At 40.4% G+C, this 121,896-nt stretch overlaps 2 protein-coding genes across 7 annotated transcripts; both read left to right on the forward strand.

Annotated features, from left to right (window-relative positions):
* The first annotated feature begins 897 nt into the window (after positions 1–897).
* On the forward strand, positions 898–34,664 carry nat15 (N-acetyltransferase 15 (GCN5-related, putative)). 3 transcript variants are annotated; one of them, XM_059979430.1, is made up of 7 exons: positions 898–1,053; positions 3,893–4,008; positions 6,143–6,272; positions 9,674–9,770; positions 23,688–23,922; positions 30,693–30,878; positions 32,561–34,664. In XM_059979430.1, the coding sequence occupies exons 2-6, from the start codon at positions 3,899–3,901 to the stop codon at positions 30,847–30,849; spliced, it is 729 nt and encodes a 242-aa protein (XP_059835413.1). In that variant the 5' UTR covers positions 898–1,053; positions 3,893–3,898; the 3' UTR covers positions 30,850–30,878; positions 32,561–34,664. The 3 variants fall into 3 exon arrangements, with proteins under 3 accessions (XP_059835413.1, XP_059835411.1, XP_059835414.1); XM_059979428.1 differs by having other exon boundaries at positions 899–1,053; positions 32,815–34,664; XM_059979431.1 differs by lacking the exon at positions 898–1,053 and adding an exon at positions 5,836–5,943 and having other exon boundaries at positions 32,815–34,664.
* Positions 34,665–49,612: 14,948 nt separating this feature from the next.
* carhsp1 (calcium regulated heat stable protein 1) lies at positions 49,613–121,131 on the forward strand. Of its 4 annotated transcripts, XM_059979433.1 has the most exons (6): positions 49,613–49,795; positions 72,369–72,550; positions 74,930–74,967; positions 102,984–103,201; positions 104,715–104,837; positions 119,443–121,131. In XM_059979433.1, the coding sequence occupies exons 4-6, from the start codon at positions 103,020–103,022 to the stop codon at positions 119,603–119,605; spliced, it is 468 nt and encodes a 155-aa protein (XP_059835416.1). In that variant the 5' UTR covers positions 49,613–49,795; positions 72,369–72,550; positions 74,930–74,967; positions 102,984–103,019; the 3' UTR covers positions 119,606–121,131. The 4 variants fall into 4 exon arrangements, with proteins under 4 accessions (XP_059835416.1, XP_059835418.1, XP_059835415.1 ...); XM_059979435.1 differs by lacking the exon at positions 74,930–74,967; XM_059979432.1 differs by lacking the exons at positions 72,369–72,550; positions 74,930–74,967 and having other exon boundaries at positions 49,618–49,795.
* The last annotated feature ends 765 nt before the right edge of the window (positions 121,132–121,896 follow it).

Here is a 121,896-nt window from a genome sequence, read left to right on the forward strand (position 1 = left end):
TGTATGTAAGCAGTAGTGAGCACAAAAAGTCAACTGGTCATATCCCTCCCCAGATGCTGCCTGACCAGCAGTTTTTTTGAACATGAAAATCAAGTTAAGGTAATCGGGCCCATCAAAAACACACAATGCCCATATTGCTTGTTTATAATAGTAGAAATTAAAGGTTTCAAACCTTCTTGTCATCCCTCATGCATGTTTAACCTACACATAAACATTATGTAGAAGTTCTTCCAATCTTGATAAGGTGTATGATTCAAATGCAATCTAAGTCTAAAAAACACAATAAAAGTCCAAGCTCCTTTAACCACTAGATAGCAAACTGCTTTGTTAGCTCCAGTAGTTTAAGGTAAGATCCATTGTTTAAAGTTTGATAGTTTCTTATCTTAACATATTTCCCAGCAACACTAAATTCTGTATTAATTTTCTTTTTACCATTCCTATGGAAAGGTCTAACTAACTGATCGCAAAACAAAGACTTTTCACTGTATGTGACAATAATAAACCAATTTTCATTGTGTCATTGAGGATCGTTGCAAGAATGCAGGAAAAAAAGGTACGAGGCGACAACTAATAAATGATTAAATTAATAATAAAGTTTACATGTTTTATTTCCTTTCGAGGTCATATATGTATATTGCAGGCCGTTGGGAATAAGTTCTTTGTAAAGTTTTTTTTAAACAAAATAAATTTTATTCATAATAAAAAGTACAAAATAAACCGCTCAATTCCCTTTGGCTGAAAAGTTAGTGTGCATGCAGATATTGAAAATAACCTTCCATCGAAAATAAAAACTGCAGTGAACCCACAGACCTACTGTATGTTATCAACGGGATCGTCAGAGAATGATGTCAATGTGTTAGTCCCAATGAAATCTCGCGAGAAACCTACGAGAACGGAAGTTCCGTCTCTGGGCCGGGAGTCAGTTGAGTAGATTTGTGATCCACTTGTTTACGGTAACGAGAATGACTGTACTTGCTCACTGATCATACCGACTTGTCCTGTAATTATCGTGTCATTTGGCTTTCTTTCCCGCACGTCCGTTGCGGAAGCGAGGTAAGGCCCCCGTAGACGTCGCCAGGAGTACCTCTCTGAGCCGGTGTTCGATTAACGTCAGTTTTAGGCTTTGCAGTAAACGACAGCCGGCAGGCCAGTGACGGCATCCGTGCGCATGCGCGGAGGTTAGGTGGGTGGGGCGCTGTGCAGAGATTGACGTTCGGAGTGACCAGGGGAAACTGGCGGATCTGCGATCTGTTTTATAACTGGGTAATGACTACCAATGGGAACGAGCTGGGCGGGAGGCTTGGGCTGACTGAAGTCACAAAAAGTAACAGTTTCTGATGCTGTGTCTTCTGTTGTAGAGTGGGATTCGGTGTCTTAATGAATTCGTTGTTTAGGTTTTGAGTACTTAAAGTGATTTTGCATTTTTTTAAAAATGTGTGACTGAGTCGCTTGGCGTATGAAACAAGAGATCAGATTTGGAACAGTATTCTTTAATGATACAAACCTATTTAGTTAACCGGAATTGGAAACACCGCGGGTGGGGTGGTTATGTTATTTGTTAAGTTCGAATGATCCGTACACATAACTGTCTCTAAATAGTATCGAAATTGATATATCTCAATGGGATACATTATTTCATAATATAAAAATAGTGTTGGTAGGACATTTTCATTGGTTAAGAATGGGATTTTGTTGCTTGTTTTGCGCATGCATGAGTGAAATTGAGATAAAACTAATACAGACAACAGCGTATTCTCCAACGTAGTTTGTTTCTGTCCCCAGTTTCAAGAAAAACAGAGTTGTCTTCTTTGAAATTTTAGAAATTGAGATTTCTGTATTCTCCATCGAGAGTACTGTTGTTGATCAAGTGAGGACTCCATTTCAGTAAAATACTTTCCCAGTCACTGACTAACTTCATAGCAATATCTTTTTTACTTGTCAAGTGTAGTGGTAGCGTTTTTCTGTCATCAACCAACCGGTAATTTCTTCTGCTGCTTCATTGTGCTGTGACCTCGTTTAATGTTGGGGGGACTGTGTCTGCAATAGGAACTTTTTCACGCAGAGTTATCATTGTAGAGGTAGTACAAGTTTAGTGTTGATTGGGCACCAGTATAGTATGCCAGAACGAGTCAAGTAAACAGTATTAGTGTAATGGTTATGAGTATTATTTGAAGCACGATTTAACTGAGGCCCTCCATTGGCCAGTGTTGACCATGGACGATCTGCATGATGGGCAAACCAGGGCAGTGCAATATGGAGTGCAGCTGTTGCCCATACAGCAGCCACCCCATCTGCCCCCATCTCCACCCAGCTCATGAATCCAAAGGAACTGCAGGGACCAGTTTAGCACTAGTGACGCCGCAGGAGTTGCCAGTCAGCATTGAACTCGAACAGAGGATTGCCTCCAGCTCCAAATGTTACCTCGGGGTTTACTCCTGAAGCATTCCCCTTCAGTGGGAATAGCTGCAAGGCAGCAGAGTTTGAGATTTCCTTCTCCTCTATGAGCTGCTGAGCCCCGTCTGCCCAAAGTGATTGGTTCTAAAGTAACCCACCTTTGCCCCTTCTTCTGTCGGTAGAAGTGGTTCTGCCAGGCTCAGTAGCTGAACTACACATGAAGACCAGGAGCTGGATTTGGTTGTCAGAGGCTGTTTGAGTTGCATGCCATTGGGAGCACTTAATAGGTAGTGGGAGTTATCTCCACTACCATCCCCTGCTGAAACAAAGAACCACTCCACTGTTTATTGTATTGTTCTGCTTGCACCCAAGTTAACTAGGATACCAGGGTCAGTTCCTAAAGTGCACTGGTGAATTCTAAAGGGGGAGAAAATTCAAAAATTCCAGTGCAAGATTCCCTAAAAGTTAACTTGCAGGTTGCAGGAAAGGAGTTATGGGCTGAGTGCGGGTAGGTGGGACTAGGTGAGATTAAGAGTTCGGCACGGACTAGGAGGGCCGAGATGGCCTGTTTCCGTGCTGTGATTGTTATATGGTTATATGACTCTGGCAAGGAAGGGAATACGATGTGAGCATTCATTTTCAGAGGGCTAGAATATAAAAATAAGGATGTAATTATGAGGCTTTATAAGGCACTGGTGAGGCCTCACTTGGAGAACTATGAACAGTTTGAGCCCCTTATTTAAGAAAGGATGTACTGACATTGGAGAGGGTTTAGAGGAGGTTCATGAAAATGTTTCCAGGAATTAAAGGCTTATTGTAAGCGGAGTGTTTGGTAGCTCTGGGCTTTTATCACTGGAGTTTAAAAGAATGAGCAGGGATCTCATGGAAACCTATGGAATGTTGAGAGGCCTAGATAGAGCAGAGTGGAGAGCATGTTTCCTATGGTGGGGGGCACAGCCTCAGTTTGGTGGGATGTTGCTTTAGAACAAAGATGAGGAGGGATTTCTTTAGCCAGAGGGTGGTGAATCTGTGGAATTCATTGCAGAGGCAGTCATTAGGTGTTTTAAGGCGGAGGTTGACAGGGTCTTGATTAGTCAGGATGTGAAAGGTTACGAGACGAAGGCAGGAGAATGGGGTTGTGAGTGAAGTGGATCAACCATGATGAAATGGTGGAGAATAATGGTCTTATGGTTTTACTGTGGATTGCTGGAAAGTTATTGCAAATATTTATTAGAATATTTAACATGGGTTTTCAATAGAAAACTGCTTTATTCTCCAGGTATTTTGTGTTATTTAGTATATCTCTTTAACTGCTAAGAAGTGTATTTTAATTTTACAATATATTTTAACTTTATAGATATTGCATTTTTTTGTTCAACTCTTTCCATAATGTGGTGATATGGAGTACAACTAAAGTGATAACTTCGACCTCACTGAATTTTGATTTGATGTGATTTGATTGCATTTATTTGATTATGAAGTTTGCTTTTTATTTCAGCTGTGAATGACAGACATCGTGTCCTCCACTGTACTTAGTGAAATACAACTTCGCTTACTCTGTCATGATGACATAGATACAGTGAAGCAACTCTGTGGCGATTGGTTCCCAATAGAGTAAGTACTATAAGCATCTATCTATCTATTTATTTATCTATCTATCTATCTATCTATCTATCTATCTATTTTCCAGCTATATTTTTCAGAGTGTAGTTTGTGGTCTCTCAGATAATGTTTGGTGGAGTATTATTGTTGTATTTACAAATATTTTATGCCCTGGCAATCCCAATCAGAAGTACTGGTCTTTGCTGATTGCCATCTAACAAAAAATATTTGGTGAATAAACACTTCCTGGGCTTCCAGCTGGGTAAATGTATTGATTTTAACCATCGATTTTATGTTAAAATTGATACCTGTACCCGGTTGGAAGCCCGAGAAGAGTTTATTTGTCAAATACCCCAGGAAACTTCCACGGGGAGGAAATTCACCACTATATTCAACGCTTTGAATCATCGTGTGAAGAGAAGGCGACACTTCTTTGTTCTTTAGCCTTCCTTCTGAGATGCCAGGACAAGGATATCATCCCTAAGTTCATGAGGTTGAGTTCTACAGTGGTTTCTCCGGCGGCTAAACAGGTTAAAATCGATACAGGTGTTCCCCGTTACTTGAACGTTCGCTTTACGTCAGCTCGCTGTTACGAAAGACCTACATTAGTACCTGTTTTCTCTAACAGAAGGTGTTTTCACTGTTTAAAAAAAAAGGTACTGCGCACACCGAGCAGCCAAGTTCCTCCCCCGGAACTGCATTCTAGCCAGCATTGCTTAAACACGTGCCTGTGAGCATCTGTGCTTTATGTCGATTTATTTTGTGTATCCGTTAGCAAGATGAGTTCCGAGGTATCGGAAAAGCCTAAAAGAGCACATAAGGGTGTTACACTTAGTGTAAAACTAGACATAATTAAGCGTTTTGATCGTGGTGAACAAAGTAAGGATATAGTGAGTTTAGCTAAAGGTTTGTGGAAGTTGATGAAGATGACGTTGAAGAGATTTTGGCATCTCATGACCAAGAACTGAGAGATGAAGAGGAAAGGATAACAATTGAAGCCGAACACAGTAGCGAACGGCCCAAAAGTGAAGACGTCCAGGAACTGAACGGGAAGCAATTGCGTGAGATTTTCGCTGCGATTGACAATGCTACAATGATTGCAGAAAAATATGACTTTAATTTTGAAAGGGTACGTAGGTTTAGGGCATATTTGCAGGATGGTTTGAGTGCTTACAAAGAACTGTATGATAGAAAAATGCGCGAGGCTAAGCAGTCAAGCATACTGTCGTTTTTCAAGCCTTCCACATCAGCCACAGCAGATGACGAAACTCGACTTTCAACATTGAGGCAGGCAGACATAGAAGAAGGTGACCTGCCTGCCCTGATGGAAACAGACGACGATGAGACGACACCCCAGTCTCCTCTACATCCCACCACCCTGACCTCTGACGACTTAGCCTAACACACCATCATCAGTGTGCTCACTGTCTTCCCGATTCCGGTAAGTGGAACTACACTGGGTGTACATCATTTCTACTTTATATAGGCTTTGTAATTTTATGCGTTATTTGGTTGCTTCATATCTTAAAGATTACTGGAAAGAGTGCTCTTGCCGGGAGCGCTTGCGCCGAGTGTTTTTGCTGCCAGTGCTGCCGAGAGCATTTGCGTGACGTTTTCGCTGCGGTGGACAGTGCTGCAATGATTATAGAAAAGTATTCCTACATTATATAGTGTGTGTATTTACCAGATCATTCCTGCTTTTACTATATGTTACTGTTATTTTAGGTTTTATGTGTTATTTGGCATGATTTGGTAGGTTATTTTTTGGGTCCGCAAATGCTCACAAATTTTTCCCATATAAATAAATGGTAATTGCTTCTTCATTTTATGACATTCCAGCTTACGAACCGTTTCATAGGAAAGCTCTACCTTCGAGTAGCGGGGGAAACCTGTAGCTGCACCTGATTGGAAGCTTGAAAAAAGTTTATTCATCTATACATTGAGAAAGTACGAGATCCTTTTTCAGAAAACACTAGTTTTAAGCCTTGCTTCAGAATAAGTTCTTTTTATAAAACCTTCATTACATTGGATTGAGTATAATAATCATGAATAATTTATGAGACTTCACAAAAGGTATTTAACCGTGCATTCTATGTTAACACAGAACTTTTAGAAAGGGGATTGATCTTTTTGTCTCCTTTTACAGGTATCCAGATTCATGGTACCGGGACATCACGTCCAACAAGAAATTTTTTTCCCTAGCAGCCACGTATAAAGGTGGCATAGTAGGAATGATTGTGGCCGAAATAAAAAATCGAACAAAGGTGCACAAAGAGGTATGTCTTTGCAATGCATCCTGTAGGCTGCAGTGCCACGTTCCACTTCAAATGATGGATTTCTCAAGAAATCTCATCATTAAAATTAACTGAAAAATGTAATGCAGCAAGTATTTATAACAAGAATGTTTCACTGTAGTCACAGTAATACATACAGTAGCATGCAAAAGTTTAGGCACCCCGGTCCAAATTTCTGTTCCTGTGAATAGCTAAGCGAGTAAAAGGTGACCTGATTTCCAAAAGGTATAAAGTTAAAGATGACACATTTTTTAATATCTTATGCAAAATTACTTTATATTTCCATCTTTTACAGTTTCAAAATAACAAAAAAGAAAAAGGGTCCGAAGCAAAAGTTTGGGCACCCTGCATGGTCAGTACTTAGTAACACCCTCTTTGGCAAGTTATCACAGCTTGTAAATGCTTTCTGTAGCCAACTAAGAGTCTTTCAATTCTTGTTTGGGGGATTTTCGCCCATTCTTCCTTGCAAAAGGCATCTAGTTCTGTGAGATTCTTGGGCCGTCTTGCACGCACTGCTCTTTGAGGTCTATCCACAGATTTTTTTTAATGATGTTTAGGTCAGGGGACTGTGAGGGCCACGGCAAAACCTTCAGCTTGCGCCTCTTGAGGTAGTCCGTTGTGGATTTTGAGGTGTGTTTAGGATCGTTATCTTGTTGTAGAAGCCATCCTCTTTTCATCTTCAGCTTTTTTTTAAATAGACAGTGTGATGTTTGCTTCCAGAATTTGCTGGTATTTAATTGAATTCATTCTTCTCTCTAACAGTGATATGTTCCCTATGCCACTGGCTGCAACACAAGCCCAAAACATGATCGATCCACCCCCGTGCTTAACAGTTGGAGAGGTGTTCTTTTCATGAAATTCTGCACCCTTTTTTCTCCAAACATACCTTTGCTCATTGCAGCCAAAAAGCTCTTATTTTAACTTCATCAGTCTACAGGACTTGTTTCCAAAATGCATCAGGCTTGTTTAGATGTTCTGTTGCAAACTTCTAACGCTGAATTTTGTGGTGAAGGATGCAGAAAAGGTTTTCTTCTGATGACTCTTCCATGAAGGTCATATTTGCGTAGGTGTCACTGCACAGTTGAACAGTGCACCACCACTCCAGAGTCTGCTAAATCATCCTGAAGGTCTTTTGCAGCCAAATGGATGTTTTGATTTGCCTTTCTAGCAATCCTACGAGCAGTTCTCGGGAAGTTTTCTTGGTCTTCCAGACCTCAACTTGACCTCCACCATTCCTGTTAACTGCCATTTCTTAATTTCATCAGGAACTGAGGAAATGGCTACTTAAAAAATGCTTTGCTATCTTCTTATAGCCTTCTCCTGCTTTGTGGGCATCATTTATTTTAATTTTCAGAGTGCTATGCAGCTGCTTAGAGGAGCCCATGGCTGCTGATTGTTGGGACAAGGTTTGAGGAGTCAGGGTATTTGTAAAGCTTTGAAATTTGCATCACCTGGCCTTTCCTAATGATGACTGTGAATAAGCCACAGCCCTAACAAGCTAATTAAGGTCTGAGACCTTGGTAAACGTTACCGGAGAGCTCACATCTCTTGGGGTGCCCAAGCCTTTGCATGGTGCTCCTTTTTTTCACTCTAAAATTGTACGAAACAAAAATAATACCCTAATCTTGCTTAAAATGTTGAAAAGTTTGTTTTATCTTTAACTTTATGACTTTTGGAGATCAGTTCATCTTATACTCACATAACTATTCATAGTAGTAGAAATGTTGACTGGGGTGCCCAAACTTTTGCATGCCACTGTATTCTAGACTCATTTGTCAGAAATTCTTGCTAAAACGTTTTTCTTCTATTAGTTCATGTTTGCTTATTGTCACTATATTTATAAATATAAGAAATACTTCTTGTTTAAATGGCAAATAAAGAACAAAGACACTTCAATCCAGTAAAAATTGAAGACAGCATCAGGCAGATTTAAGCAGTTATACACAGCTAATATTGTTACTATAGGTTGAAATTAGAACTGTACACAGTGATGCAAGTTGCAGAATGTTATTTTACTGTAATTTGTTCACTTTTCTGTGTTTTCCTTGTTGCCACCAAATTGCAATTTACAAAGATTACTGAAAATTCCTAGAGTATTCTAACAATTACGTGAATTTGAACTATGTGGAGTAGACCATTCCAGGTTTAGCCAGCTAATTTCCATGGGAGATGATTCAGTGAGAAGCACCTTTCATAACATTTGTTGGAATTCCACATAGATTATTTGATAAAAGCAGGACTGGTTCAATTGCTGTGGCAAAAGGGCTTGTTGACACTTTCTGTCCAGATCACAAAATAAGGAACAATTATTTAGTCAAGGTTCCACAGTTAGTTGCTGGATAAGTTTACTTAGACAGCAGAAAAGAAAGATATTAATGCAGGAAAACAGTAATTTTTGCTTGTTCAGCTCGATTTGAACATTTCAAGAATCAATAAATAGGATTCCAGTTAATTGGGGCACATTGGGACCAGTACATTTTGGCCCATTTAAGCAACTACCCCAATTAGCTGAAGTTTCATGGAAATAGTAAAAACGATATATAAAAAAAGATGAACTACTATTTAGTAAGTAACAAATTATGTATTTAAATGAAATACCGAACAAATCAAAACACTACTACAGTACTATAAAACTGTTTTAGTTTCTATAATTAACAATGGAGAAATTCATCCAATGTATGTTACCATGTTCTTTTGATTGACGGTTAATGAATAAAATCAGTGCAGACTCCTAGTGCAGTTTATGGACTGCCTTATTTGCCTTGCTGCATGAAGTAGTTTCACAATCCAACAATAAATAACTGGTATAAGACGGATGGGTTGTAATTTGGTCCTGTAGGGTAATTTTTTTTCTGCTGGTGTCAAATCTTTTCATGGCATCTTGGCAAGGGTCTGAAATTTTTTAAAATAAAAAATAAAATATTCAAAAATCATTCATTTTTGAATTGGCAGCTTTTGGCCCAAATGGATAACATAACACAAGTACACACAACAGATGCTATTTAAAAAAGTGTTCACTCTAAACATAGTGTATTGTCTTAATGGCCACACAAGTGCATACAACTGAAGCTAGTTAGAAATTGTTCAGCAACAGTCTCCTGCAGCTTCCCTGATTAACCGATGGCCTAATTAACTGGAATCCACTGTATTCCAAAATAGTAAGCTAATTAAAAATTCTCTCCTATAATCAAAACTGGGACTATTACTTGGTTTTTAAAATATCTGGAATATTTCAGATATTTTAAAAACACACATTTCTAAAAAATATGTGGAGTGTTCTATGTATTTCCAATTTTTTCTGCTTGGTTGCTGAGGAAAACACTCTTATTAAAGATATTGAGCAGGACATCTGATGAACAAAATCCTCCTATTATTACACTCAGGACGGAGATATTCTGGCCTCTGGTTTTCCTGTAGAGACACAAGTTGCTTACATTTTAAGTCTAGGAGTTGTAAAGGACTTCCGAAAACATGGAATAGGTAAGTGTATTCACTGGTTGTCATTTTATTTCTGGTGTAAGATTCTGTTGAAGATAAGGCATCTGAAAGCCACTATTTTTATGTTGGGTTTTAAGTAACTTCAGATTGTCATCAAGATCTATGTAGGTTAAAAATGGAATGGGTTTTGAAAAATAGCATTATTTTTAATTTTGGTTTAATCTAACCTGTTTACAAAAATAATAGCTGACATAATATTCCCTTCACTGGAATTTTACTTAGTTTTTAGTAAGATTCTAACAAGAGTTCAATTTCATGCTAGGTTTATTCATGGAACTGAAGTAAGTGAAAATATGATGAGAGTTATACAACCAGCATTTCTTATTTTGTTACACTGTATTTTCATGTACCCAGATTGCAGTAGAACATTCTGGCAGAGATAAGGGAGCTGAATTGTATGTGTGTTATCTTCCCTTTGGATTTTCTGTGAGTTCCTCCAGAGCTTCATTGTGACCTGTTCTCATATCCTCTGGAGTTCTCTCAGGAAGTCAAGGGTTTCATTTCAACCAAAATAATACCTGCTGGTGTCGTGGTTTCTCGTGCCCCACAAACGACCAGGAGACGCAGAAGATTCTTCAAGAAGTATTAAACTTTAATTTGCAAATCAAAGCTGAGACAGTCATTGAGCTAGTCGCCAATTGCCCACCGATCCTTGTACATAGCCTTTTTTAAAGCAATCTCCTGGTTTAGTTGCATTAGCATATCTAATCGGTCTACAGTTGCGTATCACGAGTACATCCGCCACTATTGTTTCTACCCATTGACTTAATCATGTTCTAATCTACCTCTCATTAACACACCATTATCTTCTACATTCTTAAGATTTTATTCTCCTACTAAATTGGATACATGCATAGCAAATAGCAAACTCAAAGCTGACTACATAGTTTTGGTTACACAGCAAACAATGCAACTTTTATACTCCAATAAGGGTCTCACACAGAGGAAGAAGACTGAGTCCGCACACAAAAGCCCCAATAAACTCAAGCACTTATTCCCAAATCTCGGGTTAAACTATAATTTTCTGCGCCAAGACCTCAAAGTATTCTCTCCCTGTTACCCTGGGCCGCTGAGCCAAAAACCTGTCCCTTTATACCTGAGACAGGGAAAAAAACTCAGAAGCCCTTACAATCTCCTCCCACACCGTCGTTTTGCTCTTGTGCATCCTGCAGGTGTTGTAGGCTGTAACAATACATTCTCGGTGTTTCTTTCCCCTCTAAGGTTGCTTCAGTAATTGCCACGAGCATCGGAAATTGGTTGGTTGCAGCATGCACTACAAGAGACTTGAGACAAGGAAGAAAACAGCACAGCACAAGCGCTCAGCTCAACAATACAATACTGACAGTTATTGCCATTTTAATCAGCCATGCTCCCTATCCTCCGAGTCTACTTTCTAACCAGTCAAATAACTGATGTCCAAACCCTGCATTCTGTGCACATACCTCGCACTGTGACAAGACAAAGTCCACTGAAGCCTGTAAATAAGGTGACCAAAAACCATCCTTCTTTTTTTCTTTATCACTTCCCCCCTTGCACAATGGTCAATCCCATGTGCTTCTGAAATCAGAATCGTCAGTAGAGGGGTGGGCGCTACCAACAAACTGTCTTCCATGCTCCTCAAGCCTTCAGGGTTTTGTTGGCCCCCCCCCCCTTCGTCTCCACATTGTCTGTTCTGCCAAAGTTGCCTTACCTTGTATTTCAATTAGGTCCTCTACCACAGGTTCTGGAGCTAGGCTTACCTGGGGGAAAATGACAGCTGATGTACATCTGGACGCTTTTCTGGCTGCCTCGTCCGCAGCTTGATTTCCCTTTGTTATTACATCATTTCCCTTTTTATGTGCCTGGCATTTTACTATAGCCAATGCTTTAGGTTTCATCATGGTTTTTATTAAGTCTAGAATTCGCTGACAATGTTGTAAGGGATCTCCACTACTCTTTAAAAAACCTCTCTGTTTCCATACTGCCCCGAACAAATGGCATACTCCATGAGCATATGCCGAATCAGTATCGATGTCTACTTCTCCCCTTCCATCATTTCACACGCAGCTGTCAGGGCTTTGATTTCCGCTAGTTGGGCGGAACACGGTTGGGGACAGGACTCCATCCTAATAATCTTATAGCTCGACTGATCCTGCTGCACTACTGAGAACCCTGCATGATTTCCATCATAATCCCTATAACAAGAGCCATCTACGAACAGAACTTTTTTATCTGCATCCTCTAGTGGTTCTGACTGTAAATCTGCTCTCAATTTAGCAAATGCCATCGTCTTCCCTACGCAATCATGGGGTTCTCCTTCATAGCCCAAAGGGACAAAATTGGCTATATTACTGGTAGTGCATCTCTGTATAGTTATGTCTGGAAATGTCAATAGCATCTGATACGCTGCTATCCTGGCTGGCGTCAGCACAAATTTCCCTCTTTCCAGCAATTCTGCTATTTTGTGGTGTGTGTACAGAGTCACAGGATAGCCCAGGGTTACAGATGATGCCTTTTCATATGCATAGTACAGCGCCGCCAATCCCTGATAACAGGGTGGATACCCCTGAGCCACCTCATCTAGTCTCGCACTGTAGTATGCTATCGGCTGCTTTGCTTTCCCTATGCCTGTCTCTTGTGTTAGAACCGCTGTGACATAACCCTCCTGTCTGTTGGATACATACAAATGAAAAACATTCTCGTAGTCAGGCAAAGCTAATGCTGGTGCTGACTGCAATTCCTGCTTAATAGTATTGACAGCAATCTCTGCCACTTCATTCCACTGAAAGCCGTTCTTCAAATTTGTATGTCCTGCTTCTTTCATTATCTTTCTCAAAGGTGCCACAATCTCAGCATATTCTCCTATCCAATCTGAGCTGTACCCTACCATTCCCAAAAACGTCATCATCTGCCCTACAGTCTGGGATTTTGGGGCCTTAGTTATTGCCTCAATCTGATCTGGTGCTATCGCCTTCACTCCCTTGGATATTACCCTGCCTAAGTATTCCACTTGCTGTGTGCAAAATTGCACTTTCTTTTTGGATACTTTATGTCCTCCGTGCGCCAGCTTCCCTAACAGAGTTATAGTGTCCTGCTCACACTGTTCCTTACTGTGGGAGCAAATCAACAGGTCATCCACATACTGTAACAATGTACTTTCCAATGGCATGCCCTCTAGGTCTGCCTTCAACACCTGATTAAAAACATGTGGTGAATGTTTAAACCCTTGTGGCATTCTGGTATAGGTATACTGAGCACCTCTGTAAGTAAATGCAAACAGATACTGACACTGGTCGGCCAGAGGAATGCTGAAGAAAGCTGAACACTAATCAATCACTGAAAAGTAACTTGCTTCTGGTGGAACATTAGTCAAAAGCGTGTGTGGGTTGGGGACAGTCCTGGCCAGTCCTCTACTACATCATTTACCGCTTGCAAATCATGCACCAATCTCCACTTGGATTTATCTGCTTTTAAGACTGACAGCAACGGGGTATTGCATGGACTGTTTGTTCTTTTAAGCACTCCTATTTCAAGCAACCCCTACACTGTCGATGCCATTCCCTCTTCTGCTTCTGGTCTTAGAGGGTATTGTGGTCTGCTGGGTGGAATTGCTCCTTTTTTCAGCCTTATTTCCACCGGACTAGCTGTTCTTATTTTCCCTAAGTCCATGTCATGCTGTGACCACAGAATAGATGGCAACTCATCTAACCTTCTATCTTTCTGCTGGCCTCTTTCTTTTCCCAGCAAGGGCAGGTGTGGTTGGGGAGTTATTTCGACCTCTCTCACTGTTCCTACCATATCTACACTTACCATTATTTTAATGCAATTGTTGTCTTCTGATATTCACACCTCTGGCGTGATTTTCCTCCAGACTGTTACGGTTTCAGCACTCTTAACTAAGGGTCCTAAGTCTTTAGACTGATATCCCTTGTTTACCAACAATGTTATGTGGGGCACAGCCTCCAGTATCGTGTACCATTTTTCTAAAAAGGTGTTCCACTTAACTTGTAAAGCTGCCCCTTGCTTTCCAATTATCACAGCCTCCCCTTCCAGGTGCTGTTGGGTACATGCCTCCAGGTGCCATCTCTCCTCTAATTCCCTGTTCTGAGTCTCATCAAAAATCACTGTACAATGTAGCTCAGATTTGGGCATTACACCCCTGGGTAATATAGCCTGCACGCCCTTTTTCCATTTTTCCCAGGTTTCCTTAATCTGATCTGTGATATCTGCTATCCAAAAGACATTAGCCTTCTTGTCTTCTCACACTATCAATTGAGCCCCTGCTCTTTCCACACTCAGCCCATTTCTGGTGCATTCTAATTTTAATTCCAGTTTCAATAAGGCATCTCTGCCTAACAAATTAATCGGAGTTCCTTTAAATACTAGCACCGGCAAAACAATTCCTTTATTTCCCATTCTCAACTGCACTGGAGTCGTGCACTGTGTCAACTGTGTTTTCCCCGAGAGCTCTACCGTCTTATTAAACTTTCCTGTCATGGGAAGGTGAAGGGCATACTGTGGCTGTACACAAATTTACGTGGCTCCAGTATCTATCATCATTGGTGTCAGTTGCCCTTGTAACATAACCTGAACAATGGGTTCCTCGTCTGTCTTCCTTGTTATCATTGGGTAATGTCCCTTCCCACTTGAGTTTTTGGGGCACCCCTAATACCGCGCATAGGGGTTCACAGGTCCGCTTGGGCCTGTGGGGGCTGGTCCTTGGCTAAACTTTAGTTCCCTTCTTATCGGTTCCTGCTGGTGTGTGACAGGCCAAGGTGTAAACGGACAATCTCTTATGTGACCTGGCTGATTACATCCCCAGCACAGTCTCTCTACCTCTCTTTCCCTCTTTTTCCTCACTGGTCCCCTCTGCCCATTGCTCCTCTGTCCCCCTCCTTGGGACTTCCAGTCCTGTCTGGGCTGTTTGAATTTAGTCTGTTCCTGATAGGGCATTTGTGGGAATGCTTCTCCAAAGACGTTGATTATTGGCATGGGGTTTTCCAGCCCTTGTCTTACAGTATGATCGGTTCCTCCATATAGTGGTGCTTCATCCAGTTCGATGGCTGTACTTGGACCGGTGGTTGCTGGCAGCAGCTTTTTGCTTTTCTCTTTTTCCTTCTTTTTGAGTTCTTCGAGCTGCATTTGTATTAACTTTCTTTGCACCTCTTCCTGCTGCTCAGCCAACCTTTGTTTGTCTTTCCGGTATTTCTCAACCGCATGGACTACGTGGTCTCTAAATTCTTGTGGGGTCATTGATGTCAGCCCAACCACTTCCTCCAGTTTGGATTTTACTTGCGGAGGCATTTCATCCAAAATGCTATGTCGGTTGTGGTGATAAATAAGCTATTTTCCACCTCTTGCTCAGTCTCCAGTCTCCCACCTTTTCAACTGGTTTTCTACGTAGGCTGCTGGGTTTTCAGTATCTCCCAGTGGATCTGCCTTTAAGGCTTTGGGGTCCACTTTGGGTGGATAAAGCTTCCTAAGGGCCTGCCATACCCTCTGCCTCACTCTGTCAAACCCGTCTCCATCAGTTCTCGGGTCGTTTGGGTTTACTATGCCAGCCATTTCCATTCATTCGTCAAATTTGGAGGTTCCCATCAACCTTATCAATAGTGCCTTCAAATCTCCCATAGCCAATAATCGTCCCACCGTTTCTTCTTCAAAGGCTCTAATCCAATTCCCTGCTCCTTTATGTAGATTGGGCAGAGTGTTTTTCAGCCCTTCTAGGTCCTGGGATCCCCAAACGATGTACTGCACTTGTCCTGATCCTTTAACAATGGCATCATTCTTCCTCCTTCTTCCCACCTGCCCTGGCTCTCCTCCTCGCCTTACTCCCCATCTGTCTCAGGGTATGTCTTTACTGCCTCCCACACAAATTTCTCCAGGGTCCTCTTCTTCCCTTGGTCTCCCTGTGGAGTCCTTCCTTTCTGATTCAATACTTGGTTGGCCCCTGGAGTATTTTTCGCATCTCCTCTGGCAATCCCCTCTCAGTAACTTTTCTAGCTCTCTCTACTTCCACAAGTCGCTCCCCTACCGCCTCCTTCTGCTCTTCTAGGCTTCTGCCTCCTACCTCTTCCCCAAAAATTCTCGCATCCTCTCTCTCTCCACTTAACTCTTGCTCCTCCAATGAGTCACCTTCTCTTTCTTCCTGTCCGTGTCTGTACACATGTGGCAGGGACTCCTCATGATCCTTACTCGTGCTTGATTCCCTTCTCTCTCAAGACTCTCATCTCCTATCTTTTTTCCACTTCCTCTTGAATGCTAGTCTGTTTATTTCTATGGTATAACCAATACTCCTCATACTCCTTTTCCTCTCTCAAGTATTTCATCCGTTCAATCTCTTCTTTCATTTCTCTCTTTGCGTGTTCCACCTTTATCCTTTCAGTCTGTATCTCCTTCCATATTGCAGCTTTTTCCTTCTCCGTATTGTCTTTTTTCCTCCTCATTATCCCAAACTTGTACTTCTCCCTCCCTGTTCCCGTCAGCAAGGGGCACTGCTTAGGGGTTCCTTCCTCATTATAGGGAGGGAGCTTTTCTGTTTCTTTCACATCTGGGTACGGAGCTGAAGCCAGCTTCTCACTGTACCTTCCTCTCTCTCTAACAGGCTGTTTCTCCAGCACCTTAGTGTCTTCCTCGCTTGTAATCAATATTCTACCTGTCCTCCTCAGCCTTTCTCCCTCCATTCTGAAGAGTTTTAGCACTTCCATTTCTTGTTCTCTTTTTTGCCCTCTTTTCTTAGATTTATCTTTTGGTTTGTAATTTTTAATTAGTGCCTCCATTTCTTTGCACAAGCTTACATCAAACGTTCCTTCTCTTAGCCATTTTGTGACCAGGTTTTTGGTTCTTTTTTCCCATTTCTCTAAAGTTTTTGTGATCTCATATTTATTTACTGGGATTTTTTTGCTCAGAATCTCTACTGCCATTCCTTTACCTGGCATGTTGTTTTCTCTTTTTAAGGTATTTCAGAGATTCACAGTTCATTTACTGGATATTATTATTTACTCTAATTCTATGCCTGCTGTGTCTATCTAACAGTGCTTTAAACTATATATTGGACTGCCCTTGTTTCCTATTCTGTTCTGCCCGTACAGACCTCTATTCAGAGCGGTATCCACAGAACTTTCTCTTTGCACCTCGTCTATTCAGACCCTTATCTCTTAAGGCGGTATCCAGGAGGATTTTCTCTATTTTCCTTTCCCTGCCCATTCAGACCTTCGTTTCATATGAAGTGGTATCCACAGGGATTTTCTCTATTTTTCCTTTTCCTGCCCGTTCAGACCTTCGTTTCATACGAAGCGGTATCCACAGGGATTTTCTCTATGCACCTCGTCTATTCAGACCCTTATCTCTTAAGGCGGTATCCACAAGGATTTTCTCCATTTTCCCTTTCCCTGCCCATTCAGACCTTTGTTTTATACGAAGCGGTATCCACAGGGACGTAACACACCACATGGAATTTTTCTTCACTTCTTATTAGTTTATTTGTACTTACCCTCACTGCAGTGTTCTTGATCAATCCTCTGAGCCTCCTGTTAACCCCCAATTCTGCCAGATTCTTTGGACCGGAGAGACCCTTCGGCAATGGTTCCACACTTCAGAGACTCCAAGACCTCCGCAAAACCAACAGAATTCTTAGTCCAAATTGTCGCAAAAAGCGCTTACCTTTCTGTTAGCCTTGTGGGGGTCCCTAGAGGACTGGGAAGCGTCCCCAATCTGCCGTTTCCTTTCCGCGGGTCTCTTTCCGGTCCTGTCACAGTCGCCAATTTTGTCGTGGTTTCTCGTGCCCCACAAACGACCAGGAGACGCAGAAGATTCTTCAAGAAGTATTAAACTTTAATTTGCAAATCAAAGCTGAGACAGTTAGTGAGCTAGTCGCCGATTGCCCACCGATCCTTGTACAAAGCATTTTTTATAGCAATCTCCTGGTTTAGTTGCATTAGCATATCTAATCAGTCTACAGTTGCATATCACAAGTACATCCGCCACTATTGTTTCTACCCATTGACTTAATCATGTTCTAATCTACCTCTCATTAACACACCATTATCTTCTACATTCTTAAGATTTTATTCTCCTACTAAATTGGATACATGCATAGCAAATAGCAAGCTCAAAGCTGACTACATAGTTTTGGTTACGCAGCAAACAATGCAACTTTTATACTCCAATACTGGCTACATATTTTACAGAGGCAACCTAAATGGTTAAATAAGCAGGAACAGTACTGATTGACCATTCATTGTGAATGATAACTTTCATTAAGAAGGTTGGTCATAGAGGGGAGAAAAAGGGTAAAATAAAGTGGCTTTGCAATTTGGTACTATTGCCAGACATCACCTGATTTCTTGCAAATAATTTTCTAATCATAATCATTTGTGGGCAGTGATTTACGGCCGTTGATCTGGTATCTACTTGTCCTTCAGTCAGAGGAATGAAAGGAAAACAATTTAACTTTAGTGAATTGCTTAGATTTTCTTCTCCTAACAAGCAGCCACGAAACAAAGAAACCCAAAATGAAACCCCGTATATATGAGAAAAGACTGTCTTAACAGCTAGTGTGCTGAAAATAAAACACATCATGTCCATGAGAAAATATAAGAATAAAATAACCTGTAAAAAAAACCACCAAACACCCAGTGTGCAATGAAAAATACATCATGCAAACAGTAACCAGAAGCAAATAGTCTTTCTGAACTGAAGTCTGCAAAGAGACTTCGGGACCCATAGTTCAGCGCTGAGCCAGGAAACCGTTGTGGAGCAGCAATCTTAAGTGGTCTGTCCCTCACCTTGGGCCCCAACATCTTGACCTTTTCAATCTCGCCCAGCCTTAACTGTCCATCCGAACATTGGGTTCTGCCACTTCGAGCAGCAAGCTGAATTGGCTCGCTTCTCGCCACCCTGATCTTTTCAGTCTTTATAAAACTCTGGTTAGGCCACATCTGAAGTACTGTATACAGTTCTGCTTACCCCACTATAGGAAGGATGTTGAGAGGGTGCAGAAAAGGTGTACCAGGATGGTGCCTGTTTTAGAGGGCATTTGCTATCATGAGAGGCTGGATAAACTAGGTTGTTTTCTCTGGAGTGGTGGAACCTGAGGGGAGATCTGATAGAGGTTTATAAGATCTTGAGAGACATAGATAGAGTGGACAGAAATTATCTGTGTCCTAGTGTTGAAATATCCAATACCAGAGGGCATGCATGAAGGTGAGAGGGGTTAGATTCCGGGGGATGTAAAGGATGTTTTTTCACTTACAGAGTTGTGGATGCTTGGAATGCGCTGTCCGGTATGGTAGTTGAGGCAAATACATTAGGGGTTTTTACGAGACGTTTGGATAGGTATATGGATGTAATGAAGATGGAAGGGTATCAATATGGTGTAGGTAGGAGGGATTAGTGTTTGGGTTTTTTTGATTTGACACAACCATGTGGGCTGAATGGCCTGTTCTTGTGCTGTACTCTTTCTTCTATGTTCTATACTGCTGCTTGATCTTCTTTGCTCTGAAGTTTAACAGGGAAACGTGATGGCATTGAAATGTACAGTCATTGGTGTACCCTGTTTGAATGACAAATTGTAAAGACACCATTGACTTTGAATGAAGCTAAACAAAATTGCTTAACAAGACATTCAAAATTCAAATCAAGTTTTTTTTCCTGAAGCACCCGGAAAGCACAAGTTAGGAGATGGATACCAGAAAATTCCAGGTCAATCAATATTCTTTGGAGTACAGTTAAATCAATCATCAAGAAATAGAAAGAATATGGCACAGCTGTAAATCTGCCTGGAGCAGGCCATCCTCAAAAACTGAGTGACTGCAAGAAGGGGACAAGTGAGGGAGGCCACAAAAAGACCAGTAACAACTCTGGAGGAGTTACAGGCTTCAGTGGCTGAGATGGGAGAGGCTGCGCATACAACAACTTGCCCGGGTGCTTCACTTGTTCCAATTTCATGGAGAGAGTGGAAAAGAGAATGCCTCTGTTGGGGGGGAAGAAACTTGCATAAAATCTCAGGTGGAGTTTGCCAGAAGGCATGAGGGGAGACCCTGAAATCAGCTGGAAGAAGGTTCTCTGGTCTGATGAAACCAAAATTGAGCTTCTTGGCCATCAGACTAAATGCTGTGTTTGGCGTAAACCTAACACTGCACATCATCAAAAACACACCATCCCTACTGAGAAAGATGGCGGTAGATGCATCCTGCATTGGGGATGCTTCACTGAAGCAGGCCCTGGGAAGCTTGTGAAGGTAGAAGGTAAACTGAATGCAGCAAAATATAAAGAAATGCTAGAGGAAAACCTGATGCACTCTGCAAGAGAACTGCGACTTCAGAGAAGATTTGTTTTCCAGTAAGACAGTGACCCCAGGCATTAAACCAAAGCAACAAAGTTAATGTCCTGGAGTGGCCAAGTCAAAGTCCAGACAGCAATTCAATTGAGAATTTGTGGCTGGACTTTCAAAGGGCTGTTCTCTTATGATCCCCATGCAATCTGACAACTTGAGCAGTTTTGTAAAGAAGAATGGGGGAAAAATAGCAGTGCCCAGATAATCAAAGCTGATAAAGAACTACCAACATAGATTCAAGGCTGTAATTGCTGCCAAAGGTGCATATCGACTAAATACTGACTTGAAGGGAGTGAATACTAATGCAATCAATTAGTTTGTGTTTTATATTTGTAATTAATTTGGATCGCTTTGTAGAGAGTAGTTTTCACTTTGACACAAAAGTATTTTTTCTGTTGAAGTGTCAAAAAAAAAGCCAGATTAAATCCACTGTGATTCAGTGTTGTAAAACAATAAAACATGAAAACTTGTAATGCGGTGATTACTTTTTATAGGCACTGTAAATTCAGAGTCAGAAATGATGGCAATCTTAAGCTACCTCATTATATATTCCAAGATCTTAAACACTTCTAACCCCAAGTGTTTCAGGAAAGGGGTATTCAACCTGTGTACTTCTTACAAATGTGGCAAAGGGGTAAATTAACATAAAGTGGACCTTTTTTTTTCTTGACATCTGCGGCTTTTCCCCTCTGTTAAGGTAGACAAATTCACTTCTGCAATGCTATCTATAATGTCTTTTCACAACCAGAGAAAGGCATCAAAGGTAAATTTGGTTTGTAATAGAGAACTCAGAAAAGAGTTTTGATCAGTGAAAATTGTTTTCATTTTTATTTGCAGATGCCTTAAAGGAAGGACATAATTGGTGTGGGCAATCTAATGAAAATGTATTTTGAGAGAAAGCAAGTGTCAGTTGAATTCAATAAATTCCTATTTACATAGTTGTCTCTTTACGATTAACATTAGTGCTTACAGTAGTGCCGTATATTTAAGTTCTGTCTGGGCTTTCAAAAGTAATTTAGTGAAGGATATTTTCAAAATTAATTTAGTTGTAAGTCAAAACCCAAGTGACAGTAAGGTCTGACAATATTGGATTTTCCTTATGTATTTCCTTTTGTGGTTGGGGAAAGGAAATCATATATACTGCCTGTGTTGACAGACAACTCTATTTCTATATTCCTGTGGGGTATCAAATGTGTTTTATTGTGCTCCAATTTTATACTTGTTGAGATTTGAGCAATTGAAAATGCCTATCTTTAAATCAGGGGAAATTATTATTACTGAGTCAGTTTACCAGGAAGAAATACTTGGCAGTACCTGAGTGCAGTGGCTGTGGCTTGACAAAACAATTGTTGACTGGTATGTAAACACGAGGAAATCTGCAGATGCTGGAAGTTCAAGCAACACACACAAAATGCTGGTGGAACACAGCAGGCCAGGCAGCATCTATAGGAAGAAGTACAGTTGACGTTTCGGGCCAAGACCCTTTGTAAGGACTAGGGCAGGGGTGGGCAAACTTTTTGACTTGTGGGCCACAAAGGGTTCTAAAATTAGACAGGGGGGCCGGACCAGGAGCAGATGGACGGAGTGTTTTGGTAATACACCTCATAAGAGAAAATAAAATATCATGGGATATGTAGAAAACATGTGCTTTAATTTCAATTGAAAATGAACAAATGCATTACAACAAAATATCTGTCTTTGAAGTCCCATGGTATTTAGCTATTTATTGAAATGACTTTTAAAACACTGAAAATTAAATGAATAAAATACAGCTTTTTTTAATAGTAACAGTTATTATTTTAAAGCACTGAAAATTCTGTTATCCTTCAACATATTATCATCATCACTCTCCTCCTGCCTGTCTTTATTTCAAAAACGGTAGGAGATGCAGGTCTACTTGTCCTGCTCCTTCTTATTCAATTATCCCCTGTGCCAAAACTCAACAACGACCAGCACAAGGACAGAACCCTGACAGCGCGCCAGTATGCGGAGCGCGTTATTTGATCTGGAGTGCATTTTTTATTTTGAGAACGTAAGTGCACCTGCGCATGACATGTAACATGTAAGGCTTATTGAAAAAAATATTTTCAAATGCATTTTTTACATAACACAACGAAGAAACTTATTTTTAATTTCAGTGGGAACAGTGTTGTTGGTCTCCATTTTTAGCCAGCGCATCAAGGTCTGGATTTAGTTTTGTTGTGGCGATTCTCAGGATGGATCTGAGGTGTTGGTCAGTTAACTTGGATCTGTGGCTGGCTTTGTTGATGTTCATGACGCTGAACGCCTGTTCACACAAATAGGTCAAGCCGAACAAAGAGTAAAGCGCAAATGTGGAGTAATACGCTGCACCTCAACAAAGGTCAATGTGTAGCGGTGTGCTACATGCAGCGCTAAAATTACGACATGGAGTCGGTAACTGCAGTCGAAGAAAAAAACTTTATTCGAAATCCCCAGCCTCACTTTTAAGCCTCCCTCAACCTGCCCCCCGTGGCGCAGAGGCTCCAAAGCTCTGTGCTCGCAAATCCCCGCAGGCTATCTCCCTTAGCCAGAACGCTGGCTAATTGTGAACCGGTTCGGATGTGCCAGGAAATGGGTCGCCACAAATGTATATAGAGTGCGTCATCTATTGGGAAAAAGCCAGAATTGCGGGGAAAAAACGTTAACGAGGTTTATTAATATAATTTCATCAAGTTCTGCGGGCCGGATTAAAAAGCTTAACGGGCCGCATTTGGCCCCCGGACCGTAGTTTGCCCATGCCTGGACTAGGGTCTCGGCCCGAAACGTCGACTGTACTTCTTTCTATAAATGCTGCCTGGCCTGCTGTGTTCCACCAGCATTTTGTGTGTGTTGACTGGTATGTGGTACCTCAAACAGGAATAAGGAAAACCAGAAGAAACAGGCAGTAGATTTCAAAGAGCATGTAGTTTAGTTTCACTAGTTAAAATGCAGAGTTGGTTATATGCTATTCTATTGTAATCTGGTGCTTTTCATAAGTGTAGCAGTGCATCTTAGTATGGTGATATTATACGATTTTAGCACCATCACTTGTTAAAGGTTTATCTGGATACTTTATATCAATCTGATGTGTGTTTATTTCAGGTCTGAGAATTATTTTATGACTCCTTTATATTCTTTTATTTTGAGAAGGTCATTTCCCATGAAAATGCACAATTTTCTCATCTGAATATTTTCTGCATGTTTGTATTTGCAACTGTTTAACATAATCCATTTTTGCATAACATGCCTATATTTAGTATGTTATTCTAATCTTTCCAATATTAACTCAATAATTCCACAGGAATTGGCTAGTAATAAATAATATGAGCTTGCGTAACAATTTGTCCATTGTCACACATTCAGCCTACTACAATAGGGGCTGTCATCAGATCAATTTTAGGGGCTTTGATAAAGGAAATGTAAGAGTTAAATATCTGGCTTTTGGTTTTGTTTTTATCTGTTGAGGATATTTTTGCTCGTGTAAGAATTCACCCTAGATTTTCATTCCTTTAGGTAGGCTTTAATTTATAAATGTTAAAACTAATGAAATGTTTTAATATCTTTTGTACTTTTTTATTTTAAAGGTTCATTATTACTGGAAAGTCTGAAGGATCACATATCAACCACTGCTCAAGATCATTGCAAAGCAATCTATTTGCATGTCCTTACTACTAATAGTACTGCCATCCACTTCTATGAAAATAGGGACTTTAAACAACATCATTATCTGCCCTATTATTACTCTATACGTGGTGTTTTAAAGGATGGGTTCACTTATGTTCTTTATATCAACGGGGGACATCCTCCTTGGACAATCTTATATCCTTTTTTAAAAAAAAATTATGCTCCTTAACTCCCTTAACTTTTTGAAACTATGTAATTTTGTATTTAAGAATATTTTTATTGCAATTGTTTGATCATTTATATATCTTAACTTTTTGAATACTAAAATTCCACAGAAAATCAATACATTTTTGAAATTGAGTTTAATTTTGGTTTTTTGTATTTTCTTTAGTGTTAAAAAATTAATGCTAACAACTTCAATCTAAAATCTGACTTTATTTTATTTGAAAACTTCCCACATATATAGTTGGATTTATCTCCATTGTTAATTTAGAATTTTTTTAAGGCTCCAGAGTGATTCTCGCAGGCTTGGTTGTCTAATAATAGACAATAGGTGCAGAAGTAGACCATTCGGCCCTTCGAGCCTGCACTGCCATTTTGAGATCATGGCTGATCATCTACTATCAATACCCAGTTCTTGCCTTGTCCCCTTATCCCTTGATTCTCCTATCCATAAGATACCTATCTAGCTCCTTCTTGAAAGCATCCAGAGAATTGGCCTCCACTGTCTTCCAAGGCGGTGCATTCCAGACCCCCACAACTCTCTTGGAGAAGAAGTTTTTCCTTAACTCTGTCCTAAATGACCTACCCCTTATTCTCAAATCATGCCCTCTGGTACTGGACTCTCCCAGCATCTGGAACATATTTCCTGCCTCTATCTTGTCCAATCCCTTAATAATCTTGTATGTTGCAATCAGATTCCCTCTCAATCTCCTTAATTCCAGCGTGTACAAGCCCAGTCTCTCTAACCTTTCTGCGTAAGACAGTCCTGACATCCCAGGAATTAACCTTGTGAATCTACGCTGCACTTCCTCTACAGCCAGGATGTCCTTCCTTAACCCTGGAGACCAAAACTGTACACTATACTCCAGGTGTGGTCTCACCTGGGCCCTGTACAAACGCAAGAGGATTTCCTTGCTCTTGTACTCAATTCCCTTTGTAATAAAGGCCAACATTCCATTAGCCTTCTTCACTGCCTGCTGCACTTGCTCGTTCACCTTCAGTGACTGATGAACAAGGACTCCTAGATCTCTTTGTATTTCTCCCTTACTTAACTTTACACCGTTCAGATAATAATCTACCTTCCTGTTCTTACTCCCAAAGTGGATAACCTCACACTTATTCACATTACATGTCATCTGCCAAGTATGCCAAGTATCTGCCAAGTATCTCACCCAGCCTATCCAAGTCACCCTGAATTCTCCTAACATCCTCATCACATGTCACACTGCCACCCAGCTTAGTATCATCAGCAAACTTGCTGATGTTATTCTCAATGTCTTCATCTAAATCGTTGACGTAAATCGTAAACAGCTGTGGTCCCAATACCGAGCCCTGTGGCACCCCACTAGTCACCACCTGCCATTCCGAGAAACACCCATTCACCGCTACCCTTTGCTTTCTATCTGCCAACCAGTTTTCTGTCCATGTCAATGTCTTTCCCCCCCCCCCCCCCAATGCCATGAGCTTTGATTTTACCCAGCAGTCTCCTATGTGGGACCTTATCAAATGCCTTCTGAAAATCGAGGTACACTACATCCACTGGATCTCCCTTGTCTAACTTCCTGGTTACATCCTCGAAAAACTCCAATATTAGTCAAGCATGATTTACCCTTAGTAAATCCATGCTGGCTCAGCCCAATCCTATCACTGCTATCTAGATATGCCACTATTTCATCTTTAATAATGGACTCTAGCATCTTCCCCACTACTGATTTTAGGTTGACGGGTCGATTATTCTCTGTTTTCTCCCTCCCTCCTTTCTTAAAAAGTGGGATAACATTAGCCATTCTCCAATCCTCAGGAACTGATCCTGAATCTAAGGAACATTGGAAAATGGTTACCAATGCATCTGCAATTTCCAGGGCCACCTCCTTTGGTACCCTAGGATGCAGACCATCTGGACCTGAGGATTTGTCTGCCTTCAGTCCCATCAGTCTACTCATCTCTGTTTCCTTCCTAATGTCAGTCTGTTTCATTTCCTCTGTTACCCTATGTCCTTGGCCCATCCATACATCTGGGAGATTGCTTGTATCTTCCTTAGTGAAGACAGATCTAAAGTACTTAATAAATTCTTCTGCCGTTTCTCTGTTTTCCATAACAATTTCACCCAATTCATTCTTCAAGGGCCCAAGATTGTTCTTAACTATCTTCTTTCTCTTCACATACCTAAAAAAGCTTTTGCTATCCTCCTTTATATTCCTGGCTAGCTTGCGTTCGTACCTCATTTTTTTTCTCCCGGTATTGCCTTTTTAGTTGAGTTCTGTTGTTCCTTAAAAATTTCCCAATCATCTGACCTTCCACTCACCTTAGCTCTGTCATACTTCCTTTTTTTTTAATGCTATGCAATCTCTGACTTCCTTTGTCAACCACTGTGGCCCCTTTCCCCCCTTTGAATCCTTCCTTCTCCGGGGGATGAACTGATTTTGCACCTTGTGCATTATTCCCAAGAATACCTGCCATTGCTGTTCCACTGTCTTTTCTGCTAGGATATCCGTCCATTTAACTTTGGCCAGCTCCTTCCTCATGGCTCCTTAGTCTCCTTTGTTCAACTGCGACACTGACACCTCCAATCTGCCCTTATCCTTCTCAAATTGCAGATAAAAACTTATCATATTTTGGTCACTACCTCCTAATGGCTCCTTTACTTCAAGATCGCTTATCAAATCCTGTTCATTACATAATAGCCTTGTCCCTGGTCAGCTCTCGTACAAGCTGTTCCAAGAATGCATCCCGTAGGCACTCTACAAACTCCCTATCCTGGGGTCCAGCACCTGCATGTTGAAATCCCCCATAACTACTGCGACATTACATTTGCCACATGCCAATGTTAACTCCCTATTCAACTTGCACCCAATATCCATGCTACTGTTTGGTGGCCTGTGGACAACACCTATTAGGGTCCTTTTGCCCTTACTGTTCCTCAGTTCTATCCACACAGACTCCACTTCTTCTGATCCAGTCCCCCCCCCCTTGCAAAGGACTGAATCTCATTCCTCACCAACAGGGCCACCCCACCCCCTCTGCCCACATTTCTGTCCCTACGATAGCACGTATACCCTTGTACATTCATTTCCCAGGTCTGATCTCCCTGCAGCCATGTCTCCATTATCTCAACAACATCATAGTTACCCATTCGCACCTGAGCTTCATCCGCCTTATTTCTGACACTTCGTGCATTCAGATATAGAATTTTTAGCCCATTTCTCCTCTCTCTGTTTGAATCGCTGCCTGTTGCGCTTAACTCAGCTCCCCAAACTCCCATCGGGCTATATGCCCCTAGAATTTTGTTGTCCTTCCTAAATTTACTTATTCTTTCTGCACATTTAACTCCATGTTCCGTCAAACCATCCCTCTGTACATGTGTCCTCCTTATCACTTGTTCCGCCTCACCTTTCTCTACTATTCACTTAATATTCTGGAACCCGTGTAGTCCCCACCTGTCCTTTATTCTTCATCTCGCTATCCTCTCTCACATTCTGGATCCCTGCCCCCAAGAAGCACTAGCAAACTTCCCTGCAAGAATGTTAGTACCGCTCCAGTTCAGGTGTAAACTGTCCCTTCGGAACAGATCCCACCTTCCCTGGAACAAAGCCCAATTATCTAAAAACCTGAAGCCCTCCCTCCTGCACCATCCTCTCAGCCAATAATGAATCTTCTTAATTATTTTTTGTTGCCTACCAACAATTGTGCAGTTCTTTTTCTGAATTATCAGGTTCTGAATTGAAGAAATTGGAATTATTGTTTCTGTATTGATGTTTGAGAACCTCCTTTTGGGTAATGACTATAATGGTAAGTATTATTCTTCAGCTTGGGCTCACTATTTGTACAGGTTTCTACAGGTATGCGTTAACGTTGGCATAGTAGTCTTATCAATTACATAATATAATATTTAGATCAGAAATAAGATTAAGAAGACACAGGAATAATGTAAAACCCTGAATTAGCTTTCAGGATACCTGGGGCAGGAGATTTAAAAAAACCTGGAAATGTTTATGTGGATAACAAAGTAGCCTTTCTGTAAAGATGTTCACCAATACATTGTATCTTTGAATAATCTCATTGTGACCTTGAACTTGGATGGGGATGAGTGTTAGAAATCATTCATTGTTGATCATTATTCAGATTTCAAAGCTTTTCCTTTGAAATGAAAAAAAATCCTTATTGGTCTTCATCATGAAAAATAGTCATATGTTTCAAAATTGTTTATTTGATAAATATAATACAGGCACTATGTGTCCACACGATTGATCAGTGGTGATTAAAATAACTGATTAGGAAGACACTTATGGGAGAAGAATAGTTTTTTTTTAGGACAGTTCTAATTACTTTGCTGAAAAATGCATTTGAGAATAATTGATCATCTGAACCCAAAATAAATGCAAGTGAATGTCATCAAGAAATCGGCATTCATTGATTTCTTGAGCAATACCAGGCAAATCAAAGGCAGGTGCAAGTGTATTAACAGGTAGCAATCTTTTCTTGTATTGTTATAAATTCTTTGTAGGCTGAGAGGAATAGTTTGGAGTTTACCTTTCAAGAACTTGGTTAGATGCCGGTGAACCTGCCAAGGTCCATTTTAAATTTGGAAAGCAGAAAAAAAATCTGGAAAGACCTGAGCTTTAATATTTGTGACATTTTGGAAGAAGCCGTTAGAGGTGTTTTATTTATATATTATTTAGTGGGATATAGATGCTGTTGGCAATTAATGACTGTCCCTTTTACCCTTGAGGATGAAGTGGTGAGTCATCACCTTGATTTGCGAATTAAGCTATCTCTACATTGTTGTTACATCGATTCCTGTGGGATTTTGATTCCGGTGATAACAAAGGATGATTATATTTGTAACTAAGTGACTTGTGAAGCTTGCAAGTAGTGATATCCTGATCCCTGCTTTCCATGTCCTTCTGGCTGGTACAGACTGAAGGCCTGGGAGATGCTCTCAGTTCAATTTTGATGGGTTGTTGTAGTGTACCATGTAAACCAAACAGCTTCTGTGCTAATGCTGGAGAGAGTGATTGCTTACAGTGTTGAGTGCTAACAAGCAACTGTTTTGTCTTGAATGGTTTGAAGTTTCCTGATGGTTGATGGGACTGTACTTTCACATTAAGTTAAGTGTATTTCATCAGATTCTTGCTTTGCATCTTCCTGATGGTGGGAAGGCTTAGGAGGTGAGTTACTTACTGCAGGATATCCAAGCTCTGATCAGGTCTTATAGTAGCCTCAAGCAGAGCTGGGAAATTTTGTTTTCCATTAATGTTTTCTGAAGATAGCATGGGCATTTAAAATGGGAACTCCTATTCAAATTTCGCTGAATTTTCACCCCTCCTTTACTTTGGAACTATATCAAAATGATGGAATAGTGAAAGTTTCGTTCTAGGTGACTCAGGAGTTCAGCTTTATATGTATGTAAGAAAAAGTGGGAGTCCAGTTTTTTTCCAGGAGCTGCAAATATTTCTTATTTGATGAAGAGTTCTAAAAGAAAGGAGGGCAGATATCTTAAATCTAAATATGACCATTGATACAAGAAAATATGACATTATTGTATGCTTTGTATTATTCAAAAACACAAGTTGTATTGGATGAACCATGAAGTAAATGATTTTTACTTGTTCCACGTATTTACCAGCTGTGAATTAAGGAGTTCATTTTAACTAGTTCTTTAGCTTTACTTGTCAATGGAGAGATTAGAGAAGTTGGAGAAGGAGGCATAGTAAATATAAAAATTACAATTTTTGGCAAAAGTATGCATCCTTAATTTTTTCAAACTTATTTCATAAGTAGAAGTCAACTTGCATTTAAGAGAAATTTGGACCAAGTTATGGAACACAGAAAATTTTGGTTTTACAAAAAAATTAAGGTTTCTGAATTAGTACTGTCTGAGTTACGAGTAAAATTATTGATGCTGTTATCATCAAGGTGTGAAGTTACTAGCAAGCAAAGAAGAATAGAATTAGCAACTGTTCAGATTGTACCACATCTTTTTGGATACGCCTCATCTATTTAGGCAGAAAAGTATGACTTATTTTGGTGTATAGTAGTGCTTGTTTTATGTAAGGAACTTCTTTGCAACTGACGCATCCTTGAGAATCCTCTGTTTAAAGTCCTTTGGACTGCACTAGATACAGAAAGGATCATTATAAAATTACCCTTTGTTGGCATTAAGACTGGGGAATGGGGGGAGGAGTACTGGTACAAATAAAAAAATAGAGAAATTGATTGGAAGTTAAAACAAAATGCTCTTTTAACCCTTAGAACAAAATTTCAGCAGGGGAATTAATTAGGAATCTGGCAAAGAAGGCATGAACTTCCCATAATAGACTGCTGTTGATTCTCCACCCTCTAATGCAGGGATTTCCAACCTTTTAATGGAATGAACTCCTACCATTGACCGAGGGGACTGTAGACACCAGGTTGGGAACCCCTGCTCTAGGTTATTGATTACGATAGATCCTTCGGGAATAGAATATCTGCATACCTTTTATCGTGATGTAATTGTAGAGCTAATTTTTGCTTATCATAACATCATTCCCTGGGGAATGAAGGAATACATATTCTTAAACATTTATCCTTTTGTCCCAAATGCTTTTACTCTTATGTTTGTAGATTTCTTTGCAGTTCCATGGAGAGATGCTGATCAAGTTGCCCTGTCAATTTCAAAGCTGCTTGTACAATTTTGCATTATTGTGTTTAGCCTAATTATGAAAACATTATTATTGTTATAGTCCTTGACATTATCCTCTCACTGACTATATTCATCATATTGGCTCATCTCTGGTGAATCTGAGGCCTTGCTCCATTCCTCAGCGAATATACCGTCAAGCGCAGAACATTATTCGCAGTTTTTTACCCTGGCCTGGTATCTCAGCAAAAAGTGGTATTGAATATAGCAGAGCAATGTGATTTTTTTTTTGAAGAAAAATTCTGAAAAGGTGAGCAATTTAAAAACTTCTCTACAAGTTTGTAATTTAACCCTATTGAGTACCTTTGTTAAGTTTAAAAGCTAAAGTAATATATTTAGAGCAGTGTCTTTTAAATATGACATTTTTAAATGGTAGTATTATTTCTCAGGGGCTTTGTGCTCATTTTGCTCATGAAAAATGGTAACATTGCACATTGTAGCTTTATGCCACTTTCCATTTTTCCCAACCAATTTATTTTGCTTAGATTAACATTTAATTTTCTTTGTTTTACTTGAGCTCACATCTTTTGTTCTTCTTGGCCTTTGTATATTAGCTCCAGGTGTGACACCCAGTGTGGTCTTCTGCTGCTGTAGCTGTTCCACTTCAAGGTTCAATGTGTTGTGTGTTCAGAGATGTTCTTCTGCACACTGCTGTTGTGACACATGGTTCTTTGAGTTACTGTCGCTTTCCTATCAACTTGAAACATTCTGCTCTGACCTCTCTCATTAACAAGAAATTTTCACAAACAGAACTGCCTCTCACTGGATTTTTTTGATTTTTGCACCATTGTCAATAAACTCTAGAGACAGTTGTGCATAAAAATCCCAGGAGATCAGCAGTTTTTGAGATACTCATATCACCCTGACTGGTGCCAACAATCTTCCATGTGCACACTTCTTCCCCATTCTGATGTTTGGTCTGAACAACAACTAAATCTCTTGACCATGTGTACATGTTTTTATGCATTGAGTTGCTGCCACATGATTGGCTGATTAGATATTTGCTTTAATGAGCAGGTGTACCTCATAAAGTGGCTACGGAGTGTATTTGTACTGTAAAAAAGCATATTGCTATGACTTATCAGTAGAGAGACCCAAGTTTGATTCTTAATATTTTCTGGGTTAATTCAATCTATCAGATTTGCAGATGTTGACCAAATAATATAAGGAAGAGAGAGAAGGAAAAATTATTAATCCTATCCATCAAACATGTCCCCCAGTGGTTTTTGAGTTTGGGTATAATTGTTTATTTTATTATACTGTACTGTCAATTCTATACCTTTGTGAGATCAGCCAAAGTGGCAGATCAGGCTTTAGTAGCCGCATAGACTAATCCTACTCTAATTTCGCTGTGCTTAGAATTTAAAAAAAAATATTAAGTTTCTTACACCTTGCTGTTATTGAAAACATCGTAATACATTTGTAATTTTGTCAAAACCTTCAGCACAATTTTGTATGAAGTGATAGGTGATTTTCCTTCATAGAATTGAAAATTAGTTGTTAGATACATAATGGTAACAACTTGGAAGTATCTATAGTTCCTTGCAATTATACAACTTTAAAGTTTTATAGTTGTATCACAGCTTAAGTGAAGTTTTTGTGATGTCTGGCTACAAAGAAGAATTTTGCAAAATTATCGAAGGAAGGGCATATATTGGATATTGTAGTTTAGTGGATGTGTTCTCTTTTAAAGGAGTTTAACATCAGTGGTTTATTGATAAAACTAAGATCTATTATTTTAAGATGGTTGTGTTTTATCTAATCATATCTACAAAGATTTATTAGTTTAATTGTATGTGCATACAAATATATGGCACGTTTATTCTGATTAAATCCATTGCACAATTGTAAAACAAAAGAACTTTTTTCCTAAACTAATTTTGTCCCGTGTTGTACATGATTCATATTATTGCTTCTTGTCTAATAATTCAGGACAAAAGCACTTTAGATTATTTGATGCTAATGAGCAAAGTGACCAAGGAAGACTCTTTCCATAACTGATGTCTGCAGCAAGCTTTCTAGTCAGCGTTGTTGAAGTGCGGTCCAGAGAAGACATCCTAAAGCATCATTATAGTTCTGTTGCCCAACTTGTAAATTCAAATATAATGTCTAAACAATTATTTCAAAGTTTAGCATTCATATTCTTAAGTATTATTTTTAATATTGTTGAAATATATACTCTTCAGCCTCAAAACAGACCACGTGCACTGAATATATTTGTATTTCTTCCGGACATCCATATGCCAAGCAGGGAAGATGGGACGCCATATTTCAAGATGCTCAGAGATACTCCCATCATTGATGCAATTCTAATTCTACATAGAATGTATTATATTACAGTGTTACCCATCTATTAGATATGGAGCAAGGGCAGTGCGCCAAGATTTATTTGTTCCATTCATGCCTTTTCATCACTTTTTACATACTGTAATTTGCTGCTATGTAGAAAACCACTTCATCTTTGTAATTATGTATGAATTCCAAATGTAGGTGCATTATTTTGCTTGAGTATTTCAGCTTTATTGTGACGAAGATTCTTTATTTTGATTTTACCACATGTAGGTTTTAAAGATGCTGAACTAGTTTATGTGTTCTCTTCCTTTTACAGCCGTTACCTGCAATTCATTGTTGGGCTTGTAACAGTTACAAAAATCTAGTTTTTTTTAAATTGATGGACATTTTGGCTATCAAAGTGCCTACTTTTAGTTGCAATATAAAGGAGTCTTTCTATATCTCTGTCCTTTACAGAACTGCATTGAATGTACTTGGTTTACTTTACGTATTTTGATTGGGAAAGGGGAGGGTGGGGAGGAAGGGTGGAAACATGCAGACACTTCAGCTGTTTTTGTCAATCATTTGAATGACCACTTAATGGAATAAAGGTTATCATTAATTCAAGAAAGTGGTGGAAAAGCCCAATGTAAGCAATCACTGTTTTGAACAGCTATTTATGCTGCTATTCACTACTTTCTTATGCCATTCTATATCTTGATTTCTTGACTTTCAAATCTTGTCTTTCATATTTGGGAAATTACACTTTTTGGCAGTTTAGAGCATCTATATAAATTTGTTTTGAACTGCTCCATATAAACACAACATTAAATGTGGTTTCCCTTCCTAAAAGCAAAAATTCATTTTCCTTTCTCTCGCTTTTGCAGTGCATGAATTACTTAATCAATGTGTGGCTCTGTCCATATGTTAGACTGTAATCAAATGTGTAAATAATTGCAAGGTTTTTCATCAATTTTGGTATATGCCTGTTAATTATTGTAATGGTGTAATGTATGTGTCACAGATGGGAATACAGATCATTATGAACTGCTAGAACTACTGTGAAAAGTGTTCCTATGTAATGTGTCAATCTACATGAATTTCAACATTTTTTAGCAGTGATCTAGCTGTTTAAAATTTTAAAATTCATTCCATGATTCTATTTAGGAAAAAATGCCTACACTGTTTCACAGAATTTTAAAATTTTGGCACCAATGACAATCAGTGTATGACTTTTAAACAGTAATTGCACTTTAGATGTATAGTAAATGTTAATATATTTATGTAGTGACACCCCTTCTATCTGGGCAGACTTTATTTCAATACACAGACTTCTGATCTATTAATGAAAACCAGTATTCATTGTTCATGGACACCAGGCTCTATGGAAAAATAGAACCATAGTGTAAAGTAAAGATCAAATATTCAGAATTTCAATTGACTACAATAGTAGTTAAACATACAAACAGAATAATAAAGATTCCACTCTAATGTAGTATCTTGCTTTGTTGTATTTTTTTAATGTGGGCATTGAAGTTAACAATTTTTCTTATTTTTGAACTAATTGACTTATGGACTGCTGCATTAATTTGAGAAATGTATTTGTTTATTGCATAAGTGTTTTTAAATAGAATTACATTTTGTTTCTTGTTTTACAAAACTTACAGATTCTTGTGCAGAATTTTTTTTAAAGCAATTAGATCACATAAATTTACTGGTCACAGCACTGAAAAATGTTGCTCAAATGATTAAAAAAATGTCAAAATCCTTATTTCTTTCTTGTGTTTTGATTAGATAGTAATGGCTTTGATGTTGTTTACAGTAAGCTATTACCGGAACTTGCATAGCTTGTATCATGCAACAAACATGCTTAGCTTAAAATACATTGGTAAGCACAAACTGTGTAAGCTTTCACAAGATTTGTAATGTTTCCACTTGAATATGATTTGGATATCTTGATTCTGTGACAAGATACCAGTGAACATGATTTAGCATTTAGGGGTTAAATGACTGTAGACGAAGGGCAAGTGTTGCTGTGCAAGTAGCGAGAGAAAACAGATTTTGGAGTATAATATGTGTTGTTCAAAAGACATTAAAGTTAGTAGTAAATAACAGAATGGTGGAACATGAAGATTTAAGAGTAGGAGAAGAACTATAAGTCAAAACAATAGGAACTGTGTTCTTCACAAACCAGCACATAGAGTCACGGAAAACTACAGCACAGAAGCAGGCCCTTTGGCCCATTGGGGCCATGCTGAACCACTTACACTGCCTACTCCCATCAACCTGCACCAAACCGTAGCCCTCCAGATGCCTTCCATCCATGTACCTATCCAATGTTGTCTTGAGCGTTGAAATTTAAATTGCATCCACCGCTTGTGCCAGCAGTTCGTTCGTCACTCTGCACCCTCTGAGTGAAGAAACTTCCCCTCATGTTCCCCTTAAGCTTTTTACCTTTTACCTTTAACCCATGACCTCTAGTTGTAGTCTCACCCAACCTCAGTGGAAAAAGCTTGCTTGCATTTACCCTATCTATACCTTTCATAATTTTGTATACCTCTATCAAATCTCACCTCAATCTTCTATGTTCTAGGGAATAAAGTTCTAACCTATTCAATCTTTCCTTATAACTTGTCCTCCAGTCCTGGCAATGTTCTTGTAAATTTTCTCTGTATTCCTTCAATCATTTACATCTTTTCTGTAGGTAGGTGACTAAAATTGCATACAATACTCCAAATTAGGCCTCACCAATGTTTTCTACAACTTCAACATAACATCCCAACTGCTGTATTCAGTACTTTGATTTATGAAGGCCAGTGTGCCAAAAGCTTTCTTTATGACCCTATCTACCTGTGTTACCACTTACAATGAATTTTGGACCTGTATTCCCAGATCCATTTGTTCTACCTCATTCTGCAGTGCCCTGTCGCTCACTGTGTAAGACTTACCCTGGTTTGTCCTCCTAAAATGAAACACCTCACAATTGTCTTAATTAAATTGCATCTGTCAATTTTCACCCCATTTTTCAGCTGGTCCTGATCCTGCTACAAGGCTTGATTGTCTTTCTCACTGTCCACTACATCCCCAAACTTGTCATCCACAAATTTGCTGATCCAGTTAATCACATCATTATCCAGATAGTTGATATAGATGATAAACAACAATGGCCCAGCACTAATCCCTGTGGTACTCCACAATTCACAGGCCTCCAATCAGAGAGGCAACCATCTACTACCACTCTGGCTTCTCCCACAAAGCCCATGTCTAATCCAATTTACTACCTCATCTTGCAACTGAATCTTCTTGACCAACCTCCCGTGCAGGACCTTGTCAAACGTCTTCCTGAAGTTTATGTAGACAACATACACTGCCTTGCCTTCATCAACTTTCCTGGTAACTTCCTCAAAAAAACTCTTAAGATTGGTTAGATAGAACTAACCACACACAAAGCCATGCTGACTAGTCCTAATCAGTATCTATCGAAATACTCATCTATCTAATCCCTTAGAATACCTTCCAATAACTTCCCCTCTACTAATGTCAGGCTCACTGACCTTTAATTTTCTGGCTTATTCTTGGATCCTTTCTTAAGCAGTGGACCAACATTAACTATCCTCCAATCCTTTGGTACCTCACCTGTCTCTAAAGATGAATTAAATACGTCCGCTAGAGCTCCTGAAATTTTGCAACTTGTTTCACCCTCAATAGGGTCTGAAGGGAACACATCTTCAGGCCCTCGGGATTTATCCACCCTAATTTGCCCCAGGACCTCAAACACCACCTCCTCTAATCTGTCTAGGGTCCATGACCTCGTACTATAGACTCTGTCTGTGTCTATCTCCCAAGTAAACACAGATGCAAAACAATCTAAGATCTCCCCGAGCTCTTTTGGCTCCACACATTGATTACTATTCTGATCTTCCAGAGGACCAATTTTGTCCCTTGCAATCCTTTTGCTCTTAACGTATCTAGAATCCCTTAGGATTCTCCTTCACCTTGTCTGCTAGAGCAACCTCATGCCTTCTTTTACCCCTCACGATTTCTTTAAGTGTTCTTTTGCATTTCCTATTCTCAAGTACCTCATCCTATCTGTGATGCATTTCCTTTTATTTTCTTAATCAGGGCCTCAATATCTCGAAAACCAAGATTCCAAAAACCTGTTATCCTTGCATTTTATTCTGACAGGTACATGCAGGCTTTGTACTCTCAAAATTTTCACTTTTAAGTCTTCCCACTTAGCAATTATACCTCTGCCAGAAAACAGCCTGTCCCAAGCCACATTGTCAGATCTTCTTTGATACCATCAAAATTGGCCTTTCTTCAACTTAAATTCTCAACCTGTGGACCAGACCTTTTCCATAATTCCCTTGAAACTAATGGCATTATGATCACTAAATGCCATGATCTCTAAACAAAATTCTACCACCTGCCCTGTTCCAATCACTAGTAGGAGATCAAATGTTGCACACTCTCTCATCGGGGCTTCAACATACTGATTAAGGGAACTTTCCTAAACATATCTGATAAAACTCTATCCTGTCCAGTCCTTTTACAGTATGGGAATCTTAGTCAATATGTGGGAATTCAAAACCAGCTACTATCACAACCTTATGTCTCTTGCAACAGCCTGTGATCTCTGTCTCTAAATCCTGCAGACTTGGCTGGTCTATATTATAACCCCATTAACGTGGTCATACCTTTCTTATTCCCCATTTCCACTCACAAAGCCTCATTAAATGAGTTTTCCAGTCTGCCCTGACTGAGCACCGCAGTGACATTTTCCCTAACTAGTAACAACATTCCTCCCACTCTTTTGCATATAAAACAATGGAACTCCAGAATATTGGGCTGCCAGTCCTGCCCCTCCTGCAACCAAGTCTCACTAATGGCCACAATATCGTAATTCAATACGTTGATCCATGACCTGAGCTCATCTGCCTTACCTACAATACTTTGTGCATTGAAATACATGCAACTGTAAAATATTAGTCACACCATGCTCAACCTTTTGATTCCTGACTTTGAGTTCTTAACAACATCTGTTCACACAACCACGCCATTATCTGTTCTGGTACTCTGGTTCCCATCCCCCCTGCAACTCTAGTTTAACCCCTCCATTTCCCCCCTCCCCCCCCCCCCAATGTCGTACTAGCAAACCTAGCTTTCCTACTAGGATATTAGGCCCCTCCAGTTTAGGTGTAAACCAAATCTTTCCTGGAAGTCCCACCTTCACTAGAAGAGAGCCCAGTGATAAAAAAAATTCAAACGTCTCCCTCCTACCCCAACTCGTTAAACTGTATGTTCTTCCTGTATGATCAGCCAATTGCGATGGGTCAGCCACACTATCTGTATGCCTGACTCCCGGCTCCCTAAACAACTTCTGTTCAACCAACTTAAGGATGCAAAGTACACTCCTGGAGCGCAGGAAACAGCAGTTTAAGGACAATATCAAGACCCACCTGAGGAAGGGCCACATCAACCTGAATGGATGGGAGAAATTAGCCAGGATGGAGAAAGCTGCAGAAGGACTGCCTATGGGGGGACTGCACAGCATGAAGAATACCCCCACCATGTCACTGAGACAAAGTGGCTTCAACATAAGGAGGGACTGGGAAAGGCCCAATCAGCAACATCCACCACCTCTTCAATGACATACGCCTACCAACACTGCAATAGGACTTGCGGATCATAGATCAGCCTCTTCAGTCCTCTCAAGATCCTCAAGTGAGCAGATCAACCACTAGGAGAACAATCATACTCAGCTATGAGTAATTGCTGCTGATGATGGTGGATCTTCATTTTTCTGGCCTCAGTAACATGTGGCACGTGTGGCAATCCTGAGATCACAACTCTGGAGGTCCTGCCCTTAACATGCAACCCCCCTTAATTCACTTTGCAGAACCTCGTTACTCTTTCTACCTATATCATTGGTACCCACATTGACCATGACATCTGTCTGCTCACCCTCCCATTTAAGAATGCCAAGGACTTGATCAGAGATGTTCACCTCCTTACGGTTCCGTTAACTATTGAATCCCCTATCACCATGACTTGCCTCTTCTCCACCCTTCCCTTCTGAGCCACAGAGCCAAACACAGTGCCACACACACCTGACTGCTGTGACTTTCCTCTGCTAGATCATCCCCCCACTTCCCCCCTCCCCAACAGTATCCAAAACAGTATCTGTTGTTGGGGGGTGGGGTGAGCTGGCCACAGGGAAACTCTACACTGGCTGTTATCCTCCTGACTGTCACCCATTTTCCTGTGCGCTGTACCTTGGGTGTAACTACCTCTCTGTATGTCCTATCATGCACCTCTTCAGCTTCCCAAATGATCTGGAGTTCATCCAGTTCCTTAATGTGGAATGTTAGAAGATGCAGTTGGATGCATTTCTTGCAACTGAATTCATCAGGGACCCTGGAGACCTCCCTGCCTTCAAACATCTCGCAAGAGGAGATTCAACTATCCTGCCTGGCAGCCCGACTGCTTTAAGTGTGCAATTATAAAAAAGGAAACAGTAAATAAACTGGAAAAAAATCCACCTACAGCTTTTTGCCTTTTCTCAGTCAAGCCCCTTCTCACTGAAGCCTTGAAGAGCTAAACCCTCAAATCCCTAGTCTAACCTAATCTGCTCCTTTGTTTAATGGTCTTAATCCCACCCCTAATTCTCGTTGAATTGAGAGGTCAGCCCTCTTCAGAGGACGATTAAGAGTCGGTCATGTAGGCTCTATAAGGATTGTGGATTTTCTTTAAGGAACATTAATGAATCAATTAACACAAAGAAGTTGAAGGAAGTCAGTATATCAAGAAGCATCTATGGATGGAAATGGACAGTCAACGTTTTGGGTCAGGATGAAGGGTCTCGGCCCAAAACGTCGACTGTACTTCTTCCTATTGATGCTGCTTGGCCTGCTGCGTTATACCAGCATTTTGTGTGTGTTGCTTGAATTCCCAGCATCTGCAGATTTCCTTGTGCTGGCAAGCAATAGGTGGATTTAGATGGGTGGTGGTGGGGGCGGGGGGTGATAGGTAGGTGAGGAGGAAGTGGAAATAGCAGGGCTGAAGAAGATGAAATCTGATAGGAGAGGACAATGGAATAAAGGAGATGAAGGGAATCAGGAATTTGTGGGTGATATGTATATCAAGAGTTTGGGTAGAGGAAGGTGATGGGGTTCATTTGGTGGGGGAATGAAGGAGGGACAAAGGACAGTGGTCACTGTGAAGGTTAGATAAAGTATTGACTGAAATAATGAATCAATTGTGTGTTTACAGTAGTCTAAAGTTTAATGTCACCATTTTTCCTTGGGCTTTTAAGTTCCAAACTTAGTTATCTGATTAACTAAAACTCTATCAGTTATAGTAGACTGTGTCCTGATCATTAGTCTGGGTATCTTGACCAATAGCACAATTACAGCCAATAAGCTGCACTAACCCTATATTGTAACAGGTTTGGTAAGCTCAAAATTTCTATCTGTAGCTCTAGGGTAAGCTGGGATCTGATTTAAAGGGTTGAATAAAACCAATACTCTATATGCATTAAAAATGACAACTGAGACAGAAAGGTTGGACACTTTGAAAAAAAAATCCTTGAACATCATCACTAGGGGACAGTGTCAGACAATTCTTCTATTCTGCACTTTTCCTGGAAACTTTTATTGTAATTGAAGTGTAAGCAAGGAGTTGCATTGTAAATACAATAATATTAGTATGCAATCGTTTAACATAGGCTTTACATCAGAGCATTGAGTCTTGCACAAATGTTGATTATTTTTGAAGCTGCATTGATGGTTGTGCTGAATAAGTGATGAACTTAAGCGCCCATAATTTCAAACACTGAAGATGAGACCTTCCAAAGTTTAAGAATGGTTCTTAATATATTCTTCTTACTATGGTCTATATTGTATTAATATATTTTGAAATGCTGTTTCATGTCAGAATAATAGTGATCATTATGGGCCTGAGGGCCTGTTCTTGATCTACAGGTACATGCTAATCTAAAAACTTCCACAATTGATTTTATCAAGTGTGTTCTGATTAAATATTTTATAAAATTACTAAAATGAAGAGACTCTTGAAGGTTGTGGTGCATGCACTGTTCTTCTTGTTTACTGCCAATTTTTGTATGAGGAGACTAAACTGGCAATGGCGTAGGATTAGCGTAAATGGGTGCTTTGTGGTCAGAGTGAATTGGCAAGCTGTATAGCTATAATTCTTTGAGAAACATACAGATATTGTGGAGGTTGGATTGAAAAGCTTGATTCTATCTTAAATGACATAACCAGGAGAGACATAATGCAATGTTTTTTAAAATACATCAAAAATAAATGTTTCAAGGTAACTTACTGAGACTGGCAAAAGCCTTTCTCTCAGTTTCTAAGAATTCAATTTGTTAAATTTTATTCATAATGGACATTTACTTATTTTCAGTGAACTATGATTCATCTCCAACCCATTGCAGGCCTCTATATTTGATTCTCTTGTCAGGGCCTATAAACCTTGGCATTCATGAGGCCCCACCAGTAAATTACTTGCCTGTTCTAAATGGTTGGGTTGGGGGTGAATTTTATTAGGTTATAAATCCTGCAATTTTGCATTTCACTTTAACTCCAATTAGAAACTTCATGGTGTAAGCTTTATTTAGTGAAACATTAATAATTGCCCAACAACTTGTGGAGATTTGAAATTGACTCATATATCTTTTATCATACAAATGATTGGAATTTACATATCAATAAATGTTATTAATTATATTTTTAATTATGTCTGGACAAGGAGGACCCATCTCACTTAAGGACCAGGTCCATAACAGAAGCAATGAACCCCTCCTTGGAGTTTATCTGTTTACCTTGTTCCCGTGGACTTTAGCAAAGAAAGCATCCAAAATAAAATTATCCCAAGCCCAGGGAAAACTAAGTGCGATTTATTCACCAGTTTGAGTAAGAGGATGATCATGGGGGAGGAACCCGGTTATAGATTGGATAGATAGACCAGAACTGCCTAAAAGATTTGTAAGCCAGCCTGCCCTCCTTTCATTGCTCCTTCCAGATCTTGTCGGGCCTGTTCCTAAGTTCTACCTTGTATGAATCTCTGGCTTTGGCAACAGATAATTACATCTTCTACAGATGGAAGGATGGCAGTGATAAAAGTAGGGACTGATTTGTTATTAGGAATCTAGAAGAGCCAAGTGAAGCATATATCTTGATACAGTATTAAAAACTCCAAGCTGGAGTTTGCCATTTAGCTACAGAGAGTACCTTACAAATGAATTAATAATAACATAAAATAAAGCAGGCTGTTATCAGAATATCTACCAAAGGGTGCTTGTTTTGTCTTGTGATAGATCACTTAAGGTGAAAAGAATTAGCAGGGGAAAGGTTATGAAAGAGCTTTGGTTCCGCAAGATCTTTCCCACCTGAATTTTTCCTCATACAATTGATCACCATCAAGAACTCCATTATACTTGTAATAGGCAATTACTGCAAGGGTTGAAAATAAGCCAGTTATCCTTCATTATATGTCACTATCTATTTATTTTTTTCCCACTGAAAGTACAGCATGTGCTTATGGGCTTCGTGCTTCTCTGTTCCTGATCATGACAACCCTTCTATACTAGTCAAATTTTATTTGATTATGGTTCTGTGAAACACTTTGGGACGTTTTATGACAGTGAGGATGTAGTCCTTGATGTTATGCGTGGATGAAAAAGGTATGTATATTTCATACACCCAGCTGGTACTCACTTCTCAATTTCTAACAAAATAAAACGATAATTCCTAAATGTAATTGGATCACAATGTCTTTGATCCTTTCCTCAGATCGCTTTGTTTTCTCTCCACCCTTCCATTTACTGCCTCTATCTTCTCCTACTTTATTCACTGACACGGCACGGACTAGAAGGGTGGAGATGGCCTGTTTCCATGCTGTAATTGTTATATGGTTATATGGACATTTGATCTGTGCTTTCTTTTCATTCTCTAAAAGTACAGTATTCATAAAGTCTCAAATGCTACACCATTGGCGTTACTGCTTCATTTTTCATTCTGATGTCGTTGAGGAGCTTAAAAGCCCAATTAATATCATTTTTCAAACACAACCAAGCAGTAATCTCTAGCTCTTTATATGATCTTATTGGAGAAAAGAATCAAAGTTCACTTCCATCTCTGTGCAGCACAGCATAAGAAGAAATAAATTAAATATTTCACCATTTCACATCACCCATTAGTCTTGGACGAACCTTACCATTCAATATTTATTTGTTTAGAGATACAGCATGGCAACAGGCCCAATGAGCCCAGGCTGCCCAGTTACTCCCATGTGATCAATTAACCTAGTAATCCATATGTTCTTGTCAATGTGGATGGAAAATGGACCACCCAGAGGAACCCACATGGTCACAGGAAGAATGAACAAATTCCTTACAGACAGGGAGAGAAGCGGGATCGAACCCGGGTCACCGGCATTGTAACATTGATTTCTGCACCTAATCAATACATAATGTTTTATTTTACTTATTCCTCTAGGACTACTTTTATTAAAGTAACTCGCTATGCTATGCACTTGAGTTATTTATCTTTTATAACACATTTTTATTATCAGAGAACTGTTAAATGTAAATAGTGTTCATTATCATTAACCTAACAGTCTTCCTCAGGAACAAACTGCTGATGGATTCTATTGGACTGGCAAGACTTCTGAAAATGTTATTTTATCCCTAGGAATACAAGCAGCACTGAATGACAAACATCAAATGCAATATATCTTTCCCGACAACTTGAACAGCAGTCCATATCAATATAGCTTACCCATTTCAACATATATAAATACTATTTCCTAGGCTCAGTATTTTTTCCTTTATAAACATGGACAGTTGTAATTATTTTTGTAGCTTGCTCTCCTACACACACTCCCAGCTACACATCCTCAGGCCTCTTGGCTCAAAAGCCATAAAGAAAATTGAAAAGATTACAGTGCACCAAATACTTTGAAAGGCTGCACCTCTCTGAAGGTTTTCACAATGCTATTAGACAGCAATCTTGTGCAGATGATGTTAAATTGACATTCTAAGTACCTTCTTGAATCAAAGCCTTTTACCAGCTCACTTTCTTTGTTGAATTACTTTCATGTAGCAGGAATACTCCCAGCACGATAATCCTGCTCCATTACCAATAAAGGAGCCATTTAAGATATTAAAATGGATTGTGCCTCTTCTTCAAAATCCAGTGAGTTAATAGCTAAACCTGTAATATCAGTTTTTGATTTCCTTCTGTGTCCTTAAGGAGATTCCTCCTTAAATTAAGATACTTAGAATTTAAAAATGTCTAATTGAGCAACATAGAATTGCAGGTGAAGGCTTCAGTATTATTAATCAGATGTAAGAGTAGTTAAAAAAAAGTTCTCTGTAAAACAATTTTATTTTATTTTCTTAAAATGAAATGGCAGATTCAACTTCTTGACTGGACTTCCAGACTCAATCAAATTTCATGTACACCTTAAGGAAATTTGCCAATGAAAATGAAATTACTCATGCAGTTGAACTGAGGTAAAAGACTTCAATTTGATTAGATTAGATTACCTTGAAACTTGTAATTAAATGTGCAACTTGCATCAGCGACCAACAGTCACAATGTGCTGGGGGCAGTCAGTAGGTGTCGCTATATTTAAGCATGCTCACAATTTACTAACTCTAACCCGTATGTTTTTAGAATGTGGGAGGAAACCAGAGCACCTAGAGGAAACTGATGCAGCCAAACAGACAAACTCCTCACAGACAATGGCAGGAATTGAATGCCTATCGATGATCACTAGCACTGTAATACCATTACGCTAACCACTTTGCTACTGTGCCACCCCCCCCCCCCATTGTGAACAAGTTCATTGTCACCTAGTCAGGAACATAATTAATTAAATGTTGAATTGCCCTTTTCTCCTGAGACAGCAATGCCAATTATAAACTTGTTCAGGTCTGAAAAGAATATCCAAAGGGTGTGACTTGCGGTTACAACTCCTAGCAAATAGATCAAGTCTCCACAAATTGTGCAGGAGCAGCAAGCATTTTCTAATGGGTGAGTAGCTAAGAACTCACCTGTTAATAAGTGAGTACATACAAATCATTGAACGGTTAAAAAAACATAAAAAGAATGCATAAAGTTGTCCTTTCTCACAAGAAGATTGAAATGCAAAAAGGAGGAAGTTACATTACAGAGCCTTGTTCACACTCATTCGGCATTCTGCATTCCTATTTATTTGCTGCATTTCAAGAAGAATGTATTAGTTTTGGCAAGGCAGCAAAGGGAACTCAACTATTATGTATTCATATTATATAAACCTGGCTTGTGTTTCAACAAAGTAAAGGATTAAAGCATAATTAGAACCACCAGATAATGAGGCCAAAATTCAGCACTAATTTGTGTGACTTAATGAACAATTCCAATGCAAGTGTGATGGAAGGGGCATAAGTTATACAATGAGTGGAACTGCCTAAACTTTTATTGTCTGTTTTTGAGAGTTAAATCCAACATAATCACAATAAAAATCGAACTTAAGCAGCTGGGACGATGGACATTTTGTACCTGAAGTCCTTGGTGGGATTAACCAAACTGCAGAAAAATGAACCTATTTGATGGTCTGGCCAACAGTCTAATTCTGGACTCTGTTCCATCAGGCTTTAGAAAGTTGGCTCATGTTCCTTTTTGTGGTGTTGTTAAAGGATGGGCAGTGGTTTAGCATAGCATCCCTAGTCCCTGGCTGAAATACTTGGATTTCCAGTTACTAGGGAAGGAGAAGCCATAGTGTGTTCAGTTGCTTTCTTTTCAAAGGATAAAATCTCTCTTGTACCTGAAAGTTGTGTTCGCAGCCGCAGATTACCAATGGGCATATGCTGCAGATAGTCATGTGCATTTGCAGCCGGTTGAGTTTAAATTCGTACTCTGCTTCATAATGATCAGAAATGAGGTGGTGTAATGTATGTGGCAGAGGACAAGACGACCTACATTGCCAGGGAATAACATTCATTCAAATCTGAGGTATTTTTGCTTTGACTCAAACTCATGAATTTGTTTTGGTGTTTTAGAAACATAGAAGACCTAAAGCTCAATACAGGCCACAAAGTTGTGCCGAACACATCCCTACCTTAGAAATTTCTAGGCTTACACATAGTCCTCTATTTTTCTAAGCTCTATGTACCTATCCGAAAGTCTCTTAAAAGACCCTATCGCAGGGGTCAGCAACGTTTACCACTGAAAGAGCCACTTGGACCCGTTTCCCACAGAAAAGAAAACACTGGGAGCCGCAAAACCCATTTGACATTTAAAATGAAATAACACTGCATACAACGTTTTGTTTTGCCTTTATGCTATGTATAAACAAACTATAATGTGTTGCATTTATGAAATTGATGAACTCCTGCAGAGAAAACGAAATTACATTTCTGCATGCAACAAAAACATTTTGAACTCCAAAAAAAAGACGTTGGGTTGAAGGTTACTTTTAAGTAAAATACTCAACGTCTATTTGAGTCCGTCTTGTATTTATGAAAAACGCCAAACTTAAATTTGCCGTCAGCAGCAAACCAAAAATAACGTCAGCCAGCTGTCAACCTGAAAAATAAAAGGACTATTTCACTGAACAATGAAAACATATGAATATACGTAAAATAATAGGCAATTAAAATATTTATCATACTTGTTCAGGTTGACTCACACCTGACAATGCAGTCGTATTCAGTAGGGATGGATCGATGCTTAGGGGAGTGACCGGGAAGGATAATGTGTTTTTTTCCTCTCTGAACTCACAGAAGCGTTTCCCAAACGATGTTTGCATTGCGATGATCGCAGAATGTAAATACTCCGAATTTATCATGTCGTGACCTTGTTTGAACTCTCTCAAATTGGGGAAGTGAGACAATGGGCCTTTCTGTAAATCTCTGGCAAGCACTGTCAGCTTGCGCTCGAATGCCAAAACATCCTCGAACATGTGCAGGGCTGTGCGTCCTTTCCCCGAAGAGCTGTGTTCGGCGTGTTCAGGTGTGCTGTCATGTCTACCATGAAGTTTAGCTTTTCCAGCCACTCTGGCTGTTCCAGCTCAGGAAAGGTGAGCCCTTTGCTGCCCAGGAAAGTTTTCACTTCTTCCAGACAAGCGACAAAGCGTTTCAGCACCTCCCCTCTGGACAGCCAGCGATAAAAACACGTTGTAGCGGTGTGCTACACGCAGTCAGTAAACTGCAGTCAAAGATAGCTTTATTCGAACTAAACAGCCTTGCTTTTAAGCCTCCCTCAACCCGCCCCCCATGGGCGCGGATGCTGCAAAAGACACGTACTCACAAACCCCCGTAGGCTATCTCCCTTAGCCTGAACGCTGGCTAATTGTGAGCCGGTTCGGATGTGTCAGGAAATGGGTCGCCACAACGTCTTATTTAGATTGTACAAGATCACCATAATCTTCAAATTTAGATTTACATTTCAAAAACTAACAAACTAACATAAAATACATTTTAATTAAATACTGACCATGTAGCGGTGTGCTACACGCAGCGCTAAAATTACGACACGGAGTCGGTAACTGCAGTCGAAGGAAAAAACTTTATTCGAAATCTTCAGCCTCACTTTTAAGCCTCCCTCAACCTGCCCCCCCATGGCGCAGAGGCTCCAAATCTCTGTGCTCGCAAACCCCCGTAGGCTATCTAATTGTGAGTCGGTTCGGATGTGCCAGGAAAAGGGTCGCCACAACCAATTATTTCCCAAAGCAACAGGGAGCCGCAGCACAGACGTAAAAGAGCCACATGTGGCTCCGGAGCCGCGGGTTGCCGACCCCCGCCCTATCGTATCTGCCTCAACCACTGTTGCCGGCAGCCCATTCCACATTTTATATTGCATTCTTTATGCTTAGTGTGTTCTTTTATGCTGCAGCAGATCTGGAGCATTTTGTTCTCCTTTACACTTAAGTGCTGAAGGGTGAGGGTAAATGATCTTGACTATTGCTTCCTTCCATCCTCCACCTTCTGTTCGAACCTTCAGGCTCAGGACAAAGAGTTTCTATGGGTCAACAGCCTTTCATTTTGGATTCACATTTAATTTGTGGTTTTTCAGCTCATGCTCTGCTTGTGTTAATCATACACCAGTTGAACATGTACTCATCTACTTGTTTGGATTCAGCTTGTTTGCAATTTCTAGTTCAACTATATTGGAGTTTTGCACGTAAACCAATCATTTTGATGCTGATGCAAAGTCCATTTATATTTGCACTATTGTGATAAAATTAACACGCATGCATCTTTTTCCAAAGCATTAAACTGGCCACTGAAGGAGACAGTTCATAATAATTATTGTGATGACTCACCCAGTGCCACTAAGGATATTCTCAAAATCTCCTTGAAAAAAAATAGCAGCTCCAACTTAAAGGAATCCCTGGGCCAGTGACCATTGAAAATGGAAGAACATTTAAAGAACCCTGATGAACCTCCAGTCCAAGGGTTCCCAACCCTTTTTACACAATGAACCCCTACCACTAACTTGGACCCCATGTCCTGCTCTAGATTTCATGCCAAGAGTATGCTGAGACCAAGAAAAGCAATGCTAAACAATGTACAGGTTCAATCACCACCTACTTCACTTGCAGCTGAAATTGCCCATCTCTCAAAGGATTCATCAGCCACCAAAGAACCCAAAGAGATTGAGTGGAACCAAGTTACCTGGTGGGTAAGTTGTGTTAATTCATCTACTGACTGATTGGTACTATGGAGTTTCTCTCAGGAATGTACATTGTGGTCCTTATTGAAATTTTCATTCATGTGTTCAGTCATTGATAGTATTCATGATCCACCCACACACTTTACTCTGCATCCTCCCATTGTGATCCTGATCCACCTCATCCCACCAGGATGCAGGCTCAACCTTCAGGGTCTCAATCCTTCCATGAGTGAGGCTTTAACCATCTCCTCAGCAACCTAAGTGAACACCCTGTAACTGCCGAAGTTCCTCTACAATGCTTGAGGATATGGAATCAAAGCTTTTATGCGTACAAAGCAGATTCTGTTACATATGACATTAATGGACTTCGCAGCAGGACTCATGTTTTAAACATAAACTGGCCTGTTGCACACCCCCAATTTCACACGTCTTTAAAGGCCTGAAACAATTTCTAGGCCACTGAAATCATTTTGCATTCAATCATACTATAAGACCATAAGACATAGGGACAGACTTGGGCCATTCGGCTCATCGAATCTGGTCTGCCCTTCAATCGTCCTAATGATGGGTCTGGTCCGAAACGTCGACTGTTTACTTTTTTTTCTCATAAATGCTGCCTGGCCTACTAAGTTCCTCCAGCAATTTTTGTGCACTGCTCCGCTTAAAATAAACCCAATGACTTGGCCTCCAAAGCCATACTAGGAGGTCACAGATTCCCAAAGTCTTATTTCCCCAGAAAACTCACTTATCTTCTCAATGTGTAATTTTAAGCCCCTCTTGTTCTGGATGCTTTTGGAAGACCCTAAATAAAACAGGAAATGCTGGAAATATTCAGCAGGGCAGGAGACAACAGTGTCGAGGGAAACATGGGCAGTGCTTCTCTATCCAAGCACTTCCAGAAATTTAGCTGCTTCCGACACTGGAGTATTTCGTTTCTGCCCTTCTCCAACTTCCTCCTGAGCCGAGCAGCCACACCTCTGTTTACAGGGGACGTATTTACCCAGTGCGACCGAGGTGTGAGGAGCGTTCTCCTTTCGGTGCCAGTGACAGAAAACTCTGGGAAAGACGGTCTTGTTTCCTTTGACGTGAGGTCATCGGCGGTTCCGTTTGCCTGCGCGACGTGCTCTCTCTCCCTCTCACTCTCCGAGCGCTGGCAGCACCGCAGAGCACAGCTGAAGCGGCGCCCGATTCTCTTCACTCATCCACCGTGCAGGTAGGAACCGGACCACCCCGAAGAACAGCACGAGCTCCCACTTGGCACGGCCACGCACAAAGTTACACTTCTGTGCATTCATTTCGTAGCTCGCAATTCTGCCTCATTTTTATTTGTTGATATGAAACTTCCGACCTTCGTCGGATTATTTTCTGTGGGGTGACTCTTCGCTGAATGAAGTCGCGTCCAGTCGAGGTGGAGTTTAATTTTTTTTTCGTACCGAAGTTACAATTTAAGATTGAGGTTGATGAGTAGCAAGTTCCCTTCCCCCATTCATGACCTGTTACTCATACTCAAAATTTCCCAGAAATTGTTTTCGCGCCAAATAGCAACCCTCTGAGAGTCTGTAAAATTTATACATAAGTTCAATTTTCACTCACTCAGTCGCGTTCAATTTTGTGGAAATCTGGGAATCGTACCATAACTCCAGTGTTTGTGACCTGCCACCTTTTACTCCCAGCAGTGAATAAACAGGCTGGTCATAGTAAAATGGATTTCACCCGCATCCAATAAATTCCCTGGCAGAGAGAGGGAGAGCGAAAATACATTGTGGATCTAGGAAGGTATTCAGCACGCAACATGAGACTTCGCTTTTTGCCGAGGTTTCTTTATCTCGGAACTCTGTGCTAATGAAACACCTCGCCTTGTAAAACTCTGTCCTTGAGCTGACTTCGGGTGGAAATTAACGCCCATCAGTAAAATGTCTGCTCTGCAATTAAACGAAACACATCGCCGGTGTCCGCTGGGCATTTCTCTCTTTCTTTGACATCCTTAGTGTTAGAAGCTAAATGATCCTCTGGTGGAAACACAAACCAAAAGCCTAGGATGAATAATAGCCTGAGCGCGAGTCGAATGTAAAATTCAAGCGGATACCTAAACGGAACATAATTATCTGCAGATCTTGCTATCGAAAGAAACCATTATATAAGTGCCCAGTTACTCAGTATTGCGTTCTGTGCTGGCCTGATAACAATTTCAGTTTACAAAGTCCCTCCTCCCCACCTCGGGAGTGTTTTCGGAATTTACTTCAATTGCTCGGTCGCGGTAGCGCGATCCTGGTTAGACATCACTCAGGATATAAAATTACACAGAGTTATGGCAGACTCGCCAGTTTTCTGTGGGTGTTAATTGTGGAGTGTAGGAGGATGGCAGGAGCAACAGCAAGCACGTCTAGGAATTGAGGTGCCAGCGTCTTTAAACTACAATATGGGACTGTACTTGTGCACAATGGAAGAAGCAGGAGAGAAACAGAATTTAGTAATTCCACAGGAAAAGAAAAGGTTATCCTTCAACTAATAGTTGATAATTAACTAAGGTAAGGTTCCATGAATGCCAGCTTATCACTTTTGGAATCTAGCAGTGGTGCAGATGTTTCTGGTAATGTCTACAGTTGCCATTAACATGAAGTGGGCATTTATCAGGTTCCTAATATGTCTATAGCACCCCACCCCCACAATTAGCAATACTGGTCTTCAGACTGTTTGCTGTTATCCATTTGATAACTTGGAACTTTTCTGTGGATGAACACAGTAAAGTTAGGGATCCTGACTGTGGTACTGAAGAATTGTATTGGATCTGCAGCACAAATCTGAGACAATTGTGCAAATTTGCACAAAATTTTCTATATACGAGTACACTTGCAACCAATTGATTGGTAGCCCCCTTCTAATTAAAGATAAAATTAAGAAAATCTCTCGAGAATGAAAGTTAACTAATTATTTGCACAACAATACCTTGAGTTTTGACAACAACTGGTTTCCTTAAGAGTCTCTGAAATATAAATGAGAATTCTTTAGAAGCTAGTGACTGCTGTGGATGTCAGGACCATGTTTATCAAGTTTGCTTTAAGTGCAATAGAAGTTGATGGACATTTGGAGGGAGAGTTGCTGCTCATTTAAAATCTCCCCACTGTCTCAAACCACTCATTAAATAGACAGTTGCCCTCCACCAATCACAACACGAGAATTTGAGGCTAATCGTAGAGTCATTCATTTGATTATAATGTGCCATGTTGTATGACATAGGCGATTATGGTCTTCTCGTGACCATGATTGTTCATGGCAAATTTTCCTGCAGAAGTGTTTTAACGTTGTTGCCTTCTGGTCAGTGTTTTTACAGAAAAGGTGACCTAAGCCATTATCAATACTCTTCAGACATTGCTTGCCTGGTTTCAGTTGTATAACCTGGACGTGATATGTACCAGCTGCTCATGTGATCACCACCTGATCTGGGAGGGGTGGGGGGAGATGCTAAGCAGCTGCTCCACCTTACCTAAGGTGACCTGCAGGCTAGCAGAAGGAAGGAGTGCCTTATACTTCCTTTGGTAGAAACATATCTCCACCCCACCAGCCAACATAAGAGTCATACAGCATGGAACATCCCAGTCAGTCCACTATGTCCACTCTTTCTCTGGGGAAACTGAAAAAGTTCGCAGATCATGGGATTTGGATGTTTCTTGTCTAGCCTCAACATTTATTGTATAGTCTTAATTTTGGTGATTTGTTAAATGAATTCAGAAAACATATGAGTCAACTGCATTAGTGTAGGTCTAGTTATTATAAAGACCAAAGGGGTAATGATAGTAGATTTCCTTCTCTAAAGGATGTCATTGAACAATTTAATGATTTTACAATTCATTAGTTCCATTGCAGCTAGCTTCTTATTCCAGATTTATTTCATTAGTTGAATTAAATTCTCCAGCTGTTGTACAGTGACAATAATGTCCCCAGATTTGTAGTCTGACCCTCTGGATTCTTTTCAATAATTTGATCATCATGTCTTTCAAAGGGTTCCCAAAGTGCTTTGACCTCTGGTTATAAACAATCTCAAACACAGTCTGATTCGAAGTGCAAAAGCTAATTTATAGCATTTGATGACTTTCAGTCTTTACTCTTCTGTATTCTTTCCTTCATTAACTTTATGAAGTCTTTCATTCTCTAAGATGTTTAAACTTTTGTTTTTATACTTCCAGTTCTCAGAATTGGCTAATTTTGCTAATCTTACTACAAAGTTGAATAATTTCAACGTTTGAATTGGCTGTAGGCCATGAAGTAGTCGGCCAAATTGGAAAGGAAGTCTTGCTACATTTTTCAAGTTGATTTTACCAAATTTTCTTGAAAACTTGCACTGTGCTGTGGTAACTGGACCAGCTAGAAAAATGGGCTGAAATGACAGATAGAATTTAATGTGAAGTGTTGCACTTTGGGAAGACAAACCAGGGTAAGACTTAAACACACAAAATGCTGGAGGAACTCAGCAGGCCGGACAACATCTATGGAAAAGAGTACTGTGGACATTTTGGGGCAAGACCCTTCATCAGGACTGGGGAAAAAGATAGTAAGAAAGTGGGGAGAGGGGAAGAAGAACCACAAGGATATAGGTGAAACTGGGAGGGGTGAAGTAACAAGCTGAGAAGTTGGTTGGTGAAAGAGATACAGAGCTGGAGAAGGGCGAATCTGATAGGAGAGGACAGAAGACTGTGGAAGGTAGAAAAGGGGGAGGGTTGCCAGAGGGAGATAATGGGCAGGTGAGGAGATGAAGTGAGAGAGAGAGTTGAGAATGGGGAATAGTGAAGGGAGTGGGCATTACCAGAAGTTCGAGAAATCGATGTTCATGCCATCAGGTTAGAGGCTACCCAGATGGAATATAAGGGTTGCGCCTCCAGCATGAGAGTGGCTTCATTGTGATAGTAGAGGAGGCCATGGACTGACATGTTGGGAATGGGAATCGGAAGTGGAATTAAAATGGGTTGCCACTAGGAGATCCTGCCTTTCGTGGCGGACAGAGCATAGTTGCTCGGTGAAACGGTGTCCCAGTCTTTTAGGTCTCGATATATAGGAGGCCACATCGGGAGCCCCAGCTACACTAGATGACCCCCAACAGACTCACAGGTGAAGTGTTGCCTCAGCTGGAAGGACTGTTTGGGGTCCTGAATGGTAATGAAGAAAGAGGTGTTGGGGCAGGTGATGCATTTGTTCTGCTTACACAGTAAGAAGCAGGGCACTGAGAGTTGTGATAGAACAGAGGGATAAGGGAGTACAGATCCATAATTCATTGAATGTGGCTTCACAGGTAGATACAGTCATAAAGAAAGCTTTTGGCACATTGACCTTTCTAAACTGCAGTATTGAGAACAGGAGTTGGAATGTTATATTGAAGTTGCATAAAACAATCTGGAGAATTGTGTGCAGTTTGGGTCACCCTACCTACAGGAAAAATGTCATAGGATTGAACGAGTGCCGAAAAGATTTACCAGGATGTTGCTGGGACTTGAACTGAGGTAGAGGGAAAGATTGAATAGATTAGTTTATTCTTTAGAGCATAGAAAGATGAGGGGAGATCTGATAGAGGTATACAAGATTGAGTGGTATAGATAGGGTAAATGTAAATGGGCTTTTTCCACTGGGGTTAGCTGACACTAGAACTAGAGGTCATGGGTTAAGGGGGAAAGGTGAAATGTTTAAGAGGAACATGAGGGGGGGAATTTCTTCATTCAGAGTGGTGAGAGTGGAATGAGCTGTCAGTGGAAGTGGAAGATGATTGCTTTCAACATTAAGAGACATGAGAATAGGTATATAGATGGTCTGGGTATGGAGGGCTATGGTCTGCATGTATGTTAATAGGACTGGGCAGATTAATGCTTTGGTATGGACTAAGATGGGCTGAAGACCCTGTTTCTGTGCTGTAGTGCTCTATGACTCTATACACCAGTTCTGGCAAGAGAGGAACATGACACTGTAACAGGCAGACCTGTATGGATTGATGATTAACTAGTTATCCACCATAAAGTCTTGAGCAGAGTGAGTTAAACCATGCAACCAGGTAGGATGAGGGAAAGTAGTGATTATGTTGATGAAGGAATGACATGAACAATGGAATCAATATGGGATGACCAGATTACTTACTATCTGCAGGAGTATTTTAATTAGCTAGCAGTTCTTAATAAAGCAGAAAGTAAAGATCTTCAAAATCAGGCAAAATTGTTAAATTTAATAAATGTGAGCTTTAACAAAGCTCAGAATCAGGTTTATTATCACTGACGTGAAATTTGTTGCTTTGCAACAGCAGTACAGTGTATTACATAACAAATGACTGTTACAACAAATATTAAAAAATAGGTAGTGGTCATGGGTTAGATCTGATAGAAGGCTACTCAACACTTGCTATCGCTGTGTATGTTTAAATAATATTATAATAGCAAAGTATTTTAAAGAGCATAACCAGCTAGCTTGTGTGGTATGTAGAAATGTTATCAAATTATCCTGTATTTAAGACCCTGAAATAATTTTACAAAGTAGAGTGGCACCATGAGGAAAATGGAGTTGAGATTTACTTTGAGTATTTTTTTTAAAGAAGTGAACGATTAGAAACCACTTCAGTGTTGGTTCCTTTTCTCAATCTAGTTAAGGGGCATACTTCCTCTTTTACCAGCAGAGCAGTATTTTGCATCAAATGGCAGTTCCAATACAGACACTGCCACCCAATTGCCTAAGAAATCCTTTCCTATATTCAAATACTGTACAACTAGGGAACACCATAAATGACCAGTACAATTTTTGTCACTCCCTATTTGACATTCCTCCCATTGCAGAAATACTTGGAATGTCCATAAACAAAAGATAAGGAAAGAATGGTGTGGAAATTACTTTTCATATCAGTGCCTTCACTGGACAGAGTTTTTGTTTATACAAAACCAATTTAGGCAGGTAGTTTTCTCAGAGAAAAGCAGAAAACTGGAAATGCCAGATTCTGGATAATTTGAGCACAAGTTCAAACACGATTTTTGAACTAATTGAAAAACAAGGTATTTTGATGCATATTTTCAATTAGTGTAAAGATAATGTCAGCCTTTACCTGTAAATCTTTACTATTCTGCCTCTCCAACTTGAATTAAATGTTTAAAGCTTTTTTTAGGAGCATGCATTTTTTTTACAAAATTATTAAAGTGGTAATGTTTACAGATTTGTTTGAACTAAGATTAAATTTGTTAACATAACTTTCAGATAACCTTTCTGTTTCTATACTTTTTAACATAGTTTCTATGGTGATTTCCTCAATTAATTCTCTCGCAATTTCCCATTCCTCTCAATGTAGGAATACTTGATACTTAAATTGCTGCTTCAGTACAAATAGTTTTACTATATTTGGTACGGTACCAATATATCAGAAAGAAATAATCTTGAAAATAATGAAACAGAAGGAAACGTATTGATAGGCAGCAAGTCCACAGGGCTTTTAGTACTTCATCCCTCACCCCCACCCTGACCAATGTGTGGAGGTAAGGATCTTGGATTATTACGCAATAATTTTGCAGCAGTGGTTTGCACTATCTGTTTTATCTTTTCATTTTCAAGCATCTTGTTAAAATTGTTCTGTTAAAGTTTTTATTCTATGACAACTGCAGTTTTCCTTATTTGATTAGTGTTTCCATTTGTGGGCCCGTCCTGATGTTGCTGATGCTCATTCATAGAGTATTTGCCCTCGCAGTTTTATTATCTTCAGTCTGCTATCCTGATCCTTGGTTTGAAGTGAGAGGCCAACATCTAATCAAGCCATACTCTTGTTTCATGTTTCAATTGAATTAAAGAACTTTGTAAATGAAAATCAATATACAGTAGGTGCTTTGAATCTGAAATAAAAACATACTATTGGAAACACTCAGTAAGACAGGCAGGATTTGTGGAAAGAGCCACAAAGTTGATGTTTCATTGTAACTAGGGAAGAGTAAACATGTTACTTTTGAAGAGGATCTGGAAGTGATGATTAAAATATAAGGTTAGGATTACCACAGTGATAAACCATAGAAACCATTTCCCTGGTAAATTAATAAGAGGACAGAGCTGTAGCCAATGTCCAGGAATCAGGTAATGTTGTTGTAAAGAAAAACTCTGTAAATGTGTATAATCAATCCATAGCTGGCGTGATACAGTGAAGGTAAAAATGCTACACTGGAATGATACTTTGCGTCCTTAATGTCATACTGAACAATATTGGGGAATACTTGATTTGCATTGTCTATCTATGATGTTACTTGAGAAATAATTCAAGCTGTGAAAACTTTGCTTTAAGAAGGATTTTGGCAAGTTTTCCTCATACAAAAGTGTTGTAGCGGTGTGCTACACGCAGCGCTAAAATTAACGACACGGAGTCGGTAACTGCAGTCGAAGGAAAAAACTTTATTCGAAATCTTCAGCCTCACTTTTAAGCCTCCCTCAACCGGCCCCCCATGGCGCAAAGGCTCCAAAGCTCTGTGCTCGCAAACCCCCGTAGGCTATCTAATTGTGAGTCGGTTTGGATGTGCCAGGAAATGGGTCGCCACATAACCCCCCCCAGAACCGGCGATACACACCCCAATGTCCACAGTCTGGGCCAGAACCTGCTTGGGAGGTCGGCCTCTGCGCCGAGGTGCCGGAAACTCGGCCGGTTGCGCCAGGTCCACATGGGCCGGTTTGAGGCGGTCCACCGTGAAAACCTCCTCTTTCCCCCCAACGTCCAGCACGAACGTGGACCCGTTGTTCCGGAGCACCATAAACGGCCCCTCGTATGGCCGCTGCAGCGGTGGCCGATGCCCGCCCCTTTGTACAAACACAAACTTACAGTTCTGTAGGTCTTTGGGTACGCAGGTCGGGTGCCGCCCGTGCTGTGAAGTGGGTATGGGGGCCAGGTTACCGAGCTTCTCGCGTAGTCTGCCCAGGACTGCTGCGGGATCTTCCTCTTGCCCCCTTGGGGCTGGTAGGAACTCCCCGGGGACGACCAGAGGCGCACCGTATACCAACTCGGCCGACGAGGCGTGCAGGTCGTCCTTGGGCGCTGTGCGGATGCCGAGTAGGACCCAGGGAAGCTCATCTGCCCAGTTGGCTCCTCGCAGGCGGGCCATGAGGGCCGACTTCAGGTGATGGTGGAAACGCTCCACTAGCCCGTTCAACTGTGGGTGGTAGGCAGTGGTGTGGTGCAGCTGAGTCCCCAAAAGGCTGGCCATAGCTGACCACAGGCTGGAGGTGAACTGGGCGCCTCTGTCGGAGGTAATGTGGGCTGGTACACCAAAGCGAGATATCCAGGTGGCGATCAGGGCTCGGGCGCAAGATTCGGAGGTGGTGTCGGTGAGCGGGACTGCCTCTGGCCATCTTGTGAACCGGTCCACAATAGTCAGGAGGTGCCGCGCTCCGCGCGACACTGGCAGGGGGCCCACGATATCCACATGAATGTGGTCGAAACGCCGGTGGGCAGGATGGAACTGCTGCAGTGGGGCTTTGGTGTGCCGCTGCACCTTGGCCGTCTGGCAGTGCATGCACGTTTTGGCCCATTCACTGACCTGTTTGCGGAGTCTGTGCCAAACAAACCTGCTGGAAACCATCCGGACAGTTGTCCGGATGGAGGGATGCACCAAGTTATGAATGGAGTCAAAAACGCGGCGCCGCCAGGCTGTCGGGACGATGGGACGGGGCTGGCCAGTGGCGACGTCACAGAGTAGGGTCCTCTCACCCGGGGCCACGGGGAGGTCCTGGAGCTGCAAACCGGAGACTGCGGTTCTGTAACTCGGAATCTCCTCATCCGCCTGCTGCGCCTCTGCCAGTGCCTCAAAGTCTACCCCTTGGGAAAGGGCATGAACGGTAGGGCGAGAGAGCGCATCCGCCACGACATTGTCCTTACCTGAGACGTGCCGGACATCCGTTGTGTATTCAGAGATGTAGGACAGGTGGCGTTGCTGGCGGGACGACCAGGGGTCGGACGCTTTTGTAAACGCAAAGGTAAGCGGTTTGTGGTCCGTGAACGCGGAGAAGGGCCGACCTTCTAGGAAGTACCTGAAATGCCAGATTGCCAGGTAGAGCGCCAACAGTTCCCGGTCGAAAGCACTGTATTTGAGCTCGGGTGGTCGCAGGTGTTTGCTGAAAAACGCCAGAGGTTGCCAGCGATGAGTTGCTCCAGCACCCCACCGACTGCCGTGTTTGATGCGTCCACTGTGAGGGCGGTAGGGGCGTCCATTCTGGGATGTGCTAGCATTGCGGCATTCGCCAAAGCTTCCTTCGTTTGAACGAAAGCGGCGGCGGACTCCTCGTCCCTTGCTCGGACCCGACATCAGGGCGAACAGGGGGCGCATGATCCGAGCAGCTGAAGGGAGGAAGCGGCGGTAGAAATTGACCATACCTACGAATTCCTGAAGGCCTTTGATCGTGGTGGGTCGGGGAAAGAGGCGGACCGCATCTACCTTAGCGGGCAGAGGGGTTGCCCCGTCTTTAGTAATCCTGTGGCCCAGGAAGTCAATGGTATCGAGTCCGAACTGGCATTTGGCGGGGTTGATTGTAAGACCGTACTCACTCAGTCGGGCGCAGAGTTGACAGAGGTGGGACAGATGCTCCTGATGACTGCTGCTGGCTATGAGGATGTCATCCAAATAGATGAACACGAAGTCCAGGCCCCGTCCCACCGCGTCCATTAGCCGCTGGACCGTCTGTGTGCATTCTTCAGGCCGAACGGCATGCGGAGGAACTCGAAAAGGCCAAATGGGGTGATGAGAGCCGTTTTGGGGATGTCGTCAGGATGCATCGGGATTTGATGGTACCCTCGGACGAGGTCTACCTTGGAGAAGATCCGTGCGCCATGCAGGTTTGCTGCAAAGTCCTGAATGTGCGGCACAGGGTAGCGGTCCGGTGTGGTAGCCTCGTTCAGCCTGCGGTAGTCGCCGCACGGTCTCCAGCCCCCCCGTCGCTTTGGGCACCATGTGCAGGGGGGAGGCCCATGGGCTGTCGGACCGCCGGATGATCCCCAATTCCTCCATCCTCTGGAACTCCTCCTTCGCCAGTCGGAGCTTGTCCGGGGGAAGCCGCCGAGCGCGGGCGTGGAGGGGTGGTCCCTGGGTCGGGATGTGGTGCTGTATGCTGTGCCTGGGCATGGCAGCTGTGAACTGCGGTGCCAGAACCGATGGGAAATCAGCCAGGACCCTGGTGAAGTCGTTGTCGGACAGCTTGATGGAGCCGAGGTGAGGGGCTGGCAACTGGGCTGCACCCAGGGAGAACGTCTGAAAGGTCTCGGCGTGGACCAGTCTCTTCCTGGGCAGGTCGACCAGTAGGCTGTGAGCCCGCAAAAAATCCGCACCCAGAAGCGGTTGGGCTACGGTGGCCAGTGTGAAGTCCCACGTGAACTGGCTGGAGCCGAACTGTAGCTGCACCTGACGGGTGCCATAGGTCCTTACTGTGCTGCCATTCACGGCCCTCAGGGGGGGACCCGGTGCCCTGCTGCGGGTGTCGTAACTCGTCGGGGGTAAAACGCTGATCTCAGCCCCAGTATCGACCAAAAACCGGCGTCCCGACCTTCTATCCCACACATACAGGAGGCTATCCCGATGGCCAGCCGCCGTAGCCATCAGCGGCGGCTGGCCGTGGCGTTTCCCGGGAACTTGCAGGGCGGGCGACAACGGCGGGCTTCTGCACCCCACCGCTGGTGGTAGAAGCTCCAGTGTTCATTGGGCCGGGGGTTGGCGGGCTCTGCGGCCGGGCCTGGACTGGTTTGCTGCCGGGAACGTGGCTGGGAGATCTGTGCGAACCTTTTTGGCGTTCCACAGCAAGTCCGCCCGGGCTGCCACCTTCCGGGGGTCACTGAAATCCGCGTCGGACAGCAGCAGGCGTATGTCCTCGGGCAGCTGCTCCAGGAATGCCTGCTCAAACATGAGGCAGGGTGTGTGTCCGTTGGCGAGAGACAACATCTCATTCATCAAAGCCGATGGAGGTCTGTCGCCCAAGCCATCCAGGTGCAGTAAACGGGCAGCCCGCTCGCGCCGTGAGAGTCCGAAAGTCCTGAGGAGCAGGGCTTTGAATTCTGTGTACTTGCCGTCTGCCGGGGGCGACTGTACGGACTCTGTGACCTGGGCCGCTGTGTCCTGGTCGAGGGAGCTCACCACGTAGTAGTAGCGGGTGTCTTCTGAGGTGATCTGGCGAACGTGGAATTGGGCTTCGGCTTGCTGGAACCATAGGTTCGGGCGCTGTGTCCAGAAACCCGGCAGTTTCAACGAAACTGCATGAACAGAGGCGGCGTCGGTCATTTCTGGTCCAAAAATCGTTTGGACTGTCGGGGTCACCAATTGTAGCGGTGTGCTACATGCAGCGCTAAAATTACGACATGGAGTCGGTAACTGCAGTCGAAGGAAAAAACTTTATTCGAAATCTTCAGCCTCACTTTTAAGCCTCCCTCAACCTGCCCCCCATGGCGCAGAGGCTCCAAAGCTCTGTGCTCGCAAACCCCCGTAGGCTATCTAATTGTGAGTCGGTTCGGATGTGCCAGGAAATGGGTCGCCACAGCGTAATATTTTGTCATGAATATTTCCGCTGTTTGTACAAGTATCGTCATTAATGTTTCTAACTAGAATGTGATGTAGAATTTGTTTTCTCCACATGAGTTACAAGTTTGGAATGTGCATGTTTTGCTTAGATGGATCCTCGTTAACACTTTTGTTATAACTTGTCTCATCTGGATGGCTGGAAGACCTATTCTCTGAAGTGTAATGCAGATTTTGTCCATTAAAAGGCACTTTGCACATCCACTGCAAGTACAGTGAAGGATGCAGATTCAACTACTGCTCCTTTTTTTGACCTGCAAATGTTTTGGACTTGGTGGTGCATCCTTTTCCTCAGAAGATTGTCTCCATTCTACATCTCTTATATGAACATATCCAAGAAATGGTTCAGACCAACGGATCCACAGCAGATGCAGCCTCTGTCATTGAACTGCAATATGTGTGTGCAGAGGCCAAGCTCCTTTTCACTTTTCACTTGTCCGTTGAGGTGTATGGAGAACGGGTCCTGTGTTAAACATGTATAAAATAAGATACTCTGTACAGATAGCAGTAAAAGTCTGTGAGGTTGCCCTAGAAAATGTGCATCATGGTACAAAGATGTTTTCAAAGCCTCCTTGGTAAAAAAGCGTAACATTCTCATCAGTTCAAAAGAATTCCAGACCTACAGGCATTTAAAATGAAAAAAAAAATACCAAGAGACAGTGAGAAACATGAATTTATAAGGGAGGAGAGATGACAAAAGGGTGACAACATTACCCAGACTACCTCACCAGTCATCTGTCCCATCAACACCCTGAAGCCCATTTAGAGCAGTGTGTGTCTGCAGATCACGTAAAGGTGTTATTTATCACCTTGACCCCAAGGAAGTTTTGAGGAAGAAGAGTACAAAAAGATGAGTTGTGTAGGGAAGGTAAGTTTCCTTCACTGAAGGACACAAGGCAGATACAATAGTAAATGTTACTGGGCATTTTTATTCTGATGCTAACTATGAGTTCATTTTGACAGTTCACTGGATGTTGACCTTAGTTATCTAATGTTAATTGTCTGGTATTTTAACCAGCATGTAACTCATAAATAGAAGCACTGCGGAGAGTGGTAATGCTGCTAGGATACAAAATAAAATAAATTGCCTCATAGCATTAACAGTTTTTCAGTGGTGTTGAAGGTGCTTACTTGTAATATCTGCGCATAAATGTTTAGCAATGTTTAAATGAAAGGTGTCTAAAGCATTTGATATACTGATTATTTCTTCCAATGTTGGAATCACATACTTCATTATTTCATTACCACTTGTAATTTTTAAGAGAAGAATATAAATAGCTTGGTGTCTTTGACATGTCTAATGCAGCCTCAGTGAGGTACAGTTTTTAAAATAAAAATTCAAGGGTTGTATAATAAATTATTTGACATGAAATATAAATATTTTATTTGCTAGCCTAAATATGAACAGAACTTGCATATTATTTCTGAAAATACATTGTTGAGGATGGCATAATGGTATAATAATTAGTGTTGTTGGGGTATAGCTGTGTTGGCCTGTGTCAATCCTGACTTCCAGTGCTGTCTGTGTGGTATTTTCACATTCTCTCGATGGAGCACCATGGGGGTCAGTTTCCTCCTATATCCCAAAGACAAAACCGCAACAGTTAATTGGCTATGGTAATAAGTTGCAGATAGGTGGTTGGAGAACCTGGGAGAAGTTGATGGGCATGTACGAGGGGTTGCGTTCAGGGAAATATGGGGGATGGGAATGCTCGGAGAGCCTATGCATTATGCTAATCTCATTTCATTCTCCCTATGTCTCCCTCAATTTCCACCAGATTCTGCCAATCACCTACACACCATGGGCAATTTACGTTGACCAACTAACCTGTGCATGCATGGATTGTATGGTGCACCCATAGCAAACCCATAGGGTCTTGGGGAAAATGTTTCAGATCTACAAGGACAGCACCTGGGAGGCTGGAAATATGAAGCAGCAGCTTTGTTAGCTGTTGGACTGTGCCAGTCTGGTGGTTTGGACTTTCTGCCCAGTGTTGGTAGGTTAAAGATGGTATTGGATTGATTTGATTGATTGGATCTCCTTGAGACATTGGAGCAGAATTATCTCATCTGGTACATGAGCCAAATTCACCATTTTCCCTTTCAACCCTATTCTCCTGACCTTCTTCCCATAATATTTGATGCCCTTAATAATTAAGAACCTATCAGCCTCCACTTTGAATATACCCCATGATGGCCTCTACAGCCATCTGTGGGAATGAATTCCACAGATTCACTGACCTCTGGCTAAAGAAGTTCTTCATCTCTGTTCTTAAGGGACATCCTTCTATAATGACGCCGTACCTTCTGATCCTAGACTCTGTCACTGTAAGAAACATCCTCTCCACACCGATTCCATCTTTTTGTGATTTGTCACCAACTGTAGTGTAGTGTGAGCCATCTAGTCTGACATTCGCCCTGATCATGCTGAAGCACCTCCCAGACTTATGACCATTAAAAGCCACAGGGACAAAGGGCAGCAAATTATTATGCCTCTGCCAAAAGGTTCCCTTCCAAACTGCACAGTACCTTGAGGTGGAAATACGTTGAATTTCCTTTATGATTTACCTTTAACCCATGACCTCTAATTCTAGTCTCACCCAACCTTGGTGGAAAATGCTGCTTGCACTTACTTTGTCAGTAGCTCTCATAATTTTGTACACCTCGACCAAATCTCCCTTCATTTTCCTCACCTAATAAAGTCCTAACTTATTCAACCTTTCCCTAGAACCCAGATCCTCAAGTCCTAATATCATCCTTGTAAATTTTCTCTACTGTTTCAACCTAATGATTTTCCTGTATGTAGGTGACCAGAACTGCAGGTAACTCTCCAGAATTGGTTTTATCAACATCTTATACAAGTTCAACATAACATCCCTTCTCTTGTACTCACAACTTTGATTTATGAAGGCCAATGCACCAAATGCTGTATTTGTGACCTTATCTATCTAATACACCTTATGCACTCAAGTTTTAATTGGCCCACAATTGGCAGCTGTTTCCTTCGCCTGACTTTTTCCAGAAAGAGAATTGTATAATCATATAATATAAAATAAAAATATATCCTGGAACTCTCCCTTCTGGAATTCATGATGGTTCTCACCTTCTGCTTCCAGAATGTAATTGGAGATTGGCAATAAACCCAGCGAATGCACAACCATTTGTGTATCTGGTGATGTTTGATTACAATGTAGAATTGCTATTTTTTTATAGTTTGACTTTGCTGTGCTTATAATTGTAACAGCCTGGGAAAGGCTTCACTGCTAACGTAATGGTCTTTCTGTAGAAGCAGTGTTTGGGTTGTGGTTAGAAATCATGGGTGCTTTGGAATGTGAGCCATCCAATGACGGGAGGGTGTTTTCATGCCGTGTGCCTGGCACCGGGGTGATCTGGGTCTTTTGTTCGGCGGGAGATGAAGAGAGAAGACACTGGAGCGGAGCCGCGATCCGAAGAAGGCCGGGGAGACCGAAGGAGCATCAGCGAGGGGCAAACCGCGAGCTCAACATGTGCACATCAGGTTGCTTCATTAATATGGGCCCTTCCCTTTCTTTGCTTTTTCTTCACTAATCCTATAGTCAAATTAAGAATTATAAAGCTAAATCGTTTAATTGTATGCTGTGTACTGTCTGTTATTTCCTGGTACTGATTTGTAACGGTAAAGGATCACACAGCACCCCGCAAGCAGTGGGTTTTGAGGTGGACTCGCATCTCAATCTCGGTCATTTGGCAGGGCCAGAGATTGTCTTCCTTAGACTTAATGCAGCCAACGGAACCAGAATGCTACATAATCTTTATATAATTGTCTGTATGTGTGTAATTGTTTGATAAATTTTCAGTAATTGTAATATAATTGGTTCTGTATTTCTCTAGAAGTTTCTCTGCAGCCTGTGTCACGCCACTGAAGCTGATTATTTCAAAGGCTTTTCCTTACCACTGGAATATCTTTATCTCTCAATTGAGCTAGTTTTTTTTAGTATAAAATTACCTGACTTTGTTTCTTTTACTTACATTGTTTGTTCCTGTAACACCTAATGAACAGCTGTAATCACCAAGTTTTATGCCTCAATTCACGACTTCCGAAGAATCTCTGGATCACAATATCACCCAAATACAACAGTCGGAAATGCAGCAGGCATTTGCAGTGATGCAGGGGTGGACTCGACATCTGCTAGCTTTCTAACACTTATGTGGAAATCCACTTTGACAGCACTGGTACTGCTGAAGTTTGGGTAGTTGCCTCCTCTCCCTGCAATTAGATTGTGCTTGTATTGAGGGTCAGAGAAATGGCTTGTTTAGATTTAAAAAAATATTTAGAGATGCAACCTGGTATCATGCCCTTCTAGTCCAACGAGTCCACACCACCTAATTGCTTCCATGTGACCAATTAACCTACTCACCCATACCTGTTTGGAATGTTTGAGGAAGCACACGGGGAATGTATTAACTCGTTACAGAAGCGGCAGAATTGAACCTGGATCACTGGCTCTGTAATAATGTTCCCTCACCTCCACAATCTCTAGAAAGGGAGCCCAAATCTTTGGGATAGATGTTTCTGTCCTGCAAAACAAATGCCACTGAAGTGCTGCTTGCTATTTGAAGATATGCATGCAGACCACATTTTAATCCAGATACTTAGTGGTGTTAAAGGATGAATTCTTTAAGCAGTTATTTTGTATCCACGTGTATCCGGCTGGGTAAAATTCCATTAGCTCTTTGTCCTAAGCCACATCTAACCCTTTTATTGAGTAAAAAGCAAAAGAGAATGAGCCATGTTTATAGAGGAAATGAATGATTTTAAATGCTGCTTTTGTGTATTATTATTGCAAAATAATTTAATAAAACAGTACAGTGCAGAAATGACTTGGAAGTATAGATCATGCTGCAAGGAGCTGGGTAAGTGATTCCAACTGGTAATGCTATACTAATTAAATATATCATCCTTAGTGGAAACAATCTCGGCTCCGTTTGAAAACAAACCAGAGGGAGATGCCAGGATGACCAAACCAGGAATATCACAACATGGAGGCAGAAGCATTTGGTTTATTCAAAATGAGATTATGAACTTGTAACAAACACAAAACAAAGTGATCTTGAACTAACCAAATAGTCTCTCCGCAATGGATCCATCCTCCTCCAGTCCCACGATCTTTGTCTTTCCCCTCCCACTCCTATAAATCTAATTCATCCACAGACTTTCCCCCACCAATCTGCTTCTGGTCTATCTGCCATTCGGTTCCAATATCATGTTAATACTTAGTAGATTCCAGCAATGTGTGTACCTGCTTATCTCCACCCAGTGGCTGTGTCCCACCTTCATACAACCCTCCCCCGTACCTCACTCCATTTGTCTTTTTTCTGTTTCCATCCATCTTCAACTGTCTTCCCCATTCCACCTCTCCCCTTCCCTACCTGATGTTAAAGTCTGTCCCAGGCCATATAGGCTCATCAGGCTGGTGCTTATGTCGGTTTCTGTGGCATGAAGCAACTGAGAGTACGAGACGGCCCATTGAGTCTGCTCTGCCATTTCATTGTGGTTGATCCTTTCTCAGTCTCAACCCCATTTTTCTGCCTTCTCATAATCTTTCAAATCCTGACAAATCAAGAACCTATCAACATCTGCCTTAAATGCACCCAATGATCTGGCTTCTACAGCCGCCTGTACAACAAATTCCACAGATTTATCAGCCTCTGGCTATAGAAATTCCTCATCATCTCCATTCTCTATGGATGTTGCTGTATTCCAGGGTTCCCAACCTGGGGTTAATGGTAGGGGTCAGTGGCATAACAGAGGTTTGGAACCCCTGCTGCAGACTACTCCAGGATAGGAAACATCCACATTATCAGAGCCTTTCAACATTCAATAGATTTCAATGAGACACCCCACTCCCTAATTCTTCTAAATTCTAGTCCTCTTAAAATGAATGCTAACATTGCATTTGCCTTCCTCATGTCTGACTCAACCTGCAAGTTAGCCTTTTGGGAATCCTGTATGAGGATTTTGCACATCAGAGTTTTGAATTTTCTCCCCATTTAGAAAACAGATTATGACTTTATTTGTTATACCAAAGTGCATGACCATGCTCTCCCTGAGGCTGTATTTTATCTGCTACTTCTTTGCCCATTCTCCTAATTTAAGTCCTTCTGCAGCCTCCCTGCTCCCTCAACACTTAATCTTACTCAATCAGCATGCAATGATGTAGTAGTCCAAAAGTATTGTTTGAAGGCAGACCATTATCTGCACCAGATGCCTGTGCTGGTTTTGTTCCAGGTGCAGTCAATCAAAAGAACATGGAAGGTTCCACTGGATGAATTTCTCTATCAATAACTATTGGGAACTAATATAGCTTTATAGTTCTTTTATCATAAACACGAGAAAGTCTACAGATGCTGGAGATCGAAAGCAACACACACACAATGCTGGAGGAACTCAACAGGCTAGGGAGCATCTATGGAAATGAATAAACAGTTGATGTTTTGGACCAAGACCAAACTTGGACTGTTTATTCGTTGCCATAGATGCTGCCTGGGCTACAAAGTTCCTCCAGCATTTTGTGTAGGTTACTTATAGTACTTTAGTAGTATTGATATTGTTCTAGTTTGTTCTGTATTTCATTTAAATACATAATTTCTTACTTGGTTAAATGGCAGCTTGCCTTTTCTTTGTACGTTTTTTAAATATTTCTATGAAACTTTGGCTAACTGTGTTAGAGGCTTAATTGGGCCAAAATGTACTGGTTCCGATTAACTGGAATCCACTGTATTAGTTACTTTAATTGATACTTTTGCACCTCACTGGAAAGAAACCACGGTTGCAGTAGGTCCTCAACTGAACCATGTAATTAGAATTAAACTGTAAATATATTTTGTAAATTGAGTGCAGTGATGCAAATAGATTTATCTGAATCAGGCCCTCTGCAAGGTTATGCTGAGTATGCTTATCTGACCCTGAGTATTTTAGCATTCAGTATATTTGTTTTGTTGTATTATTTTTGTTCCTTTCAGTAGGTTTGAAAAATAATTTTTATTAGGCACTTCAGTGGTTTATTTTTCTATCGGAACAAGAGGTTGTGGATTTAGTGTCACTGTGTGCAGAGTGTGATACTGTTATTACTTTAGTCAAGGGGTGAAATAAATAAATCTCATGGCATTTGTGATAAGTAATAATATTGATCATTGTTCCGAGCAATTATTTTGGAACACTTTGTGACATCCTAATTAAGTGAAAGTCATTACACATTTTTTCCTATTATTTCTACATAGTACTATTACTGTGCAGCTTCTTATTTCAAAGCACAGTATCTAATGAGGTCTGAACAGTTGATTTTATAGAAAACACAACTTGCCCAATGGAAGCTGGTAAGATTATTTACGATAAACTTAATCAACATGAACCAATGAACACAATATAAATAAATTAAATAGATGAAAGGCATGGGTGAAAGATAATTATATGCAAAATGTCAGTCTCCAGCACTTAGTCTATGTGGCCATTGGCATTGATTGATAAGGTAATTGCTATCTTTCTCATCATGCATGGGAGTGGGGTTGTTGCTATATGCAGCTAGTTTAAGCAACCAGTTTCTCAGGAGTTCATTTGCTGTGCATTTTTCAAAATAAACTGCTCGACTAATTGAACTTAAGAATGCTTGAAAGGTGTAGTTCTTAATGAGCAAAATACATATATGGACTTTTATTTCTTGCTTTTTTATTTTGCCCCACTAAATAATTGCCTTTACTAAAATAATTTCCATTTCAATATGGTTAATGGGAACTATACATAACAGATTATACTGCAGTTCAAAGGTTCATTTTATTATCAAAGTATGTATGCGGAATACAAGTCTGAGATTTGTCTTTTTCAGATTGCCGTAAAATACAGAAAAACCATGAAGTCATTGACGATGGTCACAGTGACATTTGTTTGATGTTAAGACAGCAATATCAAAGCATTTGCACCGTCCCATTCTATCATATTTTTTATTGAAACAAGACAATGAAAATGGAGAATGAAATCCAGTTGCTCGCTCTAGTCTCTCTCAACTTGCTAAGTTGGCATCTGTTTATAGAGACCCTCCACTATCAATAGCACTTATCTTAGAAATCTCTGAATCTATATTTGGTTTTGTGTAAGAACAATACTTAGTGTAGTGATAGCAAGGAAATGACTGAATGCAGCTCTAAAGTAGGTCAAGCATGGGTTATCATTCCAGACTGCAAGAACTTATTTCACTTTCTCAGAAACAGATTGTTTCTGTTTTTACATTTGTCAGTACTCCCATCTTTTCAATGATTGGCTCTTTGTTGAATCTTCAAATGCATAATTTCTAGCAATTGTCTTTTCATGGTGTACTTGAAAATTCTCTTTTTGCTTTAGTGGTCTTTTCACTAAATGTTTTCCACAGTAGCTTTAAAAACATATTCTTTTTGGAATTTTCATGCCTCCCTTTTTTTTCCTTCTTCCCAGGAGGGACTGATGAAAAATATTATTTTCTATTGCATCCTCAGTTGTGAAGACCTGTGGGAGATTCACAAAACAAATAGAGTTTCTTTCTTAATTCTGTTTATAAACTATGATTAGTTAGTGGAATTTGGCCATTAATAAACATTTTCTTGAATGTGCAGTCTCTCAGGTGATATAGAATATTTGTAGTTATTTGCATCCTTTGCCAGCCATCTGGTGCACACTCATTCTATTTGGTTGACAGTGAAAGCTAAAATCTCAAAAGGTTGATGTACAAAATACTCCAGTGCCCTGCAATATATTCCATTCGAACAGGCACAAAATGTTGGAGGAACTCAGCAGGTCAGGCAACAACTATGGTGAAGAATAAACAGTTAACTTTTTAGGCTGAGATCCTTTATCAGAGTTGTGCATTGGTCCTAAAAGTCAACCCACAAACTACAGAAAATCTGCAGATGCTGGAAATACAAACAACACACACAAAATGCTGGAGAAACTCAGGAGGCCGGGCAGCATATATGGAAAAGATATATCTTTTCACCTCCGTTCAGTGCCATGAATTCCAGATTGTAACTTTGAACTATTTCTGTAAGTTCTCATCAGCTTAAGTTGTCTGAACTTTACGGTATATTGGGTAGTGCTTAGAATGAAATCAACATAATTGCTTTTCTTTATTTAAAGAAAAGGAAGTAGGTAGGATAATTTAAGGGTAGTTAGAGAGCTTGGACCTGTAAAATGCTGCTCCTGCACAGTGTGCAAAATTATGAACATTTCCAGTGTCCATACTGACCACATATATAGAAAACAAACTCAGCAGCAGGTGAGGGCCTTTTGGAACTGGATCTGCAGATGACTCACTGCAGAAAGCCCATAAGGTTGAGATATTGGCACATTTCATAAGGTGGTCACACCACAGGGATGGTAGAAGATGGCAGGTTTTTGCAGGAATTCTCAATGGCAATGCTCTCTATATGAGTCTCTGGCTTGGATATTATTGGAGGTGATAGCTTCTTGGGAAGCACAGCAAGTATCAGCTTTATGTCATGTACTGACTGGTGCCCAGGAGTCAAAAATGGTAGCAGAGCTATTAAATTGAGGGTTCTGTTTTTAACAGGTGTCTTTGTGATTGGAGATATGATTCCACAATAGCAGGTTGCACCGTGATGTGAGGATTAAAGATCTCTTGGAAAAGCCATAGAGCATCTTAAAAAGGGAAGATAATTAGATAGTGGTCATAGTACACATTGTTAACAACAATATGGGGATAAACCACTGCAAGATGGGTTCCTCACAGAACAGTCCACAAAATTTTAAAGCATATTACCAAATTTGATGAGATTTCTTTACAGTGGAGCTAACTTCTGTAAGTAGCTTAATTGAAAAAAATAATGTTATGTATGAAGTGCACTGTCCTATAATTAAGGAGAAAGAATATCCAATTGCTTGGGCACACATTAAAGGTTAAGTTTCAATTAAGCTGATAACAACGCAAGTAATTTCTGATTGTTGCACAAGCAACCATGTAATCTAATTGGTTAGTAATTTCAGAGAAAATCTTCAATTGCCAAGAGATTGTAGAGGTCTCAAAAGGGATTATATTCCCTCTTCCAGATTCCATATTTTTCTATTTAAAGTTAAAGTCCACAATGACAATCAGTGCTTCAGTTCTTGCATTCCAAACTAAAAATTTAAATGTATTTATTTAGTTGAGGAAGCTGCAGTTAAAGCCAAGAATGGAAATTGATAATTTTTCTCAAGCTCATTTTAAAAACAACTCTACTCTCTAGGGACTTGGATAATCCATTTCTTTATAATAACGATGCATTCAAAATAATGAGTGGGAGGCTCCAAGGATGAGAATTTTACTGTTTCACCATGGTTATGGATGACATGGTTGAAGGAGTAGAGATTCATCTGTCTATTTTCCTGTCCACTCCAAGTTCAATGGCACAGCAAGTAGAGCAGAATACAGCAAAGAAATGTTAAGGAAGTCAGGTAAACACTTAAGTATGAAGTTACCTTTTCGTTTTTAGAACTAAAAAAAAAGATGGATCAGAGTATTTCCTAACTGAGGAGAAGCTCAGAACTGACAAACATAGAGCGTGGGAGATTCAAATGGAGAAATCTCTGGAAACCATCACGTGGGAACAAAACATGATTATAAAGGTCTTTAGATTATTAATGTTTAACACCAGGTTGGAATATAAAAGGGTGCAAATTATGTTAAAACTGGACAGATCATTGATTGGATTCCTACCAGAATACTAAGGTCATTTCTAAATCTTAGGAAAAGTCCATTGACTTTGGGGCCGTAGAGCAGATGATGTTAGATTGCATACACTGGATTTCAAAATAGATGATTAAAAAGAAATCTAATTTAGATAAGATGATTAAAGGGCTTGATTGAATAAATTAACATGAAGTAATACTTTAATTGTAAAGCCTGAAACATGTGATGAGTGGGAAAAGGCAGCTGGTGTAACTTCAGTTTATTTCTAGGTAACCTATATGATGCTGAATGTTGTTCCCATTCAGTACATCTGTGTAAATGATTGTAAGTCATTGTTAGAAAAGTAGGAGCTTTTCAAAGAATTGAATAAATGACCAATTTTTAAAAAATGATTAGAGTGGAGCAATGGCTTAGTGTAGTCTAGTCTATTCCATTCCTTTCCACTTGTTGAGTGTCCTTAGTATTCTGGTAGTGTTTCATAATTTTCACCCCTTTTGGTTTCCACCTGCACCATTATTCAAAATATTATTAATGTTTCTTTATGCATGCTCAGACCAGGATATGGTGGCGTTTGTTTCCCAGTTGGATCCCGACAAAAATGTGTCTAATTAAAACTGTAGTTACTTTGCTTGATGGATGTGGGTACAACAAGGAATGTTAGCAAAGGCAGCTGAAAACAACTGCTTGCGAGTAAAGCCATGGTTGGAAAAATGAAAAAAAAAGCCTTTCAAAGAAGTAAGTAAATTAACATTTTTTGATTTTAAAAATTATTAGAGTGATGTAATTGTTATACGTATGAAAATAATTTGTTCTATCTAGAAGCCATAGAATATTGAGGGCAAACAAAATAGGAGAGGATTGGGGAAGGGCAGGTGTACAACAGGTGAGGTGTCCAAGGAGGAGCTGAGAACTATAGAATCTTAATATATCAAAGGTATGGAGGGAAACTTAGAAATTAATAATACAGAGTAGGTGCACAGAAGAAGCATTGGCAGGTGAGATTGAGGAAGGCCATGCTGTTTATAAAAATGTGGAAGGGAGAATTGTAAAGATCTAATTGGAGATAAGAAAGTTCAATGTAAAGGTGGCAGACAAGTATGTTCAAAATGAAGAGAGACAAGATTTTTCTTAAGCAGGATAGATTGCCAGGTTCAAACAAAATGAAATTTTGGTAATAAATTTCTTTGCTGCAGGAGAATAGCAGAGGACTGCAGAGGTGAGCAGAGTGGTGGCCAGTGGACCTGGGGAAAATGGGATATTGTGTTTGATGAAGGTAAATATGGCAAGAAGGGAGAAAGATTGATACCAAATAGAATTTTAGAAATCATGTCCACAGTTGCATGAAGATAGTAGGACAAGAAGACAATATCAATGTCGAACAAGGCGAAAATTTGACGTTCTTGGCAAGCTATAGTGTACAAGAATCAGGGAATTGATTTGCCAGAATTGTGTCAAGCATTGGTTAGCAAACAGCTGAATCACTAATACAATTCTTGTCACATCACCATATGAAGGATATAATAATAACTTCCCATGAACTGACAAGAAGAGGCTGGAGAATTATAATGATCTGGAGGAGTTGTTAGGTTTCCAATGTGGTGAATATTGGTAGCTAAGCAGCTGAGATAACCTTGAATTGTAGGTGTGTAAAATTATGAGTGGCTTTTCAGGCCAAGTAATAAGGAATCATATCTACTAAGAGAGATCAGTAAGTAGGGGAACTAGAATTAAGCTAATTTCTATATGAGGGGTCCCAACCTGAAACGTCAACTGTTTATTCATTTTCATAGATGCTGCCTGGCCTGCTGAGTTCCTCCAGCATTTTGTGGGTGTTGCTCTAGATTTCCAGCATCTACAGAATTCATGTGCTTCCATTTTCTAGATGATTTGGAAAGTAGAGCGATTTTAATTCATCCTAATGCTTGAAAGGTGGTGGTGGCAACATTGCCATTACAGTTAACAAATACTGGATGACAGTTTACAGGATTTCAAAAGTGGAGTCTATGGATTGTAGTTAGAATGCGGGAATACCTAAGTGCCTCGTTCTTTGCCTGTTACGGGAACAACTGGCTGTCCTCTATATATGCAATGCATTTTTGTGTTTTTAGTAGTGGATGTTCAAATGATGTTGGCACACGATAGTTGGAATCTCACATAGATTAGTCGGAAAAAGTGTAGGTGAACAATAAAATAAGTCTTCATTCGGAAATAGGAAGAACAAAAACTATTCTGCAAAGTCATTGAATGTCAAGGGTTTCTTAGAGTAGTGGCAGAAAATAAATTCTCGTATTTGGAGCTTTAAGGTCAAAGTTTATTGAATCTATAGCTAATGAATAAATTGATTAGATGTAAAAATGTATCTTGTTTCCTGAAATACAGAGACCCTTGTAATTTTATTGTATCTTTCACTGTCTTTGAATGCCCCAAAGCATTTTGTAGCTCATGAAGAATTTTGTAGTCACTGTTATACGTAAGTCTATTTGTGTACAGTGAACTCTCAAATGGGAAGAAAATCATTCTTGGTCATTTCATAATAAATAAAAATGTGTGCAAAATTATTCTTTTCATCTAATCTTAATCATAAATCAAAAATCTGCAGATCTGGAAATCGTGAAATTAAAACAGGAAAATGCTGGAAACATTTAGCAGGTTGGGCAGCGACTGTGGAAAGAGAAATAATGACAACATTTGAGGTCAAGGAAAGGATGAAGGTTTAGTTTTCTCCTTCATTCTAGCCACTCAAAATCTGAATTTTTGTTGCGTGCAATGCATTTTATATAAAGTTGAATTTGATGATCTGAGCACTAGCATATTTCAGAATAATGTGTGAATTAAAATAACTGATATTAGACATTAAAAATAGCTTTTCTCCCCTTTATTTACACCACCCACCAAATTCTGCGCTTATGGTTCAGTTGGTGAGATACCTATAGCTGCTGATGACATTCTTGTTTAAGAAATCACTAAGGATGATCTATCCACTTTTTTTACTTCAGTGCTATACCACTCATACTTGGCTACTTGATAAAGTAGAAAAATTGCTTATGCATACAAAATAGAGGGACAAGTTGAGGCTTATCTAAGAATTGATGGACCATTCTATTTTTGTTACAGACATTTTCTAATGATCTACCAAAGCAACACCAGATCTGGTAATTAAAAAAATACAGTGACAATTTTATTTAATAACTCATATCTATCATAGTTGATGACTGGATTCCTTCTAGATGGATAGATTATACCTGGCCTTGGAAAATGTTTTCTAGCAGCATTGCTCACTGTGACAGTGATTTACTGTTTTAATAATGCTTATCTTTTTATGCAATCCTTGTCACATTGAAATATTGCCTTTTGAAACAGTCACTATTGTTAAGATAACACAAAGCTCTTTTTGTCTACTGTGATTGAAGGGCAAAGAGTATAAGGGAAAATTCTATAATTAGGATGTGAATGGATATAATTTGTTGAAATGTGGCATGATCAGTTTTAGTCATGATGCTGAGAATGATTGAGATGTTGGAAGGTCAGCGGTGATGAATAATCTACTTTGATTTGAATAGAGTTATGTGTACAGTTTTCTTATGTGAATTAGTAAGTGCGGAACCCCCCCCCATGCAATTTAAGTAGCTAATTAATTCTATTTTCTGTGTATGGTGTATACACACTGCATTTGCAATTAAGTCTAAAGGTTCTGTATTAATACTCTGCCCTGTTGTCCATGTCTATTTTCTCTGCTTTTCATTATGCTAATTAAGAAGTCAAGATGCTGAATGGATTAATTACTTTCCCCCAGTTCCTCCTTTGTTTACCCCACTATAGACTCTTGTGTGCACTGAGTATTTTCTATCTTCTCTGCATAGTTTACTTGCCTAGAAAATGCCAGCATAGATTTGTTAAAGGCAGAACACGTCTTACTCCCTTTTTAATAATGTAATAGAGGTTTTTGAGGGAGATTCTGTAGAAGTAGCCTGTAGTTTTTCTAAAAGTCATCAGGAAAAAAGGCCATGGAATAAAAGGGACTGCAGTAACAAAGGAAAAGAATTATCTAGGTTACAGGAAACAGCATAGTGAGATGTTTTTTCAGATGGGAAGGAAGTGTATGGTAGAGTTCTCCAGGGATAAACATTGCTCTTCCTTATGTACAAGCAAACCCCAGGCTACTGAAGATCTGACTGGTGGAGATTCATTTTCTGTAAGTTCTCCCATGTCAAAAATAAATTTAGCTGCTGTTCATCCTTTTGGGGAATATATGCTACAACATATAAAGGGTGTTAAACTTTATTCTCTCAAACCAGAATTCAAGTGACTTCTTCCTTTCTCAATGACCCACTAGAATGCAAATAACAGTGTAATCATGTGTGTGGAAATTTGAGACCGTAAGACATTGGAGCAGAAATAGGCTATCTGGTCTATCAAGTCTGCTTCACCATTCAATCCTGGCCAATTTTTATTTTTGACCCCATTCACCCACCTTCACCCTGTGACCTTTAACTCCTTTACCAAATCAATAACCGGTCAGTCTGTGCCTTAAATCATCCAATGACTTGGCCTGAGGATGCTCTTATTCCATATCTTTATCAGTCCACATAAACAAGAGAACTGGAAATATTATCACATCTTAAGGAAATAATTTAATATTTCTACCCAAAACAATCAAAAACATCTATATAATTTCTTAATTCAAACATTCAACTGGAGTCAGACTTTGTTAATAGACTAAATTCACCAATACAGTTATGGAGCATATTATTAAATGGGCATTCAATAAAAGAAATTATAATCATTTAATTATATTTCCAATGACATTTGTTGCTAAAGTAGAGTGCAAGTGCAAGTAGAGTGACGTCAGAGTGCAATATCTTGGTTTTCGGAGATAGTGTTTTTGGTTTGTGTACAATTATCATGAAAATCCTTGCATAATTTGGGGTCTGTCTGTGTGCTAATATTTTTAACTTAAGTGTAAAGAACATGAAATTTGTGAATTAGCAGGTGTAGTAAACTGCCAGCACCTCAGGCTTGTAGAATAGGCAGCTTATTGGCAAATGAAATTTGTTATTGGAAAGGTTACATTTTGGTAGAAAGATAAGCAATATAAATGGGAGGACACAATTCTAAAAAGGGCATGAGAAAGGTCAAAGGAGATATCTGTGCATTGGAAGTTGAAGTACAAGTCAGATGGAAGCATGCATGAGATAGAGGATCTGCTATGACCATCTTGGATGGCAAAATTGCAAAAGGAAACATGCTCTACAGCTGCCATTTCTTGTGCTCTTCAAGCCTCTTTGTTTTGCAATATACTGCTGCTGCTGAAACATCAACTCTGAGTGCTGCATTAAAGTCTTCCTGTGGTTTGTTGGTGCTACTGTGTGAGATGCCTGCAAACAAATGACATCGAGTCCGGGAGTACCTGCTCAGTCAGACATACACTGTCTCAAAGCCCTGTTTAGAGGGCACAGTGTATGGTTCTTCCTCCATAAGTACTGAGGAATTAGGTCTGTATTACTTCACAAACACATTGCTGACAATGTTTGGAATTAAAAAACTGCTTACATGAATGTATTGCAAGCAAATATAATGTATTTGATATAGTCAATGCAGATAATGCAATGTCTATCATAGAACTATTTAATTTATGAGTAATGCTTTGCTGTAGTTTGACCTACCAACTAATCATTGTCATCTGTGAGCTTATAGTGCAATCTCTAACATTCCGTTGGCTTCTCTACCGTTTATTTTCAATACAATGGATTTGGGACACATCAGGACCAGTATATTTGGCCCAATTAAGCTGCTACCCCAATTAGCCAAAGTTTCATGGAAATAGTTAAAAAGGTATTTTAAAAAAGTCAAGCTATCATTTAACCAAGTACCAACTTGTATATTTAAAAGAAATGTGGTATCAACAATACTACAGTACTATAAAGCTATTAGTTCTTAATATGTATTGATAGAGGAATTCATCCAGTGTACTTTTGATTGACTGGATAAGAACTAAGTCAGCTCAGACACATAATGTAGATAATGAAATGCCTTCACAATCCTTTTGACAATTGCATCCTCCAAATGCTCATTTTCATTGTACATTCAAAATTGTCAATATCTCAAATTCTCTGTAGTTTCTAATTTGTTGAAGCAATGAAATCATTTCATTTTCGCTCCCAGCCATTTCTTGCATCTCCAAAGCTGAATGCTTGAAAACTCAGTGAGCAAAACAGTTCTGAATTGTCCTACTGCAGTTCTTTCCAACTATCAGTGTCAGAAGTCACTGGTTTTTGAAAACACACACAACTGATGCCATTTAAAAACTGTTCATTCCAAGCACAGTAAAGCGTCTAATGACCACACAGTGCACGTGACTGATGCTTGTTAGAAAATGTTTAGTAACAGGCTTCTGCCCCAAGTGGTATAGTATCCCAAATAAACAAAGGGAATTCCAGCTATTTTCTCAATGTAGTTTTTGTTCTTTAAGCATTAGCCTAAATAAGCGGCTTCCTCGATTAACATATGACCCATTTAACTGGAATCCACTGTACTTTGAATTTCTCAATTTTCTCAGACATTCTCAATTTTCTGTTACTATTTTTCTTTTACTGCTAATCATAGTTTCCATTATTCTTGGTCGGTATTTATTTTAATGATTGTTTCCATTAATTTTAAATGTAAACATTAAATCAGGGGTAGGCAACCTTAAGCACAAATGATTTTCTAGCATGCGTTATTCATTAATTTGAGGCTAAACATAACTAGATGTACTTAAATGGATAATTCCCATAATTCAAGTATTTTTATTGCATTTATCTGGCCCACCATCCATTCATTAATATGCGATCCAGCCCACAGTGGCAAAAAGGTTGCCAACCCCTGCATTAAATATATGGTATGTGGTTTATATTTACTCTTGGTAACGATTCCAGATAACGATTCAAACTTTTTTCCACTATGTCATATCTCATGAACAAAGTCATCTGCAAGTCAAAACCTGAACCTGGAAAGCTTGTATGGGTTAGCATGTGATTATAGATGATTGTACATTAATTCAAGATCAAGGAGGATTGATATAATGTTATAGTACCTTTCCTGAAAGATTGTTTGTCTGTGACAGAGCAGTTCTGCCACAAGTTCTTCCTCTTCTGCCCCCCACCTCAGTAATTCTCATTATCCCTGCCTGGCAATGTTGACATTATGCTTATCAGGTGTACGTGCTAGGCTAAGGCGCAGCATGGACACTTTTCTTCGTATTTGCACTCTCCACACAGTGGCTTTCTCTGACGAGTCCTGCTGGTGATAATAAACCTGATTCTGATTCTGGTTCTGTTGTTGCTTCCAGTTTCAGGGAGGGGACCTGACTGATGGGTGGGGTGTCTTCAAAAAAGGTGCCTGTTTGTGATGGCACATACTCTGTGCTGGCTCCTGGAAAATGGTTAGTTAATGATCTTGGTTGTGTAATGACATAGTGATCTTATTGTGATAAATTTATTTGTGGACATTTGTGATTGTGAAGAAGGATGTGACCACCTGTGTTTTTGTGTAATTGTTCAGGCTCACAGTAAGAACTCCCCTGCATTCCAAAGAATGGACTTTTCTTTTTCTCCTTGAGTAAGGAGATCCTTACTTAAAGGTTGATTTTGGCATAAGTGAAGAGGGAGAGAGGGTGTGGTAAGGTGAGGTGTATTACATCAGAATACAGTGATTTATATCAGCCAAGCATATGCAGTTACTGCATGGAAAGTGCTTGATATATTTCTTAAATTAATGCAACTCATTGATTTTATTATACCTTGGCTACAATAAAGGTCAACTCGAGAAAGGGTTCCTGATTCCTTCAGGTGCTGTACATGACTTTCAAAATACTTGTGGAATAATGCCTAATCCCTTTTTGTCCGAGGGATGTTGGTCATCTGAAATAGGAATTGCTTTGTTGTAACAGGTCTACAATCCCTTAATCGAAATTCTGAAATCCAAAAAGCTCCGAAAACCGAAGTTTTTTTCGTCAACAGCTGACGTCACTGAGGTGTGATGTGGCAGCACTAGCAGAGGCTGCCAGATGTCAGTTGTGGCTCAGCGCTCGTACTAGTTACATGTGCATTTGCTGTTCGCTGATATTTTGTGCTCACTGTTGACTTTGTGTTTAATTTCACTGTGAAAATGTCAAAAAGAGCTGCAGATACCGCTATGAGTGACAATGAGAAAGAGAGAAGGAAGTATCTATCATTATCAATAACACAGGAAGTGGAGTTATTGCAGAAGCTTGATCGTGGTGTGTCTGTGCAGCATCTTACTGAAGAACATGGTGTCAGAGCTACCACTGTATTTGATGTAAAGAAACAGAAAGACAAGTTACTGAAATTTTATAGTGACAGTGACGTTCTACATTTATTCCAATAAGTCATTTATCATGTGTTTGATTTGGTTCGTTTGAAGCTGTATATTTTTTATGTTTTATTGAATGTTTTTGTTGGAAATAAAATATTTTTCTTGTCATTATTCCCTAAACAATACAGTATAACAACTATTTACATAGCATTTACATTGTCTTAGGTATTATAAGTAATCTAGAGATGATTTAAAGTATATGGGAGGATGTGCGTAGGTCTGAAGCTTCACCGGGTCCTAAAGTCCCACCCGCACTGAGACAGGTTAAATAAGGGTCTTGAGCGTATATGTTTTTTGGTATCCATGGGGGGGGGGGGGGGGGCGGGTGGTCCTGGAACCAATAAGGAGGGATTCTGAAATCTGAAAAATGGTGAATTCCGAAATGCAGCTGGCCCCAAGGATTTCAGATAAGGGATTGTGGACCTGTGTTGTTACAAAAATTTTAAGTATTTTTTTTCTCAGCTCAAGCAGGTAAATCCTGAGGTGTGGGCATTAACCGAGCATGCTCATTTGTCAGTGGCTAGGGGACTTCGTACTGTTTTAGTGGTGTTTAATATTGTGGCTTTTTGAAGATTTACATAGCTATTGCTGTGTAGCCCTTCTGTTAATTTTATTATTATCACATGTATTGAGGTAAAGTGAAAAGCTTGTCTTACATATACTGTTCATACAGATTAATTACAGTGTATTGAGGTAGAACAAGGTAAAACAATAGCAGAATGCAGAATAAAGTGTAACAGCTACAGAGAGTGCAGTGCAGGTAGAGAATAACAACATAGCAAGGTACATTGTGAGGTCAAGAGTCTGCCTTATCATATTAGGGAACAATTCAATAGTCTTATAACTGTTCTTGAGGCCTGTGCTTTCTGTCCACAGGGGAAGGGGAGAATGTCCAGGTGGGTGGGAGTCTTTAGTTATAAGACTATAAGACATAGGAGCAGAATTAAGTCATTTGACCAATTGATATGCTCCAGCATTCCATCATGGTTGATTTATTATCCCTCTCAACCCCATTCTCCTGCCTTCTCCACATAACCTTTGATTCCTTGACTGATCAAGAACCTATCAACCTCCGCTTTAACTATACTCAGTGACTTGGTCTCCACCGCCATCTGTGACAATGAATTTCACAGGTTCACTACACCTTGGCTGAAGAAATTCCTCCTGATCTGTGTTCTAAATGGATGTTCCTTTATTCTGAGGTTGCACCCTTGGGTCCTAGACTCACCTGCTGTAGGATACATCCTCTTTACATCCACTCTGTCTAGCCCTTTCAATATTGATAGGCTTCAATGAAATGCCGCTTCATTCTTCTAAACTCCAGTGAGTAGTGGCCCAGAGCCACCAGATGCTCTTAGTTAAACCTTTCATTCCCAGAAGCATTCTCCATTGGACTCTCTCCAATGCCAGCACATCAATTGGCTCAAAACTGCTCCAGTACAGTCTGACCAATACCTTATAAAGCCTCAGCATCTCATCCTTGCACTTAACTTCTATTCCTCTCAAAATGAAGGCTAACATTGTATTTGCCTTCCTTATCACTGACTCAACCTACAAGTTAACCTTTAGAGAATTCTGCATAAGGACTTCCAAGTCCCCATTTCTCAGCCAATCATCTATCCATGCTAGTATCTTTCCTGTAATACCATAGGCTCTTATTATGTAACCTTATGTGCAACAGCTTGTCCAAGGCTTTCTAAAATTCCAAGTAAAAAACATCCACTGACTGTTAAACAAGAGAAATCGGCAGATGTTGGAAATCCAAGCAACACACACAACATGCTGAAGGAACTCAGTAGCTATGGAAAAGAGTACAGTCAACGTTTTTGGCCAAGACCCTTTGGCAGTAACTCTCTTGTCTATTCTGCTTGTTATTTCTTTTAAGACTTCTAACAGATTTATCAGGCAAGATCTCCTTAAGGAAACCTTGCTGACTTTGGCCTAGTTTATCATGTGGCTCCACATTCCCTGAAACTTCATCCTTAATATTGGACTCCAACATCTTCTCAACCATTGAAGTCAGGCCAGCTGACTATAGCTTCTTTTCTTCTGCTTCTCTGCCTCTTTCCCTTCTTGAAGAGTAGAGTGACATCTGCAATTTTCCAGTACTCTGGATCTATTCCATAATCTAGTGATTCTTGAAAGATCATTACTTATACTGCAACAATCTCTTCAGCCACCTCTGTCAGAACCTTGGGGTGTAGTCCACCGGTCTAGGTGACTTAACTACCTTCAGACCTTTCAGTTTTCCAAGCATCTTCTCCTTAGTAATAGCAATTGCACTCACTTCTGCTCCCTGACACACTCAAACTTCCGGCTTACTGATAGTGGTCCAATACTTACTCGTATCTCTTTTACTTTTAATTTATCTGAAAAAAGCTTTTGGTATCCTGTTTGATAGTATTGGCTAGCCTACCTTGATATTTAATCTTTTCTCTCCTTCTGCCTCTTTACTTGCCATCCAATGTTTTTTTAAAAGCTTCATAATCTTCTAACACCTACTAATTGTTGCTCTATTATACCTGCTCTCTTTTCATTTTATTCTGTCTGTGATTTTCCTTGTCAGCCATGGTTGCCTCATCTTTCCTTCAGAATGCTTATTCATCTTTTGAGATGTATCTGTCCTGAATTGCCTTCAGAAAGTCCAGCTAATGCTGCTGTGCTGTCATCCTTGCCTGTATCCCCTTCCAGTCAACTTTGACCAGCTCTGTTGTCATGCGTTTATAGTTCCTTTTACTCTGCTGTAATACTGATACACCTGTCCTTTTCTTCTCTGTCTCAAACTGCAAGGTGAATTCTGTCATATTATGATTACTGCCTCCTAAGGGTTTCTTTAACTCTTACCTCCCTAACCAGATGTGATTCATTACATAACACCCAATTCAGAATTGCCTTTCATCTAGTAAGTTCAACCACAAGCTGCTCTAACAAGCCATCTGCTGGGATCCAGCACCAGCCTGATTTTCCCAATCCGCCTGCACATTGAATTCCCCCATGATTATGGCTATTTCTGTATCCCTTTGTAATCTATATGCCACAGAGCCAGTGGGATATCTATTCATCTGTCCCTTTCGCCACGGCCCAGAGGTCGGTGTATATTTGAGCCAGGTCGCCTTGGGACAGGATCACGGCCAGAGTTCTGCCAGCAGGCTGGATCCTCCCTCACCCTCTGTTGTTACCACTGTTTCCCACTCTGCCAATGGCTGGAGCCATCGGTGAATCACACATGCTGTTACTCCTCCAGGGTTAGGTCATATAATTTGTCCCATTGAATAGGTTAGGAGTTGAGGTCCACAACCTCATTAGAGGTGCTGAGGTCATCGACGGGTAGGGCCATAACTTGCTCATGGGGGTGGTTCACCTCATTGGGGCTTTTCTCTGTCCAATTTGCTATGTACCATTTCCATTTGACTGTAGAAGAACACTGGGCTTGGCCTTCTTTGTGAGTCACATTTTCAGCAATTTCAAAGGTAGTTTGCTGGTTGGTGCCCCATTGGAATGGGGTTTATTTCGAAGATACCTGATATAGTAGTCTCAGTATCACTGTTAGGTGGGGACTACGTTGTCACCAATATCCAAGCTTTTCCACAAAACACTGCATCTTCTCTGCCCAAGAAACTGTCTAATGTTGCTGTTTTACTCTTACTCCTACTTCTAAACACCTTTGCAGACATTTTGCTTTCTATTGCACCTGACACATGCTTTACCAACCTTACCAAAATGTTTTGTTAAACCAGTAGCTACTCGGATCTGACTCGATGAGGCACACTCCAATTATCTACTAAGAAGTACAAAATTTTGTCTATTAGGACAGAACAGAGCAAGCATAAAAATACTTACCTAGTTGTGCAAGGGGCCCCTCTCACTGCAGCTCATCTCCCTCTCAAGCTGCGGGCCTGTTCGCGATGAACCCGTGGTGAGGCCTTAAGGAAGTACCCTCTGTCCACTCTACATTTATACCCTCTCCACTGGTATGAAATGCTGCAGTAAGTGGTCCAATACATCAGCACCATCGCAAAGCACTGAATCCGAACCAATCATCACTTGTCAGCACACCTCATGAGTCCCACCCATGTGTTCACCTAACCTTACTGTTTACACAGCTGTTCCCACAGTACTGCATTCTAGTGCATAGCTTCTGCAGCCAGTTGTGTGACATTCAAGTCCGGTGTCGGTGAGCCATTGCAATTTGCCTATCACCATAATAGGTCAATGGCAGACGCAATCTCAATTGGCTCTCCACACGGCTTTAGACCACCAAGACAACACAAACACCTACGCCAGGATGCTGTTCATTGACTGTAGCTCAGCATTTATACCATCATTCCCACAATCCTGATTGAGAAGTTGCAGAACCTGGGCTTCTGTACCTCCCTTTGCAATTGGATCCCGACTTCCTGACTGGAAGACCACAGTCTGTGCAGATTGGTGATAACATATCCTCGCTGATGATCAACACTGGCGCACCTCAGGGGTGTGTGCTTAGCCCACCGCTCTACTCCCTATATACACGACTGTGTGGCTAGGCATAGTTCGAATACCATCTATAAATTTGCTGACGGTACAACCATTGTTGGTAGAATCTCAGGTCGTGATGAGAGGGCGTGTAGGAGTGAGATATGCCAACTAGTGGAGTGGTGCTGCAGCAACAACTTTGGCACTCAACATCAGTAAGACAAAAGAGCTGATTGTGGAATTCAGCAAGGGTAAGATGAAGGAGAACATACAAGTCCTCATTGAGGGACCAGAAGTGCAGGGAGTGAGCAGTTTCAAGTTCTTGGGTGTCAAGATCTCTGAGGATCTAACCTGGTCCCAACATATTGACATAGTCATAACGAAGGCAAGACAGGGGCTATGCTTTATTAGGAGTTTGAAGAGATTTGGAGCAAGAAGGCTGCGAGTGGAATGGCTAAGAATTTCCAGAGCAAAGGTATTTACTACTCGAATAAAAGAGAGGCAAGACTGCGCAGGCGTGTGATGTCAGCCGGTAGAAGAGGTCCTGAAATAAGACTACATGGAGTTGGGAAGGAAGTTGAGAAGCAGGACCGCAAAGATAGTAACTCGGGATTACTGTCTGTGCCATGCGACAATGAGAATAGGAATAGGATTAGGTGAAGGGACACGCTCAGACCGAAAGCTTGAGATGTGTCTATTTTAATGCAAGGAGTGTTGTGAACAAAGCGGATGAGCTTAGAGCGTGGATCAGTACTTGGAGATATGATGTAGTGGCCATTACAGAGAATTGGATTGAATTGGATCACTTCAAGTGCTGGGTTTTAGATGTTTCAGAAAAGACAGGGAGGGAGGCAAAAGAGGTGGGGGCATGGCACTGTTGATCAGGGGTAGTGTCACAGCTGCAGAAAAGGTGGACGTCATGGAGGGTTGTCTGTGGAGTCTCTGTGGGTGGAGGTTAGTAACAGGAAGGGGTCAATCTCTCTGCCGGATGTTTTTTATAGGCTGCCCAATAGTAACAGGGATATCGAGGAGCAGATAGGGAAATAGATCCTGGAAAGGTGTAATAATAACAGAGTTGTCGTGATGGGAGATTTTAATTTCCAAAATATCGATTGGCATCTCCCTACAGCGAGGAGTTTAGATGGGGTGGAGTTTGTTAGGTGTGTTCAGGACTGTTTCTTGACACATATGTAGATTAAGCCTACAAGAGGAGAGACTATACTTGATTGGTATTGGGAAATGAACCTGGTTAGGTGTCAAATCGCTCAGTGGGAGAGTATTTTGGAGATAGTGGTCATAATTCTATCCCCTTTACAATAGCATTGGAGAGAGATAGGAACAGACAAGTTAGGAAACAGTTTAATTGAAGTAAGAGGAATTATGAGGCTATCAGGCAGGAAATTAGCTTAAATTGGGAACAGATGTTCTCAGGGAAAAGTATGGAAGAAATGTGGGAAATATTCAGGGGATATTTGTGTGGAGTTCTGCATAGGTACGTTCTAATGAGACAGGGAAGTTATGGTAGGGTACAGGAACCATGGTGTACAAAGGCTGTAATAAATCTAGTCAAGAAGAAAAGAAAAGCTTACAAAAGGTTCAGAGAGCTAGGTAATGTTAGAGATCTAGAAGATTATAAGGCTAACAGGAAGGAGCTTAAGAAGGAAATTAGGAGAGCCAGAAGGGGCCATGAGAAGGCCTTGGCAGGCAGGATTAAGGAACACCCCAAGGCATTCTACAAGTACGTGAAGAGCAAGAGGATAAGATGTGTAAGAATAGGATCTATCAAGTGTGACAGTGGGAAGGTGTGTATGGAACCAGGGGAGATATCAGAGGAACTTAATGAATACTTCAGTATTCACTATGGAAAAGGATCTTGGTGATTGTAATGATGACTTGCAGTGGACTGAAAAGCTTGAGCATGTAGATTTTAAGAAAGAGGATGTGCTGGAGCTGTTGGAAAGCATCAAGTTGGATAAGTCACCAGGACCGGATGAGATGTACCCCAGGCTACTGTGGGAGGCGAGGGAGGAGATTGCTGAGCCTCTGGCGATGATCTTTGCATCACCAATGGGGATGGGAGAGGTTCTGGAGGATTGGAGGGTTGCGGATGTTATTCCTTTATTCAAGTAAGGGAGTAGAGATAGCCCAGGAAATTATAGGCCAGTGAGTCTTACTTCAGTGGTTGGTAAGTTGATGGAGAAGATCCTGAGTGGCAGGATTTATGAACATTTGGAGAGGTATAGTATGATTAGGAATAGTCAGCATGGCTTTGTAAAGGGCAGGTCGTGCCTTACGACCCTGATTGAATTTTTTGAGAATATGACTAAACACGTTGATGAAGAAAGAGGAGTAGATGTAGTGTATATGGATTTCAGCAAGTTTGATAAGGTATCCCATGAAAGGCTTATTGTGAAAGTAAGGAGGCATGGGATCCAAGGGAATATTGCTTTGTGGATCCAGAACTGGCTTGCCCACAGAAGACAAAAAGTGGTTGTGGACAGATCATACTCTGCATGGAGGTCAGTGACCAGTTGTGTGCCTTAAGGGTTCTTTTCTGGGACCCTTACACTTCATGATTTTTATAAGTGACCTGGATGAGGAAGTGGAGGGATGGGTTAGTAAGTTTGCTGATGACACAAAGGTTAGAGGTGTGGATAGTGTGGAGGGCTGTCAGAGGTTACAGCATGACATTGATAGGATACAAAACTGGGCTGAAAAGTGGCAGATGGAGTTCAACCCAGATAAATGTGAAGTGGTTCATTTTGGTAGGTCAAATATGATGGCATAATATAGTATTAATGGTAAGACTCTTGCAGTGTGGAGGATCAAAGTGATCTTGGGGACTGAGTCCACAGGATGCTCGAAGCAGCTGCGGAGGTTGATTCTGTGGTTAAGAAGGCATACGGTGAATTGGCCTTCATCAATTTTGGAACTGAGAGGTAATGATGCAGCTATGTAGGACCCTGGTCAGACCTCACTTGGAGTACTGTGCTCATTTCTGGTCACCTCACTACAGGAAGGATGTAGAGACCATGGAAGGGGTGCAGAGGAGACTTGCAAGGATGTTGTCTGGATTGGGGAGCATGCCTTATGAGAATAGGCCGAGTGAACTTGGCCTTTTTTCCTTGGAGCGACGAAGGATGAGAGATGACCTGATAGAGGTGTATAAGATGATGAGAGGCATTGATTGTTTAAATAGTCAGAGGCTTTTTCTTTAGGGCTGAAATGGTTGCTGCAAGAGGACACAGGTTTCAGGTGCTGAGGAGTAGGTACAGAGGAGATGTCGGGTACGTTTTTTACGCAGAGAGTGGTGAGTGCGTGGAATGGGCTGTCGGCAATGGTGGTGGGGGCGGATAAGATTGGGTCTTTTAGGAGACTTTTGAATAGGAGCTTAGAAAAATAGAGGGCTATGGGCAAGCCTAGTAATTTCTAAGGTAGGGACATGTTTGGCACAACTTTGTGGGCTGAAGGGCCTGTATTGTGCTGTAGGTTTTCTATGTTTCTATTTTGCATGTCAACAAATACACTCAAAAACTTCTATAGTAGTACCGTGGAGAGTATTCTGACAGGTCTGGTATGGAGGGGCCACTGCACAGGACCGAAAGAAGCTGCAGAAGGTTGTAAATTTAGTTGGCTCCATCTTGGGTACCAGCCTACATAATACCCAGGAATTCCTTAGGGAGTGGTGTCTCAGAAAGGCAGTGTCCATTATTAAGGACCTCCAGCACCCAGGGCATGCCCTTTCCTCACTGTTACCATCAGGTAGGAGGTACAGAAGCCTGAAGGCACACACTCAGTGATTCAGGAACAGCTTCTTCCCCTCTGCCATCTGATTCCTAAATGGACATTGAATCTTTGGACACTAACTTACTTTTTAATATACTGTATTTCTATTTTTGCACATTAAAAAAATCTATTCAATATACATAATTGATTTACTTTGCACACATGTGGAAATCTGTAGATGCTGGAAATTCAAACAACACACACAAAATGCTAGTGGAATGCAGCAGGTCAGGCAGCATCTATAGGAATAAGTACAGTCTATATTTCGGGCTGAGACCCTTCATCAGCACTAACTGAAAGAAAAGATAGTAAGAGATTTGAAAGTAGGAGGGGAGGGGGAAATCTGAAATGATAGGAGGGGGAGGGGTGAAGCTAAGAGCTGGAAAGGTGATTGGCAAAAGGGATACAGAGCTGGAGAAGGGAAAGGATCATGGGACGGGAGGCCTAGGGAGAAAGAAGGGGAGGGGAGCACCAGAGGGAGATGGAGAACAGGCAAAGAGTGATTGCGAGAGGGGCAGAGAGAGAATAAAAATGGAGGGGGGAATAAATAAATAAGGGATGGGGTAAGAAGGGGAGGAGGGGCATTAATGGAAGTTGGAGAAGTCAATGTTCATGCTATCAGTTTGGAGGCTACCCAGACGGTATATAAATTGTTGTTCCTCCAACCTGAGTGTGGCTTCATCTCGACAGTAGAGGAGGCCATGGATAGACATATCAGAATGGGAATGGGACGTGGAATTAAAATGCATGGCCACTGGAAGATCCTGCTTTCTCTGGCGGACAGAGCATAGGTGTTCAGCGAAACGGTCTCCCAGTCTGTGTCAGGTCTCACCAATACATAAAAGGCCACACCGGGAGCACCAGACACAGTATATCACACCAGCCGACTCACAGGTGAAGTGTTGCCTCACCTGGAAGGACTGTCCGGGGCCCTGAATGGTGGTGAGGGAGGAAGTGTAAGGGCAGGTGTAACACTTGTTCTGCTTACATGGATAAGTGCTGGAAGGGATGGGGGGACCGAATGGGCAAGGGAGTCGCGTAGGGAGCGATCCCTGTGGAATCCAGAAAGAGGGGGTAAGGAAAAAATGTGCTTGACAGTGGGATCCCATTGGAGGTGGCGGAAGTTACGGAGAATTGATTTACTTGTTTGTTTATTGTGTTTTATTTTATTTATTTTTTTCTCTCTCTGCTAGATTATGTATTGCATTGAACTGCTGCTGCTAAGTTTCACAACACATGCCGGTGATAATAAACCTGATTCTGATTCTGACATTTAAGAAGCATAAAGGTTAACCCTTTACAAGACACAGGGATATGCCAGTTTCCATTAGCCTGCTGAAGAAGTAGAGGCATAGGTTTGTGAGAGGAGTGAAAATGTAAGCAATAATGAGGATTCCTCATTATTATAAATGCAAGCTGTTAAATAAAATGTGCTTTTAGTTATGTGAATGTAAACTCTAACCTTGCCCAAGAAATAATCAAGAGAGCCTTGTCCGGATTCTGCAACTCCAGAGTTATCATTTCTGTGACTATTCCCAAAAATACCTGTTGGATTTCACTGCACCCGTGCAGGATAACCAATGAAATAAGAATCTTGTTTCCATGCCTGGAGCAGTACAGGTGTCGAAACTGAAACTGCAACTAACATTTAAAAAAAACACACGAAGGAGCAGAGGATGTCGTCTGTAAATTTGCTTGGCTGGTACAATTACAGTAGTTATCATGTTGAATCTAGTGGATAGTTCATTCGTTGAATTATTTCATTGTCAAACCTATGCCTCAAGTGTTCTGCCACATTAGCTTTAAAAGAAAAGCATTTGCCTGGAGCAGATGCTTTCACACATTTTTGCAAGGAATCCAGTTTGATGAAATAGTTCAGCCATGTGATCCAGTAATGCATTCTCCTGTCTGTAGGCTGATGTTCATTTAAAGGGGCAGAGTTTCTTGTTCCAAACCTGCGATCTACTTAAGGGACATGCACCAAAATCAGTGGTCCAGGAACTGAGTTGTCAAACTACAAAGTGGGCAAGTAACTAAATGATCAGGAGTATGGATGAGCGCATGGTAATTGAGCTGAAAATGAGCTGATTGTGCTCTGTATCAAAGTTTTATAATGGAAGGGATGTTGTAATCACATGGCAATTGTGCATGGCCGTTTCTCTCGTAGCATTGCCCTTGTCACCTTTCAAAAAATAAAAGTGGGTATGTCTTGACTTCATTTCTTTAAGAACTGAATATAATGATTTTTGTCAACCACTCCTAATTGTGAGAACTCAATGTTTAAATGCTTATCTTTAGGTGAAGGTGCACCCATGAGGGAAGGCCTGTATATTCAGTTGAAGTCAGAAGTTTACATACACTTAGGTTGAAGTAATTAAAACTCATTGTTTAACCACTCCACAGATTTCATATTAGAAAACTATAGTTTTGGCAAGACGCTGAGGACCACTACTTTGTGCGTGACACGAGTAATTTTTTCAACAATTGTTTCCAGACAGATTATTTCACTTTTAATTGACTGTATCACAATTCCAGTAGGTCAGAAGTTTACAAACAAAATCAAAAGAAATCAGCCAAGACCTCAGAAAAAAAAAATTATGGTTCATCCTTGGGAGCAATTTGTACCATGTTCATCCGTACAAACAATAGTACTTAAGTAGAAACACCATGGGGCCACATAGCCATCATACCACTCATACCATTCTGTCTCTTAGAGATAAACGTACTTCGGCGCGAGAAGTGCAAGTCATCCCAGAACACCAGCAAAGGACTTGGTGAAGATGCTGGAGGAAACAGGTAGACAAGTATCCATATCCACAGTAAAATGAGTCCTCTATCGACATAACCTGAAAGGCTACTCAGCAAGGAAGAAGCCACTGCTCCAAAACCACCATAAAAAAGCCAGACTACAGTTTGTAAGTGCACATGGGGACAAAAATATTACTTTTTGGAGAAATGTCCTCTGAACTGATGAAACAAAAATTGAACTGTGGCTGACCATCGTTATGTTTGGAGGGAAAAAAAGTGAGGCTTGCAAGCCGAAGAACACCATCTCAACCGTGAAGCATGGGGGTGGCAGCATCATGTTGTGGGGGTGCTTTGCTGCAGGAGGGACTGATGCACTTCACAAAATAGATGGCATCATGAGGAAGGAAAATTATGTGGATATATTGAAGCAACATCTCAAGACATCAGCCAGGAAGTTAAAGCTCAGTCACAAATGGGTCTTCCAAATGGACAATGACCCCAAGCATACCTCCAAAGCCGTGGCAAAATTGCTTAAGGATAATAAAGTCAAGGTATTGGAGTGGCCATCACAAAGCCCTGACCTCAATCCGAGAAATAATTTGTGGGCAGAACTGAAAAAGCGTGTGTGAGCAAGGAGGCCTACAAAACTGACTCAGTTACACCAGTTCTGTCTGGAGGAATGGAACAAAATTCCAGCAACTTCTTGTGAGAAGCTGGTGGAGGGCTACCCAAAACTTTTGACCCAAGTTAAACAACTTAAAGGCAATGCTATTAAATACTAAAAAGTGTATGTAAACTTCTAACCCACTGGGAATGTGATGAAAGAAATAAAAGCTGACATAAATGTAATCCACTGGGTCGCCTCAGGCTCGCTCAGCTCATTCTCGTCTAGGGGAAGCAGCCTTCGGCCCCGCCAAACTGGGTAATCAGCTTGTGTGGATGCTGTGTGATGTCCCCGCCTCGCCAGATAACAGACAGTACACCATATGCGATTAAATGATTACAATTTATAAAGATTACTATAACTAAGTGATTACTAACGATATAGTATATATGAAAGAAAATAAAGAAAAGAAAAGGCGCCAAACTTATCAAAGTCCAAACCACTTTGTGCACAACCGTTGGAACTCAATTACCCAAGACTTCTGACCATCATTCCATCCCCTCCGAACTCCTCAACTTGCAGCTCAGGACCACCCGAAGTGGTCAACCAAGCACATCTATCTTCGTCTCCTCTCCTCGGGGTACCTCCTGGCCTTGGACCCCCGCTTGGGGTCCATTCCTCGCCCAGTTTACAGCATTGCCTCCTCTTTCTCTCACCCCCTTGTGCCGATTTCCCCAAAAGTCCGCCAACAATAGTTTTACAGACTCAGAAGAAAGAACAACATTAATCCCAATTGGTTAACAAAGGAATACAATTCTCGTTATCAATAAATTTTAACTCAAACAAGCTTCCAGCACTCTCTCGCAACAAAGAAGCATTCCTACTTTTCACAAAACAAAGAAGCCATTTTGATTAACATACACAGTAACAAAGAAAAAGAAGAAACCCCCTTTACATAAATCATTCTCTCTACAATTATTCTGACATATCACATTCTTAAAATAAAGTAGTGATCCTAACTGACGTAAGACAGGGAATGTTTTCAGGATTAAATGTCAGGAGTAAACTGAGTTTAAATATATTTGGCTAAGCTGTATGCAAACTTCTGACTTCAACTGCATTTCCAAGTCAGTATGTTTGGTGACTCGGAGGAATGGTGTTCCCTGGACCAGCAGCTCTTGTCCTGCTTGGTGGCAGAGGTCACGTTTGGGAGGTGCTGTTACAGATTTACAGGAACTTCGAGACATGAGGAAACGTAATGGTTCTGAAACAAAATCTTCCTTGAAGCAACTGACAGTAAATTTGAGCTACCCATCTGCTGCATTTATTATCAGTGACATTTTGTCAGAAAAGTGTTTGAAGCACAAAAATAGGATGGCAAATGCTCAGTCATTTTTTTTTACCCATAATGGTTATGACTACCTGATTTAATGAGGGTGGGTGTTTTTCAAATTCTTTTTTTCGTCTCAAACACAGTTGGAAGTTTGATGGCAAGGAGCAGGGCATCAGGTGTGGGAGTAGAGAGCAGGAAGGGTGTCAAGTTGTTAATCTATGGTACATGCTCTATCAGCTAGGCATTCTTTCTTTAGCCTTCCCTTGTAAGCATTACTTCATGCAGTAACAGTTTGAATATGAATGGAAAAATCAATTTATGCATTTTTCTCCTGGAGTCAGACTTGAATCAAGTGAAGATCTCAGAGAATCTCATGGAAATTGCATGACTCTGATTTGCACTGGTTTTGAGTGGTTTCTGCGAAGATACTTAAAGTATGGCAAAACTAGGAATAACCTAGGAAACAGCCTTCTTTTATCAAATAGGATATGACAGCAGTGGTCACATTCAACTTTAATGGTCCTGTATTTGCACGGTTAACAGACATAATGCTTTTTGAAGACTGCCTGAACAAACAAGATGCTGGAAGAATTCAGTGAGTCGGGCAGCATCTGTGGAGGGAAGAGGTCAGTTGACATCTTGAGTCCAGACAAGAACATCAACTGTCCATTTCGCTCAATTGCTGCCTGATCTGCTGATTTTCCCCGGCATTTCGTGCGGCCTGTCTGTAAATCTGGAAGTGGATAGAATTAGTTAAACTGTGCAACAGAGCTTTGGTTACTTTATAGGTAGAGGTTGGCTTTGAGCTCAAAGTAAATTTATCATCAAAATACATACATGTCACTAATCACTACTTTGAGATTCTTTTTCATGCAGGCATTCACAGTAGAACAGAGAAATACAATAGAATCAATGAAAAACTACACACAAAGGCTGACAGACAACTAATGTGCAAAGTGTGTTGAATAGTTGGAAGTTCACATCTACAGATGCGCTGGGCTGTCCGCACCACTCTCTGCAGAGTCCTGCAATTGAGAGAAATACAGTTCCTATACCAGGCAAGTGATGCAGCCAGTCAGGATGCTTTGAATTGTGCCCCTATAGAAGTAGTTGCTATCTCTGATAATCAGCTAACAGATGGAGCTCTGTGAATTGCGACAATCAATTAGAAAGTTGTGCAAAGACTCACTGATCACATAGATGTAGTTCAGGGTTCCATTGTGAGGCATATGGAATGAATTATGGTCACACAGCAAGAACAAGAACAGAGATGAACAGATAGGATCTTTCTTACAAATGCACTGGTGTTTACGCAGTAAGTGAAAGCAAGGCATCTGTGGAAACATATAGCAGTCCAAAACGGATCAGTAAGCCACTTCAGAGATGGATTGAGAGTGGCTGAATGTATAAGGGACTGTATTTTCTTACTACAGTTGAAATTAATGTAAATGTTTGTTGGAAATCATTATTGTGTCTTGCAGTTTTATGTGGACATGCTATGGTGTTTGTTTTCTTTAAAGAGGGTGATGTGTTATTATGTGTGTACTTCACATCCCAGCAGGCAGTTCACCCAGAACTGGAAGAGACATTGTTGAACAGGTCACACATGCTCTTGGCAGACTAGAGTGCCCCAAGTATGATGTGGTCAAGCTGCAGTCATTCTGTAAAGCAGGACATAAAATAGTTCTACTGTATTTACCCACGCAGGTTGGTCTTTCTTAAAAAAAAACGAATATAACAGAAGAGAACAAAATATGTGCAAATAAAATAAATAACACTGTGCATGAGTTACAGAGTCCTTGAAAGTGAGTCTGTAGGTTGTGGGATCAGTCCAATGTTGAGGTGAATGAAGTTATCCACGCTGGTTCAGGAGCCTGATGGTTGAAGAATAATAACTGTTCCTGAACCTGGCAACATAGGACTTAAGGCTCCTGTACCACCTTCCCAATGGCAGCAGCAAGAAGAGAGCATCGCCTAGATGGAGGGTTGATGAATGCTGCTTTCTTGTGGCAGAGCTCCTATAGCTGTGCTCAGTGATGGGGAGGGCCTTTCCTGTGATGGACTGATCTTTCTTCACCGCATTTTGTAGGCTTTTCTGTTCAAAGGTATTGGTGTTTCCATACCAGGTCATGATACAACTGATGAGGATGCTGTCCACTGTGCATCTGTAGAAATTTGCCACAGTTGTAGATGATGTGCCAAATCTGCGCAAAAATCTAAGACAGTAGAGGTGTTGTCGTGCCTTCTTTGTGTTGACACTTGTGCTGGTCCTAGCACGGGCCCTCTAATGATAGCGGCAAGGACTGTCTGTCTCTGGGATCTTAACTTCTGCCACTTGCCTAATGCTGTTTGCAGTGCAGGGCCCAACTTCGTGTAGGCTGTCTGCTGCTGCCGCCACTATCTGTGAAGTCCTATCCTACACTCATCAAGTCTGTTAGTGTTATCAGGCCTATTTTATCTTGGCAAGTGTCTTGAGATTCACAAACATTCAGAAATCAGTTTCAAACATTAAACAACTTTGCTTTTTTAAAGAAAAACACTTAAAGCGCAGTAATTAATAGCAGGTAAAAAGTGACCCATTTGCTTCTCTGCTGGTAGCCAGTTTCTACCATTCTTTTGAATGGAGACTGCTGTCTTTGCAGGCTCTAACAGTGAACTAAAGAAAACCTATTATTGTTCTTATAGAAATAAAGGATAGGTGAGGACAGAAGAAACAGGAAATGGAGAAACTTAGTCAAAGTCTCAGCTGACTTATTGGGAATCCTCAGCTGAAGGAAAAGGTAAGTTGTCAGAAGCATCTATAAACAGCAGACAGTTGTTATGAGTTGTTGGAGGCCATTGAGAGAGAATGTATTCCTCACAGCCTTGCACTTGTATCACTGTCAGGCCAGAGTTCCAAACCTTGTTCAATAAGGACTGAGTAAGAGTTAGTCAGGAGCAGCAGGCAGATACCACAATAGGGGGCAAGTTGGTGAGGCTGTGAGACATGATTAGCAATCATAATCGATTGAAAACGGATGTGAAAGCACTGAGAAACATTGGGAAATTCCAGGAAGACCTTCTTCATTGCTGCTGCTGCTGTGAGGTCTGGGACTCTGCTGGGAAGAACAGGCCCCCAGTCCTAGGGGTCGTGTTGCCGATGGCCGTTGTGATTATGTGTTGAGAGATGGGAGCAACGTACCATTGAGGGAAATCAGAACTGAGTAGTCCTCTGGCATTCTGCTGTGAAAGATGCTGAACATCTTGGTGAATCACTGTTTGTGCACACAGAGAAACGGCTGAAATATTTTCAAACTCCTTCAGCCCACTAGAAGCTGCAAATATGTAAACTCTCTTGGTCTTTCTAGAGGACCCTGTCATCCCAGAAACCAGCTTTTAGCCAAGTGCACTTGCTTTTCGTTATAATAGGTGTGCCTTGCATACAGAAAAGACCCAGGACTCCAGTATGTTTGCTGTGGTCATGAAAGCTTGAGCCACAGGGTGTGTAATGCTTGAATCTACCAAACTGGTCTCTGTCAGTGCTGAGCAGAGCGATTCTATTGTTTCCTTATTTTCCTGTGTTAATGCAATCCATTCCGCTTTGAATATTTGCCAGTAACTTGCACTAAAGCTAATTTATAATGGCCAAATAACCTATTATGTGGAACAATATGATAAATTGCCTGGGTGTCCAATCTCCAAAGCAGGATAAATGTATTGCTGCCTTATCAGTTCATAGCATTCAGTAAAATGAAGGTAAATATCATTATACTTTTAGCTAGTACGAACTCACCTGTAACCAGTTCCTTAGTGTTCAGTTTGAGTTTCCAGAACTCTGGTCAAATTCCCGAGTTTTGGTAAGAACTACTGTCATGGATATTGAGACTGTATTGTGAAAATATGCGACATAATGGAGCCCTGTTGCAGGTAGTGGGGATCAAGGTGAAATTTCTTCATGGAATCAACCACAAAGGAAAATGTTTGAGGATTTTGAAGGCTATAATGCTCTCACCCCAAGGCTTCAGGAATTAGTGAGATGTTTTGGGCTCAACCATTCTAAGTATTAATTACCTAATCATGAGCTCAGAAGTGGAGGTGTTCGGTGTTGTATCCAAATGCATGGAGTCATCATTTAGGTTGATGTGGAGGAACTAGAGGTTGGCAAGTGGTAATTCACATCTGAATCACCCAAGTGTCAGAAAGGGCTCAGTCAGGATTAGAATGGAATCTGAAATAATAAGAGAAAATGCTGGAAATGTTCATTGGGCTGGGCAGCATCAGTGAAAAGAGAAACACACTTGACATGTAATTGAATCTCTTGCAGTCAAATGGATGACAACAGTTTCCAACAGTTCTTAAGCTCTGGACACTTAAGAATAAAACACTTTTCTTAATTGGTATCATTTTAAACATTCATTGCCAGCACCATGGGGTATTTGATTGAACATACTCTTTAGTTGTATACTAGTAACTTATCAAAGTGTCTTTGCAGAATCTCTCCGATCAATTGACTTTTGTCATGTAAGGAGCAAACATTTGGGAAAAGAAATACTTTCCCTCCATGTAAACACCAGCCTAACGTAATATGCGAATATCCCTGTTCTTTCAATGTTATAAGATCAGGATCTAAGCTCCCTTGCACCTGTTGCTCTTTTGGCCCTTAGAGCAACGATTTGAAAAGAGAACTTGCTGCTTGAGGTTCATTTGAGATTATGAGTTGCTTTGAAAGAATTTTAAAAAAATATAATGCCAATTACATCTAAACTGTTGTATCAGATTGTAAATATATTGGACATAAGAAATAGGAGCAGGAGTTAGGCCATCTGGCTCATTGAGCCTGCCCCGCCATTCAATAAGATCATGGCTGGTCTGTCCGTAAACTCAGCTCCATCTACCTGCCCTTTCCCCCAACCCTTAATTTCCCCTACTATGTAAAAATCTATCTAACTGTATCTTAAATATATTTAGTGAAGATGCCCTAACTGCTTCCCTGGACAGAGAATTCCACAGATAAACCACTCTCTGGGAAAAACTGTTTCTCCTCATATCCATTCTAAACCTTCTGCCCTGAATCTTGAGGCAATGTCCCCTAGTTCTAGTCTCACCTACCAATGGAAACAACTTTCCTACTATCTTATCTATCCCTTTCAAAATTTTGTATGTTTCTATAAGATCCCCTCTCATTCTTCTGAACTTCTGAACTTCTTCCCAGACGACTCAATCTCTCCTCATAAGTTAACCCCTTCATCTCTAGAATCAACATGGTGAACCTCTGCACTGCCTCCAAAGCCAGTATATCCTTCCTCAAGTATGGAGACCAAAACTGCATACAGTACTCCAGGTGCGGCCTCATCAGTACCCTGTATAGTTGCAGCATGACCTCCCTGCTCTTGTATTCAATCCCTCTAGCAAAGAAGGCCAACATTCTGTTAGCCGCCTTAATAACCTGTTGCACCTGCAAGCTAACTTTTTGCGATTCATGCACAAGCACTCCCAAGTCCCTCTGCACAACAGCATGCTGCAATCTTTCACCATTTAAATAATAATCTGCTCTCTCTATTATTCCTTCCAAAGTGGATGATCATGCATTTACCAACATTGTATTTCATCTGCCAGACCTTGGCCCACTCACTTAACCTATCTATATCCCTCTGCAGACTCTCAACATCCTCTGTACAATTTGCTTTTCTACTCAGTTTAATGCCATCTGCAAGTTTTGCTACACTACACCCAGTCCCCTCTTTCAGATCATCAATGTAAATGGTAAACAGCTGTGGGCCCATCACCGACCCCTGTGGCACCCCATTCACCACTGACTGGCAACCAGAGAAACACCTATTTATACCAACTCTCTGCCTTCTATTGGTTAATCAATCCACTATCCATGCCACTACACTTCCTCCGACTCCATGCATCTGTATCTTATTTATAAATCTCTTGTGTGGCGCCTTATCGAACGCCTTCTGGAAATCCAAGTATATGACATCCGCTTGTTCCCCTCTATCCACTGCACTCATTATGCCCTCAAAGAACTCCAGTAAGTTTGTCAAACAGAACCTGTCCTTTCTGAATCCATGCTGCGTCTGTCTAATGGACCACTCCTTTCTAAATGCTTCGCCATTTCTTCCTTAATGACAGCTTCATACAAGTCTGCAGGTGTGGAAATCTGGAATGAAATGTGAGTCCTGAAGAATGTTCTTGACCAAAACTGTCAACTTTTCATTTCCTTCCAGAGGTGCTGCCTGACCAGTTGAGTTCCTCCAGCAGTTTGTGGGTTGCTCATAAATGTATTAGAAACTTCCATTAGGTCAGGCAATCTTTCCGGTGGAGAGAAATAGTGTTAACATTTTAGAATGCTGGAGATTCTGCAGATGCTGGAAATTTAAAGCAATACACATAAAATGCTGGAGGAGCTAAGCTGGTCAGGCAGCATCTATGGAAATGAATAAACAGTTGATACTTCAGGATGAGGTCCTGCCTAACATTTTAGATTATAGATTCAACACTTAACAGATTATAGCTTCTAGAATTCCCTTCCTGAAATCACCTTGCTTTTCTTATCTTCTAATTAAATCTAAGTTTTGGACCACACTATTCTCCTATATTGGTTAATGCTTCTATGAAGCAGTTTGTGAATATTATTTAGTCCTGGTGGTGCTATGTAATTGCAAGATATCATTGATGAAATTATTAAGGCACAAATCCAATAAGCTCTTACATTTCCTGTGTGTTTTTTTAAAAAAAGTAATTTATGGTAATTGCAATTAGTGCTGGAGTTTATTTCCCTTTATAATTGTCATAGGAAAAGTGAAAAGCGTCAAACAAGTGACCTTTTATCTGCACACTGTGCTGGACTGGGTGAATCATGTGGTGAAACTGCTTCCACAGTGTTGTTAGTCAGCAAGCTCCCGGCTTTTGATTCTGTGATTACTGAGAAGCTGTGAATACATGTTGATGATTAGACAGTGACTTCAAAATGGCGATAGCATTTTTAGTTGAACATGGTCAATTGTTCAGGAAATGTTCAAAGTAATCTTAGTTCCAGCACCAGGACTCTGCAGATAGCACACAATCTAACCATTGAGATCTAGAGGAAGGTTAGTGAAGCAGAGGCCAATGGAAGAAACAAAGGATGCTTTTAAGTGTGATCATTTGCTAAAGAAATTTGGGTTTAAAGCACTGGCCTAACGAGGTTCCACAGCTATATCTTAGGGCTATGATAACTAGGCTGGAAAGAACTACATCCGTTTCCTTTAGCGATAACTGTTTACAAGGTAGTAGGGAGTTTGTTGTAATTCCATCCAACTGTTTTATCAGAGCTCATTGGTGTCCTATTAGGTACAATGCTTACTCTGTGTTGGGGCCAGGCATTCATCTTGTAAGTATAGCTTTTTAATTTTTCGTTTGACCAATGCTATAACGAATTCTATACCCGAGTGGCTAATGGAATCCAAAGTAAGTATTGGAGCTCTTCTAGAAGCAATAATATGCAGATCTACCTATAATTAGCTATGTGCTGGACTTGTGGACTAAGGTAGTTTTACACTCTGGGCAATGCCTTAAGGAGGCGACAGTATTTGAAGCTGCTTGAAGAATCACTTTATCTGGGGCCACTGGCTTTCAGCTCTTGCTTTTTAGTTGCATCTATTATGCTTGTATGGTATGAAGTGAGACTGGACTTTTAAGTTTCAGTTTGAAAGTAAATTTTTATTGAAATTAACCAGGTTTTGCTCAAAGACTTTACCTGTCACAATTCATTCCTTTCTGTCTAGTTTAATTCCTTGATGGTTTTCTCACTGCATGGATTGAAGGATTTGACAGCAAAGTATTAGCTGACACAGTGCATTAGAGATGGCTTGAGGGAGGTGCCACTTTTCAGAAAAGCTGCCAACCAAATCTCTCTGATCAGAAACTGATCAGAAACTTGCTGGAAATCCAAAATAAAAACAAATTACACTGCACAATAACACAGGGTGATGTGCATCTGCGGAGGAGCAAACTGAGTGAACCCATCAGGTTGATCTCTGAACAGGTCATCAGAACTAGAACATTTCTTTCTAGCTCTTGCCATTCTCCTTAATTTAAAACATGCTTGATTTCTAACCTTTTGCTGTCAACCGGAATTCTTAGGTTTTCTCCTGTCTGTAGATGTTGGCCAAGCCACGGACGCTCTCCAGCAAATGCTGTTTGTATTTGTGCGTACATGTGCAGAGTCAAATGCCACAACTTGGTGCTAATTCTGGTGCTCTCAGTGAGGCCTGTCATTCAACTGGAGCTGTGAAGATGGATAAACTGGTTATTTTGCTTATTTCTTTGTGTATCTGAATTAGCTTTGAAAAAATAATGAGTTATTTATAAAATTATTTAGGATGGCCTAGATGTGTCAAGAATGCATTGTAATTAAAGAATTGTTCTTTGCGGATTTGCAAAGTAAATTTATTTGTTTAGAGATACAGCATGGCACCAAGCCCTTCTGGCCCAATGAGCCCAGGCTGCCCAGTTACTCCCACGTGACCAATTGACTGACTAGTCTGTACATCTTTGGAATATGGAAGCATACTGGAGAAAACCCAAACAGCCATGGGGAGAACATACAGACTCCTTACAGGCATAGGAATTGAACCTGGTTGCTGGTGCAGTAAATCCTTATGCAATTTGCTACAGTACTATACTGCTTTAAACCTACACAGTCCAATTGCATTTGAAATAGTATATTCATATTAATGTTGGCCTTCTGATTTTGCTTCTAGTCATGAAAAATACTTAAACTGATTTTTGCCTAAAATTTTTAGGCATGCATCTTCAGACATTGGGGATTCAGCAATTTATTCAATTTCTGCTCATAAGTTAAATTTCCATTGCGTTAATATGTGTGAATTGATATATATACAGTACAGTGGATTCCAGTTAAAGTGGGACGCATCAGGACCAGTACATTTTGGCTCAATTAAGCAGCTGTCCCAATTAGTCGAAGTTTTAAGGAAATAGTTTAAAATGTATAAAAAAGACAAGCTGAGTAACCAATTATATACTTAAATGAAATACAGAACAAATGAGAACAATACCAATATTACAGCAGTACTATACAACTGTATTAGTTCTTAATAGTTAACGATGGAGGAATTCATCCAGTGTATGCTGCCATGTGTAGTTTTGATTAACTGTAAATTAACAAAATCAACACAGGCCCCTAGTGTAAATAATGGACTGCCTTCATACAATGCTTTTGGTTATTGCATCTTCCAAATCTTCATTTTTCACCTTAAGATTCAAGATAATATTGATACCTTCACATTCTTTGTAGTCTCTAAGTAGTAAAATTGTTTCACTTTCACTCTCAGCTGTTTCTGGCATCTCCTGAATGCTTGAAACTGCAGAGAGCAAAACAGTTCTGAATTGTCTTGCTGTCTATTTCTTGCCAATTATGAGTGACAAAAATCACTACTTTGGAACACAAACATGCGCAACTTATGTTATTTAAGAGCAACTAGCTCTAAGCATAGCATAATGTCTTATGGCCCCATATGTACACATGACTGATGCTAGTTGGAAACTGTTCGGCAACAGTCTCATATCCCAATTAAGAGGCATGATGTCCTAAATAAACAAAGGGAATCCGAGCTATTTTCTCGATTAGTTTCTGTTCTTTAAGAATTGTTCCAGATAAACGGCTGCCAATTGCCCAATTAAATAGACTCCACTATATTTGTTGACTTAATATGCAATTTGTTTGCAACTGACAGCATTTTTAGGGAAAGTTTGAAAGTGAATTGTTTATTTATTTAAGGGAAAGAGCTCTACATGTAGAATGTGCCAGTGTATATTTTGTATGTGTAATAATTTTTTTAAATGGATACTTCATTGCGTTTCCTTCTGTTGACTTTTCTCAGCTTAACTTCCTGTAAGAGTTTGTTTTTTGTTTGGAAATGGCTTCTCAATCAACGTCCTCAGAATCTTCTGCATCTTCGCAGTCTGTATTAGTATCATTGTCATCGGAAGAACTTCACTTTCCCGATTGTAATAAGTCAAGGGAGCGTTCTCCTTCACCGATGAGAGGTTTCCTCATTCCCAGCCCTCTACCAACAAGGAGGACCAGAACTACATCTGCGTGAGTACAGAGTTTATGAGATGGGATGTCTAAAAGCTGTACTGATTCTGCTGTTGCAATTTCCCATGGGCAGTACATTCCATTTCATTCCAACCAAACTGAGCTGGGATTTTGTTGAATAAAACTAAACCCTATTCCCAATTATGCAGGTAACAGGTATGTTTCAAAGGATCTGGAATATAAACTTTCATACACTACAGGCAGTCCCCGAGTTACGAACGTCCAACTTATAGACAACTCATACTTACGAACGGAGGGGGGAGAATGCTATCCGCCATTTTAAGTCGGATCACGATGCTGTCTGCCATTTCAAGTCGTTGCCATTAACACTGTGTTGAGTGTGTAACTTTGTATTTGGCTTAAATATTTCTTAGCAAGATTCACCCTGACATCCCCCACTTTTCCAGTCAGCACCACCCCCACTTATCCCATTTAACCTTTCTCAGTGCGGGTGGACATTTTTTTTTATTAAGTGCGATTATGAACAATAGCCAGATCAGAAATGCTGTTCAAGTCAGCTAGTTCTTAAAGAGAACTCTGATAGGCCAATCAGACAGTTCACTACTGCTTGGCTTCTGCAGACTTCTGTTCCATTGACGGAAGACAATTGTGATTGAAAATAAAGTGGAAATAATAAAGCAATCGGAAAGAGGTGAAATACCATCGGTCATTGGAAAAGCTTTAGGCTACAGTCAGTCAACGATCGGAAGAACTTTAAAGGATACAGGTAAAGAACAAAGTGAGAATAATGGAGCATGTGAAAGGTCCTGCCCCGATGAAAGCTATAATTATTATTAAGCAACGCAGTGGTTTAATTATTGAAATACATATGTTTCTTAAGTGTTTTATATGCATAGAAAGGTAAAATATATACTATATACTAAGACAAATGTTTGACTAACTGCACTAAATAATACTGGATGTACCTGTTACGACTCACGTACAAATCTGACTGAAAGACAGACTCGGGAACGGAATTTGTTCGTAACCCGGGGACTGCCTGTATTTGGATTTATTTTTGTATTGATGGGCTGTCTATATAATAAAAATTTGTATATATAAAAAATACCATCAATTTAAGCCATTTAGGGAATTTCATTTTGATTGTTTTGGAACCTAAAACAGAATCATTTGGAGACCAGTGGGAGGCACAGAAGGAAATGGGGAATGAGCAATGTAATGTTGTAAAGAAACAACTTTACCCCTAAGCCTAATTAATACATTTTTTATTTATATATAAAAGCTTCTACGTTGCATGTTTTGGTCCATCTTGTAATTTCCTGCACACTTGTCCAAAGTCTATATTTGGAAATGGCTTTGAAGCTAAATGTGAGCAAAATGCAGTGATCCCTCTGCTGATTGTAGGTAGATGATAAAATATGAATTTCCAGAGTAAGGTGTAATTGAACTGTAAAAAGCAACTGGTGCAATTTCGCTTCTTACAAATGTGATTTTTATCTTGTATTATGTAAAACTGATAAAGAACTAATTGGTTCCAAATATTCTATTGCAGAACCGTTCGGGCATCTGAAGGACCAGTTTTCAAAGGAACCTGTAAGTGCTTTTCCCGTTCAAAAGGTCATGGATTCATTGTCCCTGCAGACGGAGGGCCTGAGATCTTTGTTCACATCTCTGAGTAAGTTGGTAGGGTTACAAGCTTGTTTATATGGGGTGATAAGACAAGGGAAATGTAAACAAATGATATCAGAAATTTGCAAAAGCTGCATTCTTGCAAAATGTTTAAGCATTGCTTTTCAATTACTGTTACCTAAACCTCTGTTAAACATTTAAGTTGATAAGCAGTGTGTAAAGTGGGGCTAGTAAAAATTATGGATAACTTGGTGACAGGTTTCTGCTGTCGTAATCTTTTTATCAAGATGGTCATGTGGATGGTTAAAGACTTTTAGTGAATGTGAAGTTCTTTGCCAAGCACTATTTAGCAGTGAAGCCACTTTATCTTTGTCAAATGTGGTTACTAACTACAGAATTACTTAATCCACAAATGCCATTCATTACTTTTATAACCTTGGTTACCTTGCAATGTCCAGCACACACTAATGCAGTGGCAAAAGGGAACCAAGATTTAAAAAGTTAGTGAACCAGATTTAATGCTAGTACCATTGTAAACCATAACTGGTTTTGCCTTTCTTCTTCCTTTTGATGTCTTTTCAGCTTCCTTTGTACCCAAATTTGTATGAAGTTAATCTTTGAGATAGTTCACTGGTCAGTTCATAGCACAACTAAGAGTAGGCCACATTAGTGAGTGTGTTATACAGAGATAATAGGAATGGCAAATATATTTTCATGACTATTTTATTGTTATTTGTAATACTAGCCTTATAAATTAAAATTAATTGATTTAAATTAGTTACTTGTTTTAAATCTGCTAGCCACCATAACTGCATTTTGAATAGATTTCTCTAGATAAATGGTCCAAATCATAAAAATTGTCCAATTGTCCTATTCCTTGTTAACCCATGAAAAACCTTCTATCACAGAACACTCATTCATCCACATGTTGACTTGCCTGATCAGTTTAATTCACTGCCAATTTACACATGGTTTGGAGAGTAATTCAGAAGGCCTACCTACTTTAAATTTATTTTTCATATTCTGGCAATTGCTGAGTTGTGTTCATGGATCATTCTGTGGGCCTCTTGCATTTCCATCACTCTTGATCTGTATCTGTAGCTTCATATCAGTGTCACATTGATTCTCTTTGCTCCATGTATAATCCTGAGCCACAGTAGCTTGGCTTGAGTTGGGCTTGCAAAATGTTTCGCTCTTTGCCCTAAAGAAGCAAGCAACTGTACCTCAAAATAAATTTTAAGTTTGTTGGCAAAACTCCTGAGTTCCTTGACGATCGCTCCCTCCTTCCTGGACCTGACCAATGGCACTGCCCTTAATAATGGATGTCAAACTGAGACACTGCAAATCTCTGCCTCTCTTTCTGGAAGGAATTGACTGTGCCTGGATGAAAGTTCTCGCCTTGCACTGAAGTGGCTGATGTTGACCTTATTCACTATATTCCTGCTCTTATTCCATGAGGGGTGGTTACAAATATGCCCTTCTCTGAGAGAAACTGATTTGTGCAGAAGCCTTGAAAATAAAATGCCCTATAACTACTGCAACACCACTTTACTAACTAACTCCTGCAACTGAAAGTAACTATGGTAATCCCTTAACATATACACTTGAAGCATCATGCATCTCCAAGTAGTTTGCATTGTACAATATTTGGGTTTCCAAGAAGCATTCATACTAGCCAAAATGGTTGCAGTCTACCTTTTTGCACCAGTTGGTTTAATCTGTTTAAATGTTGGTTTTGATGCAGTCCACTGTAGCTTAAATTGTTAAAAGTTAAGAAAGAGTAGCAATAAAGGGAGACTTGAGTAGCGTACAATTTTCATGTTTTAAGGTGGGCAGTTCTGTGGGGAATTGTATTTTGAGGAAAGATGGAAGGTTTTGCAGAGGGTGCAGAAGAGGTTTACCAGGATGCTGCCTGGATGAGAGGGCCTTGGCTATAAAGGGAGGTTCCATGTACTTGGATTTTTTTCTCTGGAGCGCTGGCAGCTGAGGGAAGTTTATGAAGTTGAGGGACACATTTTGGATAGATGGTCATTTTTTCCCAGGGTAGAAACTCCAAATATTAGAGGATGTAGCATTAAGTAAGGAAAGTTCAAAGGAGACGTACAGGGGAAGTTATTTTCCACAGAGGCTGGTAGGTGCCTGAAAGGGTACTGATGGACGCAGGTGGAGATTTGATGGTAATGTTTGAGGAGCTTTTAGATGCACCTATGAATATGCAAATGATAAATGATGTGGACGATACGCATGTAGAAAGGCACAGACGTTGTAGATCAAAGGGTCTGTTCCTTTATTACACTCTTCTAAGATGTTATTCATTATTGTCAAAATGAATTTATTCATTAAACTACTATAAAATCAATAAAATAGTAATTCCTGCATTTGCTTGAGATTGCAATACATTCTTTATTCTGCTATGTCTGTTTCCATCATTCAGCTTGGTTTTAAAACATTGATCTTGTGTCTTTTATTCAGCTTGATTTGGGAAAGTAAATTTGGATTACTGTAGCCAATTCTTTGTTTTCTTAAACTTGATTTTTTTTTGTGTAAAACCATTTGCTGGGTATACACCTGAGAACCAGATTACCTTGTTTTGTGGAGCTCATTTGTAAGATGACCTGAAAATAATGTTTAAAAGTTGAATCATATTTTATAATTTATTTCTGAACTACTGTGGGGAATACTACTTGGGTGAAAGAAACTGTCCTAATTACAGTTAATTCTCCAAGGTTGTGTACCCATTCAAAGTGATTGCATTAATGAACCAGTGCTCCTTTTTGTTCTCATTGAAAAATTCCTTTCATTTAATGATATCATGCAAGCTGTCAAAATATTTATCTTCAAATAATTAGCTGCCATGCTGTATCTATATTGTAGGGGTCTATTTAAAACTGATGAACATTTTTAATTCATAGATTTAAACAATATTTTATTTGGTTTTCTCACTTGAGGTGGATAAATAGTTAAAGTGATTTTAATGACAAGGGTTTGATAAGAATCTTGACCGTAAGCAGTTCTGAAACTTCTCCCAACTCACAGTTTAACGACTTTTCTTTTTAGCTTTCTGTTCTTGTGAACTGTAATTTTTTTCAGTGGCATGAGTCTGATTTCACCAATGTTTGAAGAGATGCAATCTAATCTTACAATGGCTTTCAGGACCCATTTTGATGACTGATATAGTTACCATGGCTCCAGATATTTGGCAAGCCGCAATATAATTATCTCCTTATCTGACAGCTGATATCCTAGTATGTTGTCTATGGGAAATGAGTCTGACAAGTTACAGGTGGATTTTCTACAGAGTATGGCATCTTGTTGAAATTGGTGAAGAGATTAAATTCAGGGATTGTATTTTCTGTTGATTTAAAACTGAATAAATAGACATGGCTGAACTCTCAGGTTTTAAAACAGCAATCAGTAATTAATAATGAGCCCTTTCACTTCACTGTGAATGAGTTGTACTCTCATTTTGATATTGGTGAAAACATGTCAAAACTGTCTATTACAATGACTGTTCAAACTTGATTTTGGAAAAAAAAGAACACACAGCAGATTGTGAAGCCTTCCCCAGAATGAATAGCAATGAAAATAGTTCCAAATTTTAGAGAACTATGTATTACACAAGGGCTACATAGGCAAAATTCCATGTTTTTTGTATTATTTATTCCTGGTGAATTTTGCCTTTCTTTCTACCCCTGGCTGTGGTATTGGTGATCATAATTAAGCCAGGAATACCCTGCCAGTTTTATGTTTTGTAACTTCAGAACATTAAATTAATACAAAGACCCTCACAGGAGTCTGAAAATACGGGTGTAGTACGAGTTTACTTTAGGTGAGGTGCGCATGTATCACGTGGTAGCGTGATGACATATGCAATTAATGTATTTTTACATACAACCTATAATTAATTATTTAAAAGGACAGGGAAGTTTAATCAACCAGTATATATAGAAGATTGCTCAAATATTACTGGAAGATTAAATACACAACACTCCTTCCTGCTTTGCTGTAACTCTAAATCTATAGAGAATGCATCTCGACTATACGCATAGTATAGTATATAATACAATTACTATATAGAGACATCCACAATGACCATTTAACCTACTAATGGTACGTTTTTGGACTGTGGGAGGAAACCGGAGCTTCTAGAGCAAAGCCACGCGGTCATGGGGAGAACGTACAAACTCCTGACTGGCAGTGGTGGGAATTGAACCCAGGTCACCGGCACTGTAAAATGTGGTGTTACCCACTATGCTAAGGTGCCATCCTATGCAGTAAGTGGTTCTGACAGCTCATCTCACCTTTCTCTTTTCTCTCTGGATTTACTTCAATCCCTTTTTCTGTCTTACATTCCTTTTCTCTGTCTCTTCCTTCCCCTTTCTTCTACTCTGATCTTGTATATCTTGATCTTGGGAAGGTGCATTTAGTTATTCTCTTATTAATCCTTCTATTGCTCCCTTTAGAACTTGCTCTCTCATTTTGATTTCTTCATCCACAGCATCATCTGACAAACCCTCATTTCTTTTTGGCTTTCCACTCATCCAGCTGGGCATTGGTCTTTGCATCTGCTTTTACAAGCAGCTTTTTGACTCCCACTTGAAATAGGTTTAATGCACACTGAGTAGATTCTGGTTCTTTATACTCAAAAGCCAAATGCTTGCAACTTTCCTGAAGCTCTTTTCCAGTTTAAAACCAAGCCACATTTTGCAAGTAACAGCCTGATTATAAGATCAGAAGCTTTCTCAGATATATTGGCTGCAGCTCCTTTTGTAGGACTGGTTGTTGCCCCAGAATCACCAATGACCTGATAATCTCATTACTGCAACTGCTTTTTCTCTAAGGGACCTTCTTCAAGAGTAGTTGGCCAGACCGTTCAGGAAACATTTCAAACATTTTATGCCTCTGTTTCCAGTCAGTGAAGTAGCATATCTGCATGTTTTCAGTCAATGATGCAGATAACTGATTTAATTCTTTTGGATACTTTGGGAACTGTGGAAGTAGTGATGATACAGATAGGCCCTTTCCTTTGTTTAATTTATCAAATTGGGTGTCCACATAAATAAGTTTAATATCTGGATTTGGTTTCATTAACTTTTACAAAGTAAGTGCAATGAACCAGGGATGGAGGAACAAATTTCCTTTTTTTAAAAAAAATGTTTATGTGTAAACAAAACAACTGTCTGTAATATGCTGTCCACTTCCAACGTGAAGTATTTTAAAATCTTGTGATGCTGAAAGAAATCGATGAATTTAAAGAAGAGCATTTATTTAGCATCTGCAGAATATTGCTATGGGCGGATGTTCCCACTTGATTCAAAAATGCAGCAGTTATACCAGTGTCGAAGAAGACTTGCCTTAATGACTTGCCCGGTGGCACTCACATCGACAGTGATGAAATGCTTTGAGAGGTTGCTCTTGACTAAACTGAACTCCTGCCTCAGCAAGGACCTGGACCCATTGCAATTTGCCTATCACCACAATTGGTCAACGGCAGATGCAAAATCACGCAGCTTTAGACCATCTGGACAACACAAACACATACGTCAGGATGCTGTTCATTGACTATAGCTCAGCATTTGATACCATCATTCCCACAATCCTGATTGAGAAATTGCAGAACCTGGGCCTCTGTACCTCCCTCTGCAATTGGATCCTCGACTCCCTAACCGGAAGACCACAATCTGTGTGGATTGGAGATAACATATCCTCCTCGCTGACCATCAACACTGGCACACTTCAGGGGTGTGTGCTTAGCCCACTGCTCTACTCTCTATATACACATGACTGTGTGGCTAGGCATAGCTCAAATACCATCTATAAATTTGCTGATGATACAACCATTGTTGGTAGAATCTCAGGTGGTGATGAGAGGGTGTACAGGAGTGAGATATGCCAACTAGTGGAGTGGTGCCACAGCAACAACCTGGCACTCAACATCAGTAAGATGAAAGAGCTGGACTTCAGGAAGGGTAAGATGAAGGAACACATACCAATCCTCATAGAGGGATCAGAAGTGGAGAGAATGAGCAGCTACAAGTTCCTTGGTGTCAAGATCTATGAGGATTTAACCTGGTCCCAACATATCGATGTAGTCATAAAGAAGGTGATACAGTGTCTATACTTCATTAGGAGTTTGAAGAGATTTGGTATATCAACAAATACACTCAAAAACTTCTATAGTTACACCGTAGAGAGCATTCTGACAGGCTGCATCACTTTCTGGTATGGAGGGGTTACTGCACAGGATCGAGAAAAGCTGCAGAAGGTTGTATATCAAGTCAGCTCCATCTTGGGTACTAACCTACAAAGTACCCAGGACATCTTTAGGGAGTGGTGTCTCAGAAAGGCAGCGTCCATTATTAAATACCTCCAGCACCCAGGGCATGCCCTTTTCTCACTGTTACCATCAGGTAGGAGGTACAGAAGCCTGAAGGCACATACTCAGCAATTCTGGAACAGCTCCTTCCCCTCTGCCATCTGATTCCTAAACTGACATTGAATCTTTGGACACTATTCACTTTCTTTTAATATACAGTATTTCTGTTTTTGCATTTTTTTAGTCTATTCAATATATGTCATTGATTTATTTTATTATTTTTATTTTATTTATTATTTTTTTTCACTGTTAGATTATGTATTGCATTGAACTGCTGCTGTTAAGTTAACAAATTTCATGTCACATGCCAGTTGTAATAAACCTGATTGTGATTATGATTTTATTTTCTCCTGCAGTAGTTCAGTTACAAAAGCAGCCACTAAGATCCTGTGGAAAACCTACTTGCTGTTTTGTGCACTTAAGTCTATGTGAAAACTACTAGATTTGCCCAAATGGAGTAATTGTAGGGACTGTTTAAAAACATTTTATGTACCAGCTATGAAGATGTGTTGTCATTTTAGTTTGTATTGCAGAATGGGCTGTTCAATGTGGTGGTTGGGAGGAGGTAGACCATATATATTTAGAACTTGTAAATGTCACATTTTAATGGAGGCAAAATGACAGATTTTGTATTAATACAAAATGGTTGAGCCATGGTGTTAACATTGATATTTAGTTTTGGAAATGAGGATCTGTATGTACCACAAGGAGGGGTTTGGTGTGGTGAGAGTAATTCTTATTTCAACAAGTTTTTCAAGTGATTAATGTAAATGCCACAAGTCCAACACTGATGAACAACTCTTCTACATTGATAACACTCAGCAGCACCAGAGGTAGTCCACACGTATACACTATGTTCAAAGTAAATGGATTTCTTTGGGGCCATTTTCTTTCCTATTGATTGAAGACATTTAAACTAATTTGTGACAGAAGCTGTCAGTAAAGACCTCCCAGTATTCTTTTACAGGTCTTCATGAGAGCCTGTATGGGCATCAGAATGTTTGAGGAACCTACCCAGTGGTTGCCATAACACAGCATGGATTGAAAATCAAATAGAGTAGATCAAATAAATACAGATCAAACATCCTGTGAGTCAATTTTTAAACTGAATCTGCTGAGTGTTTCCATGCCCAAGGAACCCTACCACCCCCACTCCACCCTCCAACCTGATTTCAGCTCTTTGCTTTTTCCTTGACTGCCCCCAACTATCACTGACCTGTCTAAGACTCCTATATTCCCTTCCCACTTCTGTCGCTGCTCACACCACCCAGCCCAACCGGGCTCCTTCATCCCTTCTCAGTCCACTGATCGCTTAATGGCCTGACTCACTCCTCCCCTCCCCTCTCTGCTTTATGCTGACTATCCTCCATTTGCAGGAAATGCTGAGTTCATCCAGCCGTTAGCTTTTTTTAGCTGCAGACTCCAGCATCTTGTGTCTACAATGTAGAGTTACATGGATAGAGTCCAAGCAAGTAAATTAATTGCTTAGATTGATTTTTTTTAAATGGGTAAACACAATTTAAATTGTAATTTTTTCCTTATAAAGCAAGATTGAAAGAATACCATTTAAGTGAGATGGTCAAATCTTATTTAAAGTAATAAAATCTGCTGTTTCCTTAAAACAATTTTATATAAATATGAGTAAACATGGAAATTTCCTGATTTATAAATAAGATGATGGAAGAGAGAACTTGGTCTAGACACTCTCCTCTATGGTAAACTTGTTAATATTCTCAGAATCAAAGCTTACATGAAGCCTGATTTCTCATTCATATGCATGAAATGAAAAACCTTTTGTTTTTCAATGTATTCGATTTTGTTTGCTTACAAGTTTCCTTCAATTTTATTAATTCATCTTCAGTGATGGCTACTTGACTTTCAGAAACGGAAGTTGTCGCAGAAAAGCTGTACTGTTTCTCTGTGACATGCTGCATTGTCAACCGCTATTGTGACGAAACCCTCAGGATGATGAATTTAATTGTAACCTCTTTGGTACACTATCAATTAAAGGGGATTCTGAAACAACAGACCAATAAGTCTATCAGGGGATCTTTTGGGTGGACAGTAAACTTGTTCCAAATAACCCTGACGTTCTTGCCCAAATCCTGGGATCAGTTATCTTTGTATGTTACAGGGGCATCACAGCCGAGTGACAGGACAAACTGCTACTGTGGATGAGGTGGGGACATGGGAGATAAGAGTGGTAATTTGTTGGGCAAGATGCAGCCTATGTGTATCATAGTTGGACATCCTTTCACCTTGTCAGGTAGGTGCCAGAGCCTTGGCTGATGGAAACAAATTAGTTTAGCAGCTGTGGAGCAGATGGCCTGGTGTGCAGATATTCAGCATTCCTAGCAGTGTAATGGTAGAGTTCATACCCTTCATCCACTAACATCCTGTGACATGAATCAGATTGAATTATCCAGCGGGTTTGTCCGAAACACAGTTGTAGTGTGTTTCAGCTCTTGAACTGCCACCATCAGAAGAGTTCTGAAACAGAACTCAGCCTCGTTTTCCTTTTGTCCAAGGCTGACCCAGTGATTCATCCTCTCTCTCCTCTTGGTTGCCTAATTCTCAGTTGATGTGGTATTATTTAGCTTGATCTCGAGCATGGTACATTATTTTTCAGTAACTAGTCTTCAAGGCATTGCTTCATACTTTTCAACCAATATGCTGTATACCCACTCCACCATCACATCTTTCAAAAGTGTTAATATTTTTTCAAACATTAGAGTCAGAATTGGGTTTATTATCACTGACATATCTCATGAAATTTGTTTGCGGCAAGACATAAAAGCTACTGTAAGTTGCAAAAGACAAATAATGAAGTGGCGTTCACAGGTTTATAGATCTATTCAGAAATTTGATGGTTGAGAGGAAGATGCTGTTCTTAATTTGCTGATTATGTATCTTCCGGCTCCTGTACCTCCTCCCTGAAGGTAGTAATTTGAAGAGGGCATGTCCTGGCTGGTGAGGGTCTTTAATAATGCCCTGAGGCACTGCATCGTTAAGATGACCTGATCGTGGGAAGGGTTGTGTGAGTGATGGGACAGGCTGAGTCTACAACCCTCTCTGGTCTTTTGCGATCCTGTTCATTGGAGACTCTGTGTAACAGTGTTATGTAACCAACCAGAACGCTCCCCACCTTACATCTGTAGAAATTTGCAAGGGTTGCCTTTAACAAATTACTGCTGGCTGATCTTGATTACTACATAATCACTAATTTTACCTTTTGGTATAAGTTCCTGCAGTTGTTAGAAAAATTACATAACTACAGACCATTCATTTATTATTCTATCATTTGCAAAGGGAAATGTAGCAACTTTTAATTTTCCTCCAGCGTACTAGCCATTTGTCATGTATTCATTTTCACCAACTACTTGATAACATCCTGCTTGTTTTTGTGTTTTATCTTCCATTACCAGGAAATTTTGGGAAATGGTTAAGTGTTGGAATGTTTGCAAGGACAATGCTTGTCCCTGGGGATGCATGTGACCAGTCCTAGTGTATGCTACTTTATATCATAATTTGCAATGTAAACTTTAAAAGAGATCACAGTGTGCTCATAATTTCTGACATAAAATTTTGTTTAATTATTTAAATGTGGGTGTACAGCATAAGAAATGATCCTTGATAACATGTGTAATTATTTGATCATGATTTATGTATAGCTGCAGTACAACACTCCCATTTCCTGAGCTAGTTTTAGAAGTTGTCTGGGAATAACAATTTTAAGTTACTTAATTGCTTTCCTGAAAGTAAGCATAATAAAACCACCCACAAGACCATTGAAATGGATCAACGGAGCAGTTGGTCAAGCATATATCTACTGCCTATTGGCTTTTAGCACCTTTGGGGTTATTAATATCTGCAATCTGCAACATGAAATTTCTCTTTAAGCAATGTACTTTTAAATTGACTTAATAGACTACAGATTTCATAATCTTCTGAAAGACTTGGTGGACTTAACTCCTTAGCAAGCAAGAATGGCAACTTTAAGTGGACGAATGTTCATCCGTATGGCTGGAAGTGGGTGGGAGGCAGGAGGGGGGAAATTCCAAGGAATGAGACCTCCTCTATCTGGCATCTTAATAGCAAATATGCAGTTGCTGGAGAACAAAATTGAGGACCTGAGGGCAAGATTGCTGTACAGAAGAGAAATGAGGGACTGTTGTGTTCTATGTTTAACCGTGACATGGCTTACTTCCAGGATGCCAGAGATGGCAATCGGACTCAAAGGTTTCTCTGTTCACAGGATGGACTGAACTGCTGATTCAGAAAAGGCAAAAGGTGGAGGTGTGTTTCATGATAAACACACCGATGTGGTGGGTTTGTCAAAATCATGTTCCCCTGACCTTGAACACCAATAATCAAATGCCATCTGTTCTATTTACCTAGGGAGTTCACAGCTGTAATCCTCAATGGAGTTTGCATTCTAGGCCAAGTATAATCAACTGCTGAGATACTGCATGATGCAGTCTCCAAACAAGAAACAGTCCACCCTGTCACATTTCAAATCATAATCGGGTACTATAAAAATCCCTGCCCAATTACCATCAGCATGTAACCTGCAACGCCGGAGGTCACTTGGACCACTGTCAGGGAATGCCTACTGTTCTATGCCCAGACTGCATTTCACTCCGTCTGATCACTTGGCTGTCTTCGAGTCAGTGGACTTGGTGGTGGTCAAGGATTCATCAGTGGACCTGAATGAGTACACCGCGGCCGCCATGGGCTTTATAAAAGCAGTTGTAGATGAGTGTGTCCCCACAAAATCATTCAGAGTCTTCCCCAACCAGAAGCCCTGGATGAATCGTGAGATCTGCAGTCCGCTGAGGCTCAGATCATTCAAGTCTGGTGGCCAAGAAATGTAAGATTTTCAGGAAGCTAACTAATGGTTGAAGTGGCAATTCCAGACTAAATGAATCAACAAAAGATGCTCGATAGATGTGGTGGGTAGTGCTTGAATGCTACAATCTCTTAGAAAGTAAAATCAAATGGCACAGGCAACAACAGGCCTTTGCTTCCAGATGAGCTCAATGCCTTCTAAGCTGGCTTTGCACTTCAAAACATAGAGGAACCATCATGAACTCCCATAGCCCCCAGTGATCCTGTGATTTCAGACTCTGAGGCTGTTGTATGAGCAACCTTCAGGAGGGTGAACCCACGAGAAAAATCTGACCCAGATGGGGTCCCAGGCTAAGTACTAAAGACCTGTGCTAATCAACTGGCTGGAGTGTTCACTGAGATCTTTAATCTCTCGCTTCAGCAGTCTGAGGCACTCACCTGCTTCAAACAGGCTTCAATTGTACCAGTGCCCAAGATGAACATGATAACTTGCTCCTACGGCTATTGTTCAGTAGCACGTGTATCCACAGTGATTAGATGTTTTGAGAGGTTGGTGATTAAATGTATTAACTCCTGCCTGAGAGGAGAGTTGGATCTGCTCCAATTTGCCAACTAGAGCAACTGGTCCACAGCAGATGCATTGGCTCTTCACTCAACCCTGGAACATCTGGACAGCAAAGATGCATACATCAGGATGCCCTTTATCAACTACAGCTTGGCATTTAATAACATGATCCCCTCAAACTAATTAATAGGCTTCAAGATCTCTGCTTCAGTACCTCATTGTGCAATTAGATCTTTGAATTCCTCACTTACTGACTCCAGTCAGTTTGGATTGGCAACAAAATCTCCTTCACAGTTTCCATCAACACAGGTGCACCATAAGGCTGTGTGCTTAGCCCCTGATCTATTTACACTTACTACTGTGTGGCTAAACACAATTACACTGCCATATTCAAGTCTGCTGATGACACCACTGCCATTGGCTGAATCAAATGAGGTGACTAATCAGCATAATCAGCAGAGATTGAACATCTGGCTGAGTGGTGCCTTCCCCACCATTGAGCATATCGACACAGAGCATTGTTGCAGGAATGCAGCATCTAAAATCAGGGACCCACACCACCCGGGTCATGCTCTTTTCTCACTGCTGCCATCAGAAAAGAAGATACAGGGGTCTCCAGACTACCACCACCTGGTTCACCCACCAGACTCTTGAACCAGAGGGGATAAATTTGCTTGCCCATCACTGAGATGTTCCCACAACCTATGGACTCACTTTCAAGGACTCTTCATCTCACGTTTTTATATTTATTGCTAATTTATTTATTATTATTATTTTTTCTTTTTGCATTGCACGGTTTGTTGCCTTTTGCTGATTGGTTGGATGTCCTAATCAGTGCAGGCTTTCAAGTCAAGTCATTTGTTTATTGTCATTTCGACCATAACTGCTGGTACAGTACATAGTAAAAATGAGACAACATTTTTTTTCAGGACCATGGTGTTACATGACACAGTACAAAAACTAGACTGAATTACGTAAAAAAAAAACAAAGAAAAAAACTACACTTATTCTACTCTACATTTATTCTATTCTGGATTTTTTGAGTAAGCCCACAAGAAAATTAATCTCAGGGTTATATATGAAAACGTACACTGTATGTACTTTGAATTAAAAAATTTACTTAGAACTTTGAGAATAATAAACTGAAATTATTAATGAGACTGTCTGAATAACGTGCTTTATATGGACTCACATAAGATCTTTGACAAGGACTTCATCCAGGAATTTGTCGATCATCACATTTGTACTCAACAATTCTTTCAAATCACTTTTATTGTGTGCTACACTATTATAATACATTTTCCAATGTTCCTTGGGACAGCAGGAAATTGCAACCTTGACAGTTTAAACAGTGTGGGAAACAGGCACCCAGCAGATTGAGTGGAAGTTCAGTAACCAGGGCCTTGGTGAGGAGATGAGAATACAGGATCTGGCTCCTTGACATATCAGAAGGGAGTGTGGGAATTGGGGCTGTGGAACATGGGGAAAAGGACTCCAGCAGATCAGAAGAAGCGAGTGAGTCAGGGTCCTGGACAGTTGGAGGGAATCTGGGAAACACAGCACTGGCAAATGGAAGGGACTGTGGGAACGGGAGCAGTGGTGCATCCAGAGCATATCCAGCATCTGGTGAGCCAGATACTGAGCCATTGATATTTCGACATGAGAATAAGGTGGATTATTTACTATGATGTACATTAGTTATTAACCCATCCTCCACTTTTGTAACTTTGATGAGATCAGTTTCCTTGGGCATCCTTTCTGTCTGATTAGTTGAAAATGTTCAACTTTAGGTTATTCTATTGTTTCTAGTAATTGCTTGCTGGCAGATGCAGGAAAAACTGCTGTATAATTTCCTGGTATAATTTCCTCATATCACCCCTCATATCTGTGGTAGATTCTTCTCCATTCCCTTTTGCCTCTTTGGTTTTTACATGCTGCTGCACCCAGATTCCCATTGTTCCATGGATCTTTGGTATCTTAGGTGGGCACAGTGAGCCTTTCCTAGTTCTGATACTTTAACTAATAAAATGTAATGGCTTGCATAGAGGTACTGAGAGCATTGGGTATCTGCATCAACAGATGGTTCTACTGTCATGTTGTCAGTATTTATATAATGACTAACAAAACAGACTCTTCAAAAGAAGATACTTTCATAAGTAGAAACGTAAGAGTTGATTTTCATTGTAACCTGATTTCTCTGATTACCAGTAATTTTTCCTCTGCCCCCTTCTCTCTTTCTCTATTCCCCTTTCTGGATTCCTTCTTGCTCTCTTCTCTTCGGCCCTTATCACATCCCTTTGGTGCTCCATATCTTTCACTTTCTCTGATGGTCCACTCTCCTCTCCTATCAAATTCCTTCTCTTTCAGCCTTTTTCCACCTATCATTTCCCAGCTTCTTACTTCATCCCCACCCACCTACCTTCCCCTAACCTTCTTTCACCCATCACCTGCCAGCGTGTATCCTTCCCCTCTTCCCCCCACACCCCCTCCACCACATCAGTTTTTATTCAGGCTTCTTCCCCATTCCACTCCTGATGAAGGGTCTCAGGCCAAAACGTCTACTGCTTATTTCTGTCCCTAGATATTGCCAGACCTGCTGAGTTTCTCCAGCATTTTGCATGTGTTACTCTGGATTTCCATCCCCTACTATGATTTAATAAAAATAGTATGTACTGTGAAACTGTTATCGATGGAAAAGGATTGTAGAGATAAAAATTAACATTACATTTAATTATTTACTGTCATAAATTAATATGCAATTTTGAATTATATAATGTATATAGTAAATGGATGCACAAGTTATTACAGATTTATTTTTATGCAGAATATGCTGTCTGACTATTTAATTTCTTTCCCTATCAGTATTGAAGGAGAATATGTTCCAATGGAAGGTGATGAGGTCTCGTACAAGGTCTGTCAAATTCCTCCCAAAAATGAGAAGAAGCAGGCTGTTGAGGTGGTCATCACCCATCTAGCACCAGGAACAAAGCATGAAACATGGTCAGGACAAGTTATCAGCTCATAAAAATGGCCAGCAATTAAATCCTGCTGCCTAACAAGAGGAATAAGCGTGAGCAAATCTCTTGAGTGAAGTATCTGGGCAACGTTTAGTCCAACCAACTGCTTGCAGGATTAAAGGTATTTTTGCAAATGTGTTGTACTTTAAATGCTTAAAAACAGTAAAACAGTTGGTTAATAGTTTGAATTTCACTCATTCTGTGCATGTTTCTATTAAGGTGTCTGAGCCGGTGAATGTACATGTGGAGTTTTAAAACATGCATCAAAAATGCAGTCCTCCTCCAAAAAAAGTTTTATTACTCTAACAATTATATTAAAAGCCACACTTTCTTACTAAAACAGGAATGCAATGCAAATTCCCTTTAAACTGCACTGCCCTTGCAAATTGTAGATTCATTGAATATCTTTCATAGAGTACCTTGTTTTTAAATTATGGGCTTAATCATGTTGAGGAATAGTCATCATACAATATTTACTGCTTCTCTCAGGCATCTCCATGATACGTTCTTCAAGGTGAGCAGGTAAATAGGCCTCTGCCCATTTCTCTGCAAACTAATTGTCAGAAGGTTAAGAACACTACACAATTCCATTCTCCTTAATGCACAATATATGTGAAGTCAGTGGAGATGATTATCAAATGTACGTTGATTATTTTAGAGTTAGCAACCTGCAGAGTTGCTGTGTAAACCTCTGGTTTCACCCTTTTGAAAAATGCAGTGCTTTAAGATACCAACATTGATTTGGCACAGGTAATTTCTGTCAGGGTTCTGACCATCCAGTGCGGAAATGATTGATCAGTCCAGCTGGATGTCTGAAATCTTGTTTATCAGTTTTCAAATGAATTTGTGTGCATTTTGAGCTTTCAGACTGATTTGAATCTTCTATTTTCTTGTAAACATGCTGTGTATCAGCTGATGGGAAGCACACTTGATTGGCTATTGTTTGTCATGTCTTGGCAATTGTTTGCTATCGTTTCCTATGGTACCTGAAGTTAATATGATTAACCAGGTAAAAGGGCATTCTGCTTTGAAGAACTTATCCCTTGGCCCTAAATTTCTGATAAGTGCATGATAAAATTTTATACCAATAACTCCTCGGATTTGTAGGATTATACAGAACATAATTCTGGCTGTTTTAAGATGCATAGTTAATTGCTGATGCACAGCATGTGAATTGTGGGTGTTGAAAATGCCCTGCATTTACTGACAAAGATCTATCAAGGTAGGGGGTAGTCTGCACTTGTGTTTCAATATAAGAGCTTAAGATATTGTCATATCTGTTTTCTTGACTTGTGAAGAATATTTTTATTCTTCAGTGCCTTAGTTTCAATCTCTTTAAACTCAGTTTGGTTTCCCCATGACACATTGTGGTCTATGTTTACCAAGATGAATATTGTATTTTAGTGTAATCTGTTGAGTTCAACTATTGGAATTAGAGACACTTTGACAGTTAATGTATCATGTTGTGCCTTTTGGCATTGATATTATCTGTATTTCTGATTAGAGGACAAATAAAATTTGGTGTTTAAACGAATGGAAAACATCTTGCATTGTTTTTGATGTACATTACGTTACCAACCTAGTAAATTGCAAAATGACATTAACATTCAAAATGAAAATCTTCCTGTAAGAATTTTGGACTACTTGCACATTTTTTTCCAACTGTGTTTTAGGAGGATAAAAATCAATTAAAACCCAGGTAACAGAGGAGATGAAAAAGCCCCATTCATGATTACAGGTAGCCAGAAATAATTACTTGAACCTGATTGTAAATCTGGTGATTCTGTCATAAATGATAAAATTACTTTTTTTTTTGTCCATCAGGAGACGATCAATATTACACATTTACTGTGTGGATAGAGATGAAAATTAGAACTGAATATGCTCATTTTATGTCAAAAATATAACAAATGAATTCCAATATTTATTGTTATTTATTATTATATAAAATTCTTCCACTCCAATAATAGTATTCATTCAGAAAAACTGTTTAGTTGTGTAGGTTATTTAAATTTTTTTTACACATATAGGGTAATATTAGGCAAATGTGACAATTATTTTTTTCTCCACAGGGTATTTAAATACCACTTAATGCTTTCAGCTCCCTTCAGCTTTAATATTTGAGATTCCTTACAGTTTGAGTTGCCAGTTATCCTGCTACTTGCTAACGGAAGCCATTGAGTTCCCCACTGAGCCTATGCCAACTATCATGCCTATTTATATTGTTTCATTTGGCTTTATTCAAACAACTACCAAGATGCCTTGAATGTTATTGTTCCTTTCTCTACTACCCCCTCTG

The sequence above is a fragment of the Hypanus sabinus genome, chromosome 9 (assembly GCF_030144855.1).
Source record: "Hypanus sabinus isolate sHypSab1 chromosome 9, sHypSab1.hap1, whole genome shotgun sequence".
Taxonomy (NCBI): Eukaryota; Metazoa; Chordata; class Chondrichthyes; order Myliobatiformes; family Dasyatidae; genus Hypanus; species Hypanus sabinus.

What these genes read in the sequence shown, in the direction of transcription:
- nat15 (XM_059979430.1), top strand. Translation starts at nt 3,899, where the DNA reads ATGACAGACATCGTGTCCTCCACTGTACTTAGTGAAATACAACTTCGC. An exon ending in GGCGATTGGTTCCCAATAGA is followed by an intron (nt 4,009 to 6,142) that starts GTAAGTACTATA and finishes CTCCTTTTACAG; the next exon opens with GTATCCAGATTCATGGTACC. An exon ending in GAACAAAGGTGCACAAAGAG is followed by an intron (nt 6,273 to 9,673) that starts GTATGTCTTTGC and finishes TATTACACTCAG; the next exon opens with GACGGAGATATTCTGGCCTC.
- carhsp1 (XM_059979433.1), top strand. Translation starts at nt 103,020, where the DNA reads ATGGCTTCTCAATCAACGTCCTCAGAATCTTCTGCATCTTCGCAGTCT. An exon ending in AGGACCAGAACTACATCTGC is followed by an intron (nt 103,202 to 104,714) that starts GTGAGTACAGAG and finishes ATTCTATTGCAG; the next exon opens with AACCGTTCGGGCATCTGAAG. An exon ending in ATCTTTGTTCACATCTCTGA is followed by an intron (nt 104,838 to 119,442) that starts GTAAGTTGGTAG and finishes TTTCCCTATCAG; the next exon opens with TATTGAAGGAGAATATGTTC.